Source organism: Lupinus angustifolius, chromosome LG11, assembly GCF_001865875.1.
Source record: "Lupinus angustifolius cultivar Tanjil chromosome LG11, LupAngTanjil_v1.0, whole genome shotgun sequence".
NCBI classification, from domain to species: Eukaryota; Viridiplantae; Streptophyta; class Magnoliopsida; order Fabales; family Fabaceae; genus Lupinus; species Lupinus angustifolius.
The window spans coordinates 2,672,232-2,816,410 of NC_032019.1; the positions used below are offsets into that span (position 1 = coordinate 2,672,232).

General features: G+C 32.7%; 14 protein-coding genes, 1 long non-coding RNA gene and 1 pseudogene across 29 annotated transcripts; 7 read left to right on the forward strand and 9 right to left on the reverse strand.

Annotated features, from left to right (window-relative positions):
• LOC109360610 (WRKY transcription factor WRKY24-like) lies at nucleotides 2,058–5,511 on the forward strand. The gene is made up of 5 exons (XM_019605631.1): nucleotides 2,058–2,544; nucleotides 2,836–3,027; nucleotides 3,117–3,715; nucleotides 3,829–3,990; nucleotides 4,740–5,511. The coding sequence occupies exons 1-5, from the start codon at nucleotides 2,206–2,208 to the stop codon at nucleotides 5,185–5,187; spliced, it is 1,740 nt and encodes a 579-aa protein (XP_019461176.1). The 5' UTR covers nucleotides 2,058–2,205; the 3' UTR covers nucleotides 5,188–5,511.
• On the reverse strand, nucleotides 12,913–13,729 carry LOC109360818. The gene has a single exon (XM_019605957.1). The coding sequence runs from the start codon at nucleotides 13,529–13,531 to the stop codon at nucleotides 13,079–13,081; it is 453 nt and encodes a 150-aa protein (XP_019461502.1). The 5' UTR covers nucleotides 13,532–13,729; the 3' UTR covers nucleotides 12,913–13,078.
• LOC109360817 (GDSL esterase/lipase At2g30310-like) lies at nucleotides 16,400–17,927 on the forward strand. The gene is made up of 3 exons (XM_019605956.1): nucleotides 16,400–17,063; nucleotides 17,146–17,401; nucleotides 17,662–17,927. Exons 1-3 carry the CDS (start codon nucleotides 16,413–16,415, stop codon nucleotides 17,874–17,876), a joined length of 1,122 nt encoding a protein of 373 aa, XP_019461501.1. The 5' UTR covers nucleotides 16,400–16,412; the 3' UTR covers nucleotides 17,877–17,927.
• On the reverse strand, nucleotides 18,826–23,802 carry LOC109360816 (sorting nexin 2B-like). Of its 2 annotated transcripts, none has more exons than XM_019605954.1 (5): nucleotides 22,516–23,801; nucleotides 22,127–22,336; nucleotides 21,552–21,812; nucleotides 20,594–20,680; nucleotides 18,826–19,201 (listed from the first exon to the last, which is right to left on the reverse strand). In XM_019605954.1, the coding sequence occupies exons 1-5, from the start codon at nucleotides 23,542–23,544 to the stop codon at nucleotides 19,121–19,123; spliced, it is 1,668 nt and encodes a 555-aa protein (XP_019461499.1). In that variant the 5' UTR covers nucleotides 23,545–23,801; the 3' UTR covers nucleotides 18,826–19,120. The 2 variants fall into 2 exon arrangements, with proteins under 2 accessions (XP_019461499.1, XP_019461500.1); XM_019605955.1 differs by lacking the exon at nucleotides 18,826–19,201 and adding an exon at nucleotides 20,347–20,524 and having other exon boundaries at nucleotides 22,516–23,802.
• Nucleotides 39,454–41,970, forward strand: LOC109361281 (mitoferrin-like). Its single transcript, XM_019606685.1, has 2 exons — nucleotides 39,454–40,421; nucleotides 41,316–41,970. Exons 1-2 carry the CDS (start codon nucleotides 39,660–39,662, stop codon nucleotides 41,529–41,531), a joined length of 978 nt encoding a protein of 325 aa, XP_019462230.1. The 5' UTR covers nucleotides 39,454–39,659; the 3' UTR covers nucleotides 41,532–41,970.
• Nucleotides 43,832–47,496, reverse strand: LOC109360820 (transcription initiation factor TFIID subunit 15b-like). Of its 6 annotated transcripts, none has more exons than XR_002109223.1 (7): nucleotides 47,246–47,496; nucleotides 47,051–47,159; nucleotides 46,152–46,887; nucleotides 45,760–45,910; nucleotides 45,591–45,672; nucleotides 44,225–44,429; nucleotides 43,832–44,096 (listed from the first exon to the last, which is right to left on the reverse strand). XR_002109223.1 is itself a non-coding variant. In XM_019605964.1 (7 exons), the coding sequence occupies exons 1-7, from the start codon at nucleotides 47,355–47,357 to the stop codon at nucleotides 44,321–44,323; spliced, it is 1,266 nt and encodes a 421-aa protein (XP_019461509.1). In that variant the 5' UTR covers nucleotides 47,358–47,496; the 3' UTR covers nucleotides 43,918–44,320. The 6 variants fall into 6 exon arrangements, 5 of the variants coding, with proteins under 5 accessions (XP_019461509.1, XP_019461506.1, XP_019461505.1 ...); XM_019605964.1 differs by having other exon boundaries at nucleotides 43,918–44,429; nucleotides 46,152–46,502; nucleotides 46,536–46,887; XM_019605961.1 differs by having other exon boundaries at nucleotides 43,918–44,429; nucleotides 47,051–47,156.
• On the forward strand, nucleotides 49,037–51,437 carry LOC109359461 (annotated as a pseudogene).
• Nucleotides 53,339–56,072, reverse strand: LOC109360010 (protein LIGHT-DEPENDENT SHORT HYPOCOTYLS 5-like). Its single transcript, XM_019604748.1, has one exon. The coding sequence runs from the start codon at nucleotides 55,838–55,840 to the stop codon at nucleotides 55,184–55,186; it is 657 nt and encodes a 218-aa protein (XP_019460293.1). The 5' UTR covers nucleotides 55,841–56,072; the 3' UTR covers nucleotides 53,339–55,183.
• Nucleotides 55,581–62,413, forward strand: LOC109360008. The gene is made up of 2 exons (XM_019604745.1): nucleotides 55,581–55,597; nucleotides 61,121–62,413. The coding sequence occupies exon 2, from the start codon at nucleotides 61,215–61,217 to the stop codon at nucleotides 62,154–62,156; it is 942 nt and encodes a 313-aa protein (XP_019460290.1). The 5' UTR covers nucleotides 55,581–55,597; nucleotides 61,121–61,214; the 3' UTR covers nucleotides 62,157–62,413.
• LOC109360011 lies at nucleotides 63,278–76,669 on the forward strand. Its single transcript, XR_002109091.1, has 4 exons — nucleotides 63,278–63,290; nucleotides 74,022–74,026; nucleotides 76,354–76,526; nucleotides 76,624–76,669. It is a non-coding gene; the product is annotated as an uncharacterized LOC109360011 (long non-coding RNA).
• LOC109360006 (ethylene-overproduction protein 1-like) lies at nucleotides 64,761–73,085 on the reverse strand. The gene is made up of 4 exons (XM_019604741.1): nucleotides 70,547–73,085; nucleotides 69,985–70,276; nucleotides 69,594–69,903; nucleotides 64,761–65,564 (listed from the first exon to the last, which is right to left on the reverse strand). Exons 1-4 carry the CDS (start codon nucleotides 72,490–72,492, stop codon nucleotides 65,338–65,340), a joined length of 2,775 nt encoding a protein of 924 aa, XP_019460286.1. The 5' UTR covers nucleotides 72,493–73,085; the 3' UTR covers nucleotides 64,761–65,337.
• Nucleotides 75,683–77,684, reverse strand: LOC109360009 (BAG family molecular chaperone regulator 4-like). 2 transcript variants are annotated; one of them, XM_019604746.1, is made up of 4 exons: nucleotides 77,412–77,684; nucleotides 76,612–76,871; nucleotides 76,388–76,534; nucleotides 75,683–76,148 (listed from the first exon to the last, which is right to left on the reverse strand). In XM_019604746.1, exons 1-4 carry the CDS (start codon nucleotides 77,527–77,529, stop codon nucleotides 75,945–75,947), a joined length of 729 nt encoding a protein of 242 aa, XP_019460291.1. In that variant the 5' UTR covers nucleotides 77,530–77,684; the 3' UTR covers nucleotides 75,683–75,944. The 2 variants fall into 2 exon arrangements, with proteins under 2 accessions (XP_019460291.1, XP_019460292.1); XM_019604747.1 differs by lacking the exon at nucleotides 77,412–77,684 and adding an exon at nucleotides 77,063–77,242.
• Nucleotides 80,041–85,188, reverse strand: LOC109360007 (potassium transporter 1). Of its 2 annotated transcripts, XM_019604742.1 has the most exons (9): nucleotides 84,955–85,188; nucleotides 83,930–84,173; nucleotides 83,177–83,431; nucleotides 82,326–82,376; nucleotides 81,993–82,253; nucleotides 81,866–81,918; nucleotides 81,669–81,783; nucleotides 81,333–81,587; nucleotides 80,041–81,255 (listed from the first exon to the last, which is right to left on the reverse strand). In XM_019604742.1, the coding sequence occupies exons 1-9, from the start codon at nucleotides 84,997–84,999 to the stop codon at nucleotides 80,294–80,296; spliced, it is 2,241 nt and encodes a 746-aa protein (XP_019460287.1). In that variant the 5' UTR covers nucleotides 85,000–85,188; the 3' UTR covers nucleotides 80,041–80,293. The 2 variants fall into 2 exon arrangements, with proteins under 2 accessions (XP_019460287.1, XP_019460289.1); XM_019604744.1 differs by lacking the exon at nucleotides 82,326–82,376.
• LOC109360004 (clathrin heavy chain 2-like) lies at nucleotides 90,399–108,160 on the forward strand. 4 transcript variants are annotated; one of them, XM_019604740.1, is made up of 30 exons: nucleotides 90,399–90,587; nucleotides 90,783–90,987; nucleotides 91,839–91,927; nucleotides 92,035–92,113; nucleotides 92,278–92,405; nucleotides 94,032–94,130; nucleotides 94,237–94,345; nucleotides 95,234–95,313; nucleotides 95,402–95,629; nucleotides 95,733–95,798; nucleotides 96,036–96,152; nucleotides 96,310–96,507; nucleotides 97,403–97,519; nucleotides 97,670–97,729; nucleotides 97,982–98,068; nucleotides 98,553–98,636; nucleotides 102,700–102,834; nucleotides 102,918–102,980; nucleotides 103,056–103,160; nucleotides 103,251–103,363; nucleotides 103,479–103,731; nucleotides 103,850–103,986; nucleotides 104,069–104,347; nucleotides 104,430–105,432; nucleotides 105,709–106,194; nucleotides 106,317–106,487; nucleotides 106,604–106,789; nucleotides 107,001–107,123; nucleotides 107,221–107,331; nucleotides 107,581–108,160. In XM_019604740.1, exons 1-30 carry the CDS (start codon nucleotides 90,546–90,548, stop codon nucleotides 107,737–107,739), a joined length of 5,112 nt encoding a protein of 1,703 aa, XP_019460285.1. In that variant the 5' UTR covers nucleotides 90,399–90,545; the 3' UTR covers nucleotides 107,740–108,160. The 4 variants fall into 4 exon arrangements, with proteins under 4 accessions (XP_019460285.1, XP_019460284.1, XP_019460282.1 ...); XM_019604739.1 differs by lacking the exons at nucleotides 97,670–97,729; nucleotides 97,982–98,068; nucleotides 98,553–98,636 and adding exons at nucleotides 101,647–101,706; nucleotides 101,971–102,057; nucleotides 102,526–102,609; XM_019604737.1 differs by lacking the exons at nucleotides 96,310–96,507; nucleotides 97,403–97,519; nucleotides 97,670–97,729; nucleotides 97,982–98,068; nucleotides 98,553–98,636 and adding exons at nucleotides 100,316–100,513; nucleotides 101,395–101,511; nucleotides 101,647–101,706; nucleotides 101,971–102,057; nucleotides 102,526–102,609.
• On the reverse strand, nucleotides 109,949–111,628 carry LOC109359076 (mitogen-activated protein kinase kinase kinase NPK1-like). Its single transcript, XM_019603595.1, has one exon. The coding sequence runs from the start codon at nucleotides 111,356–111,358 to the stop codon at nucleotides 109,964–109,966; it is 1,395 nt and encodes a 464-aa protein (XP_019459140.1). The 5' UTR covers nucleotides 111,359–111,628; the 3' UTR covers nucleotides 109,949–109,963.
• Nucleotides 120,674–122,873, reverse strand: LOC109361331 (probable protein phosphatase 2C 25). 4 transcript variants are annotated; one of them, XM_019606783.1, is made up of 5 exons: nucleotides 122,322–122,873; nucleotides 121,444–121,782; nucleotides 121,167–121,346; nucleotides 120,896–121,059; nucleotides 120,674–120,860 (listed from the first exon to the last, which is right to left on the reverse strand). In XM_019606783.1, the coding sequence occupies exons 1-4, from the start codon at nucleotides 122,763–122,765 to the stop codon at nucleotides 120,898–120,900; spliced, it is 1,125 nt and encodes a 374-aa protein (XP_019462328.1). In that variant the 5' UTR covers nucleotides 122,766–122,873; the 3' UTR covers nucleotides 120,674–120,860; nucleotides 120,896–120,897. The 4 variants fall into 4 exon arrangements, with proteins under 4 accessions (XP_019462328.1, XP_019462329.1, XP_019462327.1 ...); XM_019606784.1 differs by having other exon boundaries at nucleotides 120,674–120,857; nucleotides 120,895–121,059; XM_019606782.1 differs by having other exon boundaries at nucleotides 120,674–120,857; nucleotides 120,890–121,059.

The following is a 144,179-nucleotide window of genomic DNA, read 5'->3' on the forward strand; positions in this document are numbered from 1 at the left end:
TAACAACGCGTAAACCCAGCTGAGTTTGTGTTATGCTCCTATTATTATAATGTTTAATGCACGAGCCTCAACTTAATACCCATCTTCACCAAAGTATCTATGGTCTAAACAAAAAATAATACAAATACTGTTCATTTGTAATACATTATTCTCACCAAAAGAATGTCGAACCTTATTACTTTTGGATCCTGAAAAATTATCATTATTTAACTGAGCTAATTTACAATATTGGTTATTTTAATTATTTTCAGAGCAATAGCGATCCAAGTTAGAAAAGAAGTAAATACTAATGAACAGATGGAATTACAATCCTCCCAAAATTGGAGGGGAGCCGGTCAAAATTGAGAAGAAAAAAAATGAAAGAATTCAAGAAAAAATGTTTATAAAAATATTTTCTATTCGTTTTTCTTGGATCTCTCATAACTTTTAGAATTTATATATGGTTCTTGTTATTCCTATACTTTTTCTCTTACACCTTCATTTACACTTCATCTTTCATTAAGCATGACAAAGTACATGTTCTCTCTGAAATTATAAATTCTGGTTATGCTAGATATGCATGTCTATTTTAGTGAAATTACCATTTTCGGCTATAAACACCTTTTGGTATGGTTTAGGATTATGTGGTCTTGGTCAATAACACATTTTTACATGTTAATGATCTAGATTGTATGATCCTGAAGAGTTTTTTTTTCCTTTGTTGTTAGTTTTAGTCAATAGTTCATAACAAAAGGTATTGTACATGGACTTATATTATACAGGGAATAAAATAATAAACATTTAAATTGTATAGGACTAAAAGTAACAAAATTATGTTTTTATGGGACTCAAGAAAATTTATATTTTCCGGAAAAAATCCATTTAGTTACGCTATTTTCTACTATTTGAGAAATAATTTTTCTAACATACCCACACTTGGATATAAGTTTTTTTTACCTTTCATCGTATCGACGTTCTAAGAATTGCACTCCACCACATACAAGTTACAACTAATTTAGGTGTGTCCTATTCGGATATGAATCAAGATATATAAGTGATGACTATAATTCTTGTAGGGACGAAGATAATGTAAGACAAAAGAGTTGTATTTTGGTGTTGAAATGAGGCTCGTCGACATTGGACTCACTAGTTTGAATGCAAAGTAACCCTACAAAAACATTTCTAGAAAATATGTTGTTTTTGTTTTTTATTCTATCTTTCTAGATACCCTTGATACCGTAATTCATCTATCTTTCTAGATCTTTTAATTGCCCATTTACTAGATGTGGGTTGATTGGAAATATGAGTTGTACGTAGATAAAATATTTCTATAGGGCATGCATCAAATATACAAAATGCCATTAGTCACCTCGTGAAAAGGAAGGAAAATAAACTTTTTTTGTTCCTTCCCATGTACTATGCATTTACCCTTTTGTCATATCATTATATTATACGTGGGAGTTATAGGCTTATCTAGTTTATTTTCCCTCATAACCAATATTAATGAGAATTAACTTTACATTTCAATTATATCTGTAAACTAATACATTTACCTTAGAATATTTCAAATATAAGTGAAATATCATTAAAGATAATTTCTTTGATCTACAGAAAAATACGTATATAACTCTTTCTTTCATAAGCCAATCTAAATACTAATAAGTCAATAAAATGCTAAGAATTTAGAAGGTGAAAGTTGTGGACTGATAAAAGAACTATTTCACTATTCATTAAGACTAAATGTAAAATACAATAAACTCCTAATTTTAAACGCATATTTAATTTAAATAATCATATTATCAAACACTATTAGATAACTTTAGTTTTAGTGGCTAATGTGTTAGGTACCAATGTAATAAAAACTAAAAAGAGAAAGCTTTTGCATAATTGCATTTGAACATTGCAGAACTTTGCAGTTTCGAGAAACACCGCAAGTAACATATGTCAGCCGCCACCCAGTCAAACACACAAGTTTTGACCCCAAAAAAGCCATTAATTATTTTCTCTAAAAGCCACGATGGCAAATTTTCCATGGTCAAAACCATCACCTTCATTTCACAGCTTCTCAGAAATATCGTCCCAATAAAAATGAAAAATGCCTTATACATTACGTGACCCTTTTCTCTTCCATTTCCTTCCTCTCTAGTTCTCTCCTTTTCAAACCTTTTCTCTAAACTCATCACTTCAACAACAATAACAAAAAAACTATCTCATCTTTTTTCTATTATGGCTTCTTCGTCTGGTAGCATAGACACTTCTGCAAACTCTTACAACAACTTCACTTTCTCTACACACCCTTTCATGACAACATCATTTTCTGACCTTTTATCTTCTCCCATAGATGATATTAATAATAATAATAATAAAACTCGTGGTGGTGGTGGTGGTTTATCAGATCGAATAGCTCAGAGAACTGGTTCTGGTGTACCAAAATTCAAGTCTATACAACCTCCTTCACTTCCTTTATCTCCTCCTCTCTTTTCTCCTTCTTCTTACTTTGCTATTCCTCCTGGTTTAAGCCCTGCTGAACTTCTTGACTCTCCTGTTCTCTTAAACTCTTCTCACGTGAGTCTAACATCTTTCTCTTCTTTTTTTGTTTTATATTCTTATTGAATGTGTTTGGCTACTCACAAAAAAATGGTTTTTTACTTTGTTTGGTCGATTGTTTCTACTTTAGATCTTAAATAAGATGATTCCTTTGAAGTTTGAATTGAAATTTTTGTTTTTTGATGCTTTGTTCTCTTGGTATTCTTCTCCACCTTATTATGGTTTGTGTTTCTTGTTATGAATTTTTTACTATGTATATGTTGTTATTTGAATTAATGGGTACGTGTTCTTTGGGTTCTGTGAATACAGATTTTGCCATCTCCAACAACGGGAGCGTTTGCTGCTAAGGGTTACAATGATAGAAAGTACAATTCTGGTGGAAACCAACAAATTATCAAAGAAGAAGAGAAAAACTTCTCAAACTTCTATTTTCAAACCCAAGCAGGACCTCCTCCTGCATCTACTGCAACTTTTCAATCTTCAAATGCCACAGTTCAAACTGTATGTGACCAATTTCAATGCTTGGACTAATTTACCATACAAAATTTCTGTCTTTTTTCTTATCAGTTTGTTTAATCTGTTTGCAACAGCAACAGCCATGGAGTTATCAGCAAGCTACAAAACAGGATAGTTTTTCTTCAGGGATGAGTATGATGAAAACTGAAAACTCTTCTTCAATGCAGAGCTTTTCCCCTGATATTGCAGGTGTCAGAACTAATAAGAACAACAGTTATCAACAACAGCCACAAGTTCAGACCTTAAGTAGAAGATCAGATGATGGTTACAATTGGAGAAAATATGGTCAAAAACAAGTGAAAGGGAGTGAAAACCCAAGGAGTTATTACAAATGCACATACCCTAATTGTCCTACAAAAAAGAAGGTAGAGAGGTCTTTAGATGGACAAATTACTGAGATAGTTTACAAGGGTAGTCATAACCATCCTAAACCACAGAACACTAGGAGAAACTCATCATCTTCCTCTTCTGTTTCAATTATTCCTTCAAATCTCATCACCTCAGATATCCAAGATCAATCATATACAACACATGGTAGTGGACAAATGGATTCTGTTGCCACACCAGAGAATTCATCAATATCAATAGGAGATGAAGATTATGAGCAGAGTTCTCAAAAGGGTAGATCAGGTGGGGATGAGTATGATGAAGATGAACCTGATTCAAAAAGATGGTAAGTTTTTATTCTTATCACTTTTTATCATAATTAGAATCCCCTTTGTGGCATTTTTTTAATGTTATCATCAGTCATGCTCATTGCATGGTTAACTTTACTATAATTTTCAGGAAAGTTGAAGGTGATAGCGAGGGTATATCAGGTCCTGGAAATAGAACAGTGCGAGAACCAAGGGTTGTGGTTCAGACAACAAGTGACATTGATATCCTTGATGATGGGTACAGATGGAGGAAATATGGACAGAAAGTAGTCAAGGGTAATCCAAATCCAAGGTAAAAAAAATATTCACTATTTGCCTTACTTTTTATCCTGATTTTTTGGAAGTTGTTTTTATAGTTTAAATTACTCCCTCAGTTTCCTATTATCTGACCCTTGAGAAATATTTTTTATCTATTTACATAAATTTTTAGAAATCTAAGAAAGTATTAACATCTACTTTTCCTATTATGCCCTTAGTATTGATATCTGGACCATAAAGAAATACTGGTATGAAAATCTGATCATAAAATTATATGGTTGGGAATATGGGATCCTCTAATACATTCTATGTGTGAATTTCTTGGTCAAATTTGGCAACCTTCTTTTTTTTCTCATGTGTGCATGTGGTAAAGAAGAATAACAGTTCCTCAAATTGTTGGTCTGATATCCTTTTCCGTACTGGAATGTGAGGCTCAAATTTAATTTGATCATTTATAATATTTTTTGTCTAAAAATATTTTGAAATATACACCATTCAAATCTTTCACCACATGTCATAATCTTATGTGGTGCTAGACCCTTCAGTAATGGAGATGATCCATTTTCCAAATTGTCTTGTCTGTGATAAGTAAGACTTCTCTCCATTAATGAAAGACAAGTTATATTTTGTAGTGCACTTTTAAGGCTAAAATTATAACTTCAATAAAAATAAAGATCATAAACAATATTGTCTTTTAGTTTTTTAATATATTTTTTCATAATTTGCCTCTCCAGTGATATGTTTTTTAACCTAAGACTTCATGTTTTAACTAATGATTTGTAGGAGTTACTACAAGTGCACACACCCAGGATGTCCAGTGAGGAAGCATGTGGAAAGAGCCTCACATGACCTAAGAGCAGTGATCACAACCTATGAGGGAAAGCACAACCATGATGTCCCTGCAGCACGTGGCAGTGGCAACCATTCAGTAAATAGACCAATGCCAAACAACAACACTTCAAACCCTACAAATATTGCAGCCACTACTGCCTTAAGGCCCACGGCATTGAACCACCCCACTAACAACAATTCTCTTCAGAGTCTTAGACCAGAAGGTCAATCACCCTTCACACTAGACATGCTGCAGAGCCCTGGAAGTTTTGGATTCTCCGGGTTCGGGAATCCAATGGGATCTTACATCAATAAGCAACAACTTTCTGACAATGTATTTTCTTCCAGAGCCAAGGAGGAGCCCAGAGATGACATGTTCCTTGATTCTTTACTATGCTGAAGCAATTTTTTTTAATCCCATAGCTATTGAAAAATTTGTATTTTTGGAATGGGGTTAGGATATTTTTATTTGACAAATAAGGTTCATTCTATTTATTGCATTTTTTAGTTTGTTTTTTGTTGTATATTTACACAGCCACGGGATTGGTATAGTGTATATTTTATAACTTTTGTATGTTACACATGGTGTTTGTGATATTTTTTGATTGCTTTGGGCTTCTCTTGGGTTAGTTGAGAGGAGAACCTCATGTTAATCTATGTAAGATCCCTTTATTAATTTTTCTACCTTGTTGATTGTTCACAAGCAAAAATACCATACTTTTACGAGAAATGTGTTGATCTATTTTTTTCACCCACTTGTTATTCTATATGGTTCACTATATACTATACATACTGTAGAGTAGTTAGTAATATAATGGTCTTTTTTTGTACCAGAGAGTAACTTATATCTTAAGAAATTAATATCTTTTAATATATCTGATTATCCATTCTAACATGTATCATTCTTTGGAATATAAGAGATACAGATTTCAGTGTGTAAGTTTTCCTTAGGAATGTGGTTTTGGTGATTGGAGCTAAGGATGTGACTAGTTTTTAATTGAATGCCATACTCAGTCAAAGATGGGGAGCTGGATTACTCGGTGGGTAAGGTTGTTCAAGGTCAACTTTGGTTGTCTATATCTTTTTTTCCATTCTTAAACAATGCATGTTTCTGGTCCAAAAAAGTATGTATATATATCACAGTACATTGAGATTTGGCATTTTCTATTTGTTTTCATGGAAGATTTTAAAATACGCAATATATCTCCTATTTTCTCTTTCATAAAATCATTATAGGCAACTTCATGCATATTAAGAAACATGTAAACATTAAATTTGTATCATGTGCAGTTTACTTAAGTGATATTTATTAGTAAAATAAAATTATTTATTTTTCAATTAAGTTGTGTTCGTAGATAAAGATATTCCGCTAATAATTTCATTAATTGTAAGAAAGTTATGAAAAAACTTATAAATGTGACTAATGGAAGAAAATAGAATGCATCCAATAAAAATGAATGTAGGAGTAAAAAAACATTAATAATTGGCACCGTCCACCGTATATATCCTGGTGGTTCATCAATATTATCCGATGTTGTCGAATGGCGATATTACCCCTTTGCCAGATTGAAACACAACGATTGTTTAATGAGTATTGTGTTAAAGAAGGACCAATGATGGGAATGTAACATTAACGTGATGCACAAGCTAGACCTTAGGCATGGGCCAAATGCCAGACTCATTTGTCCTCGTGCTCATATTCATGGGGCCACCCATGCCTTTCCCCTGCCTGCCGACCCTACTCTTGCATTTTCTTCCAATATATTAAAATTATAAAATGTAACCAAGTTTTTAATATGTCACCACCATCATGTTTTTATTTTATTAAAATTTTAACAAACACTTCGACAGGATATGTCAGCAAGGGTGAGCAGGATGAGACTCTACTCATTCATCCAGTATGATCTGATCATAATGATCGAGACCGAATAAGGTTGAGTCTCATCAAATTTAAGGTTAGGTTCGAGTTCAAAAATTAGACCTAAATAATATTCACGATTAACAATATATATACATATATCAATTTATATGTCAAAACATATTTCAAAATAATAATTAATATTGAGAAGACTTTATCAATAATTTGTATGCATTATATTTTATCGGGTCTAGGTTCATGTTTGAGTTCAAATGTTGATGAATTCGACATTTAGGGTCAGGTTAGCTTCAGGTCTATGGTCGGGTCTGGGTTCAAAAAATGACCCGACCAATATATAGGGTTGGATAAGGGACAAACATCTACTTAGCTCATGCTCAACCCTAATATTCAGTAAAGAATCAATACCTCTTTTACATATGTGTCCTATTTTTAACACATGTTCGCATCTTTCTTATGTGGATATGTATTCTTATGCATTGGGAAGGAGTTGGTTAGAATAGAGTCTCCTTCCAAGCAATTATCAGTCTTAGATTGCTTTGGATAAGTATCTGAAAAAGTTTTATGCTCAAGTGAGTATGTATAAGTGTGTGCTTAAATAGAGAAAGTAGAGTGAAAATATGTGTCATCTCCTTATGCCTCACTTTACCTATTTATATTGTCGTGTGGAGTGATCTAGGAAGTCTGTCATCATTGCCATTTGGTCTTATCCTTTTTTTGGTCTATCAGTCTGACAGTACTATAATTTTGGATTATCTTTGTCGTGCTGGTAATGCAAACTCGGGTGTAACCTTGCCTTTGGCGCGAAGGAAGTTTTTTGGCGTAAAAGGTGGCACTATCCTATCATTGTCATCTTTCCCTCTAACTAGGTTGATCTTTCAATCATGATCAACAGTCATATAAAATAGATCATATTTGTCCGTTAATTAGTTCATTCCTTGTGACTCACAGATTTTGATTAGTAGTGAGACCAAGATGAAACAATGTGTATCTTACATCTTCTTGTCATATGTTTTTAATTTTTTTTTTATATTTACTTTAACATACCTTAAATTAATTTGAACATCTCTACAATATTGCCTGAATTTTTCTGCAAAAAAAACTTTAAAAGATAGTGAAAAGCTAGAAAACTAAAATATAATGTATAAGATGAAGGTGAGATCCAATTACTTATTTTTTCTATATGATACATATTTGTCAAAATCCTATTAGTAATAGTGAGTTAAATATAAAAAAAAAGTGATAGAATATCTCAATTCTCTTTCTTGTTACTATATGATTTGGATTGAATGTATGCTAATATGTGCCAACAATTGAAGCTCTCATAGGGCAAACAATATTGTGGATTGGATGGTTATAGCCAAAAGTTGCATTATGTCATTAAAAATGTAGGATTCGACCCATGTCCTGGGTTTTTAACGAATATCGAACATTCAAGAGAAGTCCACATGTTTCTTTCCCTTAACGAAGACTTTGGTGCATATAGATAAAATCTATGCTAATAAAATTAATTCCATTGTATTATGGTTATTTTTAACCATTTGTTTCATTACCAAAAAATTAATGCACCAACAATATTTATGTTTCAACGATATTTATAAAACATGACTTTCCATACTTGAAAAGAAAGTTAAGATATGAACAAGAAGAGCAAAGATTCAAGCTCCATAGAAAAAGAGATTTGACACTAGAGTATTGAAGTATACCTCATAATATTTTCATTATTGAATTGAATGAAAAAGTGATCAAATATGGCTTATTTATACAAGAGAAAAGAGGAAAAAGAAAGTTTGTCAATCAAGAAACTACCACAAACCTAACTAGCTAATTCTTAACTTTGTAACTAACAATCATCTTCCAAAAATAAACTCTAAAATATCTTTAATATCCCCCTCAAGCTGGCGATTGAAAATTCTGAACTCCCAACTTGAAATTGATTTGAAGCGATAACAACACTTAACCACTCATGACAGAAGCTATATCATCAAACGTTTAATCATTCATGACAGAAGCTATAACTTTGCTTAATCACCATGAACAAAAGCTAATCATCCAATGTTTAACCATACATGACAAAAGTTATATCTGAGCTTAACCACCATGGATAGAAGCGCACCAACCATTGATGATGAAAGAGATAAATGAATCAAAATCTTGATCATAAGATGATGCTTCAATGATATGAAAAACACTATAATAATGTTGTGCATATGAGAGGGGTAAGAAATAGAGTATGAATGAAATATATGTAATTGGCAGTAGGCAAATGACACATTATTGTACTAGTAAACATCAACAAACTAAAAGAACCGTCCAAGAATCACTTTTGCACAGTTGCAAAATTTGAAGATAGATGTAGCATCTCCCTTAGAAATTTAATATTGGAATTGGGGTTTGTAAGCAAGGCATCACCCAACTCTACAAGTTACCATATGTTGAAAAGAAACATTGGATGTTGAAGAACCAACGCTAGAGCAATCAAAGAAATCAAGATAGTTTTGCCACATGCAGCATTGTCACCTATTGGAAGCAAGATAATATTAATGAAGGTCATTGAGATGAAAAAGAAAGCATCACTATGTTCTTGATTGTTGAAATTTCCATGAATCCTTCATGGAACCATAAGCGGAAACTATCAAAAGATAATTATGCTTTGATACCATGTTAAACATGGCTTTCCATACTTGAAAAGAAAAAACTCAAGATAGGAACAAGAAGAACAAAGATTCAAGCTCCATAGAAAAAGAGAATTGACACTAGAGTATTGGAGTATACCTCATAATATTTTCATAATTGAATTGAGTGAAAAAGTGAGCAAATATGGCTTATTTATATAAGAGAAAAGAGGAAATAGAAAGCTTGTAAAACAAGCAACTAATACAAATCTAACTACCTAATTCCTAATCAACAATTATCTTCCAAAAACAACCTCTAAAATATCTTTAATAAATATATGACTTTTATATACTATTACTATATCTTATACCATTGATATTAAAAAAATTATAGATAATATAATAATTGCAAATAAATTTTTATGTGTATAAATATTACATCCATGTTTTATATAATGGATATTTGTTGTTAGACAGAAGGAGGGGGAAAAAGAGAAACCCAAGCTTAGTGAAAGATGGGCTTGGAGAACTTAAAAGCACATCATAAAAACTTGATATACAAAGGTGTTATCGGCCCGGCCACATGATAAGAAGTCATGTCTCAATGACATTTAATCATGGAAATACTCTAATACGGGATATTCATATCTAAGTCAACACAAACAAAAATGTTATTTGATAAAAAATACAAAAATGGCAAAAACATTTTTTTATTTTTTTTAGGTTTTTTTTTTTGTAAACAATCAACCGAATGACATGTGTTACCTTCTATATATTTAAAATACTCTATAATCATATACTATAAGTTATAATATTTTGTTGTTGTATATCATTGATTGATGTTTTCTTTTTTTTTTTTTTTGCATTTATTTCTTGTAAATGAATTAATCTATGGTAGAAAAATATGTTTGTAAAATACAGGGATATGTTTGATAAAATAAGGTTGACCTTGAAATTTAGTTTTGCAAACCTCATTGGATTTTGGAGGTAAGCCTTACCCCTTGGCTGTCAACTCATTTAATATTATATATTAATACCATCATAAATTTAAATTATAAAGATATAACACTTATTAATAATGACATATTTAATTTTTAGAGAGATATAGTATAAAATGCTATCTTAATTGAGCAAACGTCCACTCCTAACACCAATCAAAACACAAAGTTTGAAGTCCATGATATGCATATAACATGTACCATGTCCCATTGAAAGTAGCACAATTACCTGTAACTAGGAGTATGTGTGGCCATATTATAGTAACATTAAATATTATAATCTTGACGTTGAAAAAACATGATGTGTATGACGACAAAGCAATACAGATAGATTTGAAGTACAACTGTATTATTAGTAATTGAAATCTGCATTTAGGAGTACCCATCGTACGGAGGGAGGAATGGCTCTACACATGCTCCTTGCGATCCATTGCTTTTCTTTATTGCTTCAACTACAACTATGTGGATCACATTTATTAACTTTTATTTTTATATAAGGATATAGTGAGATTTGATTTATCATGAGGGATAAGTGGTTTCAACATAATTATATTTTGTGGCATGAAAGAAAAAACATAATCACCTTCCGGTCCATTTTTTAAAACTCTTTGATGCTCTTGTTTTAATCTTACTTATAAGATTATTTTTTCCAAAATTTCAAGTATAATAAATTACATTTTTTACCAAAATACTTAATGGTCAAACTTTAAAAATAATCTACAATTGTTCGAGCTAGATTGAGCCATTTTAGTTATAGGTTAATATTTTTTTAGCCCAACCTCGACTTTAGTTACTCTTTGATTTGAAGTTAGTTAATTCCAAGTTGAAATGGAGTTTAGCTATGTACATATGTCTTTCCTTTTTATCTAATCGATGAAATTTTAGCTTGAAATAAGGGCACCCACTCAATCCTGTATTCTTAAGTATGTTGTTTAAAGTTGAACAATATTGGTTTACGAAAAAGAAAAGTAACAACTATCACTGAACTTCAGTTTTGGTTGGCTAAAATAGATGTGCAACAATCTATATATGAATTTGATCTAGTGGTGAAACCAAAGTTGGTATGTGGTCCAAACAAACTAGTATAATAATAATATATTGATGAGTTGGAGTGTTAGAAAGGGATGTGCAAAGAGAATTGTCTATTATTATATTATTATTGGTATGGGAGAGAGGAGAGGGAAATCATGTGAATAATTGAGTAATTAATTGGGATATATAAGTTAGAAAGATATGACAACTTGTTTGATTCTTTAACGTGGAGGTGTCGCCTATGCATCTACCAGGCCCCTCTTTTTTTCATATCTATGTTTACCATCTATAAAATTTTCATGTCGAGTTTCTTTCCTAAATTATTTTTTTAGTATAATATGTGTATATTATTAGTGTAAATATTTACACATCATCATTATATTATTCATATTCATTTGAAATATTTTTTTAAAGAATTAATCTGAATGATACATCGACATTCTATAGAATTCATAGACTTTTGATACATATACTTTTTTTCACACAAAAAAGAGGAGGAGTGTAATTAAAATATCATTTAATAACTTCTATTACTAAACCTCCAGTATTGAGCAGTCATCTACCAATAAAATTTTCCAAAAAACAATATTTGACCTTTTCAATATTAATATGTCCAGCCCAACTAAATTCCAGTAATTGAGCTAGAAATGACTTTTATAATGTTAAGAATGAGAAGAAGGGCACGCACAAATTATCATCAACCTTAATTGAGACATAGTTCATACTTCTCCATAAAAACTTAAGAGGAATGTTAAGATGTCTGTTTAGGCTATTGTTTAAGAAAGTTAAAATGATAAATTTGTAGTCGAGAATAATACTTTTAAGAAGTACTGAATTTGAATTTTACCATCTTTAAAATACTTTTAACACACTTGTTAACATATTCTAAAATTAATGTAAAGTTCTTGCCTTAATTCTCTCCCTTAATTTGTTGCCTAAAAAATGCGCTAATTAAGTGCTTAGGTTTTAAATTGACTTTTAAGCATAAGGAACAATGCTGATACATCTTTACAAATTATTTGTACCTTATTGTTTCTTCACATTACATCTGTCCATCAACTAAAATTGTTATGTATCTTTATAGTGTATAATAACTCTATTCCAACTACGAATTTATTAATAATTGAAATAATAATGTAAAGGGAAGAAGCCTCTCATATATATTTTTTGTAATAGATTCCTTGAGTAGACATATGTGCCTAACGTGCATGTTTCATTTAAATATGCAATTGAAACTCAGCTGAATCATTGGAATATGGATCTATCATTTGGATGCCACCACTGGTGTTTAATGTTTAGGGAACACTTAATGCTTATTTAGCCACAAATAAAACTAAGCCCATAGACTAATCTCTCATTTAATTATGCTAAACCTTATTGATACGGAATTTTGTTTAATAGAACTAATTTTATGTACAAAATAAAAGAGAACTAATTTTGATTATAGACAAATTATTTTTCATACAAAAATTTGATTATTAAGCAACGTTTAAGTATTCTTTTACCCTCTTGTTTTTTTCCAATTTTTTTTCCTTTCTATTCTCTTTGTACGATCAAGCATATTATAGTTTGATAAATTCAAGCCTAGAAAAAAAAACATCTAACAGAAGAGCAACGTGACTTTTATATCCACAATTAAATACTCACATACATTTAAAGAAAAAAAAGGTCATGTTGCTATACTTTAATAAGTCAAGTATTGAACCATTTTTTCTCCACCCTCCGGCATGGCAAAGTCCGGCACCGCCGCGACTCGAAGGGACAAAACTATTACAAGTCTTCTGTGATGCTTTCCAAATGAGGCTGCCATACTCCGGAATTGCTGTGGCGGCGGTGCCGCCGCGACGACTTCTTCTCCTTAGAGACTATGTCATCACTAGTACTATCAACATGATCACACTTATCGGAAGATCTCTTCTTGTTAAGATCACTATGATCATATTTTTTCTTCTTCTTCTCAGCTGGCAATGATGACAAAGGGATCAAGAAATATATGCTCCCTCTCTTGAGCTCAGTCTCCGGCGAAAGGATAAGAATCCGGCGCACAACACCTTGGGAGCTTGGTTTGCTTAGAACATGGTTAGGGTTTGCATGAAGAACCTCACCTGCTGTAATTGAACGTGTGATCTCTTCTACATAGCCACTTAAATGGACTATTCGGATCAAATCTAGTGCTCCACATGGAAGAACACAAGCCAAACAACACCTTAAGCTGTTACCCATTAATTTATTGGTTTTGTATATGCAGAAAGAGAAATCTGATCTGGGTGTGGAGACTCGCTTTGAATCTTGGAGAGTTGGATATGAAAAATGGGGAAGTGTTGGAGGGTGACTTGTGTATAAATAGCAACAACTGGTGGTACACTATATGATAATAATGCATTGGAAATGGAAATTAAATAATTGGGGAACTTGTGGATTCAAATTTACGAAATTACCCAATGAGAAAGAGTGGTTTCCAATATATGGGTTTCTCCTATCACAATATTTTATATAGGAAATTGTTAAGTAAACACAGGACTTAGACATCAATAAGTTGCTTAATTTTTTCTTTACATATGTTTTAAGATACGATAATATTATGTGGGCAACTAATCAGTCACAATTTTTAGTCATCATCATGTGATGTTTGGATGATTTTTTTGGGATATGGGTAAAAATAAAGATGAAAAAATAAGTGAGATGTGAAATAAGATATCAAAACCTTAAGTATGTGGATGTGAAATAAGATATCAAAATCTAGTGTTTGTCTATTAGGTCATGGTTGTTAAGCTAACATTTCCTCAAATACTTATTCTATAATTCAAACAAAATGCTTATTTAAAATTTGATTAAAGAGTGATTCATTTGAAGAAATTAACTATTCTATATTTTTGAACTTACGATTTTAATCAGTATTGTATTTGAATAAACTTATATATTTTATATTTATTAAGATGGAATAATGTTGATACCATTTTTTTAATATTCAGAATGTGACATTTATTAATGGTAGTTTGTTTTCAAAATATCTGTTGAATATTAATTTGAAAATAAATATAAATATATTTTAAAATTAATATTCAATAAATACTTTCATTTTAATATTACCTATTTAAGATCAAAGAAATTTTAGTGGAAGTGAGATAAACTTTAGGACATAAAATTACAAATCTAAAAACATTATTCAGAAGAGATTTGTTGATAAAGTGATAAAGAAATTTCCAACATCAAGTCAAATGCTTTGGTAGCTTGGGTTCCTTCTTTATATCATTCATCACTTCTAGCCGCCTTAGATTGCTTTGACAACTATATTGCGTGTTTCTCTCTTTTGATTCATATACTCCATGCTAATTTCTTAAGTGTATAGAAATTGTTATATAGTCTATAATATCAATAATATGTTGACTTTTTATTATCAATTATATATCAATGATTTGAAATTAAAAATGTTTATTACCAAAAAAAATATGATTGGAACCATTAAAATTGGGTCGTGTAATAAATTTTCAGTGCTTGTAGATTGTTCAATTTACGTTTTTTCTTTCACTGATTAGAAAGAAAAAAGGGAGAGAAACTTTATTGTGGAAATTAAAATACACACGTTTAATGTGCGTTTTACCCTAACTGCAGATGCAGACAGTCAAAGATAAGCTTATCCACCAACTCAGGTTAGTCCAAAGTGTGAAGAAGTGTAAGATTTCACTTTGGAGTCTTAGGAGGAAAAACTCTAATTTATTTCGTAAATTTTTTAAAATTCAAAAATCATTCCCAAAATATTAAATTAAAGTTAAATTAATCATTTTAACATTTTTTTTATTATCTATAACATAATTATTTTGACTCATGATTATAATTCTTGAGTATAAGTTTATGTTTTTAGTTTTTCGAAATCAAATTAATACACACATAAATTTATAAGAATCAAAGTATATATTCACATGGTAGATAACGCAAAGACATACACAAATAAATTTATAAGAGTGAAAGTGTACATTGGTGTAGTAGATACCTAAAAGAGGTGCTCGGAGATGTATAAAGTTTAAGTGGAATGCAATAGAAAAGAAAATTCACCTAAAGTAGCTCAAATTACATAATGTGGATGGATTGACTCACATATTATTATTCATCATTTATATTATTCATTATATTATTATATTACTACAATATTATTATATTATTATCATTTATATTTGAATTAAGTATTATTTATCCTTAAACAAAAATAATAGATGTGATTATGCATAATGTATTATTGTATATGAATTTATAGACTCACAATGTATTTGTATTATAATTTTACTAATATATATATATATATATATATATATATATAAATTAAAATGTAATTATTATTTAGCAAAGGGAATTAACGTCTGTGTATAACATTTTAGAGCTCTGAAAACTTGGTAGACTAAGAAAGTTCAAATTTATAGTGCAATCAAATGAATGAATATAACAAGTTCCAACATGATTGATAGATATTTAATTTCTTTAGACATTCTTAGGAGAGATCCAATCTCTCTCGTATAATTTTGATATTCTTTTTATAGCACTCTTTCGAGAGAAATTTAATTGAACTATGAAACATTGAATGTGAACATTAAGATTCAAACATCCTACTTTGACAAAAAGAAAAAACTGTGTATAATAGATTTTCAGCAAAAAGGAAAAGCGAAGGAATCCATAAATCACTAATTCATGTAAAATTACTCAAACTATGTGTCTTTGTAATGAAGAATAACAACTTACTGAAATACAAGTCAACAAATTCATCTCAAGAACACACACACACACATATATATAACACAGATTCTGGCTAGATAAAGTTTATGAATATGTGATTGGGAAGTTATATGATAGGCCTTAATCACTATATGTATCAACTTTGTCCAATTACTCTGCCTTTGTACTTTACTGAAATAAGAATGTGCAGAACTAACTGTCCAAGTAAATATATTTAGCTCAAACAAACTAATGAAAATTCCTTTATGTTGTTTTCCCTTACCTATAAAATGGTTGTCTTAGCTTCTACCTCACCTTTTGATTCCTTGTGAACGGTTCTATTACAATTTACATTAATTATCAGTTAAAACATCTAAATATGCAACATATATAGCAGTTCATGCCTTATCCTACTTGCCACGAAAGATTAGTAATGGCATACACATTCTACTACTACTTCATTTTGATGCATTTTTGCATCATCATTGTTGCTGCTACAAGCAATGCCTTAACAAGACCCAAGTTCTCATCCATTCTAGTGTTCGGTGATTCGACGGTGGACACGGGCAATAACAACTACATCATCACTGTGGCCAAGGGAAATCATTTGCCTTATGGAAGGGATTTCCCTGGTCATGTTCCCACTGGTAGATTTTCCAATGGAAAATTGATTCCTGATTTCCTTGCCTCTTATTTGAACATCAAAGACACTGTCCCTCCTTTCCTTGACCCTAACCTATCAAATGAACAACTTTTAACTGGTGTTAGCTTTGCATCTGCTGGATCAGGCTTTGATGAATTGACAACACTTGCATCCAATGCCATATCAGTGTCGAATCAAATCGAGTTGTTTGAAGTTTATTTATCAAAGCTCAAGGGAATTGCAGGGGGAAATAAGGCTAAACAAATACTTGGAGATGCTTTTGTTATTGTTAGTGCTGGGACTAATGACTTCATTCTCAATTTTTATGACTTACCCTCTAGAAAGTTGGAGTTCAACATTACAGCATACCAAGATTTTCTTCAGAATAATCTTCAAACATTCATCAAGGTATCTACAGAATTAACAAGTAGGCATTCATAAGAGTGAAGAAAACAATAATGTTCTCATATTCCTTGTATAATAATTGCAGAGACTATACGATCTTGGATGCAGAAATTTTGCTGTCACTGGGCTTCCTCCCATTGGTTGCTTACCCTTTCAAATAACCCTCAAGTTTGAGAAGGATCGGAAATGTGTAGAGGACGAAAATTTAGATGCCAAAGTCTACAATAGAAAATTGGAAAAGAGGTTACTTGGAATACAAGCAATGCTTAGAGGAAGTAGAGTTGTTTATACAGAGATATATGATCCATTGATCGATATTATCAATCGACCTGAAAAATATGGTGAGTTATTTAGTTAAACGAGTTTGTCTCCTACCATGTTTATGGAAAAACATTGTTTATAGAGGTAAAATGTATATAGATGATCGTATGTTAGAAAACATCCTTGGTGAAAATAAAAAAAAGTTATTTCAATGATACAATAAGAAGTTTATGTACATATTCAAAATCAAAGAAATTTCTATATAAAGATTTTAAGAAAACAGTTATATCTGTAATATTATTTTAATATTGTATTCTTCTGACAATAATTTATTCAACAGGTTTTGCTAAAACAAATGTTGGGTGTTGTGGGAGTGGCTTATTAGAAGTAGCTCCATCTTGTAATGCAATTACACCAACATGTGATGATGCATCAAAATATGTATTTTGGGACAGTGTCCATCCAACTGAAGCAGTATACCAGCATATTGCTAAGTACATTGAAATGGAAGTCCTTTTCAAGTTTCAGTTTCATAGGGACTATACTTATAAGTAAGGTACTTTGCACCTGATTTATGTAACCACATTATTTACATATTAAATATAAATAAATAAATCATTCTTCACTATTTAAGTGTTGTGTTGTAAGTAGTCCACCAAATTATAAATTCAAATAATCTAATATCTTAGGATTCATAAATTAAACTTAGTGAAGGTTCATATATACTATAAAATGTTGGAAGTTAGAAAAGTTGTGAATTGGTTACTATTTCACACCACTTCATACCCATGAGGAAACACCAATCTTTTTGTTAAACTGAATAGTAATGAGCAGATTTAAGCCAAAAATTGGTGAAGGCTTGACCCTTTTTTTCAAACGTGGTGGACCGCTGATTTTCTGGACATTGTTCAATCCAAACAATGCTGGCTGGGTAAAGAGATTTTTTGGGTAGAATATCCTTTCAATAAAAATTGTTGTCAGCATAGCATATGGAAACTTCATTGGGAGGTTCCAAAATCTTCTTCATAAACATAACAAGGAATGCAGCAAGGTGAAAATAGTGAGGAGACTGTTTGCTAAACTTCGGACACTATAGAAAAGTGGGGTTAAGAAGCTGAAGAAATGGATACAGTATTAATGCAAGAACTTTTGTTGGGGCAGCAACAGCAGATCTCACAGGAGCAATTCTTTGCAGTAAAAGGCCACATTACAAACGCAAAATAATGCTTATAATTTTCAAAAAATATGAAATAAGTCCTATTCTAGGTCCTTGTAATTTCACACAAAAAATTGAACAAATTCAGAATGGAGGCACAGGGACTTCTTAGATAGGTTTGAACTATTGCCTCCCATGTGAGGCAAACACAAATGAAACTCACTTGCACAACTTCATCATATGATTAGTCTTCTGTCCGGTAAAGTATATGATTAGTAATTAGACATCTGAAAAAAGGAAAAAACAAGCAAATCTTCCAAAACCTGGAGGAGTAGAACCTAGAGCAAATAATTTACAACATCAAGTATGAGTTTCAATGATGTGTAAGAAATGTTAGAAGAGGTACAAGTGTGAGAGAGAACTTAGAAACCAACAAAGTGCTTCCTTGATTTTATTGTGATGAGTCATGACTACAAGTACCAATTTTAATGATGTGTAAGAAATGTTAGAAGATTACAGGTGTGTGAGAAAACTTAGAAACCGACAAAGTGCTTCCTTGAGTTTATTGTCATGACTACAAATATATTCTGAGGCACATCAATGAATAAAGAAGATGAAAATTTAAATTTGCAGCCAACACTGATCAAGTGCTTTCATTCACATATCCACGGGTCTCTTCAACAACATTTGTCCAGACATTTGCTATTTTCTCAGCATACCCCACCTATTAATTCACAACAAGCATTACTTACTTGGGCACAAAGCAAATGATAAATGCAACTAAAGATAGCATCAACAAAATGGGCAGATGGGGAGCAAAATTAACCAAAGATGACCAAAATAGGCAGCTTTTCCCTTCTCGGTAATGTTAGGGAAAATCACGTTAACTTCCCTTGGGGTTCAGCTTAATTACACCTCGTAACCATTTTAGCTTCAAAAGTTACAGTCACCCTTCCTTTATGGGGGCATGTGTAACAATGACAGAATTCTCAAGTGAGACTATTTTTTGACAGCATGAACTATTTCAAAATGTGTACTTGCTAGTTGCCACACTTCAATGCTGCATGCACTGCGCACATGACTCTGTATTTCTTTTTCCCTTTTCGAAAGAAAGAAAAACTGCACCATACACCATATATGACTTCCGTTTCAAAAATCTTACAGAAATCAACACCGTCAGATTTGCAAGAGGAGTAGTTATTGACTGTAAGGTGAAAGGAGGCTATTCTGCTCAGATCTAAAGAGGACAATATGACAACTTTATTGTCAGAACAGTCACCAGAGAAGGTGATAGGGCTAATCCATTTGCAATAATGTGATAAGATATTTATTATGATAATTGTTATGAAATTCAATAGAAAAGGAATAGGGTAGAATATGATAGTTGGTTATTTAGATTTAATTAAATAATTGATGTTACATTAATATTTCTATAATGTTCTAGTGTTGTAAGATGATGACACTTGTAGGGTCATCATCATATTATGTTTTCTTAATTCTCTTTAAATATGTTATTGTTCATCCATAAGAAAATCAATGAAAAATGAAGAATTTACTCTTTTATTATCTTCTTAGTTTATAACTTTCTTAAGAGTAGATTAATTTCCATAGTGTTCTTGGTAGATTGTTAATTTGCACTCTATCACAATGATACTTAAGCAGTTAGAACACATGTTTCCTTCACAAGTAAAACCTCAACTATTTTCTCATTAAAAATGTATCCGATTCATCATTTTGTTCCATGACTCTCAGTCTGGATCATACAATTATCTCTACTCCAGAAGTTTTGCTTGATACAAATGAAAACGTCCCATTTTATCATGGCCTCATTGAAAATTCTAGTTCTAATAAGCTGACTACTCATTCTTATTTTCTCTTTCATCACGTGCCCCAGACATTGTAATCATAAAGTCCTCTACTATAATTGCAATATTCATGGTCAAACAACCACGGCTCACACTAACACCCGCTTAGCTACTTCTGGATTAACCTCACTCATTAGAGACTATGCACAGAATAGAAAGTGTTTATAAATGGGGAGTGGAGACTATCAAAGGAAAATACAGATCATTCTACTACTAAAAAGACAATTAAAAAGAATAGACAAAAATCAAACCTGACTAACTACGAATCCTTTCAACATGTTTAAGAAGTCGTCCTGCCTCTCTCTATCAACCCTTTCAAGTTCACTCCTATTGTTTTCCTACATTGGCAACATCATCCAATATTTATTTACAGATAAAGTAAAATAAAATTTATGAATATGGTTAACAAAAATATATGCAAAACAAAAACAACAGTCTTTCATTGAAATTAGACAAGGAGAAAGTCACCATAAGCCAACATTTGAAGTGAAATTTTAGGATATTATAATTAGACAAGCAAAATGAGAAAGGAAGGAGACAACAACAATAACAACAACAACAACAAAGCTTTAATCCCACAAGGTGGGGTGGGCTATATGGATCGAACGATGCAATAATTACAAATAAGATGCCAAACCAGAATTCATGAAATATATGGCTAAGAGATGTTCAATAATGACATAAGAAAACAGTTAAAGAAAAGTGAGATGCAACACTACATCTACATGCAAGGTTAAGGTCTGACCCATTCAAATAAGAACACGACCAGAGACAGGTGACTGGTCCAATACACTATCCAAACTGGACACACGAAAAACCTGTCTCAAAGCGGATAAACCAGTGTCAAACTAATAAAACTGGGGGTTTAACGATTTGGACCGGTTCAGAATAATAACATGGTTGCTCTGTACATTATATACAATTATATCATTATTACATTATGATATACGTGTAATAATTTAGTATTGTACAACTAATTTTATTAAACACCAAACGTATAAAACTTACAAAATAATGTATTCGTTACCACTGGTTCGATCACACCAATGAACCATTACCTTCATCGGTCCAATTTTTAAAACATCGGTCAAAACAGTCTTAGAAACTTAGGCATATGCCGTTTTGGATCACAAACTATCCTTAAATCTGTATGAAGTCAACCTATCTAATTTATGAAACCAATAAAATTCTAAAAGACTTAAACCATACCTTGATCCGCTCATATTCTCTAATTGCAACATTTTTAGCATCTTCAGTGACTTTTATGGTTTCTTTTAGCTCCTCTAATTTACGAATCCTTGATTTGTCAGCCCCAAAAACTTTAGAAGATGCTGCTTCAAGTTTTTCAGCTCTTAACTGCAGGTTAGATAGTTCTGATAGAAGGGTTTGCACTGTCAATAGCGCACTTGAGCGATCCGAAAATGCACCATGCACAGCCAACATTAGTCCAAGATATTCGTGAAGTGTATCCTGCGATGCATAAATTGGAAAATCATCAACATATTTAGTGGGCTGAGCTTTATTAAGAGGCTGAGCTTTTTAAGAATAATATTACTCACATTGGAAAGGATGTGCTAAAAGTAGACAACTCAGTGAGAAGTGTAAATTTTAGGGACTCATAAGGTGGTCAAGTGGTTAGGGTGGAGGGTTTAAGGAGTGGATTGATAAGGAGGTTGAGGGTTCAAATCTCACCCATTGAGAAATACTAACATACTAATGTTTGGCTATCAAAAGAAAAGAAGTGTAAATTTTAAAATTAATATTACAATAATTATGCTATATACCAAATGCTTCACGGTCTCTGCATTTAGTCCTCGAAATAATCTGCTAGCTTTGACAGCAGCTGTTGCCACACCTTTCATGTCAGCAGCTCTAACCCTCTGAGAGTTCCAAACAGCCTGCTCATTCTCAAATTTTGTCAATTTAATAAATGCTAATCCTAATTCACCCATGGTTTCTCCCATAGCCTGCTGAGCTTTGACAAGTGATTCTGCCTGCAAGTAATTGGCACGTCATATGAAAAATTATAGTAACCAATAACACCATACAGTCATAAACCCAGTAAAACAATGTGGTAGTGTAGACTTGTTATCAATAATCATCTACATGGGCATGTTTTACAAACTGAATTTGAAAGAAACGTTGAAAACTTAAAACCAAAAGAAAATAACACCTGCTGAGATGCACTAGTGATGTGCTGCTCAAGCCCTTGAATGCTTTCCTTCTTTTCCAAGAACTCCTTGTCTTCCTCCACAACCACTGGCTTAGACCCGCCCCAATCATTCACCATAGACTGCTTCAACTCCTTAAACAGTCTCATCAAGTCCCTTCCCCCTTTCGCCGGCTGCACAACCTCATCAGGAGCAATAACACTGTTCCCCAGAAACTGCTTTGGAAGCTTTGCCGCGCCATTCATAACTCTCGAAGCCACGTCGATAGTAGTAGGCAGCGGTAACTTCCCCTGAGCCTGCAGAAAAACCCTAAACTCGTCACTCTTCTTGATCACAGGATGCACAGCGAGCCTCCTCAGATACTTCTCCAGTGCCACCCTCCTCTGCTCCACAAACTCCTGCTTCTGCATCACCTGGCTCTCCACTATGCTCTTATCCGGCCTCGGCGGAATGAAGAACCCTCGGTATGACTCCGCCAACCGATCAGAAAGCGTCACCACGTCACGAAATCTTCTCCGGACACCGAATTCAGACCCTCCGAATTCGGGAATATTCGTCCTCGTCGTGATCAGATACGTAACGTAACTATTGCTACCTGGAACAAGTGAATTAGAGCTTTCTTGCTCCTTCACAGGGTCTGAGACAGTCACCTTCAAGTAATCGGAGCTCGAAGAGGGAGATCTGGAGATAGATTGAGAAGATTCAGATGATGCGGTGGGGCTGTCGGGGTCGACGTCGCCGTTTAGGGTTAAAACGACGCCGTTGTAGGAGGGAAGGTCGACGTAAGAGGAAATGCTGCTGCTGTTATTGCTGTTGCCATTAGGGTTTGGGGATTGGGTGGAAGGAGGAGAGAGGAGGGGGTCGGAGAGAGGGTGGTGGATATCGGAGAGCGTGGACATGACGCTCCGGTAATTAGAGTATGATTCGGTAGCGCTTAAAGGATCGTGGTTATCCATTTGATGAGTGGTTGATGCGGAGAGATGAAAGGGTTGTGGTTGCTGATCGGAGCTCTGGTTCTCAGAGCCCATCATTGTTAAAGAAGAGGATTAGGGATTTGGTAGAGAGAGAAAGGTGCAGTGAGAAGGAGAGAGTGATGGGGGCTAACGTGCGCTGGGAGAATAAGGTTGAAGTTGATGATACATACAAGAGGCACCAGGAGCACGTGGAGAGGATCGGGAGCTGAAAATGAAAGTGGCAGGACTGTGATCTGTGACCACTAGGCTGAGATCGGTGTAACGTGTTGGGGGGTTCAAGCTATCAAATCATCTTCTTTTTCCTTCTAAGGCAGTTCGTTACAAGAGAAAGAGAAAAAAATAAGATAATTTTTGAATAATTTTTTATCTATATGGATCAATGTTATTAATATCATACATGTTATTAATAGAGTGTAATGGTATGATGCCATGATGGTATAATCAAGGATTCAGTAATTAGAAATCATAAATCCTGTGAAGTTGTATGTTTCGTGATAAATAGAATAAGTTTATAAATAATATTATTACTTGCAATTAATTATTAACATTGTTCAATATTCATATCATTATTATGTTATTTTGAAAAATATGAAGAAAATAAATTATGTCCAAACTAAAATTGACTAGTACACTATGATATAGTTTGACTCACATTTTTTATTTTGACAAACTTTTAATTAATTTAATTGCAAGTTAGATATATTTGTCAAATCATATTAGTATCATATCAGTATGGAAATCGACTTACCTATTGAACCAATCTTGATAAGATATAACCACTGTTAATAAATATTGCGAAAGTTTATGATGATTATATGTGATTATGAGCCATAAAAGACATGATAAATGGATGATTCATAGTAGACCTTGTAAGCGGTGAATATGAGTAATTTATTATAGAGTTTAACTATGATTGTAAATGGCTCTCAAATAAAATGTGGAATTGAAAATAACCAAACCAAAAAATATGGTTTGATTTGGTTACATACTTCAATTTATTTTATAGTTATTAAATTCGGCTTAGGTTGACTAGTTCGACCGATCTAACCAAGAATTAAATACATGATCAGTTTGAGTTGCTTTTCTGCCTAATTATGTACCAAAATTGGTATGAACCAGTTCAACTCGATAAAGTTGAGTATAAAATTAGTAGCTCGGTTGATTGGATTGGTTCAAGTCAGACGCTTTAATAAATTTTAAAAGTTGTCAACGACAATATTGTGAAAGAGAATTTGTTTTATTTCAACTTATTTGTATTTACGTTTATCATTATTGTAATTATAGTTGTTATTTCTTAGCTTACAGTGATATAAAATGGTTATTGTTTAATTAAATTTAAATTTTATTTGTACAATTTGTTGAAGTTAAAGCGCAAAACTTATGTTGTTTGATTATGCTTTCAACTTATTTGGAAAAATTTTGTTGTACTAAAATATTTCATGTTGTTGCTGATCACATACTTATTATATAATGTTAAGTTTTATATTTGGAATAAAAAGTTATTAAATAATGATATATTAGGAGTTTATTAGATTTTTTGATATCATTCGAATTAAGTAGTCCAACTAATGACTCATTGTCTGATAAGCAACCCAATATTTTGACCAAACTAATAATCAACCTGAGTTTACTAACATTGGTTCAATTAATTTTTAAGAAATTGTTTGTAATCGGTTCACAGTTCTTTAAGGTCTAGAATCGTGAGAACCAAACCTCAAAACCAATGAAAAGTTAACAATTAGTAGTACTTGATATAGAGCAGTATGATTCTCCTCTCTTATATTTGGATAAGCAAAAATTAATTAAATAAGTTTTTATAACATTCAAGTAAAAATAAATCTACTAGTGAAAGATAACATTGTTAAACCTATAAACACACGATAAAATTTATCATATTATATTAAAAAAAAGTAAACCAATGAATCAGACTAAACCAAACTGTTCATGACCAATTCAATTTGAACGATGAAAATCAACATTAGTCGATCGAACCGAATCATCTACATTTGTTTGGTTCAATTCTTAGGGTATCCAAAAAAAATTAAACCAAACTCAACCATCACACCTCCATTTGTTTGGTTCAATGCTTCATACCATTGATGCCCAATTTTCTTATTTTTGCCCTTAGTATTACTAGTCAACTAGTAGTTAAGTTCAAGACTCCCCTTCATAGTTGGATTGCACACTCTTATTTCTGCTTCCTTAATTACTTTCCATTCCCCATTTGCCTTAATATTCTATTCAGCTTACCCGAGAGGACTAAGGCATTTTGTGAATGAAGGTGTTAATGCAATTCATTGTTTGGGTTTTTTTTTTAAATTTATCTTGACTAAGCTCAAAGCATACATATTTTTTTATAAAACACTGTGAAAACGTTTTTAACCACTCTTGTCATAATCACCGAACCGAATCAATCTGACTTTAACTATGTGTATAAATATTGTTTAATTTTATTTATAGTAAATTACACCGACAAGTGAAATTATGTAAATTATCCATACTTTTTTACACCTATATATATAACCCCTAATTTTTTCTCATTTTCATTACACTGGCCACCTATGCATGATAAATAAATGTAATATTTTAAACAACAAAATATGATAAATACAATTAATTTAAACAAAATATAGTATATTGTGAAGACAAGTCCAAATAATATACAAATCAATGTATCTTTATTATTTTTTTATTTGGACTTATCTCCACAATATACCATATTTTGTTTAACTTGATTGTATTTATCATATTTTTTGTTTAAAATATTACATTTATTTTTCATACAGGAGTGATCAGTATAATAAAAATGTAAAAATTAAAAGATTTATATAAGTTTAGAAAAGGGAATGACGATTTACTATTTTATTTATTGAATGCAAAATGGTGTAAGGGAATAAGGCCCAAGAGAGGCCACATAGATGAGGACCCATAATATAAATAATGCGACAGTTGTGGGGCCCTCGAAGCGTGAATTTCATGGGATCTACCTCGCTTTGATTTGATGTAGGAAACGGTCAGAGAGATTCAGAAGAATTCAAGACGATGCAGCTTAACTTTAGCCGCCAAGTGTCAGGTACATAATTAAATCACTACGTAGAACTCTGTTCAGTAATGCACCAGACAAAATTGCGACAATTGTTTTTTTCTTTCGGTAATACTGTAAAATTCATCATACTTTCCACTTTTCATCATCTCCCCCTAACAAATTATGTATCCTTTAAAAAGATCACAAACTACATATTTACAATTTATTAACCCATCTATTTTTTTTAATATTTTAAGTTATACACATTGATTTAGAAATTATTGAATGAAATAAAATGTTAATATTACTTGATTAAGTAACATCAGTTAATCTAGAAACTAAATTAAAAGGAAATAATAAGATCATGATAAAAAAGAAGAATAGTAAATAAGGATATATTGAAAATTAGTATAAATATTATTAGTTTCAAAAAATTTAAGATAATGTGAAAAATGTTAAAACGTCAAAGATATTAAATAAAGTAATTTATACCATAGATCGTAAAAAATTCATGAATAGTTTAATAAGCGGATTTATAAGAAAAAATGGCCATTAACATGCTATTGTAGCATCAATTCTATAGAACATTATAAAATGAGCATTCAGATTAATCAAATATGCTTTTGATCATTTTTTTTTTGCTTGCAATATCCAATATTTGATTTACAGCTTCTCTATAATTGGTTCAACTTCAGCATAGCGCTTCCTTTCCAATCCATAGCTCACTTCATTGCTCACATGGGTATGCTTTCAAACAACAGTTGTTCAAATCTTATGGCTAGCTTCAATTTGGGCTATATGACTTTCCATGAATGACTTAGTTTTCAAGGCCTTCTCAGAAGATTTTTGAAGTTGTAAGAGTCAATTCTTGGCTTTGGGTTAATGGTCAAGTGGGCAATAATTCTTTTTCTTACTCGGATTGGGTTTCTAATCCAATATCTTGCCTTAATTCCAATATGTAATAGGTTCATGTCTTGTTTTGCTTTAATTTTTTATTCTTTTCCTTTGTAATTATCTTTTATTAATATATTCTTCTGCCGATAAAAAAATGCTTTCAAAAGTCAAAACCCAATTGAATGGGAGGAGGATAATAAACATAAGAATGGTATACCCAATTAATTAATTAATCAGATTATTGCTAGTTTCCCCTAAAAAGTGCAAAAACTATGATTATCATTGCCTACGAAGCTAGAAAATTAAGATTATTCTTTTACATATATAGTATTATCAGTGAGTTTCATGATTAATTTCCTCAAGAAAATAATCTTTCAACAAATAAATTAACTGATGTTTCTTTTCCCTTCAAAGTTTGAGCTACTTGATACTAGAAATCATAATCATTTTCTCTCAGCATAATCATTTTGGTCTGCCACTCCCACTGCCAACCACATGGTGAAAATTAATTCTTGCTGGCTGCTGTTAAGAACATTATCATTCAGTCGCAGTTTCTCTTTTTCTAAATCAATTACTCACAAAAAACAACAGCATGCATATATTATCACACTCTAAGTATATAGTATATGCATATATGCCTGCATTTTATATTTATATTTATATTTGAGCAGTGTGTAACACCATAGCTTGAGTTCGAGGAACAGTAGAATCTTTTGAATGACTAAATTTTCATACTCCACTCCACTGTAATGAAATAAAGTGAAATAACATTGGGGGAAAATTCTTGAACACAGTACTGGTAGGTGGGGATTACTGTTCAACCACATTACCCACTAGTCCACTGAAAATGAAGATCAAGATATTTAATCTTTCTAAATATTCTATCACAGATATGCAATAATAATAGTAGAAGCTTGAAGATACATTATTAGAAAGTTTGTTGGTTTGTCCCTGTACAGAAAGACACCTATTGTGCCCTAAAGTTGATTCAAACTTCTAAACCTTTTGAAACAAGCCCTGAATATAATATACTACATCCCAACCGCACATAGTGGCCAACCAGGTATTAATAATTTAATATCTCATTGAATGTCTCATTAACAGGAAATGGATAAGTAACATGGAATTTTTGGTGTGGAATAATGGGAATAGTGAAAATTTACAATATCATAACCGGATAGTAACTATGTAAAGTTTAGCATTTTATTCTACATAGCTTTTTCTATAGCTACATTTTTGTACATACTTTTATAAGTTCTTGTACCACTAGTATTTTAATAAAATCATCTTCTTGCCGACTAAAAAAGTAACATGGAAAATAAAGGCTTAAATGTATTATTTTTTCATGAATTTTGTTCTCTAAATCTTTCAGTTAGTTTCAGTTGTCAAAAAAATTAGGTGTACGTTAGTCCCTTTGTAAAATATTGTCCAAATATTAAAATAAAAGAATATATTTGGTTGCTGACAGTCAGCATAACCATGTCACTTTTGTAATCTAATTTTATTTAATATAAGGAACAAATATTACACAACTGAAAATGTTTCAAGACCAAAATCCATGAAAAGGTTAATAATGAAAGATACATTTAGCAAAAAAAACAAATTAGGAAAGGTGAAATGGAGAGATTATTACCTAATTTTGGAGGCCAAATTCATTAGTATTTAATTAGGGAGTGGTGATCATCATGAACTGAAAGATTTAAGAGTAGTGAAAAGAGAGGAGGGGACAGGTTTAACTGTTCTCTACATTAACGTTGCTTTTAATGGGAATTTAATGATGAGATTATGAAGATGTTAGTTAATTATTATAGTAGTAAAAAAGAAAGTGACTAGACGTATGACCTGAACCAAGTTGGAAATTAACGAGTCAACATGCACAGTAACTAATTTATAATAATAGATGAAAAAGGTCTGCAAAAGTTGCAGTCAAATATTTTGGAAACCCTAGCTACCTAGCTCATAAACTCCCCTAATAAGCTCAAATATATAACTTTCTAGCTAAAAGTCTGAAACTGAAGGAGTAGGGTTTCACTTTTCAGATCAGCCCCAGTAGAGAAAGACTGCTGCTACTATCTCAGAACTCACCATTAAACACTGAACTAGCTCATGCTCATCAATAAACAATAAAAAGATTACAGTAAAAGCAACAACTCAAACCTCTTCTCTGCTACCATCAATTATTATACTCATTAGAACTATATTTTTGTGTACATTTCATATTCAGTTATTCACAACATTAAACATCTATGCATCTTCCTAAAAATTCTCACTATATATAAAACTTCTTTTTAAGAAAAGAAAATAATATATAAAATTGCACATTTGTGTTTTTGTCACTTTTCTTTTTATGGCAAGGAAGTGTCAATGTTATATATACACACATTACTCTACTTAGATAAACACATTACTTTATGTATAAAATATCAGTCATCTGTTCAAGAGATCGGACAGTAACTGGTTTCAAAATATACTTCACAAACTTTGTAGTATAGGTCATTCTCCTTCTGGAGATTAGACTGGAAAATTTTTATAGGCTAATACGACGTGAAGGAAGAGGATGATATAACCATGAGAAATTTATTCTTTTTTATGACATTTGTAGAAAATATTAAAATAATATTATGTGAGATAAAATTTTAAATATTGTTCTAAAATATTATATTAATAACTGAAATAACCCTTCATTCTGATGAAAATATATATTTGAAAACTGAAATATAAATTAAAACATTGAACGTCATGAGAATTTCAGTATACCTATATATATAGTATGTTATATTGTATTTTATATGTATTGATATAATATAAATAACTCTTACACCTCCTTCTCATACTTCAAACCAAACTTAATTCCCTTCTCTCATTGTACTTGCTCGTGTGGAAATTTTTAAGCAAAGACCTTTCCTTAACAATTCCCAATTAATTATTATCCCTCCATTTGGAGTGAGACTCTTCTCAAGTAATGGAGAGGAAAGTTACTTTTTTCTTCATATTTTAAAGATAAAAGTATAATCTCATATTAAATAAAAATGATATAAATATTATTTTTCCTTTACTTTTCTACAACACTTCTCTCCATTAATGGAGAGGAGTCTCCCTCCTCAATTTGAGATAGAACTAATGAAATGTCCATCCCTTCATTTTCCTTCTCTTATTTTATTTTTCTTTCCATCCTCATTTAAACTTTTCAAACATACGAGAGGTAGATGTTTTCCCTTATTTTTTATGTTTTTTATGAGTATGTGGAGAGAAGAAGACAAGATAAATGGATAATATATATATATATATATATTGTATGATGTTTAAAACTAAGTGTTCAAATAAAATGATCGAATATTGTACCAAAGCCCAGGACTTTTCCGAAGAAAAATAATAATAAAGGAAAAAGACTTCCTAGACCAAAAACACTGAATAAAGGTACATAGGACCCAACCCCAGACCGCTATACCATAAACTAGAAGAAGTTCGAGTGTATATCAAAATTATGCACCATATCCTTTTCTGTGAGTGTCCCTGTATATATCGTTGAGAAATAGAAACACGACATAAACATCATATTAATCTGTTCTAACAAGTAACAAGAGAGAGAAGAAATTAAAATACAGTCCAAACTACAATGGAGAAGATGTCGTGCAAACTAACTAGGAACAAAACATTAGTGAACATATGTTTAGTTTAGAGGAATACATGATGAATTCCAAATGAGTAAATAACTTGATCAACATGGTAATTTCTAATTCAGAGTGAATCATAGTATACTAATATATGGAAACATAAAAAAAGGTCAAAGGGGAATAAGTGAAGAAGAAAGCCAAGGCTTTTTTTCATTGTTTGTGTGGAAGGTACCAGAACTAGTTAGAACACGTATATGAAGAAGCCATGAAACTCAGGATGGATAGCGCCAAATATACAACTATGATAAAATCATTATTAAAAAGGCGCTATCCCTCCTGAGCTTTACAGATTCTTCCATACTCTCTTCAACCATAGATAAGAACATATATACATGCATAAAGCCTATGCTGCAAATTTATTAAAGAAAAATCACATAGTGATAGAGAAAGAAAGAGAACAGAAGCTATTAGCTAGAGATCACTGGTGACTAAGGAAAGGGGAGACGTTATAAGGCTATTTATAGGAAAAAAGTACGTTATAACTGAGGTCAGGGACTTGACACTGATTTCAATTTTTTTCTTTTAAAAAATTGGTTTGAACCATAAAATTATGAGCTTAATTGGAGTGGTTTAAAAAGCTAGTATATAGCTGGTGTGACACACTCACGCTGCTTCAGTGTGTAAAGTTAATACGACAATTTTATGAGTAAAATGATTTAAATAATACATGGTACGTTTTCTTACGTTATACGCTGCCGACTACGATATTTCATCTCGAAACTTGAATACGGTGAGGGAGATTAGGGGGTGGACTTCAATGTTGAAAACCCACAAAGCGTAAAGGCACGTGACCTTAAATTTCTCAGCAGCCATAGTTTTAGAATGAAGATTAGTTCTCCTCAAATGTATTATCAATCTTATTACACTCAATCATATTTTAACACCATAATGAAAAATGAATATAATTTAAACTTTGGTTCTCATTACTTCAGTAAATATTAAAATCAGATTAGAAGGGATTGGGTGTGGGATACAACTAGGGGAGAACTGATCCTTGATTTTTATATTTTTTTTGTACTACCAATTATATTCATTTACTTTGTTAGGTAAGGAACTAATCTCTTTTAAAATTTGTGGCTGCTCCTCCCAACAATTGTTACTTTCATGAATCGAACTTTCAATTTTGGGAATTCAATGAAATCTTATACCACTAAACCAACACCATGTTAATGGTGTGTAAGTTTTCCAACATCATGAAATCGAAGGCATGCTCACCTCCTTGGGAATTGTTGATTTAAGCTAAAATTTGAATTAATGGTAGGAAGTGATTAAGAAATAGCGAAATACTTTGAGTTAATTGATTGAGATATACTTTTTTTAGTCTACTTATTGGAGAGACCGATGCATAATTAAGAAGATGGTAAAAGTAAATTTTTAATGATCTAAATTTTTATTAATTTTTTTATCTCATCACATTCTTAGTACCTGAAGGTCTATTACTGGTGGGAATCTTATTTTTTTATAAGTTATTATAATTTATATCTTGGCCTACACTACTCCTATACATGACAATGTAAATTATATAATTTTTATTCTAATAGATCATTTATCTTCATTTCTCATTTACTTTCCATATTTTATCTCTATGTATATTTCTAAAAATATTTAAAATCAAGGTATAACAAAAAATTGTTGAATATCATAAGTTGTTAAAATAACATTTTTGAAATATTAAATTGTTCATTTTCTTTTAAATGTCACTTGTAATAATTAATTAGTTCGGAAAAAATAAGTGTATAATATATATATATATATATAATAATAATAATAATAATAATAATAATAATAATAATAATGTGAGTAAAGCAAAATTAAATACCAATAAAGTTTTAGTCGAGTCAGATTTTTATAATGACTAAAATGTTAAGATTCGATTCCTATGAATGACACTCGTTGGAAAGAACAACCACGCATTTTAAAAGATATTAGTTCATTTTTAAAAAGTAAGAGATATTATTGGTAGTAAAAAAAAATTAAATAAATATTTGACATTACTTATTCTCTATCTGAAATTTTAAAGTAATAGTATAATACTATAATGTTATAAAGTAGCTGGGGCCCGGGGGTGCTAGCCCATAGGGTAGAAAGGATATCATGTAGTGTTTGGAAAAAATAGAGTGAATAAGCTGTTTGAATTGTAGTATTGTACACTCATTGTCAAATAGTTTGTCATGGCTATGTTGATAAAGTTGAGAGTTTAAATTTGACTAACAATTTGAGAACATGGTGAACACAACTCACCTAAATTATTATTTACTATAAAAATATTGCTAAATTTGAATTTTCATAATTACTATCGGCAAAATAATATATTTTTTAAAGAAAAATATTTTTAAGAATTACAATGAAGATTATTTATCTCACTTTAATATCTTATTTATGTACCAATAATCAAATTAAAAAGTAAGATCTAATTAATAAAAAAAAATATAAAAATAGAAAATATTTTATATTATTTATAAAATGTAATTGACTTGAAATATGAATACAAAACTTAAAACAGACGTCATTATTCTCCGAAAGGAAAAGCTAGCGAATGCAACCACTACATTACAAATTAAAAACGTTATAGTTGTTGACACTTTCAATAAGAAATTTAAATCACCATAGTTATTGAGTTCTATTATTTGAAAAGAAAAATTGACACTTATTAATTATTACTTATTGTGAAGTGACACATTTCAAAAGAAATTAGGTAATAAGAATTTATTATCTCAAAGTATCTCATAAACTAATAACAATGAAAGAAAAATAATAATAAATTTTTAATTAAATAACATATTTTTATTAGTTTGAGACATAATTTGAGACATACTTTAATTTAACATATCCTTTGTCCCAAAGAGTTAACCAAAGGTATCCATTATTTGCTCCACATAAACATTTTAATTTTATTAGATCAAATCTATTGGGAAGTTGGAGTGGTGTGAAGGGGTCACTTCACACAGGGAAGTTATGGTTTATGATAATGGAGTTAACAATGTACAAGGACAAAAACTTACGTTATACAACCAGAGTTGAAAAAGTCACCAAATGCATTACATCCTCTGGTTCACACGAATCCATTTTTGGAAAATAAAAGCATTATGGTAACCCCATTATTTAAGCCCTCTTTTCCGCTTCCATGTGTTACCCTCCTCTTTGGCAATTCAAGTTTTCCCCTTCATTGCCCTAGTACTTTTACCTTTGTCTCAATCTTCTTTTTATGTATCCCACTCTTGAAATTATATGTACGACCCTTTCTTAATTACCCTTTGAGGAGGACCATGTCTTCATGGCTATATAGTATAGCCATGTTTCTACTACGAAATTAGTTTAAATATGCTTCTGTAGGGCATATGCATTATGGAGGACCCTGCAAGTAGATAGGTGTGCTATATGTTTTTGGGATTCATGAGGAGTGGTCCACAATCACATTTAAAACCACAATATTATTCACATCATAGTCTTACCATTATTGTAATTACATAGGATAGGGTTAGTAGAACGCGTTAAGGCCTTGTCTTTATCCGACCCTAAATGTTGGTCGGATTATTTTTTTGAATCTGTATCCGGTCTTAGATCCGAAGTTAATTTGACCCTAAATATGGATTGAGTCAACCTTTAAACTCGAATCCAACCCCAAATGACCTAATTAAATATAATGAATACTCATTTTAGATAAAGTCTTCTCAATATTATTTATTATAATGAATATGTAATTTGACATATAAAATGTAATATGTATATATAATAAAAATTAGAGAATCAATGATACTTTCGACCAAAAGATAATGTTACTTTGTACACATTTGAATAGAGACACATACAAACATGATGAGTGAGTCACTATGGGACGACTCTTGGTCCATAACTGATCCTAACTATTGATTAAGTCTAATATTTAAACTCGGACTTGACCTTAAACTCGATGAGACCTGGCCCTTTTCAAACATGATCATGATCGGACCGTATTTAGTAAGTAGGTAGAGTTGAGTCCAGCTCATTCTAATATAACAGCAAGGATTTTATTCAATATTAGGGACATGTTCTTACAGTTGACACTAAAAAAAGTTAAGAGTTCATATTTTTTTTATAAAAAAATTTCTCCATTATATTCTACTACTTAAGGCACTACTAGAGAGAATTTTATTTCACTTTATTTGTATTTTTCTCAAATTTCTAATATTAAAGTGAATGGCGCCCAACTACAATATGAAATGACAAAATTTAAAACCATACATGACCATCATAGGGACTTACTCTCTGTTGTCCTAGACAATCTCTCTAGTACTAATATGTTTTGCACCATTTTCTGCATAATATTATCTCAAAGCATCTATGTCATTGCGTGTTGTTTACTAGTACTTCAATTGAGATATACATATATTTAAGACTTAAGATAAAGTGAATAACTTATTAATGAAGTGTGGGGTAATAGAGATATTTAATCAACATCATTGGTTCGATGACTCAAATTTGATGGGATATATAGTGGTTTAGTTGGTTGAAAATGCCTCCCCTTGAAGTGGAGGTATATAAGATTAAAAGAAGGGTGAACTAGTTAAATGGAAAACAATAAAGTTTAGTATGAAAAGACAATTTGATCCTAAAATTTTAGATTTAGTATTTTCCAAATCAAAATTTATGTTTTTATTACCTTGACTAATGCATTAGTTAATATTTCCATTAGAAAAATATATGTGAGGAATGAGGACCAATACATCTTTGATTATATTCCTCCCACTATATCCGAATATATTGGTGTACATGTCTTTTTTGTTTAGTAAAAACGGAAACATAAAAATTTAAATGAGCAAAATATTTAAATATGATTATTTAAATGAGAAGCATCAAATAATTGTCAAAACACAAGTTTAAGTAAACTTGTAAAGTCATGATAAACTTAATTTGTGAACTCGTGAGAGTTTACGTATCTCAATACATATTTTTAATAAAACATTTGAATATCAAAATAGAGTTTAATGGCATATATAAATTATTATTCCACATTATAATTTCTTACTAAGACTTACATGAACTATAAGCAGGGTAGAAAATATGTTAGACATTGCTCAAATAGGCTTAAACCTACTCATCTGAGTATGATATTGTTATCTATCAATAGTTTTTTTCCGGCTTCGCTGGAATGCATATAAGTCTGGCCTCATCAGTTTATTTGAAGGTGCACATCTCATAAAAAAATTCAAGTATTAACTGCGATTTTACTTTTGTGGCTAAAATTAGTTTTTCAAAATTTTAAGTAGATATAACCCTTACAAATTATTATATTATTAAATAAATTTTAAATGCCTCACTAATATAAATCTACATAGTTAATGGATTTTTTAAGTTAGGCCTATATAGAACATAGATGGGCTATACTGTAAGCCTGTGACTATAGATCTGACCTAATATGACTTTTAATGACAAGTATATGAGGAGAAAATTTTAGAGATAGTATAGAACATGTCATATTTAAAGACAATTATATTTATGTTTTTTGAATCTTTATTTATGATAAAAAAAATTAATTATATTTAAATTTTTATATGTTGTCAAAAATTTATTAATTATATTTATATATATAAATAAAAGTTTTTTCTCTCTCATTAGGTGAGTTTAAAGCTGTTGTTGTGTTACACACTCGCTCTTTTCCGATAAAGATTAATGAAAGAATAGGTTATAGGTACATGGGTCTAGCTATAGATACCTGAATTAAGGTTTAAGAGTTTTATCGTGTAAAAAATCCATAAGGCTTGGTTAGGGTGAAAAAGAAAGGAAAAAAAGTGAGATGAATGAAAAAGAAAGGAAAATAGTTTTTTTCATTATTTGGTTGCATCGAAAAGAAGGAAGGAAAAATAAATATTGGTGAAGTCCATGTATTATATTTTTTCTCCATTATTAAAAGGAAAATATGTAAAAAAATTATACTAAGTCCCAAAGTTGTCTTAAAACATCTTCCTAACCAATGATGATAAAATAAAAACAGAAAAAAATAAGAAATATTTAATTTTTTAATTCACATTGCATGTTTTCATTGGTTTAAGACATGATTTGGGACATATTTTGAGATATAATCTCTTTGATAGTACAAATAAAATATCATTATTAATAATAATTATATTATTTTCTCTTCACTTTCTTTCCATTTTCTATCATAGCAAACAACTAAAAAATCATCACATTTTCTACCCATTTTCTTCTCTCAAGTTTTCATTCCTCAACTTTTCTTTTCTTGACTTTTCTTCTCTAAACTATACACAGTGTAACTGAAGCCAAGCATACCTAAATTCGATAAGGAAATAAATTGGTTAAGAGATGGAAGAGGAGAAGATAAAAATGAAAAATATAAAACTTACAAGGTTTTGTAAACACAAATTTTAGAGAACCAATTAGAAAATGAACTTTATTATTACGGAAAATTTATATGGGTTATTTAATACGAAAAATATGTTCTTCAACCTATCATGTCAGTTTATGTGTTAAATGTTGTGATTGAGGCAATAAATACAATGCTGAGATAATAGATTTCTTCTCACTCAATAATGGACAAGTTACTCATTTGTATAGGTAGATAAAGTTAGAGGATAAGAAGAGTTGTTAATTAAGTTTATTCACATTGCAATGTATAATGAATTGCTCTTCTTATTGTCCTGAGTGCCCATCTAGATAGATTGAACGTGAATGAGTTTTAGTGCACCAAGACTTGTCATTTCATATATAAAATGAGAATGAATGTCAATGTTTCTAATCTCTCATGCAAGGTTGGGTTAGAGCTGTTAAGATTTAAATTGTGAATGAAAGAAGTTTCACATTGAAAATTATAAAAAGGTAAGAATATATAACTATATAGATTCATAAATATAAGATATAATATCATGTACACTAGTTTCTCACTTAATGAGTGACAAAATTAGATAGTGTAAACTCACTCCAGACCCCTGTGCATGTGAAACTTGTCCACATTTGCTTGTATCACTCCATATGTTATGACTTTGTGATTTGTCAGAAAAATACTTAAAAATTAAATATATATTTTTCAACCAATCACAAAGTCATGACACATGGTGTAACACTTATTATAGAACAGCAAATGTACTCCTATGTTGTATAGAACTCATAAAGCCCAATTTTTTATTTACATAACTAGTTTTCATTTTCAAAGTTTTTATTCTTATAAAAAATCTTACAACTTCGTCTATTCTTACATTTATTATTTATAACACTCAATATGAATCTATTCACCATATTCACCATTTTGTTGATTATTATATTATATGATCATAATTGAGTATATCCTATAACGGTCATCCTAGTTGAATCAAGTATAATATTGAAGGTCCATGAAAAATGTAATAAAAAATAAGAATATGTTGGACTCAAGTCTCAACTTAGCAACAATACTAAATGAACATGAAACTAAAATATATCACATGTTCTTAAGATTGAATTTTTTGAAAGCAGTGTAAATTATTTTAGATAATTAAATTACTTTTATAAATAGTGAATACTAATTTTTCACATGATTTGGTTTGAATTATATTTTCATGTATAAATTTTATTTATCTTCTTATAATAAATAATACCCCTTATTATTCTCCCACACATAACCTATAAAATGTCATAACATGAGTGTAATACAAAATTACAAATATGAAGAAGGGTATGTTTAATCTGATTTGAGGGTCTAGGCAGGTTCACCAAAATAACTATAAAAGAACATATGTGTTGGACCATCTAAACCTTAAAATCCTTTAACAGGGTATAAGAGATGTAATTTTTAAGCAGTTGGCCCATTTAAGAACAAAAGCTATAGTCCACTTAGCAAAAATGAGAAATTCATTATTGAAAGTTGTTTTAGGTTTTAGAGAAGTTAGCCAATTAAATTTTCCCTTATCACGAGTTTTCAATTTTTTATTGTTTTCTTCATTGAATAGCTCTATAAACTTATTGATTAGGTACTTCTACATATTTAATTAAGAGACTAAGAGTATCAACAACTTGCAAAATTTTGTTTTTAAACGAGAGACATTGTTATGTTATATTTGTTACTCTTCCTTATCAGATAAGAACATCAATTACTTTTATTACCCATACATGATACATGCTATATCATATGTTCTTAATTTACAATAAATACAACTGGGACCTTTATTCTAAAAAACTGTCTTTATTGAAGATTAAGTATTGAACAAAAGTTATATAAATTCCTTAAAATTTTATAAATCTATATTTATATACATCACTTAATCTAATTACTAGTAAGCTGGCACTTAATATTGAAAGATTAGGGTTAAAAGAGGGAAATTAGGAAACCCAATAATAAAAATCACAAGTAGAATCAAAGTCCAAAACGCAATTCTCTTATATAATTCCACATCAGAGTCAAAACTGAAAAATAAACCCTCCACCACCCCTTTTCTTCTCTCCAAAATTCTATGCCAAACCCTATTTCTTCATAACCCTTTATGGCATTAGAACTTCCTCGCATATTTCAAACCCTTCCCATAAATTCTCCTTCAAAAGTTTCAATTTTTATTATACCCTTTTGGATTCACTCCCTAATCACATAGCTTCCACAATTTTCCCCAAAATTCATGGCAACAGACGCAACAACCAAGTTCAAAAACCTCGATTTCCTTCCCGATTCCCACGCCGAAGAACTAACGCCTTCAACTCACGACGGCCTCCACTTCTGGCAGTTCATGGTTTCGGGATCAATCGCTGGATGCATTGAACACATGGCAATGTTTCCCGTTGACACCGTCAAAACTCACATGCAAGCCATTGGTTCTTGCCCTATCAAATCCGTTACCGTCCGTCAAGCCCTAAATTCTATCCTCAAATCGGAGGGTCCCTCCGCCCTTTACCGCGGCATCGGCGCCATGGGCCTCGGTGCTGGACCCGCACACGCCGTTTATTTCTCCGTTTATGAAACGTGTAAGAAACGTTTCTCTAATGGGGACCCTAATAACTCGTTGGCGCACGCTGGTTCCGGCGTTTGTGCCACCGTGGCCAGCGACGCGGTGTTTACGCCGATGGATATGGTGAAGCAGAGGCTGCAGCTGAGTAATAGCGGGTATAAGGGGGTTTGGGATTGTGTGAAGAGGGTGATGAATGAGGAAGGGTTTGGGGCGTTTTATGCATCGTATAGGACTACAGTGTTGATGAATGCTCCGTTTACTGCGGTGCATTTTGCCACGTATGAGGCTGCGAAAAAGGGACTCGTGGAGGTTTCGCCGGAGAGTGCTGATGATGAGCGGTGGGTTGTTCATGCCACGGCTGGTGCTGCTGCTGGTGCTTTGGCTGCTGTAGTTACAACTCCACTTGATGTGGTTAAAACTCAATTGCAGTGTCAGGTATAATAATTACAATGACTGTTAATTGTTTTCATCAAATTTATACTGGTATAGAGGTTTTTTGTAGTTAAAACAAGTTTATTTAGCTTACTAGGTTTTGAAATTGATTCGGTAAAGCATATGAAAAAGGTTAGTGATAGCTATACAGAGAAGAAACAACACTTATAGGTCTTACAGGTTTCAAATTGACCAGTTGGCAAACCAATTTCATCCCTTATTGGTAAATTGTTTGTTGATTATACCAAACCACACCAGCTTTTGATCAATGACCAGAAGCGATTCAATTTGTTTTGACAATTTGGTTAATTTTACTTCGTTCAGGTGACTGGATTTTGGTTTGTGTAAGTGTAACTAACAATGCTCATTGAGTTCATGGTGTGTGTCGAGAAGTGTGAATAAAGGAGTGATTAATAGTATCTTATCAAACTTTGAGAGTGTATTACTTACATTTATGGAATGGGATTTTAATGTCCTTATCATGAAACTTTCCTATCATTTCTAGTTGTTAGCACATAGGTATATGTTCTACAAATTACAACCACCAATTTTATGTTCTGGTAATGTTGGTTCCTTGCACAAGTTCTTTGTGCTTATCTAAGGTTCTTGTACGAATCTGTTCTGCTACACCAGTAGAGGATCTAGTGAGGAAAATGAATCAAATGGGTAATATTTGTATAAAAATGGGTTGAGGACAACTTAAAGAAAACTTTAGGGTTATATTGTGTAATATGGTGTTTGATCAAGTTGATACTTTACTTGGAAATTAATTGTGCAGCATCTTTTACTGTATGAATGATTGTTTCCCCTGGATATGAAGGAATCATGTAGCAACTTTTCAAAGTCCTTTCTTTCGTTTCCCTGGATTGTTTATCTAGACATTGGTTGATGGTGCAGGGTGTTTGTGGCTGTGATAGATTCAAAAGTGGTTCAATCGGAGATGTTATTAAAACAATTTTGAAAAAGGATGGATACAAAGGGCTCATGAGAGGATGGGTTCCAAGGATGCTATTTCATGCTCCTGCAGCTGCAATCTGTTGGTCTACATATGAAGCTGGAAAGTCCTTTTTTCATGATTTTAATCAACAGAAAGACACTGGAACTGTTACTTAAATTATAAATTCGACTTAGAAGATTCACCGTTCTTCCGTTCCATAACAGATGGTTCCATAACAGATGCTTGTTTGTTTGTGTTTGTCAACTTGATATAGTGTTTCAAACAGTTGTGAGCGCTAGCCTTCAGAAGTCCATGAGTTCTGAATAAATACCAGGCTAAAAATACTCTTTCTTCTTTATCTTATTTTTAGGATGAAAATAGTATTTTAGCCTAAATACTGCAACATACAGATATGTCAAACTAGGATTCATTTTGTCATATACATTGTCAAGTCAAGAGTCCATTTGATTTATCTTTTATATATTTAGCCTCTTGTTAGTTTCATTTGGACAGAAGTTTCCATGAAAACACTCCACACATCATGAAAGTTTTCCCTAGCTTCATGACAATGTAAGCTTTAATTATGAGAAATATTATTTGGTATTTTAGACTTTACATGATGTCTTTTCCAGCCAACTACTATTTTGTTTTTTATTTGTGTCGGAACTATTGTTGGTTAGTATATATTTTTTACACTTGATCAGCTTTTGAGATATCATACAGATTATTATGCTGATTATTATGTGTAATCTGTTCTCCATATTTTCCCTGAGACAGATTTTAATGAATAATAGGTGAAATAATTATATTTCAGTATTTCTTAATGAAATTATCTCAATTTTTTACTAAAAGTAATTGCATACTAAGTAATTAACTTAATAATTGTATATGAAGTTAGCAAATTCAAACATTTACCTTTTGTGTCATTGTGAGATAATGAGTCCTATTCTTTCTCACTTTCTCAAAACACGGTCCCTCATATTTGAGTTTGCGTGAGAGGAATGGAGATTGACTACTCTTTTGAAGCAAAGGACAAGTGTTCATATTGGAGGCAAAATGTGAAACTATATAAAACGATGAAGATTTAGAAATGCCAATTGATTATCTAGTGAGACTAATACTTAATTATTAAAATTGAAGGATATAGATTAATTTAAACTTGTAATAGTTTAATAATCAAATAAGTTATAACCTAATATGTTGTTTGTGGTTGGAACAGTTTTGAAATAAAAACTCGCCTAATTACAATATTGAAGTTATTTGTACTAAATGATTATATAATTATATTATCAATTTGTATTCGGTTAAAAAAATTATCTGCAGGGAGAGAAGAGATCTGATATTGAATCAAAACAAATTGTACTTCAATTTAGAAACAAACAAATTCGGTTTAATCTTAGTCGTTTAATTGTTTCACTACATTGTCATATGTCAATGCCCTCATTATGGTAGACGTTTCATGTGGTGCTTGAAAAATGGCACCACAACCAGTGCCCTCATTATAAACCGTTAGACTGATAGAACAGCTGATCAGTGGTTATTAATGATTGATCGGTAAATGGTTCAACTGGTTACCAGTCACAGCTAATAGTTCTTTTTCTCAGAATGAATTTAATATTTGTCAAGTACCATAATGAGAAATAGTAAACAGTGTTTCACTTTTTTTTATCTTGACAATATAGTCTCACTATGATTCACAAATTACATATTGATTGGCGTTGGAATGTAAATAAATAACATTTGCAATACAACCCAGCAACAATTTATACGAAGCCATAGTCAAAAATCGCCATCTCAGTTTATATACGCATTCTGCAACCTTTGGTTCTGGGAGAATGTGTTTGAAACTTGAAAAAAAACAGTAGACAAGTCTGCGCTGAAGCACAACATTGCTCACCTTTACTGAGCTGGTTACGAATTGCAGTTTGCATATGCCATAATAAGACTTTCACTTCGAAGCAAACATTATGAGCAACAGAGGTTGGATTCAGAGCAACACTCATCGTCAAGGGCAGAGGGGAAAGGAGTGACGAATGTTCAATTTAAGTCTGTTTTGTTTACTCCATACCCAGCTTTTGAAGTAAATCCGACAAAAGTTTCAACTTTCAAATGGGTTTCTCTAACGGGTTAACTTTTTTCAACCGCTAATTAACCTAGTACAGTAAGTTAAAACCTATCACCATTTATGGTCCATTTTTCAATCTTCATAGAGAACGGTCCTGTACACTAACAATGTACACAACCGTTTACGCACAAAGTAAACAAAGCTTCAGCATTGCACAACCAATAACATTAGAGGCAGAAACATGAAATGATCTATCAAAGCCTCAGACTCAGCAGCTTGCTTTTACCAACCCAATGAAAATATTGGGTTTTGAAGTACATTGGAAATCATTAAGAACAATATTGTATATTTGTATAAACTTATTATTGAGTGATTATATAGGCATTATATTATGGCTAAATATAATGAACATCCAGGAATGCTAATTTCTCTTTGGAGAAAAAGTTTACCATTCAAATACTCTAATTGGGACTTATACTGATCCATAGAACTATGACTAACAAAACATTGCATTAATGCTGCCGACATCTCGCACAAGATGAAACATGGGATGAGCCAAAGATGCAAGGTTTAAAATTCAAAACAAGTTATAAATCATGTTTTCATGAAAGCAGCACTCACCTGAAACAATCAACCTACCTTAGCAGCAAGAAATCTGGAGACTATCCACGGACCTCTATAAAAACATTCATACGATCAAATCAATCCATGCCTAAAAGAAAAGCCCGACCCCAAAAGTGACAAATGAAACAAAAGGGAGCGAAGAGGTATTGCTCAAAGTAAATGAACAGCCTACCTCTTGTCCTCTTTGCTTCCATTTTCAAGAAACCAGCCAACAGAATACAACAAATCCCTCAGACACCACAAATCATAGTACATAAAATGTTAACGTCAAAGCTCTCAGTATGGACGTGAACGGTTTCCACCATAATTATCGCGCCTATCAGGTCCAGAACCGCCTCCATAATTGTCTCTGCGTCTATCTCCACCATAGCCACCCCTATTGCCCCTATAAAATTAAGATATTGAAAAATAATTAACATCTGGACTTATATAAATTACCAAATTTGAGTAGGAATACATCAAAAATTATGACATGAACATTCATTTAAAACATACAAGGTAATTTGTGTAGTCCATGCATTTGTATAGTCAATGAACACATTGGAGTAACTGTTTAAGTGCAACAGAAACTCCAATCTAATTATCCTCTAGATTAAATCTGACAAATATTTTCATCTGTTGTCATTTCTGCTTAGATTGATAGGTAATGAGCTGCATACTCCAGCTTTAATTTGTATATTCTTACAGAAATACAATGGGCGTGCAAAGGACCTGTTACAATAGCACATGTTCTGACCAGCAAAGACCCTAGCCCACCTTAAAGTCTAATTAGGAATATATATTCTTCTGATGTGAATTTTTGTGCCACCAGCCTAAATAATAGGGTGTCCCATTGGGACCTTATTCTAATCTGGTTACCACCACCTACCATGTCAGAGATCCACACAAAACAAGCCTACAGATTTATAACGGAGTACTCAGTCAGCACCTAAAAAAGCTATAGAGGCAGCCTAAGAGATCATTAATCACAATAAATGGAGACACCGGTGTGCTTCCTGTGATAATCAACCTTGTTAAAACCATTGCTAGAAATACAAAGTAAGATCCTGGTCCTTCTTCAAATATCATTATTTCATCCTAAGAGCGGAATTTAGAATTATTATGAAGCATAATGTAAGTTTTAGATGATTCACATCTTGAATTCAGATTTATCAGTCTATAAAAATAATAGCAATGAATTGACTTGTATAGACTAGAGGTCGCAAAGTGCTAACTATCCTTAAATACCAAGAACTTGTCCTGTAAATGAGAATCCCACAACCCCCTCTAAAAAAATCTACTTTGATAAAAAGTAATCAATCAGCAGAATCTATAACATATTCAAATTCTAACAAATAAATCCCACACATCTAACCAATGAACAATCTTATGCAAAAGTCCCTAAACAAAATCACTGGTACCGATAACTGATTGCCATTTATATTAATATTAAATGTGGTGATGATGATGCTACCGCACTGACATCATACAAAAACCAATCAGCAACAAGAAAACACCAAAATAACAATTACACAGTCAACATTTAGAGTTTATAAAGATATGATACCCTTGGTTGTGTGCAGGTGGAGCCCTAGGTGCAGATTTTTCTGCCATTGTAACACTGATTTTGTAGCCCCTCAAATCATAATCTGATATGAAAGACTTCTGATTAGTGCTTCTTAATACAAGATAAAATATAAGCATTCTAAAATCAGGAGAAAAGCAAGATGAAGTACTATTATAAAAACCGCCAGCAGAGTGTGCTGCAGATGGGTCTTCATAGGCGAGGCAAGCATCACCCTTGTTGTTTCCTTTCTCATCAGTGTATATTTTTATGTTCCAAGGCCACTGATCTTTATAGCCCCTCTTCTGCTTAATTCTTCCAACCTAAACAGTTAAAGTGTGATGTGAGTGATGTGAGCATGAAGCTTAACAAATTGCGGAAATCAAAGAAATGATCCCAACAAGTGTAATCAAAATTCTAGCATATTCTGCCTCTGCAGTTCACAAAGAGAAATAAATAACAATCCAGAAATAAGAATTTCATGCAAAGCTCTCCTCGTATATAATTGGGAAAACAACCCTCTGTAAAGAATCTCAGATGAAAGTCAACAGATCAGAACATTACTTGTCCAATGCCTCCAAAAAGGTCCCTCAATTCTTCAATAGTCACATCAGGTGGTAAGTTTGATATGTAGATTCTAGAGTTGTCACAGGTATCACCACAATTATCATCACACTGCTTCAACTTAGCTGGGGACTCAGCAGCAACAGGAGCTCCACCATGTCCACCTCGACTGCCAGCACCATAACCACTGTCATATCCACCCGGTGGACCACCCCTACCACTACGAGCATCACCGGGATTACCTCGACCACCATAACTGCCTGTATTACCCCCGTATGATGGAGGATATGATTGAGGTCCCCCAGCATAGCTTGCAGGTGGAGGAACTGCTTCAGTTCCATAATTTAAATTCCCACCATAAGAATTGTTAGTGGGTTGGTAGTTTCCACCAGCACTACCATAAGGTTGGGGTGCAGGAGGAGGAACTTGACCATATCCACCATCATCTCCACCTTGATTACCACCATATGAACCACCCTTATTGCTTCCTCCACTTCTACCATCATTGTTATTACCCCTACCATTATTGTAGTCATTGCCTCTTCCTCCATCATTTTTAGTAAACCTACCCCCACGATTATTGTCATATCCTCCACTGCTTCCCCCTCTGTTATAACCACCGCCGCTGCCTCCACCTCCTCCACCACCACTGCCGCGATCATTACTACCACCAGTAGGAGACGGAGCACCACATTTGTTACATTCAGTCCTTCTCGCAAAGTTCACATTCCCACAGCTAGATACAGCGGTTTACAATCAAATTCATAAACGTAAGAATCAACAGAAGTATGATCCACAGGTTTAATTACATAAAATATACAAAAAACTCACTAGGCGATAAGTAAAAAGAAAAAGAAAACATTACAAAACACAATAAATCAAAGAGCAATATCTCAAACCTTGTGTTAGGGCAACGCCAATCACCGTCCCTACCACTTCCACCGCCACGGCCACCACCTCGTCCAGCGCGATCTCCGCCTTGATATCCACCGCCTCCACCACTACCTGCTATGGTTCACAATTTCACATCAAATTAGAGAATTATACGATTAGATAATATCAAAAAATGTAATAAGAGATGTGAAATTACAAACCTCGACCACCAAATCCCCCTCCTCCTCGACCTCCACCACCGCCCCTGCCTCCATAACCTCCACCATATCCACCGCCGCCTCCGTAACCAGAATCCTGGCCGTATCCAGACATGGTGCGATCTAGGGTATGATAGAAGCAGAAAGAGAGAAAGTGAAGGTGTTTAGTTTGGGTACAACTACAGCCCAATACTACCACTTAAGACGAAGTCACCACAAACAAACCCGATATCATATATTTTCCCATTCCTGACCGGTGTGGGGTTAATAAATTATAAATAGATTGTAATATTTATGCATTGATAGATAGTATAGATAATATAAAGATGTATAGATAGTCAGTGCATCATTCACCTCCTCGTCTTGATTACTTTCTTATCGTATGAAGAGAGTTAATGAATATGAAGAATGATGCAATAACTAATAGTATAAAAAACTCTTACACACTCTTACAATGCGTATACATTTTTAAATAATATATTGACTATTATAAATTTTGATAGGTATGTCAATAAATGTTAATCATATTTTTTTATTTATTGAAATAACCGAAAGTAACATTTTTACTCTCCTTCCATTATTCAAAATACTTCATCATTTCATCTTATTCTCTCTTTCATCACCTTCTTCTCATCTCATTATCTCCCTATAACCACTCCAATTAATCTATCCTATACCTAATTTTTTAAATTTCTTGAAGCTAGGAACTTTGTTCATGAGATCGGTCCCGTATGAGAAATTTTTATACCATGCATGACCTATCTTATGTAGATGCATTTTAAAAATAAAATATATGTAGTCCACAATGGTTATATACATATATTTTGTTTTTAAAATTGATGTAGTTTATGTGATGTACACTTGAAGAGTAAGTATACTCCATTGTCCACAATGTATATCCTACAACATGTCTATGCCAAATAATATTGTGATTAATTGTAGTATTGAATTATGGAGAATATATATAAAACCAAAAGTGTCGGCTAAAATATGGACTAAAAAGAAAAGAGGAGACTCAAGTTAAAATTACCTAGATTTATAGAGTCTACGTGATATGTTACGTTTTTTATTTGGTTGGAATACTAAGTGAAGTAGTGATGGGTAGATGAAGATCGAAGTTAATGGATAATAAAAATTGATAGCAGTGTAAAGGAGAAGAATACACGGTTAATGGAATACACGGTTAATGGAATACACGGTTTTTATGTTTTATTTATTTATTTATTAAAGACTAACAAAATGAGAAGAAGTAGAGAGCTTGATGAAGGTGAAAAGAAGGAGCCTCATACAAAAGTCCACCTAACAGAAATTCTTGTAGGTAGTGGGATCAGTGTTACCAACCCAACAAACAAAAGGAAAATTGGCTTAAGGACATTCACACAAATTTATTTTGTACTGTACAAATACAATGATATTTTTTCATCTTATGGGTAAGAAATTAAATCATTTATCATTAAGTTTTTTTGATAATTTAGTGATGCCTTACGTCGCTTGAATATTAGACTAACGTCTTATTGATATACGAATTGTTATTTTTAATGTAAAATTTATGCATTATCAATGTAAATATTTATTCAACGATTATATGAATTAGATAATGAATGACGGCATGTATAAAATTCATACACCAGTTTGATTCATCAATTACCAACCGTCACATTAGGGAATTTCATTCTAGTAACTTTCAAGAACATGAATTAATAATTGTTCAATTAATATAACACATTTTACACCACATATTTATTATTACAGCCTGCAATATTTTACCATATCTGCTCATAAACTTTGATTTTTCTAACAAAACTTTTTAGTGGAAGTGGAAGCTACGCTTTTGGACCCTTTCCTTGAAATTTCCTCTGTTAGAAAGGGAATGACTTGTTATCTTGTGGCAAAGAAGATCGCTTCTTGTGTTATCTATGAAACCAATTCTTACTCACTCAACTCACTTCAGAAAGAACATGTTACTCATCATGTTCATCCAAATCCAGAGATGGTTAATGCAGCAAGAAGTATGGAAATTTGTGGGTTTTGTTTCTGCAGTTATTGGGTTGCTTTGTTACTCTCTTAGTTCCTCCTTCAACCACCTCTTTGGAAGTTGGAACTCATTGAAAATCTTTCTTTATTTTTGTTTTAGTTTCATCATTTGTTTCATAACTTTGTTTGCAAAAGTATGGAAATTCTCATCGAGTGTCTTGTTCAAAGCTCGTCTTTCAGTTTTGGTCTTAATAGCTACTTCTGTATACTCATTTTTTTATGATAAAGCCATGAATGGAAAACCCAGACGCATATATCTTAATTTCATGTGTTGCTTTTGCTGTTATGTCTTTCAGTTTGTCAAAGCAGACACACTTCGGATTCGAAGTGGATCTTCTATATTTTTTCTTAGGATGTATAATCCTGCAACTCATGAAAATAAATTTGTTGTTAGCTTTTGTTGGATCAGGTTTTAGTTACTTTCTTATTATTCTTCGTTCGTCCTCATTGCTAGAGTTTTCTGAACTCCAGGACCAAGACCACTTAGTCATTCAAGTCGATTCATCGTTTGATGATGCTCTTATCATGTCACAGTTCATGGCATGTATTTCTAAGCTTAAGAATCAGAATGAGTTTATTGTGCCAAGGGTTCAAAAGCATGTCAATCTCTTTCAAACAAAAGAACTGCTGATTCGGAACAACTTGCTGATTGATTCATTGCCTTTAGAAATTATCCGCGACCTTCAAGAAACCGTGAAGCTGATGGTGGCTGCAGGGTTTGAGAAGGAATGCTGCCACATATATAGCAGTTGCTGCAGGGGATTTTTAGAAGAGTGCCTGAGATTGGAAGAGCTAGACCTGAAGGAGGAGGAGAAGGTTCTTGATATAATGATGCAGAGGTGGATGAATGCTTGCTATGTAGCTCTTGGGATACTGTTTCCTAGTGAAAGGAAACTCTGCCAACGCATGTTCTTCGGCGTCTCTCCTGCCGCAGATCTCTCTGTCATGGTGGTTTGTTGGGAATTCACAATTGGTCTACTGAATTACGCCAATGACTTGGCAACTGGTAGCCGTTCGTTGAACCATTTTCGCTGCAGCCTCAGAGTGTTCCGCACATTACCTGGCCTAATTTCAATGTTTGACTCAGTGTTTTCTAATCACCACAGTGCATCACTCAAGAATGAAGCCATCGAGATTCGGAAGAGATTGGGGGAAGCAATCAGGGTGATTTTCATGGAGATGGAGGATCATATTTTTCGTGATTTGGTACCAAAAGTTGTCCCCCATGATGGGATTGATCTGATTACCTACTTTGTGGAGAGCTGCTTCAATATTGTTTTGGAATATAGGGATACCCTTGAGCAAATTTTCAAAGAATACCCCATGCCCATGGTTAGTGATAGAGAGGGAACTTTTTCTTCAATACTTTCTATTCAGATGGATAGGATAATGGAGCTGTTACAGAACAATTTGGAAGCCAAGTCCAAAAACTACACTGACCCTGCTTTTGGCTATGTTTTCCTGATGAATAATTACAACTACATAGTACACAGGGCAACATGTGGATATGAAACCACTTTGGGCAGTGATTGGATAAAAAAACATACTACAAAATTGCAGCAAAACCTTGAACACTATCAAAGAACATGGGATAAGGTTTTGGACATTTTGAAACTGGATAGCAACGAGTCAATGACACCTTTGGCAGCAGCAGAGTCAATGAAAGAGAATCTCAAGTTGTTTAACCAACAGTTTAAGCAGATTTGCAGCATTCAGACTACATGGTTTGTTTTCAATGAGCAACTGAGGGAAGAGATAGAAACATCAATTGAAAAAATGTTGTTGCCAGCATATGAAAATTTCATTGGAAGGTTCCAAACTCTTATTGGTAAGGATGCTTATGAGTATAATGAGTATGTAATGTTTGACATTGAGGCCCTACTCAACAATTTGTTTTTAGGGAAGCAAAATGGGCAGCCTAGAGAGGGCAATATCTCATTATAAATGTTTGATGTGAAAAGTATTAGCTTAGATTATGATAAACTCTAGATAAATATCTGCATGATGCATGGGTTTATATAATATAATTTCTAAAAATATTTTTTCATGCTCTCTATCAAAATTGACTTCATCAGTTTAAGATATAAAAATGTTATTTGTACCATGAAATTGTATAATAAAAATCCCACATCTACCTTTTGAGGAAAATAAAAGAGGAAACAAATTCTAGAGACCCAACTCATATGTCACCAGTACTACAAGTGTCACATGTTTATACTCCTGAGTTAGCTTTTGGATTGAGTTAAGTCTAGTAATTCTAACATAGTATGTTTGGCTCTCGATGAACTACTCACATATGACCAGTTCTGCAAAATTCATACTTTAGATGTCCAGCCCCGGCTCTTGGGTATGTTACGATAAGTCTCACATCGGACGTGAATATGATTATGCCAATAGGCTTAGACAACTAACACCTTATAAACTAGTTTTAAGGTTAAGTTAGGTCTAGTAGTTATTATATTAGGAATTGAAAGGAATAAGGCATGCACTGTTCATTACAGCAGAAAACTATGCAGAGTACTATAAAATAATTGATACATAAATTACATAAGAAACCACATACAAGATTGATTAGACACTGCGTTCACATGAACCAAGACGTTTGATGTTCATAATGAAAGGTTTCTTCTAGAACTCGTTCAAGAATGAAGCACCATCACTAATTTCTCAATCACTTACCACAGATGATTGCATTGCACTGTAAATACTCACTACATCTAGCAACTGCGTGGATTACTTAATTATGCACATTATATCTAGATGAAGTTGAGCAACTTTTGCCACAAAATCACCAGTGAGAGATAGCTTCCACACACAAAATATGTGCTTTGTTTTCCTACACCAAAATATGTGCCAAGGCTACATTATTAAAGTGGACCAATCCCATTAAAAAAGTCCTCATGTTTCATCACAGCCTGCAAAACACCATATACAAGTGATTTATTAGTAAATAACCAACTAAATATTATATGATATATAAGTGGTGAGATTTGCTATGGAAGTATCTGAATGGTGGTGGAATGAAGGAGAAAAGTGGATACAAGAGTATGTGGTCAAAAGTGTGATGTATAATAAGTGGAAGCTAAGTTCCTTTTAAAGCTTTTGTTTGGACCGCTGTCCATAACAGGATTAAAGGCAATGATGGTTCATAAGTACAAACTTCTGACTGCTTTATTTCCTAACATGTGATTCAGAAATTGAATATAGGACATCATCTGCTTAGTGAGATATGGGAAGAGTCTAATCCACCGTAACACAACTTAGTGCAATTTGTAATTTGCAAATCCACCATAAATCTTTCAACTTTAAGACTTCAATCTTTCTTTTCACTACCCAATCTCTGTAAGGATGTTTTGACAATAAAAACAATTCATGTATATAAATTACAGGTAAAAGTATTAATATTGATGCAAATGAAGTGTATGACAAGTATGGCAGAGATGCTATAGATGAGATATGAATGCTATTCTATGTGGCGACAAAAAAGGCAAGAAATTCAGAAGCTAAGTGAGATACTCTTTCTCACATCAACCTTGTGATTTTACTCTTTTCGCACTTAACTTCTGCTCAGAATTCCCTGACCCGCATACTGTCACGATTCAGAGAAGGACAATACATGTATGTATGTATGTATATCAATAATGTTACTTCTACATTTTATCGCACTATTCATATGATATATAGAGTGAAGTAAAGTATAAATATGTAGAAGTAAATAAAGCTGAGTTGTAATCATACAGCAAAAACACTATTATGTATATGTATCTATCTCTATGTGGGAGAAACCTTGTAACTTTTACAGTCATATGATCTATACATTAATTTTCTATGAAAATATGTAGGAAAAGGTGAGAAAAGAGTTAATTTCTCACTTAGACTTTTTCATAATTTAAAAAAAAAATGAGATGTATGAATATGTATGTATATTGTAGACTATCATACAAGTTGAAGAAACAAAATGATGATTGCTTATAGCAGATACCATTGTTGTCCATATAATTGTGTTACTTTCATGTTACTCTCTAAATGATTAATACAACTCAAATAAATTTTATTTTTAGTATGCAGTGATTTAATATATTTTTATTTTAGATCCCTTCTAACACAAAGAGAAGGTGAAAAAAAGAAACAAAACATATCTTAATCTTTTTTATATAAATAAAACCTGTGATTTATCAAAATATTTCCTTTTTGACTTTTTAGAATTTGAAATGGTTAAAGTGGCCCCTGCACATAAATAAAGTGCCCTATACGGAATCAATTGCCTCTACAAAAAGCCAGAAAGCGAAAGATCCTCTTGATTGCAAAAGTATGATATTTATTCATTGAGAGAAGGGGGAAATAATGCAAGAAAGAGAAACAAACAAAAACTCAGTACAAATAAATAATTTCAGTACATTATCATGAGTAGATGAATCACGATTTTAGTGGCTATATGGGTCCAAAGTTCCAAATTAAAATTCAGAAATGTGGTTTTGTTTGGGAATGAGCTAGTGGGACTATACTCTATACAAAAACAGTAAATAAAACATATTAAATTGTAGCAGGGTTATGATAATATAATAAAAATGAATAAAATAAACAACATAAGGAAAAGTTGGCTAGAAATCTTTTCATACTTAGGTGGTGGTTATTCACAAGGGATTATTATTTTTCTTTTCATTGTTGCTTTCAGCATATATCTTTTTCTAAGTGTTGTTGTCACACAAAAGAAATGTCAGTTATAGGTATATTAGGAGAGAGAAAGAGTGAGGGAAGCTGATAATAGAGTAAAAATCTCAAAAACCACTCAACCTGAGCCAAAAATAAGAGAAAATCATGAATAAGCCAAAGTCCTAAAACTGAACAACAAAATATGAGAACAAAAAATCTTATACAAGATCAGCTTGCAAAGGAGAAGCACCTGAAACAGAAGAGCAAAAAATGTTGCAAATGATAGGCGCACGTGTGCATCAATATAGATAAAATGAGCCCAGCAAATCTGAATAGAGAGCCCTGGGACCAGATTATCAGTGTTGTTGGGAATATATAGTAGTCTATATGTAAAGAATGATTAGACCATAAACTGATTTCTGTGTTGTTCTTGTTGCACTTCATACTAGCACCACCACCAAAACAAGACATATAAGAAAAAAGATTATACATTTATTTGATTTTGCCTACCAACTAAAATGATTGTGTATATAATGAAAGGGTCAATTTCTTGATTTCCTTCCATAAATTACACTGTTTTGCAGGGTGACAAACAGCAGAGAATGAAAAAGAAAGGATAATGATATCATTGCTTGTGATTATTTTTCTTCTTTCCCCCACTTTCAACAAATTGCTATCCACTGTTAAGACAAAAATGAAATATCATCATGAAAGCAAACGAAGGATGTGGTTGCTAGTTTCCTTAATGGCATCAAAGAAATATGATTCCTAGTGAGAATATGTAATGTAAAGAAAAGTATATTTTTGGGTTATTTCCTCTAGCCTCACTCTCCAACAGTAACCCCATAAAGAAAGTGAATGGTCTTGGAGTCTTCTCTTCAGCAATTAAGTTTGTTCCAATAGATCATTTTAAATGATCTTTTCATGAAATTCCATGTAGACGAGAAAGGTAGCAAGTAATGAAATACAACATAGAAGATGAATCATTACATTTGAGATGAGAAAGCTAGCTAGTGATGAAATACAAAATCAAGAGAATTATGAGTTTAACCAGACATAACACTAGTTAGACTAGATAGATTATGTTACTAGCTAGGGTTCGATCTAACCTCAGAAATATCATCATAAATATGTAACTTATAAGCCTTAATCACAATTTTCGTAAAATTAAAGATGCATAATAGTTATAATAATAATAATATATAGTGATAAAAAATTGGGAAAAAATGAAAATCATAGTTATCAAAAATTATACTATACGGTAGTAGTAGAAGTAGTGAGACCAAGTGGTGCAGTACTAACAGAAGCTACACTAGCACCGGTACTAGTCTCTTTGTGATCATCATTAACACCACCGCCACTAACAGCAGCTCCACTGCCACGCACCGCAGCCACCATGGCAGTCCTCTTTCGCTTCTTCTTATCATAAGGGATCCCTCTGGCCTTGGCTTGCCCTTCCCTTACTTCCTTAAGGTAAATTCTAACCGCCCTCGTCCCGAACGGATTCGACTCAGGGCGACCTCCATTCTCCTCGTAGGCCGCCCTGAGTCGCCCGATGAGAGCATCGAGACTCCCCCAGGCTTGCCTGAGGGGGCATGCACATGAAGAGGGTGGTTTAGGATGCCCAAAGTAAGGACACCCAATCACATGCACCTTGGTCTTCCCAAACTGGTCAAGGTACTTGAGAAACTCGATCACGTGGGCGCCACTGCAGCGCGCCAACGTCAATGGCGGCTTATGGCTTCGAAGGTACTGCAAGAAAGTGTTCCAGTCTCGACGCTTCTGCGACTCGTAACGGCTTGGTGGCTGGGATGAACCCACCGCCGCAGATGATACCGGTGGAGCTTCCATGTTTGTTGCGTCAAGTGGTAGTGTACTCGATGGAGACGCACCACCAGATGCAGACTCCATGATCAACAACAACAAAGGTCTAAACTCTAAATTCTGAAGTTTTGTTGTTGGAATGGGAAATTGGGTTTTGTGTTGTGAGTTATTTGTTTGGTTTGGGAAGAATAGAATGTTGAAGAGTGAAGGAAGAAAGGGGAAATGAGAGAGAGAGTGAGAGAGAGAGGATGAATGAAAGGAGAGAAATGGAAATGCAAGTATTCAGATGGTGACCCCTTGACGTGACAGCTTCACTGTTCACCACCGGCGCCTCTCCACTCTCCCACTTCTCTTTATTGCTCACAATAATTTTGCTTATAAATATTATAATCATTCATTTTTAAAATATTAAATATCTTTTGATTTTTTTTAATATTAAATATCTATTTTTTTAAATCTTTTCCCAATTCATCTTGGTAAGCTACCTCATTTACTAGTGTAATTTTAGTTTATATTACATAATTATATTTTAGTACAAAAAAGACAACATGGTACCCAAAAAATTAATATGTTGCTTAGACCCGTGACTTTCCCCCCCGTAAAAGAGAAAAAATTACTCGCGCTCCATATTTTTGTTCTTGTACCTTTTCCTTCAAAACTCTCTCCTTGGGCCTAAGGAGTCTAATTCAAACTGATCATACTTTTTTCCTCTAAAAACCTATATGGACAAATTGTAAACTGAATCAAGAATGACCAAGTTTTAAGTTAAAGTTAACCAAACTCAATTTAACTAGTTGGTTACTAATTAATCGACATACAAATAATTATCTGAATTGATTACGCAACTTTTTATAATTTTTTTGGTATATAGGGTGATAATGAGGTTTGAACACAGGATAAACCATCTAAAGTCTTAAACCTTTTACCTCAAGCTCAATGCTGATGATTTATTTTATGTTATTTTTAGATATACTAGCCCTAACAAATAGATCATGATGGAGGTTGACATTGGACTATAATTGTAGTGAATGGTGCATTACAAAAACCCTACCCGACACTATAGGTTTCATGCTTGAATACACCATAAAAAAAAAGATATACCATTAATTGAAATCAATTTTTTTATCTTGAATCTTCAAAGGGAAAAAATGTGTTTTATAAGCTTTAAGATTGTCATTACATCATTTTGACTTCTAATATATTTAATATAAATGAATTGAATAATTAATGATATATTAATTATATATAAATCTTGATATTGATAATAAATATTATCGTCTTTAAATATGATTCTTAAAACTCTCACAAGCATTTCTCATAGTCTGAAAATTATGGAGATAATTAAAAATATGATATCTAATTATTGAAATAATCTTACATGAACATATGCTGTTATACATAAAGTGACTTTTTTTCTAAACAATCAAATAAAATAACTAACCAACACCCTCAACATTTATTTACAGTACATAGTACCTGTTCAATATTATAATCATTATTTCATCACTGCATAATCATTTGGGAATTATTTAAAGAAGAAAATAAAACCCATCAGTAGTTTTTTGACTTGGACTGTTCTAGACTTGACAAATCTAAGGAAGCCCCGCACCTAGAATCACCCTTACTGCAGAGAGCTGCCCTATAAAAAGACATTCCGTAGGGCACTAATTCAGGAAGGTATTACTTTGGATAAATATTCCTTGCAGGGCCATATGAATGAGTTATCATGATGCTATATGGCTTCCAGAAAATTGAAAATGATGGAATGACTAAATAAAACTTCTTGTTATAGAATGAAACACAAATTTGCAATTACATAGTGATTGTGTATTTGTCAAAAATCAAAAAACAAGTTAACAATAGGAGAGAGATAGTCTATCATGTTAAAAATGTTTGCCTAAAAAATATAGAAAATGTTAAGTTATATCAAAATCTATACACCAATATGATGTACATGTTTGATGTCAAATACAATGTTAAAATTTTGTTATTTAAAAATATTAGCCATATGACTTTAAGTACCTATAATAGTTTAGTAATAAATGAGCTCCCATGCTCAATATAGGGTTTGATATTTAATTATCTGTGATTTATGTGAGTTTTATGATTATTAAAATCTTGAAAATGGTAGACTACAAAACAAATCTCAATACTACCATTTTTTACATTTCTGAATTTGATATCTTCCACAAAACACACCGAATGAATTCGTAGTTCTAACTAATTAATTGGAATATAGTCTAAGATTTGTCAAATCTGATCGAATCTATAGAAATATGACAGCATTTGATCTAATTAAATTGGTCCGTGTCAGCATCCATCTAATGATGTGTTATAAAAAACTAATAATTCATAGCATCTTAAGAAGCATTATTTTCCAATCTGATTTCGCACCTTGTATTACTGGAAATAACTTCTTAATTAATCGAACTTACAAATAGTTCACACTATGATTATATTAATATTTATCCACACTAGTGATGGACCTCTTATTCCTTATTCACGCGATGCATATTGTCTAGGATAAAATCGATGCAAACTTTTAACATATATCTCAATCACAAATATATATAAAAAAATCTTATCTGGAATCAAAGTAGAGTGATGACTGAAGAAAACCCAGAAAAGATTTCACGCTAAACATGATAATAAATCCATTTTTAGTTGGATACTTGTAGAAAGAGATTTTCTGACTAAATTCACAAGTAACTTGATCTTGTTGCACAAAGTCAAAGAGTTAATATATCACATAAAAATTAATTATTCATAGAAGTGTTATATGCATGCATCTGTAGTCTCTTAATTTCAAGATACAAAGAATGGAAAGTGGCTTACTATATAGAACCACTAATAACAAAATGAGAATTCCAATCACAAGCTCTCTTTAATTATTTCCTCTTTTTTTTTTATCATCAGGAATATATCAACATGGAATGATATTTATAAAATTATAAAGGTAATATTTTAATTTCACAAAAATATAACAATGTGTGTAAGATCGTGTGGGGTGAATTTAAGTCCCTTTCATCATGTGGTCATCTTCATCTTATTTGTACTTAACAAGTTCAATTTCTTTTGTCTTTTCTCTCTTCTCTGTCCTTGTTTTCTTAAGCCTACAAGACTTTCTTCACTAAAGAAACAAAAGCTTATTTATTTACTAATATATGTATTTGTGATTGTGATTTGTAAGGTAAGTTTTCTCTATATTTTAAAATTATGTTATATATTTATATGTTTAATTGCTTATGCATGCATATGTTAGAGTTTGTGTCTGCTAAGCGGAACACCTCAAAATGTAGTCCTCTTAAAGTATGAGGATAAATTTAAAACAATATAAAGAATGTACGTAACCTACTTAAAAACTAACCAAATAAGTGAAATAACTAATTTCATCCGATCATCACATTTACAAGAGGATTGATTCAATGCATTTTAATAAAAATATGAAATTCCTATATTTGTGGCAAGAAACAACTTTCACTTTTTTATTTTTGTAATATCAAAAGTATTTATCGTCCTTTGTGTATCAAGCAAATGTCACTTTTAATAATCAAACCAATAAATCTAATGATATATCATACGACTAATGTTTGTTGACTTGATTCTTACTTTCATTCTAAAGCAAAAATGATGCGGTGGAATCACATAAATTCACTTGTTTATCTATTATCCACCCAACTAATTTAACTAGGGATATTATGATCAGAAGCCAGCCTGTGATATAATTAATACAGTGTGGTGCCACTGCCACAAATATTTTAATTTTTAGTGTTCATGCTTCAGATTTCTGACCATGGTACTGTGAAATGGTTTATTTAAATGCAAAGCATTGGGATAGGTAATTAATGAGATCCTTTTGGTCAAAGATAACAAATGGTAATGGAATGTTGCACCCAAATCAAGAGTAACAAGACATTTAGTTCACATGAGTGAATGAAAGGAAAGAGCATCTCTCTAGATTGTTCCTTCAATGTTAAATCAATTAGAACAACATTGCATGTGCATGTGGCATAATTACCATCCCTTCATTTATCATTTCTTGCTTCAACTTTTTTCTTCCTCTGACATCATGTGCGACTTTTCAGAATTTACCCACTTTGTGGTGATGGTGGAGGATTAAAATTCTTTATCCTTTTTATTGAGTCATTGAGGCACAGAATTTTCAGGGGAGAGGAACATTAGTTTCCTTACAAAAGTTCTTTTAATGAGATTACAATCTTCAAGAATATTTCAGAAGTATAGAGAGATAATAACAAACAACCCACGTATATAAATTTGTGCAAATTATGAACCGATAAGAATGGAGATTGAAACATGAGACATATATTATGAAAATCAATTTAGTTTTATATAAGATAGTTAACCATACAATTGATAAAGAGACGAATGAATCAAATGAACTAAAATATAATTTTTATTGATTTAAAAAATGTGTATTAGACACTAGAAAATGTTAGAGAAGTAATGAGTTTCAAATTCGACCAATCTGTGGTATGTATCATATAGTCAAGATATGTGGGAAAATACAATATGTATTTTAAGATGTTATTATTATTATTGTGTGACTATACTAATTGGTAACATTGACCTCCTACTCGTTTGTATCGTTCTTGAGTATTCTTATAATTGGTATAAAATATATATTTTAAAAGATATAGTTATACTTGAAAATCTAAAAGATAAATTAAATGGGAATTTAGAAATGTGAAAATAAACTTTACAAATTTTATAACTTAAGTGTAAATTAAAAAAACAAAATAAATAATTGAAGATGAAGTTATTTGATTTAAATATTTAGACCCCATCCCAACTAGCATTTTCTCTAATTTCCTCTCATCCTTCCATGCTCTATTAGATTTCAATTAAACAACTTACCAAACCTCTCAACTTCCGAACCACCCGTCCCCATCCCTTCCAACCCTAAGACAATCACACTCTCACCAATTTACATTTTTTCTCTTCAAAATTTTGTTTCACTCACTCACTCACCCCTCTCCCATGTTCTCTGTTCAAAGCGTGAGAGAGAGAGAAAACTGAGGAGCTCCTCACACTTTGCAAACATTTAACTTCACCACCTTCCGCTTTTGCATCACTCCCCTCCTTCTTTCACCACCAAATCTTCAACTTTTAAGCATTCCAAATCCCACACCCTCCTCATCATTCATCCCCAACAACAAAAATAGAAACAAACCTCATACCCCTCATTTTTACTTATCCAAAAATTAATAATAATAAAACTTCCATCTTTCTCCATACACATTTTCAATTCTTCCCAAAATTCCATCTTTCACCATACCCATTTCCCAATTCCCCTAAAAATCCACCCTTCTCTCATTCCCATATACCAATAAAACAAAACAAGAGAAAACTAAAAATCTCACCTTTATCGAAACCCATTTCTCAATAGAACAGTAGAGAATATAAATTGCATAGAAATATCAAATATCAAGAGCCACCTTCAATGTGGCGAACGTGGGGGAAATCAACGGTTCAGGTTCACAGCACATCTTCATCACCTTCACCATCACATTCACATTCACATTCACATTCACATTCTTCTTCACAATTGTTCTCTTGCTCTTCCTTCAAAGACATTGAAACCCTTTGCCTCGACGAACCCCCTCATCAACCTTCACCTTCACGTTCTCCTTCACCCACACCTAAACCCTCCATTTTCCACCGAGTCAGACTCGCCGAATCACTCCTCCGAGCCTGGTCAATTCACCTCCCTCCTCAACAACCACCCAAATTACCCAGAACCCTTTCTAACTCCACATCCGAACCCGATGACAAACCAATTTCACAACCCCAACCCGTTCATCTTCAACAACGCCACCCTGCATTACCTAGGTCGCTATCTCAACCCGTATCCGTATTCCAACACGAACTTGAATCCGTACCCGAACCAGATTCCCCACACAACGATCCCACTCCTTTTATCCCCGGAACAGAGCAGCGCGTGGTGGTGTACTACACGAGCTTGCGCGTGGTAAGACCCACATTCGAGGCTTGCAAGAGCGTGCTTTCAATTTTAAGCGGGTTCAGAGTCCGGGTCGACGACCGTGACGTGTCAATGGACTCGGGTTTCACAACCGAACTGAATCGGATCATGGGTCAAACCGGTTTAACCCTGCCACGTGTATTTATCGGTGGGAGGTATGTTGGTGGGGCCGAGGAGGTGAAGCAACTAAATGAAATCGGTGAGCTTAAGAAGATGCTGGAAAAACTGCCCGTAGCGGATCAAAGAGAATGCCACGTGTGCGGTGGTCATAGATTTGTACTGTGCAACGAGTGTGACGGTAGCAGGAAGGTGTATACTGAGAAGATTGGGTTGAAAACGTGTAATGCATGCAATGAGAATGGTCTTGTCAGGTGCCCTTCTTGTTTTTCTAAATTTAACTAAATAATTATCACAATTTTTTTTATTAAGTTTTTAGGGTATTTTTTTGTTTTGGTTAATTACCAGTTTTGTAGTTTTGTTTGGCCTGTAACAATGTGTATGAATATCTCTATCTCATTCTAGAATGGTAATACGATATTGTTCTACTTAAAACAATCAAGAAGATATCTTTTTTTTTTTACTTTTACTCGATCTGATTGTACTTTATTTTGGGTACATCATTGTAATTAGAAGTCATGCAGCTTAATATAAAAGAATAATAATGGAGATTTTGTTTGAGAAATTAATGGATGTGATTTTGTTATGTGTATAATTTTTGCTTATTTCTAGTAATTAAAAATCAAAAGAAGTATTATTGATCAAATGAAAAGAGTATTATTTCTGGTGTGCAGAAAATCTTGAAGTGGATGGTAGGATTATTATCGTTGTTAATTAACCGTGGAAGTGTTTTGTAGACTTGTTGAAGAAGTTCTATGTTTGTTTGGATGTTATGAATTGAAAATAAAACAAAATATGATGTTAAAAAGTGATACATTTTTGGTTCACCAAGTAGGGTGGAACCCAAGTGAACAGTTTATGTTCCTTTCTATTTCGTTCCATTTCCATGGGTTTTAATGGCTTGTCAACTGCTACCCAAGTGTTAACATTTCATGCTGTGTTCTGTTAAGGGCGGAGTCTCAATGAAACACTAAGGTCGATGTCTTGTTAACTGGAAGTTACGATTTAAATCCTGGAAATAGTCTTTTCCTTGGGCTAAGGTTGCATGCTATTACCCTTTTGTAACAATTTTGCCTTAGATGTAACTTCATGTTTAATTGCATAAGCACTTTGTATGAAGTGGTGTTAAGATTGACACAAGCCTTAATCAAATAACTGAAACACATAAACTCCTAAGTAGCTGTGTGCCTGTGCCTGCGCTAAGAAACAAACACCAAATCAATCTCTTGCTTTGACTATGTTTATACATGGAAAATTCAAAATCCAACTCAATATAATCTGATATAACAAAACATTAAGCAGAACTACCATCATTCTTCACATGCAATTAGTGCCTGCTATCTTAGCTTATCATGATAAGCTTATGTGAAGACATATACAACATATTATTTTTAGAGACAAATGTATTTATACCTTTTTGTATTCATGACTAAATTTTAATTAGAATTAAATTTTTAATATTTTGTCAAAATTTTATTGGTTATTTCTATATTCATATGTTTCGCCACAAGTCTTTTTCTCTCATAATTTGCTTGTTTGTGACACATCAAGAATTAAGAATAGTATTTATTATTCTTGTAAATTATTGAATGTCTGCGCACTTCAATGGTTGAACTGTATGTAAATTTTAAAGAAATGATATCCAGTTGGCGATTAAACTTCCCCACCAAATGTGCAATAACCAATAATGCTCTTAATCATCTGTTAGTTGGTTGTACATTCAATACTATATTAAGAGCCAATATCATGAATCTGATTGTGTCATGTTACTAAGTTCAGCTAGAAGCTACCTATGCTATTGATAAAAAGTCGTCTTCATTCATGATTATCAATGACTCAATTTATCATAGTTTTATGGGGTAACCATGAAAATTTTATTTAAAAATCATGGTTGGCATGCACCCAAGTACTTGTGACTATAGATTTTCCATAATGGAAGTATTAGCTATTGACAAATATGGTGTTGGACTAGTTTTGCTTTTGTTTCCTATTTCATGGGAAATCCTTTCTGATTTCTATCAGTCTTTTATATCATAAGTCTCTCGTAGTTGTTGTCTTCATTGAAAAGGGTTATCTGCATGGAAGTATTACTTTTGCAACCATCCATCAGATAGTGAAGAAAATGGGTGATAAATTAATAATGGAACGGGAGGGTCTCAATTTTCCAAAAGAAAAAATGTTCCCTCCTTTCTCTTCAAATATGCTATCTTCAAGTCCTTATGTATTAGCCAATAAAATTCAAATAAAGATTTATGTATCCTATGTAGGGAAAAAAGTTTTTTAAACAGAAAAAGAGTTTTTAAAATCTTATTACAAATTTTTCTATATAAAATACCCTTAAACTGTTTTTCCTCACAAACCCTTCCACTATAAAATTATAAGTTTGTGACTTAGTTGAAGAAGTTGAGTTTTTTTCAGTTTCTTCAACTAAGTATTCTGAATAATTTCACACCAACTTATCTGACAAACTTATTTAACCAAATTAGAAGAACTTGTAAAAATGTTGTTTTTAGATGAACTCTTAGATTTGTGTCAACATTGGTGTTAAATTTCATATAATATTTTTGGGGTAAAATATACACCCAACTTGTGGCCTTGTGGGCATGAGAGAGGGTACCCATCTCCTTTATGTATCCTTTCATCCATTACATTAAACTCACATTTAATACAAAATTTAAAATTAAATCCAGGTCCCACTCAAACTCGAATTATTTGGGGTATATGATGCACCCTAATAAACTCACAATGGTGGATGCTTTTCATATTATCCTTTTCTGCTAATTTCCCTTCCTTATGTAAGTACACTTCCATGTTTTTAAAATGAAAGGTAAAGTAGCAAAAAGAGAGCTTCAAAAACATTCACAACCTACGTTATATTCGTTCTTAAAATTAAATGGCAAGCATCAATGATATTAGCCCATAAATCTCTTACAATTTAAGGAAGTAATTGGTATGGAAGTTGAGCAACAATGGCTGAAAATAGTATTAGTGCAATATAGCATTTTGAAGGTGAAACTATTCAAGCAAATCGGTTATGTAATAGTTACTATATAGGAGGAAAAAAGGTAAACCCTTTTGTCAAGCAACTATAATTTATCAAGTGTACGAAAAATCTCTATAAATTGTAACCCTTTCACTGTACAAGAGGTTTTGTAAATAGTGTGAGACAAATTCTGTGCATATATGGCTCACAAGAATCCATAAATACCAATGTAGTTACCACTCTGAACATCTTCAGATGTAAACCTGAATCATCCTCCTACCAGATAATGTACTAGAACACATGACTTGTTCTTTACTCAAGCCATCTCACTACTGCATCTTGAGTTTTATGATTGTTTCAACAGTTGCACAATCTATGTCCTGAGGATAGTTCTTGTTCTAAGATGGTTGTGAGATTTCGGAGGGAAAATACCAGCCAACGGGGATGCCTCAACAATTTTTAGTCCTCTGATCCACATGGTGTTTAAGATTGAAAGCTCAGTTTTTGTACCCTTTGATACAGATCAAGTGTATCTGTATGGTTAGGGTCTAAACAAAGAGCTGCTTGACAATCTTTAAGAGCAGAGTTAAGGTCCCCCATTGATTCATAAAATGCTGCTCTTAAATGAAGCATTTGCAGGTCTGGCTTGAAATTTATGGCCTTGCTGAGCTCTTCCACAGCTTCAGTTTCTTTCTGCTCATCCATCATCACTGATCATACATCACATTTGTGTAAGTAAAGTCCCTAATTTAGGTGATGTGTCTCTCTAGCCTTAAAAAGTTAAGTTTTGAAGTGCAAGTTAAATGTTTAGTTTAAAGCCTTACTCAATTATCATCTTCCAATTCCTTGTTTTTCTTTGCTGGAAAAGTATGTTCTTTATAACTGATTTGAAGCTTGAAATCAGTAGGAGGGAATAAACTTTATCCCTATTATGTTTACTAACCTATTTGTGCTTTTCCATGCATGATGTATTCTGCATACTTCACAATGAACTACTACTAATTATATACACTGTGACCAAACACTTTTTATGCTACAAGTTGAAGAATAAAACCTACCAGGCTACCACCAAGTAATTAGTTTTCCAGTTTTGGCATTCTAGAGTTACTTTAAATTGTTTAGAAGCTTTCTTAGTAATGAGTAATTAGTATCCATCAAGAGACAATCATCAAAGAGAGGAATAGGGTGCATTAGTGCATTGATAAAGAAACACTTCCATACAGTGCTACAACATACTCATTACCGAGTGTGTAAACCCTTACAAAGAAAACACACACAAATGAAGACATTCACACTATTGGATTATCAAATATCAAAAGAAAGTCGAACCATGAAGTATCATAAGAAAAATGATTGGCATTGATATTTTTCTGTTCAAAATGATACTCTGCTGTATTTCTGGGTTGATAATTTCAAGAGACTCAAAACACAAGAAATGTTTTGTTGTCATTTGTCAGAAACATAAGTACTAGGATTAAGAACCGCATTCATAATATACAATTTCGAAGTAAAAATACTTGATCATGTTTAAGGTTGAATTTTCCCTAATCACGAGGAGCAAGTCAGATAACTGAAGATTATTAATAAACACAAACATTACTATCTAAATCTTTGTCTCTAATTTAAACCAAAAGGCAGATGATGAAGAATGAAAGATTAGGGAAGTACCTGCTGCCCTGTATCTATATGGGTATGTTCTTAAAGGATCCAGTTGGGTTGCAACATCAAGATCACTCATTGCCATCTCACGGTCACAGTATTCTGATCGTTTCTCATACGCCGAGGCATTGCTTGCTGCCTTCTCAATCAGCTTGGTCATCTCATCATATGCAGCTTTTCGTTGATTTTTCTGATCGTAAACACGCGCAAGACCTTGATGAGCTCTTGTGTGCCTGATTGCCAAGGCATTCTCATAGCACGCTTTTGCAAGATCAAGCTTACCACAATCCACATAAATACTACCTAAGTTATTTAGTGCCTACAATATATTGCAGCAGATAATTAAATGACTGCAGAACATGATTGAAGTGTATAGGGATATTAGGCAGAGATTACTAACTTGTCCTTTACGAAGACCATCTGAAGGACATTTAAGCGCTGCTTCAAGAAGTTGGATAACATAAGAAGATGATTCAGGATCTAAATTTGTGTCAGCCAACACATATGCTTTTAGAAAAAAAGCTTCAAATGATTTTTGAATTGTAATGGACCTATCAGCTCTAGCCAGAGTTTCTTCCCTATAGCCAGTATCATACATTATCCATCCTTCATAAGTTAACCTTTCTTGCGTTGTGCTAGAATGGTTTCTAGCCATCCTCAAACTTCGCATTGCAGCCTTTTGACAGTTTAGCCTATGAAATTCATTTGACATTGTATTTAGTAACTGAATTGAATGCAGAAAATAGGTACATCGTGGCGTCAGAACAGGAAGCATGGACACACTGAAGAAGCAAGAAAATTAAATATCTATGTACAAGCAAGAAGATTATGGGCACTCGACAACGAGATACGCTTACGAATCACTGACATGATGCTTAAGGAACCAGTACAACGTGCAATTAACACGATAACAAATGAAAGATGAACAGACATATCAATAATGTCGATTTACAGATGCTTACCTCAAAAGGAGTAGAGATTGTCGAAACTCTATCAGGCTCTTTGCAGGCTCATTCTCCAACATCCGATGTATAATAGCCAGCGAACCAATATCATCCACAGAAGTCCATTGTTCATATAATTGCATCCAGCATTCAGCCTGACTCTTTTGCTGTACCTCGTGGCTAAGGAGATGAACCAAGTATTTCCCTGTGATCTTCCCATGCGAAGTTACGTAATTTGGTTCCAAAGTTAACAATGCGCGAATATCTCTCATGGCGCTGTCGTAATCCTGAAGTGCAATAAAAAACCAAGCCCTTAATTCTAAGCAATCAGGAGAGAGCTTAAATCCGATAATTTTATTAAGCTCTAAAATTCCATCCTCTATCTGCTTCTCCTCCACCTTTGCCAGGGCTCTATATTTATATGGATATGAAAGGGAAGGGTCCAACTCAGTTGCAACATCCAAATCAAAACTCGTCTCGCTTCCTGTATCGTATAGAGCTCGCTCCTGATACATCCACCCAGCAGGTTTATGCTCAAATATGAGAGAACTAATTAACTTATAGGCTGAACATGGTTGACTCTGCTTGTGCTTGGTTCTTGCTACACCAGCCACAGAATACACATGACCTGCCTCTGCTGCTGCCTCAAAACAATGCTGAGAATCATTATATTCTTTTCTCTCAAGCAGCACACACCCATATTGATGGTATGCAAGTGCCTTCTGCCATCTTTCTTTAGCACAATCTCCCATTCTTTCCAGTAGCATCATTGTAGTTTCTGATACCATGCTTTCCTCCATAGCCACCTGGCTCAGGAAATAGTACAGTAAGAAAGAATCATACCCTACAATAGCCAACCTTTCATTTGCCTCAGAATTACAGAAGATTTTCATCACCTTCGAATTATACAAAGATTCCGGCAGCTCCCTAAGAAACACTTGTAAGCAGGAAGCTACAAGAATTGGTGCTCTTTCTTCCAATCCATAGTCAATAAGTATCAATGCATCATCAACACTTCCAACAATTGAAGCCAAATAGGCATCACAAGCAGATTTCATCTCCTCACAACAAAACCTACTGGCAAAGGAAAGAAGCTCCAAAATAGTCTTGGGAGTGAAAAGATCCAATCTTTTAGTCCTGCTGTACAATTCCACAGCCCTCATACCCTTTGGGCATAGCCCACTTTTTGTGAATTCAATCTTTCTCATTTTGGACTCAGAAAAGCCACCATATAATAGCCTTAAAAAGTTAAGTTTTGAAGTGCAAGTTAAATGTTTAGTTTAAAGCCTTACTCAATTATCATCTTCCAATTCCTTGTTTTTCTTTGCTGGAAAAGTATGTTCTTTATAACTGATTTGAAGCTTGAAATCAGTAGGAGGGAATAAACTTTATCCCTATTATGTTTACTAACCTATTTGTGCTTTTCCATGCATGATGTATTCTGCATACTTCACAATGAACTACTACTAATTATATACACTGTGACCAAACACTTTTTATGCTACAAGTTGAAGAATAAAACCTACCAGGCTACCACCAAGTAATTAGTTTTCCAGTTTTGGCATTCTAGAGTTACTTTAAATTGTTTAGAAGCTTTCTTAGTAATGAGTAATTAGTATCCATCAAGAGACAATCATCAAAGAGAGGAATAGGGTGCATTAGTGCATTGATAAAGAAACACTTCCATACAGTGCTACAACATACTCATTACCGAGTGTGTAAACCCTTACAAAGAAAACACACACAAATGAAGACATTCACACTATTGGATTATCAAATATCAAAAGAAAGTCGAACCATGAAGTATCATAAGAAAAATGATTGGCATTGATATTTTTCTGTTCAAAATGATACTCTGCTGTATTTCTGGGTTGATAATTTCAAGAGACTCAAAACACAAGAAATGTTTTGTTGTCATTTGTCAGAAACATAAGTACTAGGATTAAGAACCGCATTCATAATATACAATTTCGAAGTAAAAATACTTGATCATGTTTAAGGTTGAATTTTCCCTAATCACGAGGAGCAAGTCAGATAACTGAAGATTATTAATAAACACAAACATTACTATCTAAATCTTTGTCTCTAATTTAAACCAAAAGGCAGATGATGAAGAATGAAAGATTAGGGAAGTACCTGCTGCCCTGTATCTATATGGGTATGTTCTTAAAGGATCCAGTTGGGTTGCAACATCAAGATCACTCATTGCCATCTCACGGTCACAGTATTCTGATCGTTTCTCATACGCCGAGGCATTGCTTGCTGCCTTCTCAATCAGCTTGGTCATCTCATCATATGCAGCTTTTCGTTGATTTTTCTGATCGTAAACACGCGCAAGACCTTGATGAGCTCTTGTGTGCCTGATTGCCAAGGCATTCTCATAGCACGCTTTTGCAAGATCAAGCTTACCACAATCCACATAAATACTACCTAAGTTATTTAGTGCCTACAATATATTGCAGCAGATAATTAAATGACTGCAGAACATGATTGAAGTGTATAGGGATATTAGGCAGAGATTACTAACTTGTCCTTTACGAAGACCATCTGAAGGACATTTAAGCGCTGCTTCAAGAAGTTGGATAACATAAGAAGATGATTCAGGATCTAAATTTGTGTCAGCCAACACATATGCTTTTAGAAAAAAAGCTTCAAATGATTTTTGAATTGTAATGGACCTATCAGCTCTAGCCAGAGTTTCTTCCCTATAGCCAGTATCATACATTATCCATCCTTCATAAGTTAACCTTTCTTGCGTTGTGCTAGAATGGTTTCTAGCCATCCTCAAACTTCGCATTGCAGCCTTTTGACAGTTTAGCCTATGAAATTCATTTGACATTGTATTTAGTAACTGAATTGAATGCAGAAAATAGGTACATCGTGGCGTCAGAACAGGAAGCATGGACACACTGAAGAAGCAAGAAAATTAAATATCTATGTACAAGCAAGAAGATTATGGGCACTCGACAACGAGATACGCTTACGAATCACTGACATGATGCTTAAGGAACCAGTACAACGTGCAATTAACACGATAACAAATGAAAGATGAACAGACATATCAATAATGTCGATTTACAGATGCTTACCTCAAAAGGAGTAGAGATTGTCGAAACTCTATCAGGCTCTTTGCAGGCTCATTCTCCAACATCCGATGTATAATAGCCAGCGAACCAATATCATCCACAGAAGTCCATTGTTCATATAATTGCATCCAGCATTCAGCCTGACTCTTTTGCTGTACCTCGTGGCTAAGGAGATGAACCAAGTATTTCCCTGTGATCTTCCCATGCGAAGTTACGTAATTTGGTTCCAAAGTTAACAATGCGCGAATATCTCTCATGGCGCTGTCGTAATCCTGAAGTGCAATAAAAAACCAAGCCCTTAATTCTAAGCAATCAGGAGAGAGCTTAAATCCGATAATTTTATTAAGCTCTAAAATTCCATCCTCTATCTGCTTCTCCTCCACCTTTGCCAGGGCTCTATATTTATATGGATATGAAAGGGAAGGGTCCAACTCAGTTGCAACATCCAAATCAAAACTCGTCTCGCTTCCTGTATCGTATAGAGCTCGCTCCTGATACATCCACCCAGCAGGTTTATGCTCAAATATGAGAGAACTAATTAACTTATAGGCTGAACATGGTTGACTCTGCTTGTGCTTGGTTCTTGCTACACCAGCCACAGAATACACATGACCTGCCTCTGCTGCTGCCTCAAAACAATGCTGAGAATCATTATATTCTTTTCTCTCAAGCAGCACACACCCATATTGATGGTATGCAAGTGCCTTCTGCCATCTTTCTTTAGCACAATCTCCCATTCTTTCCAGTAGCATCATTGTAGTTTCTGATACCATGCTTTCCTCCATAGCCACCTGGCTCAGGAAATAGTACAGTAAGAAAGAATCATACCCTACAATAGCCAACCTTTCATTTGCCTCAGAATTACAGAAGATTTTCATCACCTTCGAATTATACAAAGATTCCGGCAGCTCCCTAAGAAACACTTGTAAGCAGGAAGCTACAAGAATTGGTGCTCTTTCTTCCAATCCATAGTCAATAAGTATCAATGCATCATCAACACTTCCAACAATTGAAGCCAAATAGGCATCACAAGCAGATTTCATCTCCTCACAACAAAACCTACTGGCAAAGGAAAGAAGCTCCAAAATAGTCTTGGGAGTGAAAAGATCCAATCTTTTAGTCCTGCTGTACAATTCCACAGCCCTCATACCCTTTGGGCATAGCCCACTTTTTGTGAATTCAATCTTTCTCATTTTGGACTCAGAAAAGCCACCATATAACATGGCCTTAAATGGGTCTGAAAGTGCTGCAATTCTCCACCTAACACAATTGATTTCCTCATTTCCAATGCAAAAACAGACATCCTTTTTTTCCTCATCTGGCAAACACAGACTCTCAGTGTTAGTTTCCTGTTTAGTCTCTTGCCCACACTGGCACCTATCATTGATTGAACATAGACTAAAACCATGTACCAAATTCACCTTTAGGCATTCAAGAATGCAACCACCAACGCATTCCATTGAAGATACACCCTCAAGTTCATCCTCCCTCCTCTCAAACCTCAACCAAGCCGACAAAACAACCTTGGAGAGCACATCCACCGAGTTCTGGCGCGCCTTCTTGAGACATCTTCTTAGAAGCTTCTGGTCTCTGAGGTTGCACAACAAGGAGTACTGTTCCACAAACAGTAACGCTTTCTGGGATTGGTGGCACCTCTCTAGCCTGTGATAGAGTTCTGCTAAGCTTTCTACAAGGTTGATTGGCTTAAGGCAAGGTTCTATGCAAGGTTCAAGCGTGGCAATAGAAGGAAGCTGAAAAGGTAAAACTAGATTTGCAATTCCTGTTGTTGTTGACTTGCTGTTGGATTTGGACCTTGACAAAAATGATCTGATTTTGTGAGCACTGTTTACAACATCACAAGCTTTGTTTCTTTTGCCACTTGTTTCTGATGAATTGAGGGCATGAACTTGTGTGGTCTTGAAGCGTTCATTAAGCTTCATGCCCCTCATTTCTTCTCTTCTTTTTCAGTGGATATACACCTTGTTTTCAATCTCTTTTGATAAAGATCTCAACTTTTACATGCCCATAATCTAAGGGAGTGACCCTTCAAGGAAAAGAAGTTCATTTTGAAAGAGAAAGGTGATGTGTGATGAAGACCAATGAATTAATTGAACTTGATATCTTACTTAAAAAGGTGTTAAATTCAAGCTTTGTACCATATGTACTTATAGGAATGAAGATTCAGACTCAACATAAAAATAGGAGGTTGATCTCTTTATAGAGGGAAACAAAGAAGCAAGATTTATAGTTTAAGAAGTTGTGCTTTTCTCAGCTTGTACCAGTAACACTAACAACTTCATTTTGTGCATACTCATCCACAGAACAGAACCACTCCAATCAAAGCTAGTTTGGTCAACTGGTTCCATTATCAGATACCCTTTTTAAGCATTAACCTTAAACTATTCACCTTAAATTTATGTTGGATTCATTAAACCGCAAATTTTGGAATTAGATAGAAGTGCATGTCAAGCAAAGGTGCATAAGGTGGAGCAGGTAATCAATCCAATTATTTCTTTAGGTTAAGGTGTCTCATCAACACCAAACAGGTAATAACATTTTGTGATATGTGTATACAATAGTCTCTTATGAATAATTAAAATTGATAATTTTCTATGGCAAATCAAATTATATTTATTTCTTTAGTAATAAAAAAAGAACCTCATTTGTTTTTATTATTTTCTCAACTTTTTAGGGGCTACAGTATAAATTATTAAAAATAACATGGGTGCCATTTCCTTCCCTGGACTCAATGCGAAATTAAATGGTCGAATTAACCTTATGGCATAATAATAAAAATAACATTTGCTAATTTGATTTTCTTTTTAATTTTCTTGACAATAGGAAGGTGCTAATAGTATAATATATACATTTTACATTGTCATTGTATCTGTATTGTCCATCATTCATAAATTAGAGTAAAATCTGTATACTGACAGTTTAAAGTGTATCCTCTACCATTGATTTATATTAATTTTATTTGAGATTCGACCATGATTAATAAATCAATGGTAAATAATTTGCTGACAGTATAAAAAACAATTACACAGTTTAAGATATATATTAAATCCTTTTTAGTTATCATTAATTTTTAAATAACAATAATATAAATTATGGTAAATAATGGAGTATATAAATCTTTTCATTATATATTATTATATTACCCTCAAAGTAGAAAGATTGGAGACAGAAAAGATGCATTATTCCATAATAATACGTGCATAACTGATTAAAAAACATCCACGACACGTGAATTTGCGTGGATATGCTTGAACACAGGGTTAAGAATAAATAAAATATCAATAACTTGGATTTAGATCTAGGAATAACCTTTCATAATTTTTTTAATACACTCGTAACATTATCAATCATATATGGTGGCTCTTCCTCTATACAATAAAATTGTCTCAATAATTTGATGTGTAATGAACTTTTTTATATAAAAAATAATAGGGTCTACATTGAACAACACAAGTTGGAGTTCATGTTAAAGGAGTAAAGGCAACCATGAACATATACCCATCTCAAAATAACAAAATGACAAGAATAAGAATCATGTTCCTACAATCACCATGTGACACCAGTGAAGCATATTCTTTCTATTGTGATCAATGACTCAAACTAGCATTAGGAAAAAAAAGATGTGTGAACACATTTATATTTTATAATTATTGTAAAAATGAATTGATTGTGTATATTTTATAGAGTAAATTATATTAATTCTCTTAAATTTGGTAAAATTATATAAATTATTTATCACTATTTTAATCTACACAAACCTCTCAGAATTATATACATATATTATACTGATTAGTCCTATAAGAGATATAATGTAATTTCTTAAACAAAAAAATGATGATGAGTGTAGTTGAGTCAAACAAAATATAGTATATTGTAAAGACAAATTCAAATAGTATAAGAGTAATGTCTATCTATTATTTTGGCTCGTTATAATTTGTATCAATAATTATAAAGAGATATTTAAATAACTCTTATACTATATTATAATTAACCAAAATAACAAATAAAGATTGATTTTTATACTATTTGAACTTCTTTATAATTTATACTATTTTGTTTAACTTGGTTGTTTAAAACATGGCGTTAATATAATTTACTCTATTTTATGTTACATTGTATAGAAAATGGGTCCTCAAATCTATGCATGCAAGTGTGTATACTTTATATTGATTTCACCTTCATGTGATTTAATATGTTCAGACTGAGAAGATAAAAAAAGGCATATTACCATTTATATATGGCGCACATAATCTGCAACTCAGTTGTATATATTAGAAATAGAAAACATTCACGTATAAGTAATTTGGAAAAATACTTTAATCCCGAATATTACAACCATCCTTTTTTTGTCCAAGTTTATATTAGTACTTTTTTTAAATAGAAAAGCAATAATTTTTATATATTATCATTATATTTATGTCGTTGTACAACTTAGTCCTTTGATATGTATATTATTATCACCATGCTTATACCTCTTATAACATAAAAAAGAATCAGTGTAATTTTTAGAAGAAAAATGATATTGTTTAGCGATATGTGTAACTAAGTTGCTGAAGGTAACATGTTGCTTAGTGCAGTGTAATATGTTGCTCCATGGCCACAATGAAAAGGGATAGCATGACATAAATGTTGCTCAAGGTAACATGTTACACTGCACCAGACAAACTCAGCAGTGTACAGGGGCTGCAAAAATTTAAAGAACATTAGCCATTATGACTGCATTTTTTTCCTCAGGTCAAACCATCCATCTTATTGACACATTAGTACATCTCTTATTAATATTTTCAATGTATAAATATTTTCAAATTTCTAAAAAATAACTGCTGAACATAAATGATGTGAAATATTTTTCCTATAATTAATTATCAAGTAAAAGTGTTGATCATATGATATACAACTGCTAGAACCATTCTTGACTTGTGTAACACGTAATTGACAAGTGTTCATCTTTTTGGACCACTGTTATGTGATTGAGATTTGGGATTATATCTCTGTATCTTTCACTGAAGTTTTATAATTACTGTCTTTAGATGGTAAAGAGAAATAAAAGGAGGGTAAGAGATTCTTTCTAAGCACACTTATTTGAGATTATTATAAAATGAATTGAAAAAAAGTTCAATGTTATCAAATGATCTTGTAGAATCCTTATTAGTTTTGATGTATAACATTACATAAGTCATGAGCAAACAAGAATCAAACAGAAAAAACACAGCAATTTCAACTGTATAGTTAAGGCATACAGAAATACATAATTACATGTACATGCATGAATTTGTATAAGCATAACTATTACCCACCAAATATAACTTGGCATAACTTATGCCAAGAGTTTATACAAATCTCTTCAAATATACGAAGTCATTGGACTGAACTGAACCTCTGATTATTCAAACAACTCCCAATCTTGAGTGATGACAGTAGATAATTGAAATGGGGTTGGTGAGTTCAATCTTTCAACAACTCCTGAATCAAAGGCCTTCCATTTTGTGATCACAGAAATTTCATTGTTAGCAGCATTGCTAAAAGTAGCAGAGTTCCTTGCTTTTAGGTTGTCAATTGTCTCTACATAACTCTGTATACGGCCAACCTGTGTACAAGGACTTAATGTGGTTCTCATTGTATAATTAGAAGGATTTAATTTTAATGCATTGTGAATGTAAGTATATTTTATCAATTGAACTCGGTCGTAGATTGTAATGACATTACAAAAATGTTTGAATTTCACTAAGCAACAACTTTACTGTTGCGTCAAGCTTATTAACGAAAAACCTTTAGTTGCAACAATCTTGCAGCTGCACCATATCTGCTAACAAAAATGTTACTGACCTCAACTCGTCTCCGAGTTTTAGCTTCTCCATTAGCAACAATAGAGTCCAGTTTAAGCAATTGAACCATTAGCAATTCTGTCAACATAACAAATTCTTTGTCTTCAACCTTAGTACCACCACAAATAGTTCTCTCCAAAGTAAGCACCTAACAATCATGAATCACTTCTAGTTAGACTTATTTTCAGAATTGCATTTAAAAAGATGTGTAATAACCAACACCACCTTTTGATATAGCTTGTCAACTTCTGATTTGATAATAGAGACTGCTTCACATGCCTTTAAGATATATTCTTCACTCCTCTGCATCTCCTCAAGCTTCTTTTCTTTGCTGGCTGGATCTTCAAACAACACAATCTTCGACATGTGTTTCGCTCCGACCGTATGCAAGCATTCTCCGTCCTCCTTCTCTTTCCCTTTAAATAATAACCTTTGTTCCTTAGGCTCTAGACCAGTCTCAGATGTAAGGACACTTTTCACATGCCCTTCCATTGAAGCAAATAGAGTAGTTACTAGTTAGGCCTCAATTTCAGAATCTAATTGGTGATATTGTAACAGCATGCAATACAATGCAGTATTCCAAAAACTTTTATCAGCTTAACAGATATAGTGCAATACATATACTAGGAAAAAATATACATAGAAATTTATTGAAATAAATAGAGGAAGGCAGTACTCAAGGAATGATGAATTGTGAAGGCAAACATATGCTTTCAGCAAGGTAAGTGTCAGATAAAGATCAACCACCAAATGAAATAAAGGGAGTTCATGAATCATTCTAAAAAGTCAAAACAAATAACAAATTTGCAGCTTTCTCTATAAGAATTATCACAACTGAAGTATCATAAAAGAGACTGCCAACTTGATATTTCACATCGGATAAAGCCTCCAAATCAATGAACTTTTCATGACTTTTAAACAGCCTAATAGGGATGAATTTATCATACCAGAAACCCAAGTTGGTAACTGAATACTTTGGAGTTTTGTATAAAAAGGAGTAAATGAAAAAAGGACAGCTTAACTACCAAATGTGGATTGTGCAGGAACATCAATCTCATGGTAATAAGAACCATGAGAAACCATGATTTTGATCATAGGACTAGCAGAGGACTCAAGAGTTTGTTGTCTCTTCTGAACAAGCATGCCACCAGGTTTAAGCTCCCAGTCTATACTTCCCTTAATCACATCACTAGTTGCACTTTTTGAAGGTGATATTTTTTTTCATTGTAACAGTAATTTTGGTAAAACATTGCAATAGGATAAAGAAAGATGAGGGTGGAGTTAATTGAAAGGTGCAAGAGAGGTATCAGAATATCAAAAGAAGATGATTGAGTAAGCAAACAAAAGTGGTTTCAGGATAAGGACCCCACAACTGTCATTTACAAAAAAAACAGCAGTTGCTTGCTTACAACTCAATAAAGTAAAAGTTGGTAAAATAATTACACCATACGAAGCCTAGTAACACATGCAAGATTCGTTAAAAATTAGATTTATAGTATATAGCAGGATTTTCAAAAACTATCGGTGATCATAATTGAGGCCACAACGTTGTGGTTTGAGCTATCTCAGCAACTTTAACACTAATATTAGTTAGTGAACTCAAAAAAAAATTCGTACATACTCGCTTGTCTTACATTGCTTGTATCCTTTTTAAAGTCTGAGCCAAAGGCTCTTTGGTATTATCCTCATATGATGAAACTTCAGACGCAAGGTTCTTTTAGATATCGTAGTTACAAGAAGCTTCGCGGAGTACATCTACTTTTTGTTCTGGCCGTTGTGGAAAGTGCTTTTAACACTGATCTTTCATCTACCACGAAGATAGTTCCCCATCTAACCATTTTAGAAGTGCCTCCACCTCAGAAACATCTCGAAATGAAGCAGATTCTAACTCTTTTATTAAGTAACGGATGGATTTCCCTTGACTTTGAACTTCTGATTTTATCTGTGTAGAAATGTATCATGGCCATTGTTCGATAAAAAAATATTTATCAAAGGTGAAAAATTTGACAGCAAAAGATAAGTTGAAGGATTTTCAATTTCCTCAATCATGTTTCTGGTGAATGCTACAGCAGGAATTCCATTTGGATGTATTATATTTTCCATGTTTGCATCCTTTCTTGTAAGGGAACGATACAGTTCTATTACTTCAGGCACATTGCTTTTAACCGAACCAGTGATTTTGGTGCTGCTGCTGCTATTGTTGGCTGAACTTTATCTGCTTTCTCATTTTGATGTAGTGAAATTATTTTTGACCTTAAATGATAAGCTTCTTGTCTTAGTTCCTGGTTTTTTATTGCAAGCAACTCATTCCTTGCCATTTGGACTTCAAGTTTTTCTAGAGGTAGGTGATCTCAAACTGTTCTCTTCATGTCGCGTTGTCTCTTCTTCCCTTTTCATAAGAATGGCTATACGATGGTTATTATTACCAATTTGATATTTTGTATAATGAAATTATGATCATGCTTGGAACATTATAAGGATGCTTTGTACTATGATGCCTATCTGATAATTTTTATGGCAGATGGGAAATTACTTGATCTTGCTTGCAGCTCTACTATGTAATAGCTGCCTTCAAAATGCCATGTTAGGTACAACCTTAAATTCTTTGGTCAAATTTACTCTACTATTTTGTGGTTTTATTTTTAAATTAATCTATGGTTTTTTTTTGTCTTTAATGCTTTCTGATCTTTTAGTGCCATATCTATGAGGGTTAGTGATTCATCTATATTGCATAGGTTTGTTAAATGATATAATTTGGCCTTAGTGAGTATAAGCAACTTTTTTCATTAAATTTGAATTGGATTTTCATAATTATTGTACAGGTAGCCTAAAACACCAGTTAACATACCTAATGGATTAAAAAGTACTAAGATCCCTATATGGAATTCTCTTTCAAATTTCTGAAGTCCAGATATAATTTATGGAATGGGAGTGTTATTGGGTGAATAATTCTAGCTTCAATGTGGTGTACCTTTCTTTCGTGACTCAGTACCCTCTTTATAGTTGAATGGCATTTGGCTATTCTTTGCTTGTGAAGCAAGCAAGAGAAAGGAGAAAGCTGAGCTGATACCATTCCTTTGACCAATGGGGTGTACCTTTCTCTGAACTCCTTTAGCACCTTTTCTTTCTTCCAACTACTTCTACATTCTTCAGTCACCCACCCCTTCTGCAACCTAAAGTGTGAAGTGGTGTAGATTGGTTTTCTATGACTATTGTTACCATACTTTAAGGTGAAGTACATGAAAATAGTTAGACACAGACAGGGTTTTTCCAAGTCCTTAAATTGTGTTTGTCCAAAAGACCAAAACTTCAAACATAAGTTATGACTTTGCATTCTCTTGAATCTTGACCAGCACTACCAAATACCAAACCAATCATTGGTTTTTGTTTTTTGTCTTCACATTAATAATTTCATGAGTAACTCATGCACATGTATTATCCGGAGAGTAATGACTAATGACAGTAAATTATGTATGAGTTAACATTACACTAAACTACAGATTATAATGTTAACTTTTTAGGGAAGAGTAAACTGTGAAAATTTATATAGATTGATAAGAGGCACTTATCTGTGGAGATTCTGATGAGGCAGGGAGAGCGTGTACAAATTGCCTCTACAAAACACTAACTTGAGCATGCTACACAACTTGAATATTAAGAGTGTAGAATAGGCTGTATGAAGCATTTTCATAATCAAATATGCCAATGTACATTCTATTTTTCTTGTATGAAACAAATTTTTGAATTACATTCTTAGATACAACAGAGCTATGAACTCCTAGAGATCAATGATGAAAAATCTAAACTGAATGATCTTAATCATTGGCTTGCAGAAGTCAATGTTAAAAGTTTTAAACCAACATGAACTAACAAGCTATTCTCCTGTGTGAATACCTACGTGTCAAGGTTAGACATTGTAAACCATACCGATTTCTAGCAAAGAAGTGTGAGCTAAGTTCATAACAACATCAGGGTCTCTGCAATTCTTGCTTAGAAAAGCAAAAACAACATCTATCGCGAATTTCTTTAGAATGGACGACGATTTCTTTGCCTTTGCATACGAATGCCCAAGTATATAGGTAACACCAGACTCTTTGGCTTTTAGAATCTTCAAAGACTCATATTTGTAAAGTGACTCTTGATGATGGCCATCAACATTACAATATGACATATTAGAAGTGTGTGGTGAAATACCAAGGCCATCCACACTTACACCATCGATCGACAACTCACGTGTTCGTACTTGTGGTACATCCTCATCCTCTACTTGTACAAATTGTATCATAGCTGATACCAATCTAATCTCAAAGTTATAGTTCTCTTGTTGTACATCTTTGTAACCATATCTGACAACGCAATGAAACATAGCATACTCCCTTGGACCAACCCTGCTGATTACCAACCTTTCATTTTCACAGACATAAGGGACTTGAACAGATTTAACACACACAAAAACTAACACTTGATGAAATGCTGGTAAGTTTGTAACGAAGTGGCCAAAAATTGCAGGTACGCCTGAAACCAGATTACTGAAAATGAGTCCTATTCCTGGGACACGGACCATGCCTAGGCGAGGTCCCAAGGATAGTATCCGGCTCATTGAAACCTTGTTCTCCATATCAAACTGGTGTTTCTTGATTGTTCCATAGTTCCAAGTAAACATTATACCCATAAAGAGACAAGATAGCACAAGTGGAACCCACCCTCCTTCAGGGACCTTGCAAAAAGAAGCTGAGATGTAAAGCAGTTCAATTGTTCCAAACAATAGGAAACACATGATGGCTTTTATTATTCCTTGCTTCCACACAATCACAGTTACTAGTGTCATCAAGCATGTTGTCACGAACATAACAGTGGTAATGGCCAGCCCTGCAGACCCAGCAAAATAGTTAAAGTATATATGTTAATACTTCAAATATGTAACCATAGTGGGGGAAGAAGAGTACCATATGCATGTCCCAACATGTTTGTATCCCTTAGGCCAATTGTGACAGCTAAACAAAGGCACATTAAGATCCAATTGATTTCTGGCACATATATCTGCCCATATATTCTGCTTGAAGTATGAACAATCTTCACCGGAGGAAAACAATTTAATGCACAACACTGGCTTATGATGGAAAAAGTGGCAGAAATTACTGCTTGACTTCCTACAATGGCTGCAAAAGTGGCTACTATGAACACTGGCCAAAATACAGCTTCTGCAGAAAAATAGTAGCATGGTTTCACTAAAGATTACAGAAACAACATTGAAACACTGGTTTATTAGAACAATTTCTTGCCTGGTATAGCTTTGTAGAAACTTCTCTGAATGTCATAATGGTGCTTAGAGAGAAATGCAGCCTCGCCCATGTACGCCAAAATCAGGCAGGGATATACTAAACATGTGAAAGCTATCTGAATTTGAGTGCAACTGTTAAAGCATAATTCATTTGGGTATGGTAGACTAACATATTGTATCAACTTTTAATCAGTTTACCTTTATTGAGAGTGCAGAAAAATGACCCAAGTCAGCATACATTGTCTCAACACCTGAGATAGTATACATAGGAAAATTACTTCCACAGATAATTAACTTCTAATAAACTTAACTATGCTATGGGTACCTGTGATTGAAAGAACCACTCCACCTAATGATAGCCACCCTTCAATGCCATTGGTTTTGAGGAATCTTAACATGTAGAGTGGAGAAAGTGCATGAAATATTTGCGGATTCCAGTGGAGTATGTTGTATATACCGATACCACTGATACACAAAAGCCATGCTGCAACAATTGGGGCAAACATGAAAGCAACTCTATGGGTCCCATGATGCTGAATGGAGAAAAGGCCCACTAAGATGACACATGAGATTATAACAACATAATCTGCAAGAAAAATCATGGAGTTTTATAAGATTACAAACACACCAAGTAATGAAAGAAGCTTAGTGGGCTTACTGTCATGGAGTTGAGTGATCTTAACTTTAACACCCGAAACTGCTGAAAGAACTGAAAAGAGATTTAAAGAATGTTTATAGACCCAAAGGAGAAACAAATGCAGAAGTCTACAAATACCAATTCCAGAACTAACTCAGAATCTCATAGCAAGTAACTACATAAACAAAAGAAAAAATATAGAATTATAGATCCATGAACTTGGCATTGGCAATATGGCATAAATCTCTTGAAAGGTAACACAATGGCATTTTCATTTTATTAAGAAATATAGTAAATACTAATGATTATTTCCTTAAGTGTCAATGTATTCAAGGAGAGGTTCCTTTGCCACTTAGTCCTCCAGATTCTTAAAAATGCCAAATTAGAGCCCTTGGCGTATCTCTTCCCTCACTTATTCTACAGAACTTGCATAGTTTGTACTTCGTAGCTTCCGTATTCAATAGTAAAATCGGTTTTGCTATCAATTGCGTGAAGTAACTAAAAAAGGGTATGTTTTGTTGGAAAATGATGTTGAAGTGTTGTATTTAAAACATGAGCAAATTTGTTACCCTTTCCTAACTAGCAAGTGGTCGGACTATGTGCATCATAATCATAAATTACGACATGAAATGCAGAACTGTTTGTATCCAGTGCAGTGTTGTCTGAGAAGTACGTCAAGAATTTGTAACAAGTAGTAATAAGCTAAAGCTATTAAAAGAGTGATGCATTCATTATTAAGTGGTTCCAGATTAGACTAGGCTCAATTTTACTTGTGCAAGTAATGCCAGATAAAGTTAAGGTGATAGCTTACAGGAAGTCATGAAGTAAACAACATCATTATAGAAGCTCAGGGGCTGCTCCTGATCAACTACCTGATATTGCAGGAGTAATCACACCATCACCAATTGTCATACAGGTTCCTAGCAGAACAAATATCAGCAGTCCTTTCTGGAACCTCGGGTGCTTTTTAAAGAATAGCTTCAAAAATGAACTCTGCCATGTGTCTTCAGAATCTTCTATAGCACTGGCATCATAAGCACACAAGTTTTCGTCTGTGGGTTGTTGATTAGGTAAAATGCTTAGTTTTGCATGTCGACAGAGAAGTGAGTATAATGCAAAGGTACCACCTGCACAAATAAGTGAACAATTGTTGCAGGAAAGGTTCAAGAGTTCTGATATTTAAATTTTGGACTAATACTTGGCACAGTATGCATTTAACTTTATCTCTTTCTTTTTATATTCTTTGTATACAAGCTTTTGAAAAATACACATAAAAACAAAGAAATCATACGGTGTCCCTATTTGATGTTCAAAAAACAATTTCCAAGAATTAACTAAGTACCCTCAGGAACAAAATAGCAATTCTTGCTGACTGTAAACTTAAAAGGCTACATGTAAGTTAAGTCTGAAAGCTTTAGTACTAAAGCTAGTTGATCATATTAGTACACATAACTATATTTCAGAAAATTCAAGGTAACGTTGGAAATATGCTCATAATTATGTAAAGTCAAAAACAGCAAATGACAGGATATACACTATGCTTTTGTCATTCTGCTTATTCATTGAGAAAACACATACTATATAATCTAAACCACCACTGCCAAGATGATGTTTCAAGATTCTACCTTCTCCATTGTCATCAGCAGACATCACGATAAAAACATATTTGAAGAGAGCAATAAAGGTAAATGTCCAGAAGATGAATGAAAGCACCCCAAAGATTTCTTCATCGTCTTCTTTGAGGCTCAATTTCCCAGAGAATGTGGTCTTGTAAACATAAAGAGGAGAAGTACTGAGATCACCATAAACTACTCCAAGACTTTGGTATGCCAAAGTGAGAACAGTTGCACAAGATGTCCTCTTTAAATTCTGATACAAGAAACCATACATTAGGAGTTAAGAATATAGTCAATATACACATTTAACTCTAGCCAGGTGCTATATGACAAACGTTAACAATTTTTCTTATACAATTTCATCAAAATAAGGTTGTATACCACAGTGCAAAAAATATGTAGATAAGTTCCACCCTCCTACAACCTAAAGCCATTATAATTAGAAGTACACATTACAAAAGGACATTTATGCCGATAGTCCGAATCTGAACCTGCAATACCCTTCTTATACAAATAGCAAAGTCATGTACCTATGTTTATATGAAGCACATGCAGTGCCCAAATATATTCCACCTCACTTAGCTGTGGTTGGTTTGAGGGGAAGGGAAGGGGTGGAGAGGATTTTAGTAATAATCCCTCATTTGGTTCAAAAATTTGGAGAGGATGGAAGGTAAAATAACAAGGTCAAAATCCCTCCCATCTCATCCCCGTAACTAATTTTTTTCGGGTTTCGTGATTGTCTCTCCTAACAAATGTTGCTCTCAGACAATACTAATATGGTAAGTTGGTAACCATTACCAGTGTTACACTAAACACATGCTAATCCCAACTTGTATACCATGAATGACCATTTTAATAAACCTTATGGGAACACTATGATGAAACTTGTACATGGACACATTCATTGAATAATGACTAATGACTATGTAGAAATGTAATATTAAGTATGAAAAATATTGACAAGAGATCATGCAAGGGGTTATAGTTCCTACTTATAAGTTTACTTTAGAGTGAAAGAATGATGAAAAGAGGACCTGGTGAGATATTCCATGTTCCAAAGATTGCTGAGATGGGTTCATGGCTGAAAGAGAAGTGAGGGTAGAGTAGAACTAGATATCAGTTTAGTTTCATTAAGAAAGTGATGAGACAGAGAATATATATATAGAAGAGATTGAAACATGAAGATATAGGAAATGAAGTGTGGAAGAAGTGAAGAAGGAGAAGTAGTAGAAAGGCAAGTGCTGTGTGTGTCCAAACAAGTTGAAAAATGCATTCAATGCTCTTTAACTCTCTTGGTTAACCAACCTAACACCTTATCACCACCCTGGTAAAAAACTTTTTAAATTCTTCTTCTTATCACTCAAATTCTGCAAATAATCTTTCTATCGGACAAATCCAAGGAGGAATCTTCTACATTGTGTCACCTTTTTCATATAAGAATAATATAAATAATGATCTCTCAGTAAATAATTGTTTTTTACAAATATTCAATGACAAAAATGAAATTTTGTTGTAAATAAATGAACAAAAGTACATTATATGTTATTTTTATATGTTGTTGTGTGATATTGACTCTAAGATAATTATTACTCGTATTTTTTGTGGGAATAAAAATAAGAGTGTAAATCTATACACTGACAATATAAAGATTTATGTATATGAACCTCATTATCTATCATTCATTTGAGTTACTTTTTCTAAAAAGTCAATAATAATTAAGTATTAATAATGTATGATACAATAACAATGCATAAAACTCATATATTGTTAATACATATATTTTTTTGCTCTAAAAATAATTAAAAACTACATTCAAAGATGATCAATTAAAGTTGAAGTTATTGTGAAATAGGTGAGTGTAAATGATGATATATAGTTAGAAATGTTAATATTTAAGAAACAATTAATTGTACTTCAATAATATGTCATGTGTATGGAAGATTAATTTATTTTCAGAAAAACTTATATGAAGACACATGCTTGATTCAAGTGGTACATATTTGATTCTTCTTAATATATCAACGAGTGTTGATTCAAGTGGTATATGTTTGATTCTTCTTAAGTAAGGTCTCGGGTTTAAGTCTCGTGGATGGAAAAAATGTCCGCTGGGAAAAATGTCCCGGCTCGACAGGATTGCATCTCGTGCGAGTATACCTGTACATACATCTATTTGCATAAGTTTAATTGTGTTTTTTAGCGCTATTATTTATGACTAAATTTTAATTAAAATTAAATTTTTAATGTGTTGACAAGATTTTATTAATTGTCTCCATATACATACATCTCCACACAAGATTTTCTCATGACTTATCCCTTCCATCCCAGTCAGACCATAAATTCAAATTCAATAATATACTATATTAATGGGAATTAATTGGTATTTTTTTACGCAATAACAACTTGATTATCATAATTACCATTGAAAAACTAAATTTGATCCATGTTTTAAACATTGGAGGACAAAGTATGTCATTTAAAATATCTCCTCCTAACTTATTGGTATTTTATCTTTCATAAAATAATTTGGTAACTTTCTCTTCCATTAATTAAAATGGGGTGAACATAGATTAAGTAAGGTTTGTCATTTATCTTATCCTAAATGTTAATCAAACTATATTTTAAATTGAACTCAGACTTATACTAGAAGTCTTACTTAACCCTAAATGTTGATTAAACAAACTTTCGAACCTAAATTTCGTTCTATATCCTATTGAATATAGTGAAAATTTTCCTCTTTTCAGACAAAATATTCTCGATATTATTTTTTTCTTATTGATAAATAATTTGACGTATAAAATGATATACATCATATATTTTGTAAATCATTTGTGTATGTGTATGTATGTGAAAGGATTATAGATCAATAACATATGAAAATGGTTTGCACATTGTAGCACTAAATCATTTGCACAAAAATGTTCAAAATAACTAGTAAAAATATTGAAAAACACTTTTAAAGAGATGAGATTATATGAGTAGATATTTTAATGCAACTAAATTTATTGTATATTTTGGAACAAAGATATATGATAATTAAACAAACATGTATAAATATAAGTCATGAGTAAACATAGACAGAATATTGACTCATAACAATGTTTGAAAGCTAGGAAAATAGATGAATGTCTTATCTTCCTCGACCTTTCTTGCATCTAAATATGGTAAAGTACCAAGCTTTCAATCAAGCAGGTTTGGCGGCTGACATGCGATAGAAGTTACCAAATTGCATTCATATTACATAGTTAAAGATAGGGATATGTTGTTCCTAAACTTGTCTTAAAGTAATTACAATAAGACAAAAATTGGTAAAGTTATAAATATTTAATTTTTTAACTGACATGATATAATATGATTGATTTGGGACATATTTTAGGAAAACAAATGATTATCCATAAGTCACCTACATGTGATTTGTTTTGCACGCTTTTTCTTTCCTCTTGGGGGTAGTTTTTTTATGGCCGATATTTAACCTAATTTTGCCAAAATCACTCTATCACATTCTTGTGCTTGTGAACATCTAATCTTCTCAAAAGAGAAAATGGATAGAGACTTAAACTCCATCAATCAATTAACATCCATCTACATTAAGGTAAGTGACCTTTCATAAATGATTGATTTAACAAGTCAACATATATTTTGGGATTGCGGGACCTTCATGATCATTGATCTATATAGTAGAAGACAGCAAAATCTTTGATTAATTAACATCATATATACAATCAATAACTGGATCTCAGCATGGTACATATCTTACAAAGAATTTTGAGCCTAATGATTCCTAAGCTAATGTTACGTTATCCACCTTATAACAACCAAATCATTTATTGTTTGAGAAAAAGACATTTACACTAAAAGTATAAAGATTTTCTATACTGTAATCACATCATTCATTATTTATATTTAATAATCATTAACTTTCATAAATAAAAATAATACAAATGAATGATGAATGATGCATTATTCATGTATAATAATATATAAATATTACATTCTAATTGTTTTGCTTAGCTGGATTATATAATTTGAGTCAATCCGTACATGAATTATAATTGCTAGTACATTGCATCTTTGAAATGTGATAGAAGTGTAGGGTAAGAGTAGGCTTTCAGTTTGGTATGCTTTCTATTTTAGATATTAATGAATAGCCCCACTCTCATTCACTTAACTCCAGTTCTTGCACAAATTCTACCCTCTCCCTTTTGGAAGATAGGTGCACGGGTGAATTTTGTGGAACATTTCAACTTTGGATGGGATCTTCTGTCCCAAAATGATCATGTTCTTATGTTCCTATCTAATAAAGTAACACTAAATAATATAAAAAAATAAATTTATGTTTTTATTTTTATTTTCCAAATAAAATGAGACATTTTGATCGATTTAGGACACCAATGAAAACAAAATATCAGCTTCTTCAACTTTATCCTTTCATTGTGATAAAAGTAAAAAATGAAGGAGATATTATTAAGACAGTGACATGTTAGTTCTGATTGTAAAACTTAGACGTCAATAACATGCTTAGTATTTTTATATGTATTAAATTATACAAAAAGATGTTATATCGTCCCAAAAAGATTAATAATTTATGAATAGATTTTTACATTTTTATCATTTTTTTGGAAAGGAGAAAAGGTAAAAATAAAAGTATATAATGTAAAAATTTGGTGATCATGGAACTCAAATTATTATACTCAGTTGTTAGATTTAACGCAATATTATAAATGTAACGCAACTAAGTATAACTGTGGTGTCAGTCACATGTGTATTGGTCGAGTGTGCAACACGATAATATAGAATAGAAAAAAGGATCCAATAAATGTTTGTTTCTTATCATACTTTTAATAACAAAAATTATAATTTCATGGTAAATAAAATTACAAGGAAATAAAAGTATTATTATATTTTGTCTTTTAATTATTATTATATGATACTTAAAGGTCCTTCTTACTTTAGATAATAATCCGTTGAAAGCTATATTTGCTCAATATCCATGAAGCGTGCACTTTCCCTTTCTCTTGTTTGATGTGCATGTGTGAATTTTTTAATATGGCAAGTTAAATTTAAATGCTATATATGTGACTTCACTTATGAAAAGGAGATATTCGGCCACATTTTATACTTTGCTCTATTATTGTGACCCACCCGTAGTACAATCATCGCATTATAATTTGAAATGATAGATAGACAACTTCGATATTTTCATACGATAACATGGATTTATAAGAAAAGACAATTTATTCTATATCTTATTGCAATTCTAAGTTTGGTAAGTTAGTATCATATGGTTATTATGTTCGTCTATATTATCCTGTTCAGATATGGCTCCTTTGGTGGTAAGAAAAGGCTAAGGACATGATACATTATAGATAATGATAAGCTCAAAGCATCATAAACTCATTGCACATTGTATAATGACTGTGTTGATATCATGGCAGCAACATTCGAAATAAAATATTGTATTATCAACTCATTTTTAATCTAACTTCTTTTACCAGATATAAAATACAATATGTGAATATGATAGGATAATCCAACACGATAATTTTATCATATCTCGCTAGCTCACTAAACTCTAAATTGCAACGTGATAACACAAAATATCTTATCTAAACTCTCTCATCAAGTCCATCAAATGAGTCTAGTGTATTTTCTATCCAATCAAGGTAATTGGGTTAAAATGAAAGGATACGGTAAGGTAGAGCAAAAATTTTCCTTATATTCCCACACTTGAACATCACTAGCAACATCGTAATCATTGCCACTACCATATTAATGTTGGTGCACATCTATTGTCTCATACTTAATGTCATTCTAAAAATATATATTTAAGTAAAATTTAATTTTTAAGTAATTTTTTAACCAATCACAACAAGATCATGACACGTTAAGTCATACTATATATGAGACAACAAATGTGCACATGTTAATGTCACAATTATTTAGGCACCTATAACATGGTGAGGTTGAGAAGATGAAGAAGTAGGTTGTATTGAATAAACAGTAGGAGGAAAGAAGAAGTTGATATAAATTTTGAATTCAAATTAAATTATTTTCACCTCACAACCAACCATTGAAAATTCATTTGCCACATGTTATCTAGTAGTTTGACAATATAACATTTTTTTAAACTTAATTATACTCATCCTAATTTTTTATTTAAAAAATAACACTTATTTTCTATACATGAATAGTTAACCTAATATGTATATAAATAAGGATAATTTATATAGTATAAAAATAAATAACTTATATAATTTCACTAAAACTCATCAGATGTGAGATAAATTAGTAAAACATTGAACCGAAATGAGAAAAACAAAAATCATTACATGCTAAGCTTGTATGTTACATGCAGTCCAGGCCCATAAATAACTATCTGGGCTTTCGTTGGATTTGACGGATCATGAGTCCGTGACAGCTGTCATGGGCTTAATGTGCATTTCCAAATATACCCTTCCAAATTTTCTGTTCTGTTCATTCCATATACACTCTCCTCTCTCTTCTCCTCTCTCTGACTCTGTGATCGCTGCTTCAGATCTCGTTCTCGCAGCGTAACAATTTCTCTTCATCAAAACTTCATCTTTCTCTCTCATTCAATCACCTTTCTTTGAATCTCTGATCCTTCACCATGGCTGCAAATGCTCCTATCTCCATGAAAGAGACCTTAACGGTGAGTTTATCTTTCCCCTCTCACAATTTATCATTTCCATTCCAAATATAAAATCGTTTTTCATTTTCATAATCTGGGGTTGTGTCGTTTTTAGTTATATTCTTCAGATCCCAATGCTGCACCGTGATCCAATTGTGAAATATCATAGTTTTTAATTCTAATATTGTTATTTGTAATTTGGTATTGTTTTTGAAGCTGGGAAGCGTTGGGATCAATCCCCAATTCATCACATTTACTCATGTTACAATGGAATCGGATAAGTACATTTGTATAAGGGAAACATCACCTCAGAATAGTGTTGTTATCATTGACATGAGTATGCCAATGCAGCCACTAAGACGACCCATTACTGCTGATTCTGCTTTGATGAATCCCAATTCCAGAATCCTTGCTCTTAAAGGTAACATTCAAGACTCTGATTTATGTTTGGAACTCCCAATTGAGGTTCATATGATGGTGAACAATGGAAAACTGCATTTTGACATTTTCTTGGATTTTAAGCTGTGGGGCGACATAGACATGAAGTTATAGCACAATTTTTCTATAAACATGTTAATTACTAATGAGTTAAGGGTTACTCAATCCTTGCAAAATATGGATCATATACAAAAACTCTATAATAATTTCATTATACCACATCAAATAATTAGTTAACAGCTAGCGCTTTGTGTTAGGCTTTAGGAAACAATATAGATAAAGTAAAATGCTGATAGTTTTTTTAAAACTTTGAAGTACCTTTTATAAGTAATTTGTTCACACTGTGGGCAAAATTCCTAGGATACATGTATGATATTAAAAAACACACTTTGTGGGGGCATGTGGCCCACTTTGGTCCTCCTGGGTTCTTCTCTGAGCATGGACACTTCATAATGGTAGTGGTGACCATGTTGTGTCTGTCTTGTGCTACTTTTAAAACAATATTCTTCTCTTTTAATTTTAAGATTTCTTGTTTTTATGTCAACCTTGTATTAAGTTTATATTTTCTACCATAGCTGTGTCGTGTTCTTTAATTTTTAAAACTTGTTGTGTCCCCAGATCTGTGTTGTGTTTATGTCTCATGTTGTACCCACTTCCTAGGTGTAATACTCTCATTATTTGATCATGTATTTGAAGAGTCATGTATACCTTTTACTATGATAAACTTTGTTTGTCATTATGATAGTCAATGATGTAACTGTAATAGTGTCTGATTTGGACAACTGCAGCATATGGGGTTTTGTTTGTCTCATGAATCTGATATTCTATATGCAGCTCAAGTTCCAGGGTCCACCCAGGATCATTTGCAAGTGTTTAATATTGAATTGAAAGCGAAGATGAAGTCACATCAGATGACCGAGCAGGTGTGAATTTGTAAATAACTTGGATGTGTCCTGTGAGAACCTTCTTGCCAGATAATGTGTTAAATCATATGTGATTATTGTTTAATTTCGTGTTCTGTTTCGATTAGGTTGTCTTTTGGAAGTGGATAACTCCAAAGACGTTAGGAATTGTGACTCAGACGTCTGTGTATCATTGGTCAATTGAAGGTACAGTTTTATGATTTTCCATGACTAAACATATTGTTCACTTGCCTATGTTCTTCTGTAATTCTTTCTGCACCTGACACACGTACATCTTATACTAAGTTCATATTATGTACTGGAACTTTTTTATTTGTGAATTTAGCATTTTACCATTTATCATATCTTAGGTGATAGTGCTCCGGTGAAGATGTTTGACCGAACGGCTAATCTGGCAAATAACCAGATTATCAATTATCGCTGTGATCCTAATGAAAAGTGGTTGGTTTTGATTGGCATTGCTCCTGGTTCACCTGAGGTATGTGATTTCTTTTCTTTAGCTACTCTCATGCATTGCTTTTGAGGTATGAGGAATTCCCCCTCATAGGACCCTTGTTTTTGTGTGTCATCTCACTAAGTGACTATAAAGTTTTGCAATCTTATGGATTAATTGTCGCCATTCCTAAGGATGACATTGACAACTTCTCTTAAAATGTAGTGTAAATATAAGTGCTATCTTTATTCATTTACATGGTAAACTTTTTTGTGTGCAAATTATGAGATGACCTGTTAGAATAACATGAATTGCACAATTCATATCGTGATTTGAAACAATTATGAAGCCTAAAGAGTAAATATACGTATTGGGGTTTGTATCGAAAATGAGTCAGAATTGTGATTGGAATCGTTGAATCGTGATTCTAGGGAGATTTGTATGATTCTCGCTCAACCTTCTGAGAAGATGGCTTCCCAAATTGGATGTATGTGGTGGCCAGAATATCAATGGCATTTGGGCGATTCAGACACATGTATGTTCCGGCAATGATGAGGCTCCGGTGGGTGGGCTATCAGCCTTATACACCTTAGATTTGTAGACCAGAGGTCGACAGTAGAGGAAAAACAGAGGGGCGGATGAGAGCCTGTGACTAGCAGCAGAAGAGAAAAAAGGGACGGCTGAAGAAATTTGGGTTTTAACCTGTTTCTTTTTTATTTGATAGACGGGTTCTGACCTATTCCCAACTAAATAGTAAATACTGAATTGTAATTCCTACGTAAATAGAAAGTAGCAATTAATATTGAGAGAGAGAATCATGATAAACAGTCATAATTAAGGTTCTAGAAAAATATTGGTTGACTAAAGTAATTAATAATTTTTTTCAGAGAAAATTATGAAAAAAATGCGTATAATTAATGTACATAAAGGAGGAAATAAAGAAAATATTCTATTTTACTCATGGTTTTACAATTTCATTATGTGTAAAATATATTTTATATTATTTTAATAATTAATCATTCCGATTCACGATTCAGAAAATAGGTTTACCGATTGGCTTTCAAATCCCAATTTGATAACCATGAATTTAACAAACCTCCCTAACCTACCCATTTCCTTCGCCACAAGTTATGCATTCAGAAACGTTAAGGCACTCATGTGAATTAGCTTATAGTCAATAGATTTCATGTTGAGGCACTCAAGTTAAGAAACATTAATGCTTCCCTTTGTAATTTTGTGAATTTGTTTTATATTAATTGTCTAGTGGGTAACATTTTTCTGAGCCTTTTGATTTGGTATTATTTATTCTCAACCTTCTATTTAGTTTCTATCATGCTTATATTTTTCCACTCTAAAGTTGAAAGGGTTTTACTCTATGTACTAACTACAGAAGGCTAGGAAATTTCTCTATTTTTAAGCTCATGAGTGCTTCTGTTTATATCTTTATCTCTAAGAGTTGCTATCCTCCCGAAACTAGTTTCTAACTTTATTATTTTTTTTCTTTTATAAGATTAATTAATTGTCTTCTTAGGTTTACAATTGAAGATTACATTTTTTTAAAATTAAAGCCCCTGTATGTTACATCTTTTGTGTGATTCAGATATTCAGACCATCAAAACATATGATATTATAAATTTGTGGAGTAACTTTATAACCTTTTGTTGGTTGCAGAGACCACAACTAGTAAAAGGAAGCATGCAACTCTTCTCTGTGGATCAGCAACGTAGCCAGGCTCTTGAAGCACATGCTGCCTCGTTTGCTACATTTAGAGTAACTTATTCTCCTTTTGATTTATTTATATGGACATCGAATGTGTGGCTTTAAGTTTTGCTTCTAATTCAATATTGTTTGATATTTTAATTTGTGGGACATTTAGGTTGCTGGGAATGATAAGGATTCTACTCTGATTTGTTTTGCATCAAAGAGTGTAAATGCTGGACAGGTTACATCAAAGATGCATGTCATTGAACTTGGTGCCCAGCCAGGTATAAGCATGATGTGATCCTTGTATAGTCTTTCTATTACATATGCATGGTGCATGCATATGCATGATTATGAAAAGAAATAAATAAAAACTGAAATCTTCCAAGAAATTTCTTCCCAGTAGATATGTTTTCTAGAATATTAAATCAACTTATTAAAATAAACGGAGCTAATGTGAATTAAAGTTAACTACCCATTTTCAAATGTTGTAAAAACTACATTGGAATAAAAAGTCACAAAAGATAATGATTGGTAACCATGATTGAATAGTTTTAATTAGTATTCTGTATCAACTGTTTTACATCATTCTTGAATTTGCGCTCCTCAATTTGTACTTGGTTTATTCTTTTCCTGTGATGCTTTCAGCCCGTGAAACTATTTGGAATTTAGATGTTATTAGAAACTGAAGAAATTCTATTTATTGAACAATGGGACCTTCCTATAGAGAAACAATTCCAGATTAAAATTGTGACAAAAAATAAGAATGACACTGAAAGCAGAAAAATCAGGTGCTGTAGATGGCAGTCCCATGACCTGTCCATGCCTAAGGCCACCAAAACCTTACTCCATATTCTTTTATAAACATTGTCTCTCACCTCAACCCTCTATATCAATGTTTTTCACATTTCCCTCAACCACACCAAAATCTTCCCCTCTGTTCATTATTTGCTGCCTCTGGGCTTTCTGTTCCGCTTCTGTTCTCTGCACTAACCAAATTCCTCAATGTTTATTATTCATTACAATTACTTCCTCGCCCCTTATGCCTTTATTGTTGCCATATATTCCAACTTTCTTCGGTTCAGATCTCAATCTTTTCCTTTTAATTTCATGTTTTTATGACAACTAATACTTCTTGATACCATCCGGTATACTCTGGCATTTGTTATCAGGCAAACCATCATTTACTAAGAAACAAGCAGATCTGTTCTTCCCTCCAGACTTTGCTGATGACTTTCCTGTGTCAATGCAGGTATAAGTCTGATCTTCAATGATCAATTAATGTTCTCAATTTTTGATGGACATTAATGTTAAATATTTGATATGCTTTTTTTGTGCAGATTTCTAATAAATATGGATTGATATATGTTATAACAAAGCTTGGGCTTTTATTTGTCTATGATCTGGAGAGTGCAACTGCAGTTTATAGAAACCGAATCAGTCCCGATCCAATATTTTTAACCACAGAAGCATCATCAGAGGGGGGTTTTTATGCCATCAATAGACGAGGCCAAGTGTTGCTTGCTACTGTGAATGAGGCAACTATTGTACCTTTTGTTAGTGGACAGGTAATTTATGTATTGTGAGTTATGGCATGTTTTCATCTAAATAGAAATATGGAAATAATTCCTGTTTAGCGGACTTCTAAGTGTTTATTTGGAACTTATGCAGTTGAATAATTTGGAACTTGCTGTTAATCTTGCTAAAAGAGGAAACCTGCCTGGGGCAGAAGAATTGGTAAACACGAGTTGCATCTGGTTATTTTTTCCTGTTATGTCTTATCGATGTTGTCTAACATTTTTCATGTTGGCTTCAAAACTGGCAGACTTTGTTGAGTTTGATGAATGTTCAATTAAAATATTTTCCATGGGAACTATGTCTTTTCATTTCTTTTTCAATTGTTTTTACACTCTATGATTGTTTAACTTTTTTTACTCTTATTGATTATTAAGTTTCTGTCCTCTCTTTTTCCAGGTTGTTCAGCGGTTTCAAGAATTATTTGCTCAAACCAAATATAAGGAAGCTGCAGAGCTCGCTGCAGAATCTCCACGAGGAATACTTCGAACTCCTGACACTGTTGCTAAATTTCAGGTATACTACTGTGTTACATGGTGACCACTTTGATACCTCCTTTTCCTCTGCCTTTATATTCAGTTGTAGGTGTGTTTATTAAGATTTTAGCACATCATATGGAGCTTAACATACTCTTCTAATCAGGTTCTTGATTTCTTTTGTTAATTTTCTTCAGAGTGTACCTGTACAAGCTGGGCAAACACCGCCATTGTTGCAGTACTTTGGTACTCTGTTAACCAGGGGAAAACTCAATGTGTTTGAGTCATTAGAACTATCACGACTTGTGGTAAATCAGAACAAAAAGAATCTCTTGGAGAATTGGCTAGCAGAGGACAAACTTGAATGCAGCGAGGAGCTTGGTGACCTTGTGAAGGTCCTCGTAGAAACTTATATTGGTTCTACCTTAGTCTTTTTATCATTTGAACAATTTGGATTTTTTAAGGTTGGGAGAAGGAAAATACAAGCTGTGGCCTGCGATCCTTGTCTCCGATGCTCATCTAAAATTTCCAATCTCCATTCATATAAATCCCCAACTAAATATTATGAAATTGTAAAAAAAAAACTTGTCCTTTTTATAACTAAAAAGAGTCAACACTATCATGCATAATAAACTGTAACATCATACCTCTTATGTTCATTTCATCATTATTGGTTTGGTTTGCTTTGAGGCTACTAATATTAAGCTAAAATATTAGGTCATATTTGGATGAGCTTAATAAAATAATTTTTGAAATCAATGCAATCTATGTTGGCCTTATTTTCATAAGCTATAAATTGATGCTTATGAAAAATAAAGCCTTGATGAAAGCTGAATACAGCTAAAAGCAATAGTTCTTTTTGTAATAACTTTTAAATAATTTAACCTAGATCAATTATCAACATTATATTCTTGCATAAATACTTGTTGAAATATCTATCCAAACTCTGTTCATCTTATTTTGACTGCACTTATGACAATAGACCTAATTTATTCTAAATAAGCTATTTAAGATTTTTAACAAGCTCTCCTAAATAATTACTTATTTAAGCTGCTTATATAAATATGACCTGATTTATCCCCCTTTCCTGGATTTTTGCTTTTGATGCTTGGAAGTCTAAAGGTTTTGGATTTCCATGTATGTAAATAAACATCCACACATGTGACATGCACATATTTGTTTATTTTACTGCTGTTTTAAATTCCTTCAGAGGGAACTCAATCTCTGTTCCAATTGCTTCATATTTCCCTCCTTGTATTCCGTATCTTATGTGACATGCATATAATGCAGACAGTGGATAATGACCTTGCGTTGAAAATATATATCAAAGCCAGAGCCACACCGAAAGTTGTTGCAGCTTTTGCTGAGAGAAGGGAATTTGACAAGATTCTGATATACTCAAAGCAGGTAATTGAAAAAAGTTTTTATTAGTTTTATTGAATCGTGAGAATAGTAGTAGTGTGGGTAAAAATATTACATTTTTGCTCATTTATTTTTTAGTTTAATTATTTATGTTTTATAATGATTGTTGATGTATTTATTAATTTTATTCTGAAGGTTGGATATGCTCCTGATTACTTGTTTCTTTTGCAAACAATTTTGCGGACAGATCCCCAGGTATGTAAGGGTTTCTTTCAGAACTAACATTTGAAATGCTTATGTCTTACCTTCTATGAGGTACTTCACTTCTGTGGTACACTTGTTTCTGCTCTGATCATATTTAAATAGTAGCACCTCTTGAGAAGTTAAATGCGTCCAAATGAAAATGGTTCCATATTGCTTATGATGTTTTACCCTTCTACAATATCTATTATCTTGCTGGTCTACTCAAATTTTTTATTCATGTATTCAGAATTTATTTGATTGCAGGGTGCTGTAAATTTTGCTCTGATGATGTCTCAAATGGAAGGAGGCTGCCCTGTAGACTACAATACAATAACTGATCTCTTTCTTCAGGTTTACTTAGTTTTCATAATTTTTTTTTAATGATGTTGGGTACATTGTGCTCCTCTGTCATGCATAAGCCGGCCTATTTTAAGAAATGATCATCTATACAATTTTTTCCTCTCCATTGCATTCATTCCCTCAGAACCAGTAATACTTGAGCCCGTTCTGCTTTGTTTATAAAAAACCATTGATGCAATGTTGTAGTGGAAAAATGAAAATGTTTAGAGAAATCAGTAACTTTATTTTCACTGAATTGTAAATTCAAAATCGAAAATGAGGAAATTTATATGAAACCAAACCTTCTCTTTCTTAAAATATGCTTTGGTAATGATTGTTGAAAACTATCTTGCTTGGGCAAAGATATTTGTTTATGTTTTCCATTAATTTTGTCAACCGGGAACTATTTGTTAAAGGAAGAGCCAACTATTCCCTTTTGTTTGTTATTTGTGTTGGAAAATTTGACCCTTATTTTTTATTTATTTTTACATCTTAGAGGAATTTGATCCGTGAGGCAACTGCTTTTTTGCTGGATGTGCTGAAGCCAAACCTACCTGAACATGGATATCTTCAAACAAAGGTTCTTATATTTTCTTTGATGTAATCTTTATCCATGTTATATAGTTTCTTTTTTAATTTTGTTAAAAATTTCTGTCTTTTTTACAGGCAAACCATCATTTACAAAGAAACAAGCAGATCTGTTCTTCCCTCCGGACTTTGCTGATGACTTTCCTGTGTCAATGCAGGTATAAGTTTGAACTTCAATGATCAACTAATATTCTCAATTCTTGAAGGACATCATGTTAAATATATATATTACTTGTGTTGTGCAGATTTCTAATAAATATGGATTGATATATGTTATAACAAAGCTTGGGCTTTTATTTGTCTATGATCTGGAGAGTGCAACTGCAGTTTATAGAAACCGAATCAGTCCAGATCCTATATTTCTAACCACAGAAGCATCATCAGAGGGGGGGTTTTATGCTATCAATAGACGAGGCCAGGTGTTGCTTGCTACTGTGAATGAGGCAACCATTGTACCTTTTGTTAGTGGCCAGGTAATTTATGTATTGTATGACATGTTTTTCATCTAAATGGGATTATGAAAATAATTCCTTTTTAACCGACTTCTAAGTGTTTTTTGGGAACTTATGCAGTTAAACAATTTGGAACTTGCTGTTAATCTTGCTAAAAGAGGAAACCTACCTGGGGCAGAAGAATTGGTAACATGAATTTCATTTGGTTATCTTTTTTTCCTATTATGTCTTGTCAATGTTGTCAAACATTTTCATATTGGCTTCAAAACTGGCTGACTTTGCTTAGTTGGATAACTGTTTGACTAATTGTTTTTAATTTGTACTACATTTTTTGTCTTAATATATTATAGTTGTCTGAAAAGCATTATTGGAATGTAATTTAGAAATAGTTACCAGCAAGACGAGTGACATAAAAGTGCAAGAGAATTATGAACCGTATATGATTTGTGTTTTGAGGGTGAGCCTCTGCCCAACAGTGAGGCTACTTTTGAGGTCATTGATTCAAATCCTGGAAAATACCTTTCAGACTCTCCGCTTATCGGGGTAAGGTTTTGAGCATCTATCATACCCCCCAGACTCCACTAGGTGGGAGCCTCGGGCCACCCTTTTTGTATTATGTGTGTTTTGTGGCATATGCTTGTGCAGGTGTTTTTAACAGAGTACTCACAAAAGTCAATTTTTGGTTTTAAATTCGAAGTACTTGGGGAAATCTTAGTCAAAAGTATGTGCTGAGGAGTATAGTATTGGTGGAATTTGTGCAGTATTCTAATTTAATCTTCAGAAACTTCAGCTGTGTTATATACCTCCACCACTCCATTTCTTCATAGTTGATATGATCCATGGGTAGCATGGCTTTTCTTTTTCAATTGTTTTTTGTTTACACTCAACGATTGTTTAACTCTTTTTTAGGCTCATTGATTGTTAAGTTTCTGTCTTTTTTCTCAGGTTGTTCAAAGGTTTCAAGAATTATTTGCTCAGACCAAATATAAGGAAGCTGCAGAGCTTGCTGCCGAATCTCCACGAGGAATACTTCGAACTCCTGACACTGTTGCTAAATTCCAGGTATACTATTGTGTTGCATGCTGACCACTTGATACGTCTTGTTCCTGTGTCTTTTTATTCAGTTGTGGGTGTGCTTATTAAGACTGTAGCACATTATATAGGAGCTTAACATACTCTTGTCATCAAGTTCTTGATTTCCTTTGTTAATTTTCTTCAGAGTGTACCTGTACAAGCTGGGCAAACACCACCATTGTTGCAGTACTTTGGTACTCTGTTAACCAGGGGAAAACTAAATGTGTTTGAGTCATTAGAACTGTCACGGCTTGTGGTAAACCAGAACAAAAAGAACCTCTTGGAGAATTGGCTAGCAGAGGATAAACTTGAATGCAGTGAGGAGCTTGGTGACCTTGTGAAGGTCCTGATAGAAATTTATATTGGTTCTATCTTAGTCTCTTTATCATTTGAACATTTTGTATTTTTAGGGTTGGGAGAAGGAAAATACAAGCTGTGGCCTGTGGTCCCGTCTCCGCTGCTCATATAAAATTTCTGATCTCCATTCATATAAATACTCAACTAATTATTATGAAATTGCAAAAAGCAGTTGTCCTTTTTATAATTGAAAAGAAATAACACTATCATGCAGAATAAACTCTAACGGCCTACCTCTTATTCTGTCTTCGTCATTACTGATTTGGTTTGCTTTGAGGCTACTAATATTAAGTTAAAATATTAGGCCCTCTTTGAATGAGCTTATTAAATAGTTCTTGAAATCAATAGAATATGTTTTGGCCTTATTTTCATAAGCTATAAATTGATGCTTATGAAAATAAAGCGTTCATGAAAGCTGGATACAGCTTAAGGCGATAGTTGTTTTTGTAATAAGCTTGACTGATTTAACCTTAATAAATTATCAAAATTTTATTCCTGCATAAATATTTGTTGAAATATCTATCCAAACACTGTCCAGCTTATTTTAGACTCCACTTATGACAGTAGACCTATTTTTTCCTAAATAAACTATTTAAGGCTATTAATAAGCTATTTCATAAGCCCTCATAAATAATTACTTATTTAAGCTGTTTATCTAAACATGACCTGATTTATCCCCCTTTCCTGGATTTTTTATTTTGAAGCTTGGAAGTCTAAAGGTGTTGGCTTTCCATGCATATAAATAGACATGCACACATGTGATATCCACATGTTTATTTATTTTACTGCTGTTTTCAATCTCTTTTCCAATTGCTTCATATTTCCTTCCTTGTACTCCTTAACTTATGAGGCATGCATATAATGCAGACAGTGGATAATGACCTTGCACTGAAAATATATATCAAAGCCAGAGCCACACCGAAAGTTGTTGCAGCTTTTGCTGAGAGGAGGGAATTTGACAAGATTCTGATCTACTCAAAGCAGGTAATTGAAAAGTTTTTTATTAGTTTTATAGAATAGTGATAGTGTGGGTTAAAATATTATATTTTTTTGCTCATTTATTACTTAGTCTAATTATTTTTGTTTTATAATTATTGTTGATTTAATTTTTTTCTGAAGGTTGGATATGCTCCTGATTACTTGTTCCTTTTGCAAACAATTTTGCGGACAGATCCCCAGGTATGTGAGGGTTTTTTCAGAACTAAGATTTGAAATGCTTATGCTTTACCTTCTCTTAGGTACTTCACTTTTGTGGTACACTTGTTTCTGTTCTGATCATATGTAACCTACTCAAAATAGTAGCACTTCTTGAATGGAAGTCAAATGTGTCCAATTGGACATGGTTCCTTATTACTTATGATGTTTGCCTTTCTACAATGTCTATTATCTTTCTGGTATACTCTTAATTTTTTTATCATGTATTCAGAACTTGTTTGATTGCAGGGTGCTGTAAATTTTGCTCTGATGATGTCTCAAATGGAAGGAGGTTGCCCTGTGGACTACAACACAATAACTGATCTCTTTCTTCAGGTGTATTTAGTTTTTATCCTTTTTGGTTTAGTGATGTTGGGTGCATTGTGTTCCTCTATCATGTATAAGTCGGCCTATGTTAAGGAAAGATCATATATGCAATTTTTCCTCTCGTTGGGTAATACTTAAGCCCATTCTTCTTTGTTCTTAAGAAAAAAATCATTGATGCAATGCTTTTAGTGGGAGAATGAAAATGATTTTGAGAAATTGGTAGCTATTTTCCACTGAATTGTAACTTCAAAATGGAAAATGAGAAAAAATTATGAAACCAAGCCATCTCTTTCTTAAAACTTGCTTTGGTAATGATTGTTGAAAATTATCTTGCTTGGGCAAAGATATTTGTTTATGTTTTCCATTAATTTTGTCAACCGGGAACTATTTGTTAAAGGAAGAGCCAACTATTCCCTTTTGTTTGTTATTTGTGTTGGAAAATTTGACCCTTATTTTTTATTTATTTTTACATCTTAGAGGAATTTGATCCGTGAGGCAACTGCTTTTTTGCTGGATGTGCTGAAGCCAAACCTACCTGAACATGGATATCTTCAAACAAAGGTTCTTATATTTTCTTTGATGTAATCTTTATCCATGTTATATAGTTTCTTTTTTAATTTTGTTAAAAATTTCTGTCTTTTTTACTTTTAGGTGCTGGAAATTAATCTTGTGACCTTTCCAAATGTTGCTGATGCTATATTGGCCAACGGCATGTTTAGTCACTATGATCGTCCACGTATTGGTCAACTATGTGAAAAGGCAGGCCTTTTCATACGAGCTCTGCAGGTTCTTGCCTTCTTTATTTCTCATGACTGAGTTATTTTCATACCAGAATCTTGCTTGATCCTTCTTGTGTGTCTCTCGTGCAGCATTATAGTGAGTTGCCTGACATCAAACGTGTCATTGTTAATACACATGCCATTGAACCACAGGTATGGATTTCAAGTACTCAACTGACTAGATCTATCATAAAATTGTTATATATTCTTACTATGAAGTGATTTCAGGCTCTAGTTGAGTTCTTTGGAACCCTTTCTAAAGAATGGGCATTGGAGTGCATGAAAGATCTTTTACTAGTCAACCTTAGGGGGAACCTTCAAATAATTGTGCAGGTAATATTTTATTAATAGGGCTCGATATAATTATTTTTATTGCCTTTATAATTTGGATATTAGAGAATCTTACTAGTAGATGGTTTGCAGACTGCTAAGGAATATTCTGAGCAGTTGGGTGTTGATGCATGCATTAAGCTCTTTGAGCAATTCAAGTCCTACGAAGGATTATACTTTTTCTTGGGTGCATATTTGAGCTCTAGGTATTTTTGTTAACGGAGAATGACCATGACATCAGTTCTCTACACAGCCTGCTTTTGCTTTTCTACTTCTCTTTTTTGTTTTCATTGTTTTTTATTTTATTTCTGCCCTGTACAGTGAGGATCCTGAACTTCACTTCAAGTATATTGAAGCAGCTGCTAAAACTGGACAAATTAAGGAGGTTGAGCGTGTGACTCGGGAATCAAACTTTTATGATGCTGAGAAGACCAAGAATTTTTTAATGGAGGCCAAGCTTCCAGATGCCCGGCCACTGATTAATGTGTGTGATCGTTTTGGATTTGTTCCAGATCTCACCCACTATCTCTATACTAACAACATGCTTCGCTACATTGAAGGATATGTTCAAAAGGTAAATTTGTTGTTAGGGCTGTATTTAATTTTGGTGATTTTTGGTATCAAGGTGTACTTTAAATGTTTCTAAGCTATTCCAAAATGTGAAACTCAAACATCATACTTCTTGCTTATAGGTCAATCCAGGAAATGCTGGTCTAGTTGTAGGACAGTTGTTAGATGATGAGTGCCCTGAGGATTTCATTAAAGGTCTTATACTTTCAGTTCGTTCTCTTCTTCCTGTTGAGCCTTTAGTTGAAGAATGTGAGAAGAGGTACGCTTGTTTTCTCTCTATCCTGCATGTCCTCATCAGTCATTACCATATTCGTTTTCCTTATTCCACTTTCTATGTTCAGGAATCGTCTCCGCTTGCTCACTCAATTCTTGGAGCATCTTGTCAGTGAAGGAAGCCAAGATGTACATGTGCATAATGCTCTGGGTAAAATCATCATTGACAGCAACAACAATCCTGAACATTTTCTCACAACCAACCCATATTATGATTCTCGTGTTGTTGGTAAATATTGTGAGAAACGGGATCCTACACTTGCTGTTGTTGCTTACCGAAGAGGGCAATGCGACGATGAACTTGTTAATGTTACCAATAAAAATTCCTTGTTCAAACTCCAAGCCAGGTATGTATGCTGCCCTTCACCAGAAAAGTGTCATTGTATTTCAAAATGGAACCCATGTTATTTCTTCTTATTTTTGTGTCAGATATGTTGTGGAACGGATGGATGGTGACCTCTGGGACAAAGTTCTTAATCCTGAGAATGAATTTAGAAGGCTGTTGATTGATCAAGTGGTATCCACTGCTCTGCCTGAAAGCAAGAGTCCTGAGCAAGTTTCAGCTGCAGTGAAAGCTTTCATGACCGCAGATCTTCCTCATGAACTGATTGAGCTTCTTGAAAAGATTGTTCTACAAAATTCTGCTTTTAGTGGAAACTTTAATCTGCAAAATTTGCTGATCCTTACTGCAATCAAGGCAGATCCTTCAAGAGTTATGGATTACATAAATAGGTTGGACAACTTTGATGGACCAGCTGTCGGAGAGGTGGCAGTGGAAGCACAACTATATGAAGAGGCTTTTGCCATCTTCAAGAAGTTTAATTTGAATGTTCAGGCTGTTAATGTCCTGCTAGATAACTTGCGGACCATTGATCGTGCTGTGGAGTTTGCATTCCGGGTTGAAGAAGATGCTGTGTGGACCCAGGTTGCTAAGGCGCAACTAAGAGAAGGCTTAGTAAGTGACGCAATTGAGTCATTCATTCGTGCAGATGATGCCACTCATTTCTTAGAGGTTATAAAGGCTGCTGAAGATACAGATGTGTACCATGACCTAGTGAGGTACCTTCTCATGGTTAGGCAGAAGACCAAAGAGCCCAAGGTGGATAGTGAGCTCATTTATGCATATGCAAAGATTGATCGGCTGGGAGAAGTTGAAGAGTTTATATTGATGCCAAATGTTGCTAATTTACCAAATGTTGGAGACCGCTTGTATGACGAGGCACTCTATGAGGCTGCGAAGATTATATTTGCTTTCATTTCTAACTGGGCTAAGTTAGCAGTGACATTGGTCAAGCTTAAACAATTCCAGGGTGCTGTGGATGCTGCTAGAAAAGCAAATAGTGCAAAAACCTGGAAGGAAGTTTGTTTTGCATGCATTGATAATGAGGAATTCCGCTTGGCTCAGATTTGTGGCCTCAATGTCATCATTCAGGTGGCACACTTTTCTAGAATAACTTATATTTTTATTTCTTATCATGATAATCCCCCTCCACACACACAGAATAAACGTCAATCCCAAAAAAAACTGTAGATATAAAGAATTTCCCTCATTGCTAATCCTTTAAATGCAAGTCAAGTAAGATCTGCTAAAGAATAAAGAAGTGAACCATGTAGTTATTAGTAAAAGCAAGTGGCAGATAAAGTATTGTTTGCTTAGTTATTTGGTCTTGTTTGACTACTAAACTTCTCACTGTTTATTGTTATGAAGGTTGATGATTTGGAAGAGGTTAGTGAGTATTATCAAAACAGAGGATGCTTCAATGAGCTCATATCTCTTATGGAGAGTGGGCTTGGATTGGAGCGTGCACATATGGGCATTTTTACTGAGTTGGGAGTTCTTTATGCTAGATATCGCCCTGAAAAGTTAATGGAACACATTAAGTTGTTCTCAACTCGTCTTAACATTCCCAAGCTTATTCGGGCTTGTGATGAACAACAGCACTGGAAGGAACTTACATACCTATACATCCAATATGATGAATTTGATAATGCTGCTACTACAATCATGAATCACTCTCCAGAAGCTTGGGACCACATGCAATTCAAAGATGTTATAGTTAAAGTTGCAAGTGTGGAGCTCTACTATAAAGCTGTTCACTTTTACTTGCAAGAGCATCCTGATATTATAAATGATATGCTTAATGTGCTTGCTCTTCGTTTGGACCATACTCGTGTTGTGGATATAATGCGGAAGGTCTGTGTCTCATACTTCATTGCCTAATCCCTGCAGTTTTAATCTAATTTTGAGAGATAAATAATTCGATGTGAATGTTTTATGCAATAATCTTGTTTGTTGCTTTAATTTTCTGGTTTTAGGCTGGCCACATCCGATTAGTTAAGCCATACATGGTTGCCGTTCAAAGCAACAATGTGTCTGCTGTTAATGAAGCTCTGAATGAAATTTATGTCGAGGAGGAGGACTATGATAGGCTTCGTGAATCGATAGATCTGCACGACAATTTCGATCAGATAGGTCTTGCACAGAAGGTGAATATTTCCTGTCTGTCTTATTTGGAAAAATGCTAAAATTGGGATCTGAATCTTAATGGAAAACTTAAAGGTTTGAATAATTATTGATTTTGTTTTACAATGCATATGAGCAGATTGAGAAGCACGAGCTTCTTGAGATGAGGCGTGTCGCTGCTTATATTTATAAGAAAGCTGGAAGATGGAAGCAGTCCATTGCTTTGTCAAAGAAAGACAATCTTTACAAGGACTGTATGGAAACTTGCTCTCAATCTGGTGACCGTGAACTCTCCGAGGATTTGCTTGTTTACTTTATTGACCAGGTCTGTATTTTCTTATCCCTTCATATATTAGATCCTTGCCGAGTTAGGCCTTTTTGGCATTGTCAATTTCCCCTCTAAAAAGTTTAAATAGCTATATTCTTTAATTCTTCCCTACATCCCCCATTTTTCTGTCCGTCATGCTTTTCTTTGTCTCTTATTTTATTGTTTACCAAGTAATGACATTTCATAATTTCCTCTTGGTATCTTGCAGGGGAAGAAAGAGTGTTTTGCATCTTGCCTCTTTGTCTGTTACGATATAATCCGGCCAGATGTTGCTCTTGAACTTGCTTGGATGAACAATATGATTGATTTTGCTTTCCCATATCTCTTACAGGTATATTATTCATTGGGTTACTTTCTTTATGTTATATAATTGATGGAATTTCTTCCTTTTGTTGACAACCACTTTTTTTTTTACTATAAAAATATAGTTCATTCGAGAGTATACTGGTAAGGTAGACGAACTTATCAAGGACAAAATTGAAGCACAAAAACAGGAGAAATCTAAAGAGAAAGAGGAGAAAGACGTTATTGCTCAGCAGGTATTTTTTCTTTCAAATTCCTTTTATAAGATAGGCGAGCCTTGGCGCAATGGTAAGATTTGCAGCCTTGTGAGGTTCAAATCTTGGAACAACCTCTCATCTTGCGGAAGTAAGGTTGCATACATCTATCCTCAAATCCTATCAAATTGGAGCCTCGTGTCTTGCGCTCCCAATTTTCCCTTCAAAAGAAAAAATGTCCGAATTTATCTTTTGTTTAACTTATTAACACCATATTTCAATGAATTCCAGAATATGTATGCCCAGTTGCTACCGCTTGCTTTGCCTGCACCATCAATGCCAGGAACCGGTGGAGGGTATACTCCCTCACCACCACCGCCACATATGGGTGGAATGGGGATGCCGCCAATGCCTCCTTTCGGCATGCCTCCAATGGGTGGCCCCTACTGATCTCTCCATTCAAAATGAGAATTTTGCCATATATTTTTTTGTACTGAAGCTAGCTAAGATTGCTTAAAATCCATATTCATTGAAGACAGTAATGAATTTGACATCAATTGATTGCAGTTTTTGCATTGAAAGCAGTTAAGCTCCTATGTTATTTGTCTTCTCTCTCACTCTCTTTTTCCTTTAGTTAAATGTTGAATAGATTGGATTGTTTGAGCAATCCTTTGACTATGAGGGAGATGGTGGAGTTGATATTGGCCTTAGCTTGGTTGTATAGTTGATTATTCACTCTTGTGTTCTTTTCTTAGTTGGCAAGTTATGTAAGTTTATTCTAATTAGGATTCCACAAATTTTATTCTTTTAACTTGGTATATAGAACATTCATTTGATATTCAAAATGGCCTCTTCCTGCAGGTTAATTTCTCTTTTGCCTTTCACTTTTAAGTTCATTTTTGTCTTTGTTAATTAATGATCAGTTCCATAAGTTTACATTTTCGAATATCCATTTTTGTATGGGTAATTGGTATTTGACTATTTGTTGTTCATGATAAGACACCTTAATGCCACGAAGAATTGGTGTTTGGCATTAATACTAATGAAAACTTGGGTTGAACCTTCCTCACTTAGATGATTAATTGAACTGAAAAATAAACTATTTTTTTAAAAAGTCTTAGAAAACATGAAATATTTTCAGCATTAAATAAGTATACAAACACACTTTAGCTTGCTGACTTAGAATACTGTTCTTCTTTGAACATTATTGTTCTTTCCAAAAGTTATTTTGAACTTAAAAACAAAACAGACATTGAAAACTATTAGGTAATAATTTCCAGTTATAATACAAAACATGGTATCTACTGAAGATTGCAATCAAGCGAAAGTGTATATTGTATTTGATCTATTCTAAGGTGCTTATAATCAACTACATAAGCCTTCACTAGTTAGTTGTTAAGCTAGCTATTTACTAAAGACAAATAAGTAAATAATATAAATGCATACTAATTTTTAATTGCAAGGTAATTGTATCATACCATGTGTTAGTCAGAGTGAAAATAGTTCACAACTTCACGTCATCCTTGGTTTGGTCCTATATAATTACTCATCTTCCACCATTCACTTATCCAATGAAGATACTTCAAAACAAGAGAGAGAGAGTGTGTAATGGTATCATCTAATAATTTAATGGCTTCCAAGTTCCAACCTTTTATATATAACTAGAGCATTTAAAAAGAAAAATCCAAAAAAAAAAGCATACGAAATTGAGAAGTGTAGAAGGTCTATCTCATAATTGGAGGTGGTAATTTGATATTTTTGTATATCTTTGTGCAAGCAAGTGGATAAGCTTGGCACTTGAAGTGGTGGGTTAGTAAGCAGCACTAACCTTAATTCATGACTATAATATCTCTAGTTGTAACTTGTAAGGTAATAAGGTCCGTATATAATAATCCAATTTTATCAAACTTCCCCTTCTTTCATTTTCCCTATTCATTAATTGGGGTTTTCTTTATCCACTTACCATATACAATTGTTGGCACAAAGTAAAGAAGCGACATCAGAAACAACATTAGACATGCTTCTTGTGATATTGTTCAACATATCATATATTTTTGACTTTGATTTCATATTCATTCAAGATGTTGATCCATCAAAATGAAAGACAACTGTTAATCAAAGTAATAATTACTTGGAACATGACATGCTTTACAACTTTTAGTTGCATCAGCAAAGAACTAGCCTTTGTGTGCTGCGTAAGCCTCAATTAAAAGCAGACATCCCTGTTGGTCTATGCCACTCCAAAACTCTATTGTTATTCAAATTGAGTGGTGAATATATGAGATTAGATAATTAAGACCTTGCTTAATGCATAAGTGAGTGTTTATGAAAATAATCCTATTACATGTTATGAAATGTCAAGTTTGTGCAATTGCTGCTATGCTCTCAAATCCCATGGTTGAGCTCATCTAACCTAACAATAAAGTATCATTAGAAGCGTTTACAGAATAATCTAATTCATTGTCTTACTTTGCAAGTGAGTGCAACTGTGCATCAGCTCCCATTTCACACCACAACCCACCCACTTGTATTGCTTTGTTGATTCATGTCCAAGTATCTATCTCACTCTACCATGCCTTATGTCTCATAACAACAATTATTCTATTACTTATTTCTTTTGTTTCCTAATGTTTTTTCTCTCTTCATACAGATACCACGTTTTTGTCACATGCGGTTAAATTAATAAATAAGCAACAGAGAATAATTGAAAAACGTAGCATAATGAGAATAAATAATATGATTTCATTGATTTGAATAATTTACAAGGTAAGCTGTAAATGTTGGATATTCCTTTTATGCTATCCAACTTATTATGCCCATACCGACAACCACAACCACTTCCACGGTTACGGTTGCGGTTCCACTCGTCACACTCACACCGCCACACCAACCTCCCATTTCTACGTATTTCCCGTTTTACCCTTTCATTTTTTGCTGTTCCAAATATTCCAGAATCCGAATATTCTAAACTTCTTCCTACCTCCATTTCCTCTTCTGCCCTCACTACATTCTCGAATTCCCAATTTAACCCTATTTCTTCCTCCTCGAATTCACACCCTCCGGTTGTGGTTGTAGTTGATGCTTCTGCTTCAAATGACAATTCTGCCCTTACGTCCACCCAACCCTCTGTTTCCCAATTTGCCCTTAACTCAGTTGCTAATTTACCAATTCTACCCTTCGCTGAATTTTCACTATCCATTTCAATCTCTTCATCTTCTGACTCGGTGAATTCCGAGTCAAACCAATCCATAACGCACCGTGGCGACGATTCTGTAACCTTATTGGGAGACTCTATCACTAGAAATGGATGCTGAAGTAGCTGATCACAGCTCCACCTTTCTCTTATCTCTCTTCTTAGACATTTCTCGAGAAAATCGCGTCCAAGCTCTGATAACGCAATCGGAAACTCCGGTACTTCGCCGGAGAATCCAATTTGACGAAGTGTATCAACGCCGTTATCCTTCCATGGTGGTTTCCCGGTGATCATCTCAATTACGGTGCATCCAAGAGACCACACGTCAGACTCCGGTCCTTGATATTCCCGGCGAATCACTTCCGGCGCCATCCACATCGGGCTCCCACGTGGCACTACCTTAGCCAAGTGATCAAACTCCACCGCGGAGCCGAAATCAGCGAGCTTCGCGACGGAACCGTCACCGGCGAGAAGAACGTTACTTCCCTTCACGTCGCAGTGTACAACGCCGAGTTCGTGAACGTGGCGCAGCGCGTGAACTAGGCACCAAGCGTAGCGCCTCACTAACAACTCGTCCACGTCAGCATAGTCCATGTCAGCGACGGTTCCACCTGGCATGTACTCTAAGTGAAGGTTCCGATACGACGTCGTTGCCTCGCACGTGATATCATCGCCGAGAAAGTTTACCACGTGAGGCGAAACCAAACGCCGTAGAATCTTAATTTCGTTCTCCAGCGCCGCTATCTGACCCGGTAGACCAATTTTGCGATCAACTGATTTAACTGCAAATACATGACCGTTAGATTTAGTAACCGCAATATTAACGGTGCCAAACGCGCCCTTACCGATACATTTTCCTCTCACCCATGAAGCCATATTGAAGAGTTTTTAGCTCAACTTTGAAATTGTGTGTGACTTTTTTTTAGGCCTGAATGGGGTATATATAGGTAGTGCGTGTGTTGTGTTATGTTACTAACATTCGGTGTTGTTTTTTCGAAAAATAAATAATGTTTTTTTTATGATACAGCGTGGAATTTAAGGAAAGTGGATAATTAACAAAAACGGTGGTGATCTGTGAGGTTAGGAAGTCCCAAGTGGTAATGTTTTTCACGATAGTGGGAATGAAGTATAGGACACTGTTTTTTTTTTTTTTGCTTGGGATTTTAATCCTTATCCATATCCTTTCAGATTGAATTCATCACCCTCTTTCATTTTAACCTCTTTTTATGTCACAATTGGACAATAATTGGCTGTAACTTGTAATTTAGTTTTAAGTGATTCTTCAAAGCCTTTTTTTATGAATTAAATTTTATTTTGGTGCAAGCAATAATTTGGACACAAAATTTAAAATTTGGGGAGAGCGCATAGTTAATGTTGGGAAGGGGTGTTTTATTTAATGATTTTAATACCTTGCATGGGATATTAAATAGTTATATTTTTTTGTCTTGTTGGAGGAAATAGTAATGTGAACATGTGGTTGTAGTGGGGAATTTTAGCTTTCTAGTTGAAATGTTAGTGTTTACAATCTGAAGAGAGTGCTAGAGGCTGGTAAAGGAGATGTCTAGAGAAAATTGCCCATGATGCTTGTGTGTGGCTTTTAACCACAGAGTTTAGTTAGATTTCAAGTATGTGACGTGCACCCCCACACTTCCATTAGATATTATTCTATTTTATTATTTTTAATATTACCATAATTTTATATACTTTTGTATTCTTATTTTCATTTGGTTGTAATTTAGGTACTTTGTTGGTCCATGAAGTTTGGACTTTAGTATCTTTAAGAAGACTAGGGACAAGTTTTGTGATATTTTCTAGTATATGTCGCATCAGATCTTTGAGCTTTCTTTTAGTTTTTAAAGATAAGATCTAACCTTAAATCATTTTTAGGGGATTTGGCCTACAATTTTTTTAAAGTAAAACACCAAAATCTCTTGTTCGAGCAAAGTGTGTTACTTCTCCTCGAGATGGCCAAATGTTTCATTTTCCAACTCCTACTTTTTTGGCAAATTATTGAAATCAATAAGTAATTATGAAATCAATATATAATTAATTTTATGATTGTAAATGGGGAAAAATGATATATCTTAGACCCTCTTTTCCATATATTCTAATTTGATAATCAAAGTTATCTAAATACTTTAAGAAATTATTTAAAAAATATAAAAAATTGATACATTTCACTAAAATAATCTCATCTAATTCACATAGGGAACTACATTAAAAAAGAAATGAAAAAGACCAGTAATATATAAAAATATGATTATAAAGTAAGATATAAATTTCTATTGAGTTTCAAAAATATATTAAAAAAATGTGTAATGAGGTAGAAAAAGTTAAAAAAAAATGGAAATAGAGGGTCTTTTATTTTGTCATATATGGTTTCGTGCTTATACAAACTGAAATTTAGTGTGCTTAAAACTCATATGGATGCGCCACTTGTCGGCATTCAAATGCTTGAGAGGGGGCAATAGAATTGAATTGACGGAATGGGATCTTAAAAAATAAATAAACAAAGCGTTACGAAGAGGGAAAGGGAAACGAAAGAAAGGATTTTGTACACACAAACATGACTTTTGGCATGAAACTAGATATGGAAGAAAAAAAGGTATGATACGGAAAATACAAACCTCAACGTGATTTTTCATTTAATTATTTTCCATTATTATTAATAAAACCTTAAGAAAATACAAACACGTAGATTCAAGTTGGAAACTCTAGAACCATGCCATTTGGCTTGGAAAGGGTACCCACCACAACCATAGATGACACAACACGGTGGTAGTGACCGACCTCTACATCAAAACGTGACACGTTGGAAAGATTTCTTAGTGAACTTCGAATTGATCCTTTCATACTAAGACACGAAAGAGTTGGAAGAAGTATAGAAGAGTAAGAATTGTGGTGAGCTTACTAGGTAACCTACTCGGTTTGGATGGGGTACTATATTAGAACATGAATGTGCTAATTAAATCATGTCTAAGATTTTATCTCGTACTAATAAAAATATGTTATATCAATTAAAATAAATTAAATATTTATTATTTTTATGTTTTTGTTTTATTATTATTGGTATGTGACAAGATTTGAGACATGAAGATAACATATACTTATCGGATATATTAAGGTGGTTGTTATGAGGGTTAAGCAACGTGCTTCATGACTTGACTTGCATATTGCCACAAGCCATGCATTTATGTGATGTCGTGTCCACATCATTTATAATACTTCCATCCTACAGTGTTGAAAGTGGGCAAATATTAGGATAGATACTGGTAAAGAATATTCTCATTGGAAGATATTATTGGTGAAGAGTTAAATGTTAAGAACATTATCATCCTTAGTTATTAATTTTGTTAACAAAAATGATATTAGTTAGTAATTTATGTTTAAGCCTCGCCTATCACACTTAACGATAGTCTAGTAAAACAAAACAAACAAAAGAAATATATAATCGGCTATTAGTTTTGCCTTTTAATATGTTGAAAATTAGGAAAACCGACAATAAGTGCATAGATCCAAATCTAAAAACAAAAACAAAAATGAATAAACGTTGCTCTATAACGTCGGTGACATTTATAAACGTGTCTCCGTGTAATAGTATAGCCATAATTAAAACATGATGCCTTACGGCCACTTCTATACATTAACCTTATGGGGTTAGTTTCCTCCAACTTTCTAAATTATCCATTTTTTATTTAGTTGTGAATAAAATATTCTATTTCTTCATTAGAATCAGGACTGATATTGTATTTACTGAATTCCAAATTAGAAATTCAAAACTCATACTCAAACCTGAATTTATGGGATTAAAGTCAATGGTATTATCCCCAAATCTATGGAATTTTGGGTAACCGATCCATGTGGCTATTGAGCTCGATGTAAACCAACTATTATGCATAAAAAAGCAACATAATGAATAACTTAATGTAAACCAACATTGATTAAAGAAAGCAAGCGCTGTTAAGAGTGTTATCTTTAACAAAACTTATTAAAGAAAACATTGTTAAAGGTGTTATCGCTTATTGAAGAAAGCGTTATTAAAGATCATACTTCATTCATATATTTAACATCAATTCTTCAATAAGCGTTGTTAAAGGTGTTATCTTTAATATCGCTTATTGAAAAAAGTGTTGTTAAAAGTGTTATCTTTAACAACACTTATTGAAACAAACGTTGTTAAAGCTTTATATATTTAACATCACTTCTTCATTGTTCATTGAAAGTTGTTAGAAGCTTGTTTTAGGGAGCGAGAATCTTTTCAAATTCAAAAATGAAACTTCACACAATAATACATATAATTCAGTTAATTATTTCTCTTACCTTTCTTTTTCTCCGTAATTTACATTTTTTCTCTTTTGTTTTTAGTTTATCTTTTCAAGCAAATTATTGATTTTTGATTGTTCTCTTCTTCAAGCATAAGGTAAATTGTTATATTATTTTAGCTCATTTATTTCTCTCTTCACTAATAGTGTGCAAATTATGCAGTTATGGTGTTCTAGGTTTTTGGCTATAATGAACATTGGAGGAGAAAAAATGAACAATTTGCGTAAGATTTCATTACTCATATGTTATTTTATAATATTGGAATCTGTTAAGATTGAATGTAGTTGAAGTAGTTGATGATTTAACAAATCTATTGTAAATGTGGTGGAGTTTGACATGTTTGTCATGTGTTTGATAGAATGTCTGAGAGATATATTGTCTTATTTAGAAAGTAGACATTTAACAGCGCTTGCTTCAATGAGTGCTGTTAAATGTCTACTTTCTACGGTGCTACAAAAATACTGTTAAATATATGTACTAGTGCGTTCACATAAAAAGCGCCACAAAAATGATATTAAATGACAATTTTAAGCGTTGTTGTTTTGCTATTCTGGAATAGTGATTAATTGGTTCAGTTTAATTTTTGGGTTGAGTTCAGACAGGTAAATATGAGCTTGGTTTTCATTGTTAGCTCTTGAGATGAACTACTAATACATGAGGGACTTATGGTTAAATAGCTTTGCTTAGCTCCATCCTATTGTTCTTGTATCCCACTATCAACAAAATGAAAATAAAAAATAAGTAGTAAAATTTTAATTTGGCCTTAAAAGGAATATATAGAGCCATTTAAACAATGAAAATAAGTAATTCATTGTTGATTCATAGGGTTGGATGAGCCCAATATTCTTTCTATTTACATTGCCATTTAGAAGAATGAAAAATGAATAGGATTAATTTTTAGAGTATGAATATGGCAAGAGGGTTTATTAATTTTTAGAGTATGAATATGGCAAGAGGGTTTGTTGCAAATTTGCAATGGCAAGGATGTTTGTCTTGAAATAGTGAGACAAAAGAGACATCATTAATGGCATATGACATGGTTCATGTAGTGCTAATGCACTCAAAACATTCCATAATTTGCGCAAACATACAAAGATCACCTTACCCACAATGCCTCTCCCACTCTCTCATCTCTACTAGAAAATAGAAATCATAGTTAGAAAATTCAGATTGCCCCCTGAAGCATTTAGTTTTACAATATTTAATAAGTGTGACTATTTTCTATTATATTAATCTTTGTGATTTTAATGGTTGTGCATCTAATGTGCTGAAAGTTTAAAAAAAATACATGTTCCTCTTCAACTTTTGTGGATTTGCCACCATCTAACTCAGTAAAATTTTGTGTTAGGAGAAAACTATATATTTATCAAATATAAAATAAGTCAAAATAATTAATATTTTTTTTACAATTTTAGAATGATGCCATGTTTAATATAAAAGTTGGGTCCATCGATCAATAGAAAATGTACTGATTGGTCCATGCTTTGAGAATTAGACATTCGCAATAGACACTCCCTAGTCCCTATTTATGATAAGGCAATTAATCAAGGACGCTGTTTCTTACTATGCTAAATCTTGTTATGAACGTAAGTTCATTCCATTACACGATATTATATTACGGTTGAACGAATCACCATATTATATTAGAGTCAAGATTTATGCTAGTCAATAGTGTAACCCGATATAAAGGATGAGCTGGGTTTAAAAAATTCAAATTTAAACTTCGCAATATATCATAAGACATACATAACCTTATTTATATGAAGAAGGTTACTTATGTATTTTGTTTTGGAAAATAACACAGGTATATAAGTAAGGTTATGAATGTGGTAAAAACAGATATGACGTTTCTTACGAATGTGTTATTTACCGTCATGTAAGCAATATTATGAATAGAACTTAGAGATTCTAAACATGTGTTGTGGGGTTAATTTTAAAATGTTGTTCCAAGAAGTTATTTGGCAATGATGACATATGGATATAGTCATAGCTAACAAAATTATCTTACATTAATCAGACTTAAGAAATTGAAATGCTTATTTTTATATTAGTAACATTTAAAAAATTAATCAGCAAAAAACAATCTAGAAATTTAACTTATTATCCATATGTAGATAATAAATTATAATGTTATGTATAAGAGATAAAATAACATTGAATATATTTTAATATTTCTTTTATATATTCTTCTTGAAATTATCATATATCACCTTTTTCGAGCTAAACTACATCCTATTATCTTCCTCTATAAGAGAAAATTGTTATATGAAGACAGTTTGATCCTGACTAGACATAGCGGCAAACTTAGTACTTTATAAAGAAGCAAACATACATGCATTGTTCCATAACGTGCACAACATAATATATCATTGGCATGACTTATTATACTCTTAATCAACGAAAGTTCTTGAGACGGCATACATATATAGCTATGTGTCAAATCATAAGGGCTACATGCACTGTATATTACAAACGTTGGTTGGTGAATGGATCTTTGGGTTTGGGTACATGCATACTCTCACGTTCTTATCAAATCTTGTACCATTTATATGTGAGGATCGTATCAAATATATATATAAGATCATTTGGTGTGTACAATTGACAAACATGTGCGTTCCTCAAAGTAACGCCAAGGGACAACGTGTCATGTTGTAGTTTCAACTCTCAATGCCTCGAACCATCCTTAGACATAATTAATAGTCCTATAGTCAATCTCATGTCAAGTATAAATGCAAAAATAAAATGTTAAATTTGTCAATTATCACTTCATTATTAATATCCCCACATCTTAATGTGGACACTATGCTCTTGCATTGTTTTTTCATGGAGAAATAATAATCTAACAAAATCAAAATCAAATCCAATCATTATCTATTTCATATTTTCATATGAAAGTCAAAACCACATTGGGTTTAATTTAGGTTTTCTCGATAAGCTCACTGGGTTTGATTTAATATTCGTGAATATATGATGCGCGGTAGGTATGTACATTTAAATATGGGTTATGACTTATGTCAAATATTTAGGGTCTAGCAGTAACAAATATGATTTATTTGCTCTTGATTAAAGAGAAGAAATATCTTGATGTCACATTATCATTATAAAAAGGTGTAATTTAAGTCTAAAAACATATACATAACGTTTATTTATTAAATATATGGATCTAGAAAACAATTAGGTCATTGTTTATAAGGTGGTTTATTTATTAAGTGTTGAAAAAAAGAGTCGATAGGGACAAAAAGGGCAGCGAATATGATTCTTTCTTCCTTGGTCTTAATTTATTCAATTCGGTGGTCGGCAGGGGACGTAGCCAATGCTCCTAATTGCCGTGAAACTTGGTCAACTATCTTATATGCTCCATTTCTACATATTTACATTTTATGATCAATTCCATATATTACTTTCTATTAAATTTCATTCTTATATTGTTATTTATTATATTAAATAATTATATTTAATATGTAAACATAATTATATATTATAATATGTATAATGATATATAATAATTATATATAGTCTATATACTTTATATTAAAATATTAAAGCATTTTTTCTTCTTAAATATAAATTATTTTATAATATTTAGATAGTCGTAAATCTATATCAGTTATATGCGAGCCCCATGGTTGTTTTTTAGTTAACAGAAGATCATTGTTCAAATTATAAAAATAGTATTTTCCTTTGCATAAATAAGGTTGTATACATTCAATTTCCTCAAACTTTATCATATTATATTCAATCTCCTCAAACTTTATCATTATCCACCACCAAACAAAAGAAATAATGAGAATTTATCATTGTTGATAACGTTTCTTACTTCTTACATTATTTTTATCATATTATAGTTACATTATTCTAGTTACCAGAACCTTATCTTATTTCACATTATTCTAGTAACATTGTGTTAGTCTACCCCTTTGTCAATGATAAATAAAGAGGGCAAATGGTTCCAGTCATAATCTGCCGACCATTTTCCATTGCCTAAAGAAATTATAAAGAAATGAAAACTCACATAAACATAACAAATATAAGTTAAAACGTACGTACTATATCACATGTAAGACGTGCTTATTATTTATTTAATTTTAAAAGGAAGTAAACGACCAAGTTCTTTATATATCATAAGTATCACTTCTCTAATGATCATACACAAGCGAGTTTAAAAAATAACATGCTTAAAAATATTTCTAGTTTTGAGAGTAAATCAAATTTTGGTTTAGTCCCTATAATTTATTTATATGGTTTTTAGATCTTAAATATTCTAAAATGTTAATTCTATACCATAATGATGATGTATGTGCCTTACACTAGCATATTACACATGTTAAGTAATTGATGATACGATTAATTGTAGAGATGTTAATGCATAATCAATGGGGACTAAAACCAAAACAATCAAAGTAGAAACAAAATTAAGAAAAATAATTTGGAGGACTAAAATCAAAATCATATATATTTTCATGCACAGAAAACATATTTAATTGGTTATAATAACGTATCGGAACAAAATATACTCTATATTGGCTATGGGCAAAAAAATCAAAATCAACTTTTTGCCTTCTCTTTTATATAAGGTAGTATTTATGTAATATTAATGGAAAAATATATACATAACTGTTTAATTAAGCTGTCTCAAATGCAAGGCAGAAGGCTAATTTTGCCTGACTAATTTTTTTTTGAATGATCTTCATTCAATCCATTCTCTCCAACTTTGCATCTAAGAAATTTGGATCCTCTAATTGACATTATTGCTTTAAAGAGATACTAACACAAATTTTATCACATAAAGATTCACATGATTGATTATTAGATCCACCAGTAATACATCAATAACAACAGGCAAGCACTATATATCTGGAGATCTGTACCGAATCCACATCATGAGTTCATGACACAGGTAAATAAAATTTTAAAGGTTCATATTTCAAATTATTTGTAAATAAAAATAATATTAAAAATAATCAATCTTCAAAAGAGAATTTGAGCAATCAATCAAAACGCTCTAATAATAATAGATCCAACCTATTTTGTCTATAGTTTCAATTCTTTTTAATGTTTTTATCTGTAGATGGTTTTTCTTGTTATTCATTCATTTGCCTAGACAAGCTATACTTCATCCAATCTATACATTTTATTGTCCATTTTAGAAGTTTTTTTCCTGTTACCTAACACTCAAAATTTTACTTCCAATGTAACATTCCAACATTGTCTCATTAGAAAGTCTTCTCCTTGTTTGAAAGTTAGATCAAGGAGATGAGAAATTTTTGGAGGCTCAAACCCTCCAAAACAAGATATGTCTATTTTTAAAGTTCCAATTTGGAATTGTTAGAGATAAAATATCAAAATAACTAAATATGTTTAGTAATAATATATAATTATATATTATTGTCTATTTCTTAATTACATTTTGAATGGAAAATAAACAAATATTTTTACGTTAGCATTAGTTTACCCTCTTCATCTAAATTTCATACTCCCAAACAAACAATATCATTTATTTCATTTTCCCTTCCCTTCCTCCCCTTTCTAACCCTTTGATCCATCTCCTTCCATTTTCCTCCTAACTCCCAAACAAAACCTTTATGTATTTCCGATTTGTGTCTTGGTTTCTAACTTCCCATTCATTTCCTCCCTCCACTCTCTAAGTAGGATCATATTGTCTACAAAAAAACTTGCATCATTCGACTAGCTCATGAATATCCAGTGCTCAAAGTCCATCATTAATATTGTCCAATAGTCCTACAAAAAATTACGCCTTCCTCAGTCTAAGATAACGCTCTCATGTTATTCCACATGAGAAAATCAAGATCGACATTTAAGTATCCAAAAGGGAAACGGGTAAAGCAATAACAATTCGATAACTTCAACATAAATAATGGGTGAATTACTAAAAGAATAATGTATGAAGTAGTTTAATCCTTACATCAATATCGTTCTATGACATAAATTACTAAATGTTACATTTTGTTAATGCCCTCTGTTCAGCTAAGGATTCAAAAAATTCTAGTAAAGTCATCCATCAGGTATATACAGAAAATAATTAGCTACTCTATCATCAAGGTGGTGCTACATTCTCTTGCACTAAATGAACTTTAAACATAGTGTTCCAACTTGATTAGCATAACACTTGTATCATCCATAGAGCCTCGTGAAACAGACAAATCTACTAGCTTTTTACAAGCCAACAATGGTTGTTGTTTCTTGTTCCCAATCAGAAAAGGGAGAGCAATATCTACTGCTTCCTTATTACTAACCTGAAACATAAATGAGAACTGAAATGATCAGACTTAATACTTGAGCAACAACATACTGCAATACGAAGAAACTAGTAAGAATGTAATTCATTGCTTAGGTTTTATACCTTATCCCATAATCCATCTGAAGCTAAGATTAATAAGTCGTGTTCGGGTTCAATTCGGAGAACTTTGGTCTCGGGTTCTGCTGTCACCCATTGTTTCATGTGGCGATCTCCGATTCCCCTAGACACAGCAAGAGATCCTTGAATCCTCCAAACACCGCGGCATAAATCAACATAGCCACCCTGCAGAGGAAATCTCAAGCAATTAGAGTCGAACTCAAACATGAGTTTCAATAATCAAGGAGAAAAGGGAAAACCACTATCATGCTCATTTGCTTACCAGAGTCTCAATTCTCTCCTTTTCATCTTCCCTTGAAGGTCGGTGATCAGATGTTAGGGCCTCTGCAACCCCGTTTCTGCTGATGACAGCGCGGCAATCACCGGCGTTGGACACCACAAGGTTACCGTTTCTAATCAGTGCTGTCACACAGCAAGAACCACCATTGAGATCCTCTTTTAAGAAATCAGAATCAGTGTTGAGGTAACCACGCTTCACTGCCTCCCCGACATCATCTTCATCGCTAATGATAACTTCATCTAGGACATTATTTTCCAAGTTCTTTGCAGCAAATTCTGCAGCTTTTGCACCTCCATGCCCATCAAATACACCAAAAAAAGCCTGTTTGGCACATAAAACAGATTTACATATTAGATTTTGTTCCGCTAGCGTGATCTCATCCATTTAGCTCATTATCCATGATAATCAAGAGTATATTCTGCAAATCTCAAATAACAGTACATTCATTATAATCTTCCCCAATTTCTTTGTCTAAACTATCTATACATAAGACAGATAAGTAATTAACTATGCAACTAGATATTGTCCGACAAAATAAACCACTAATCTAAATTCTTAACTTGATAAAAATCACTCAAACATTGAATTGCAAGCTTCCTTTATCTCTCTTTATAAGGAGGAATGAAGATTTTCCAAGCATATCACACATTTGAAACAAAAAATAATAAATATTGCATATCACAACTTGGCAAAATCATAAGTATCTAAAGCTATTCAACAATTGAATCATACCCGGATCAAAATTAGAAAGAAAGTTTCAAACTTTCCACAACCCCATGTCCCCAAAACACACCAAAATCATAACCTGGTCAATCACTTAACAAATTCAAGTCCAAAATGAAATAAAATAAAAATCTTACCAACTTGGATTCGCCGCGTAGATTATCAGCAGCAGAATAACGATCCTCCATATACTCCCTCCTACCCCTCTTACAGTACACAGAAAACCCGTCTCCCTCAGCCTCCATCACATCCCTCGCCACCGCGGACGGCGTCGCCGGAACCCCAAAGCTAAGAGAAGAAACCGGAATATCAAGCCTGCCCGGCCTCTTCCTCTTCAAAACGGGGCCGTTAGGGGAGGTAGATGAGACAGTATGTGGCTTAGAAAGGCGAAGCCGAAAAGGTGAAGAAGGCGAAGAAGTAGAATTAGAAGGAGAAGAACAAGACGACGTGGTTGCAGAAGAAGAAGGTTTGAGATGAGAAAGAGAAAGGGTATGAGAATCTGGAGAGGGAGAAATGTTGCAAAAAAGAGAAGATGAAGGTGAGAACACCGGAGAGTTTGAAACCACGACGGAACACGTCATTTTTTTTATAAACGTTGGTGTTGGTCAAAATTGTAACGTTAGTGTTGGTCTTTTTCTTTTCTTTTCTTTTTTTGTCTCTGTTGCTGTGAAGAGAAGAAGGGATGAATGGAGTAGTTAAATAGAAAACGGTGTGTTACGTAATTATGTTGATAGGGTCATAAGGAAGTCAGTGTGGGCCCATCTTGATTTGCGTGTTAATAGCGAGGCATTAGCACATAGCTAGCTATCACACTCAATTTTTCAAAACGTTCTTTGACCATGCTATTTTATAATTTATACTACTTCCTACTATTTTGGATAATCTTTCTTTTGTAAAAGTATTATTACATTATCCTCCAATTTTCATGTAACAATTCAGTTATGGTGTCATTTTCCAAATCTGCCAATTTTCCAAATGCATAGAGATAACCAAAAATTAAAATGCATAGACAACAAAGTGCTAAATCAATTGGGATAAATGGTTCTTTTTTTTAGTACATATTGGGATAAATGGTTCTTAAGTAGATGTTTTAGAATCCATATGAATGTAATAATTGCAATAAATATTTGGTAGGGAAAGTTTTGTTATCATTAATGATTTACTCAGGTCCAATATGATCGTGCTAGTGGAGAATATGTGGTTTGAACAAAAAAAAACACAATAACAGATCAAAATTTGACTAAGTTATGTCATACACATCTATTTCACTTAAATAATATATTGAGTTTGAGTGTTGTATAAAAAATAATTTGATTGGAAGAGAATTCAATCAACTTGTGGATGCTATCAACTTCAATTAAAAAAATGTTACACAAAAATATGTGCATTAACAGTGTAAGAATTTTTATATTATCACTTTATTATCCATCATTTATTTTTAATCATCATTAACTCTTAAATAAAATTAATATAAATAAATTATAGATGATACACTGACTGTATATAAATCTTTACATTATCAATATATATATATATCACACACATAATATATACTTCTTCCACCCATTTTTAAGTTTACTTAGGGAACCTTTTTTTAACAAAATTGTTAATCATTGTTCTATAACACTGTTGACATTTTCTCTACTCACTTTTATAAAAAGTTGTATTTCTCTCTATAATAGGTGTATAATTATTATAATGATATAAATAATATAAAAAAATATCATCTACAACTTTAAAAAATGTCAAGACAAATCATGAATACACATAATTATTAGAGTACCAAGTGGGGGTGAGCAAAAATTTGTCTATTCAATTATATACTCAAGAGGAGATACGTACCAAAATTTGTGTACAAAATAATGATATTTTTTTGGCCTGCGAATTATTAATTCTCTAAAATTTTATCATATATACATCTATAAATATAATTAACAAAGTATATATCATTTCATATATCTAAATTATATATTCATAAAAATAAGTAATAATATTGAGATGATTTTATGTAAAATATGTTTGTACTATATTTAAACAAATTTAAGATTGGGTTGGAATTCAAAAGCTCACTCAATTGATATTTGGGGTTAAATTAGTCTTCATATCTAAGGTTGGGTTTAGGTTCAATAAATAATCCAACAGATATTTATGATCGGATAAAAAGATAAACCTTATCAAACTTATGTTCACCCTAGTGACATGATATCACCATTATTTTTAATTGTTGCATTTCAAATTAATCTATAATGAATAAATGAATATATTACCTATAATTCATTTGTATCACTATTTTTTGAAGAGTCAATGATGATAAAACGTGAATGATAAATGACACATTAATAATGTATAAAACTCTCATACAAGTGCATACATTTTTCTACAAATATTTATTATTACTTAACTCATTATCTCTCTTATTTGCCTAATAATAATGGTAAAAATATATAAACATAAATGAGAAAAAATGTATACAAATTTTATACAATGTTATTGTATCATTCATCATTTTTATTTCTTAACTAAAATAATATAGATAAATGATGAATAATATACTAACTATATAAAAATATTTATACTAACAATACATAAATATTACGGTCAAAATAAATACCAACCAATGTTATATTGGTTTTATAAATAGCAATACTCCCTCCATTTTAAAATTATGGCATTCATTCATTTGAAGATAATATACACAAATTAATAAAGTATTAGTTAATGAAGATTTCATTATACTTTTACTAAAATATTCATATTATTTCCTTTTTTCTCCACCTTTTTATGTGGATTAATTATCCATATAGCTATTGTATGGAGAGAAAAATTAGAAGGCTAAAAATAATAATTTGTTAAAAAAAATAATTTTTTTAATGCAGGGAGTAAGTAGGAATACAATACATATTATTTACATAAAACACAATTATACAGGAAGGAATATAATATTTAAATTTGGAATATTCAATTTCCATTATCGTGACCTTTCCATCAAATTCTTACATTAAACAGCATAGGAACGTCAATTCAATTGGTTAAAAATTAGGTCATGAAAAATAAGATTGTAAGTTCAAATATTTTGCTTAGAATTTTATTGATGGGTGATTCATATGGTTTTTTATGACCCGACTAAGCCAACCAGAATACAACTCACATGTAATTTAACATGTTATAAATAGATAGTACGTAAATAGTTTTTACAAGAGATTTTATGAAATGGAACAAAAATTGCTATTAAAATCTATTTTGAATGTTGAGTACTTGACCATACTAAGTGGTTAGAGAAGAAGTAGTAATAAATGAAAGAGGACGAGAATGTAACTTGGGCTTGTGAACGGTGCAAGTGGGAAAGTAATGGATGCAAAAAGTCGTAAAAACAGAGAGAAAAAAATCGTTGGCTATTACTGCGGTCTACGAATATGAATAAACTATAAACTAAGTAAAGAGAAATGAATTAAAAGACAAATTAAAAAGGTGTATGTAACTATTTATCCTATGTTGAAGGAGATTTGAGCGTTGACTTACACAGTCCTGTGCATGCCCCATAGTCATTATTGATTTACTTCTTCATTTTTGCTTAAGATATGGTTTTCGTAGATTGCACATGTAATATATTACAATGAGCGTCGCTATATGTACTGTGATATTATGATAGCTTAAAAGAAAATATTTAAATTAAAATTTAATAATAAAATATTTTTTATCAATCATAACTTATGATATATATAATAATATAAATTATGAGACATAAAATGTGCTCACGTTTTTGTCTCATTGATATTGTGGGCCCAGTTCATGAGAAGTTACCGTTGGGAAGGAATAGAGTGTGCACAGAGATTATTTATTACTGTCTTCGTGACCGTTTGACTATTCTTTCTCACCAGCATACCAACTCAATTCCCCTGTTCGAACGCTAACCACATTGTCCAGTGTGCACAGAGATTATTTATTATTGTCTTCGTGAATACGCAATATTTGCCTAAATTAGGACATGAGCATGAATTTGAGAGTCATCTTAAATAAAATTAAATATATATAAAAATATATATGCATGGATTATACAAAATAAACCGTATATAATTCGCATACAATATATAAATGTATTCATTATAATAAATAGTCAGATGGAACAATACAAATGTATATATATGATACAAAATACACCTATTATATAATTTACATACAAAATGAATAACATATATATATATAATGTACAAATGCATATATAATAAGAAAATGATAATATCTTCTCACATTTGATATACAAATGTATATATAACAAATGAAACATATTTTGTTATATTCGATAAAATATATATACATTTACATATTTGATGTTCAATTTCTCTAATAATGACTACAAGTGACCCGTTTTGCCTATTTAAAATGTCCATAGGCAAATAGGACATGTTGGCAGAAATTTTAAAATAGGAACGCGTTTTCATATTTTACCTTGGCGGGCCCAAATTGTAGTATAATGTTTTTCGAAGGGGTGAAATTCTTCTCCTCTAATAGTGCAATGTATTTTTAAGGAGTGCAATTCTTCTCATTCAGTATTTGATATAGAAATGTTGGCATGTATTATCAATTTTTTAAGGATCAAATTTTTAATTAAATAATCAGTAAAGATTAACATTTTTATTACATAAATAGAGACGTTTTAATATAAATTTATGATCTTTTAGTACTACTTTGAATTTTTATTTGATTAGAGAATACACGAAAATTAGTATTCACTCAATAATTTTAAAGCTCTTCAAGTTTTCATTCCTTATCATCCCCAAAGATCTCAATTCATGTGTAAGTGTAATAGTTTTCATATCATATTATTCATTATTTAGTTACATTATTTTATTGAAGAGTTTTAATACACGAATGTTAGATAGTTGATTATTAATTGTGTAAAAAACTTTTAATTCCAGATGTCTAGAGAAATGATTGAGGTTATTAACAAGAAATGGTTGACAATGTAAATAATTTTAAATATAATAAAATAATTTAATTATAATTTACATTTACTTTTATTTCCCTCTATCTCAAACAGCAAGCATACTTACTAAGGCTCTATCCTCATCTGTTTCATCATTTTCTTTCCAAGCTTGGGATGTTAAACATCCTCACCCTAGATTGTGAGATTGTTAGAGAGAACCCAACACACTTCTTTACAAATTACAGAAAGGTAAGCCAAAGAAAAGCTGAAATAATTAGCTTCTTTATCTAAGTCTTTATTTCATTTTCTCTTTCGTATGTTATGGGTCTAGTTTTTTTTTCCTTTATGTTTTAGGCTGGGTAGTTTAGTTGTGGCTGTTAATTTAGTTGCCCCAAACATTTTTTCTCATTTATTAATGGTCAATCCATAAATAACATATGCCCCTTTAATATATACTACTCATAAAATACTAAGCTAATCTTTAAGACGTAAAAGTAAACTTTTTTATATCATAAAACATTATTCAAAGTAATTAATAAATCATGAAGAGTGGCTTGTTTGAGAACATCCATTATATGAATTTGGAGGAAGGTTGTGGGCGATTAAGAGAAGCTGCAATCGAGTTGGTTATGGTGAAAATGGAGATGGATTGTTCAAGGGTAAAACCTCTTCACAACTTCATAATCATGACCCCTAAGAGGAAGTGAAACAATAGATGTGTACCTCTTCTAAGAAGCTATCTATAACACTAAATTGATCATAAAGTAACTAAATCATATAAAAAGCATATTTCATTGCAATATCTAACAACTTCCTGTTTATTTTGAGTGTTTAAATGTCATTTTAAACAAAATTAACAAATTAATTGCATGCCCAATATTACAATATCACAATATCATGTAAGAGAAGGACTTGTGTGAAGATAAAATCATGTAAAAAGGATCAATAAGATTCTGATAATACATTAATATTTTAACTTTAATTAAATTTAATCTTAAATGGTATCATCAAAAACCATAAAATACATCTACAAATCTGACTGTTATATGCGAGATCAGTTCATTGGCAAATACGGCTCCTATAGCTATGTTTGATTGAACTCATAGGACGATTCATGTTTAAAAAACATGAATGAAGTAAAATTAACCGTCATAATGGACATTGCCTATTGTCAAGACATATTTGTAATGCTAAACGTGTAAGATAATTGATAGATGTAAATCACAAAGTTATATCTCACCAACAACTAGCATAGTAAATAATATAGTTTACTTTGGATAGTTTTAAGTAATCAATCACAAAATTTAAGGACCAGCCATTGTTCAAGACATTAGTAATAATTTCATAACGGTGCTACACGCCATAATATGCAAAATGAAGCAATCAAATGTTCAAATCATTATCTGGTTGGGCAAAACTGAGCAATCAAATGTATAATTGTAATATTATTATGTTAATCACATCATCAGCATGGAAACTTCATTCTCATTCACAGCAATAATTACTGTGTAGGAAGGTGTCCTAAGATTATTCCAATTTCATCATCTGATATGATTTAAAAAGAATGGGGTAATACACAAATCAATGAAGATAATTTGACAGACACATGCAAACATACGAGAAATGATGCATCAAAACATTTTTGAAAACCACTGTCTAAAGTATAAAATGAAAATACAATGGCAGAATATAAAAGAGTCAGCAATAACAATCGTCTCAAATAACATGAATTCAGCCAAGAGCCAAAATATAATAAAGTAGGATATTCACAAAGAAGTATAGAACAAGTTAAAATCAGAAGCATATAAAACTGTTTAGCACATCACTAAAATATCTCAAATCAAGTGTTGGATTATATATTAAGCATCATCACTATCCACCAAGTTTCAATACTTTATTGCAATTAATCCAACCAATAAAACAAGATAAAAAACTCCATATTAACAACTCAATTTCCCTGATATCAAATCACTAACTTGGATAAAAAAATGTAGACAAAATAAAAGGAGAAATTTTGTTCCCCAACGTCCTAATGCCACACATATTGCAGCATTGGATAGCGAGGGGAACACACTTATTGGCTTCAAAATAATGTTACAAAACACAATGACATAAGTGCAAGCAAAACCTCATAAAATTTGAAGCCTTTCTATACTAACAAAAATTAAAACAAGAACAAAAATAAACAAGATATGATAAAAAGGAATATTAGAAAACTGGGGGCAGAATTAGTGTACTCAGTCCCTTAGATGTTCATAAATGTTTGCGATCATAGCCGCAATTCATTACAGGTCTGTAGGCTCATCACAGTGGAAAATATCACACACCCAGTTACACAATTAACGAGAAAACACGAGCAAATAAATAAAAAGGGAATTTTGTAAATTGAAATAAAATTTAGTTGCTCCTTTGTTCTCCGAAAGCAACATAGAAAAGTAGCAGGGAGATATTATAAAAGAACAACACAAATTGATTTAGCTTCAAGGGAACGAGTTGAATGGGAATTGAAATGATCCGCACCAACCAGATAGAGAAGCATAGTTTGACATCGAATTTCAAAAGGCAAATTAAAGAATAGGAAACCGTAATTCAGTAAACCCTAGTTTGAGATGTAGAGATGAAGAAGGGAGGTCTTATATAGAACAAATGGCGGATTCATCGGATGGTTAAGGTGATTCTTTTGTTCGAGTGGTTTGTATTTCCATGAAAATTGTGTTTCTGTTAACCCTAATTTGCCCAAGCCCATGTGAAAACCCTTGATGTTAAGGCCCAATAAAAACAAAATTGAGAATATCACACTTAGAAATTTTAGCTGTATGAGGTGGTGTTTCATTCATTGGCACATAGGAATATAAAAAAAGATATACTAGATAACTTTAATTTTTCTTATATCTATTTGCTAGGTTTACAGGTATATCTCACTATTACTAGTAAGGGGTTGATTTAGTTGTTTAAGACTTTACTGAATTTTCAAGTAGAACAAAATGTTAAATATTCGATTCTTGTGAGCGATACTTATTGTTGAGAGAGACAATCACAGATCTTAAAAAATATTAATTCCTTACCCATAGAGTGAGTGAGTAACGTTATACAAAAAAAATATTTTACCATTGAATTAAAGATAAAAAATATTTTTCAAAATGACTTACTACTTACCTTCAATTAAAGATAAAATGTATAGTGATCACCAATGGATTTCTTTCTGGTTTATATAATTTTGATAGACATACTAATAATTCAAGAGTAATTACATCCTTACATATAATCATAATCCAAATAATATTAACCTTCTTTAATTAATTTTAATAATTAAACCAAACTACAATCCCCCTTTATTTAAAATGATTTTCCTATTAGAAAAAGTCTCAAAATCAAAATTCAAACGACCTATCACATTTCACCTAGTATTATTAAACAAAGATTATAGTCCATACTAGTAAAATGTAAAATAATAGTCCGTAAAATGCAACTCAGTTGAGACCCATCACTCACACAAATTCACCTTTTTCCCTTTCTGTAGAGACTCTCATAAAAAAGGTGAAATAACCATGTATATCATTGGGCCTGATCCTAATAAGGGACTATCGTCCACAACCCTAACATTATAATAGATAAATAGTGTGTGTTAAGCGTGGACCGTGAAGTGTTGAACTGAGATCATTGTTTGTGTTATGAAAGAAGTCACGTGCCAGATCAATCCAAATAAAGGGGTCCCACAAGAGAATAATTCGGTTAACATGAATCCGAAAATCGTGGGGCCAAGGAGATGAATGAGGAAACGAATGACTAACACCAGGCTACAAGGCTACGCACAACCATAAGCTAGTATTTAAGTCATCAGTACAGTAGCTATAGGCATACATATTGTAAGAATGGTCTCTTTCTCCTTCTTCCTCTCAGTAGTGTTTCATTGTATCTTGTTTTATGCTCTCTAGAAGTTATCTAGAGGAGCCCATTTTAATACAAAAGTCTCAATATTTCTCTTTAATTTCTAAGACCATTACATTGGTGCTTTCATTTTCACCATGGCTGAAAACACGAGAATGAAGAATCTCAACGCTGACGTCAAACGCAACGCTGAAGCTATTGAGAAATTATACCACGATCTTCATGAGCATATGGCACGATTGGAAACCTCCAATTCTATTCGTTTTGAATAATTCGAAGCGATGCAAATGAACACTGACAACAAGTTTGCTCAGATCACATCGACTCTCGATACACTTCTCAACCAGAACCCTCAACGCAACTCCCATGGTGCAAGTAACTCAAGCAAACAGTCCTTTCATGTGCGCAACGTCAAACTCGAATTTCCACATTTTGATGGCAATAATGTGCTAGAATGGATCTTTCAGGTAGAATAATTTTTTGATTACTATGATACACCGGATCCAGACCGGTTAACTATTGCTTCTGTCCATCTGGACAAGGACATAGTTCATTGGTTCCAAATGATGCAACATTCTCAACCATTTCACTCTTGGATTGATTTTATATGTGCCCTGGAATTGGATTTTGGTCCATCGATATATGAGTGTCCACGCGCAACATTGTTCAAATTGCAGCAAAGTAGTACAATTGCTGAATAGTACCTGCAATTTACTTCACTAGCTAATTGTGTGTATGGCCTAAGTAATGATGCTCTCGTGGACTGTTTCATTAGTGGTCTAACCACTGAGATCAAAAGAGATGCGATGATCCACACTCCTATCTCCATTATTAAAGTTGTTTCCCTTGATAAGATTTATGAGGAAAAGTATTCCTCCTCCCCCAAACCAAAACAGCCCACCCCTCAAACCCTTACACCCACAGAGCTCCCTTCACTTCAGTTACACCAAACCAATACCATAAACCACCACACACACTGCTCCTTCCCACCCCACCAACACGACCCACGAACCCCACCCAAAGGAACCCCAACATCAAACACATTTCACCTGCAGAAATACAATTACGAAGATAAAAAGGTCTATGTTATTGGTGTGATGACAAGTTTTCTCTGATCCATAAATGTCCTAACCGTCACGTCATGATGTTACAAGTGGATGATGATGAGGGGGAGAGTTTTTCGGAGACAGCTACCAACCACCCATATAGGACCCCTCATGAGACCGACTACCCACACAAGACCATCATCTCTCCCTGAATGCAATGAAAGGAATCAATAACACGAGTATCTTGAGGTTCACGAGCCAAATTGGACACATTAGTGCATATATTAGTTGATGGAGGAAGTTCAGACAACTTTTTGCAACCCCGCATTGCTGAATTCCTAAAATTACCAATAGAACCAGGCCCATGTGTCAAAGTTCTGGTGGGAAATGGCCAAACCATGATTGCTGAGGGCATAGTTCCCAATTTAACAATCATAGTGTAAGGACATGAGTTACTCATACTTGTTTTATTATTGCCTGTGGTAGAGGCTGATAATATTTTGGGTGCATCGTGGCTGGCTACACTTGGTCCTCACATAGCCGACTATGCAACTTTAACTTTAAAATTCTTCTGTTAAGGGAAATTCATCACATTACAAGGAGAATAAGACATTGCCCCCAAACTCTCGCAAGTCCATCATCTTAAACGAATGATGAATACTAATGCTATAGCTGAATCCTTCACAGTCCAGCTCCTCCAAATATCCTAAGAAACTGATATTCTTACAGACCTACCCCAACACCTAGCTCCTGACATGGTCCAATTGCTACACACATACAACTCTATTTTCCAACTGCCACCCAACCGAAGTTAGAACCATAATATTCCCCTGATTGAGGGTGCCAAACCAGTTAAAATAAAACCATACAAGTATCCACACAGCCAAAAGGAGCATACTGAGCAAATGGTGCATAACATGCTAAACCAAGGTCTTATACAACATAGTACTAGTATTTTTTCTTCCCCAATCATTCTTGTGAAAAAGAAAGATGGTAGCTGGCATTTTTTGCATTGATTATAGGGCCCTCAATGCTGTGACCATAAAGGATAATTTTCCTATGCCCACCGTGGATGAGTTGCTCGATGAGTTATTTGGTGCCAAGTTCTTTTCCAAACTGGATTTACGGTCAAGTTATCATCAGATCTTGGTACAACCGGACGATAGGCACAAAATGGTTAGTCATGCCTTTTGGCTTAACCAACGCGCCAGCAACATTCCAAACCTTGATGAATCAGATTTTCCAAGAGGCTCTCAGAAAATACGTGCTAGTCTTCTTTGATGACATACTCATCTATAGCCCGACTTGGCAGGACCACTTGACACATTTGGAAACAGTGTTATGAGTAACTCAACAACATGTTTTGTTTGTGAAGTTATCCAAGTGCTCATTTGGCGTTTTAGAAATCGAATACTTGAGTCATATAGTTTCTAGACATGGAGTCTCTATGGAGAGTGGTAAGATTCAAGGCATTCTTAAATGGCCAACCCCAATAAATGTGAAGCAATTACGAGGGTTTTTGGGTCTTACTGGCTACTATAGGCGTTTCATTCAGGCTTATGCTCGAATTGCTTCCCCTTTAAAACTGAGTTACTTAAAAAAGATGGGTATGAATGGACTACTGCCACTGCCACAACATTCTCCAAGCTGAAAGAAGCCATGATCTCAGCACCGGTTTTGGGCTTGCCGAATTTCAAACAACCTTTTATCTTGGAAACAGATGCATCAGGAGTGGGAATAGATGTCGTGTTGCATCAGAATGGCCACCCCATTGTTTACTTTTCTAAGAAACTTGCACCACAAACACAAAAGAAGTCTGCCTATTTTCGTGAAATTCTAGCCATCGCGGAAGCAATTGCTAAGTCAGACACTATCTTTTGGGCCATCGGTTTGTTATCAGAACGAATCAGCAGAGTTTGCGAAGCTTGATGGATCAAACCTCACAGACACCAGAGCAACAACAATGGCTCCAGCGTTTTCTGGGTTACGACTTTACTATTGAATATAAACCCGGGAAAGAAAATTTGGCTGCTGATGCACTCTCTAGAGTACTGTATCTGTCCTGGTCAGAACCAACAACTTCATTGGTAGCAAAGTTGAAAGAGGCACTCCAGCAAGACTCCAAATTGCACATAATTAAGAGGGATTGTATGGCACAACCACTGTTACACCCGTATTAATCAGTGAAAGGTGATTTATTATACTGGAAAGACCAGATTGTAGTTCCTTGCAACATGGACCTTATCCAACACCTTTTGCATGAATCCCACAACTCTCCGGTTGGGGGCCATTCTGGGGTTACACGGACATTGGCTAGATTGACTCAACAATTTTATTGGCCAGATATGAAGCACGAGGTACAAAACTTCGTGCAATCTTGTGTCATTTGTCAACAGGCTAAAACTATGCACACCAAACTAATAGGATTACTGCAGCCACTGCCAATACCTTCTTAGGTTTGGGAGGACATAGCAATGGACTTTATCACAGGGTTGCCCAATTCTTTTGGTTTCAATACCATTATGGTTGTTATCGACCGTTTGACAAATTATGGCCATTTCCTTGCACTCAAAAGAGACTACACTAGCAAGTCGGTCGCTGAACTCTTTATGACACACATTGTCAAGTTGCATGGCATGCCAAATCTATTGTCTCTGACAGGGACAAAGTTTTTACTAGTAGTTTCTGGAGAAATTTGTTTCAACTACATAGTACCACTTTGGCAATGAGCTATGCCTATCATCCCCAACCCGATGGCCAATCTGAAGTAGTGAACAAGTGTTTGGAAATGTTCCTTCATTGTTTCACTTTTAACAATCTGAAAACATGGTACAAGGCTTTGAGCTGGGCAGAATTATGGTATAACACATCCTTTCATACTAGTATTGGCATGACCTCATTTAAGGCATTGTATGGCAGAGATCCACCCTCATTGGCCCGATATACTTCACAGCTCTCCGATCCAATTGCATTGCAAGAGCAACTACTCAAGCGAGATAGCCTATTACAACAGTTAAAACAACAGCTAGAAAGAGCTCAACTCCACATGAAAAACCAAGCTGATAAAAAAAGGACAGATATGTCTCTCACAGCGGGCGATTTGGTCCTTATCAAACTACAACCTTATCGCCAACACTCTGTTGCTCTAAAAAAATCATAAGCTAAGAATGCAGTATTTTGGGCCTTTCCCAGTTTTGACTGAAATAGGCAATGTAGCTTATAAGTTGCAACTGCCACCGGAAGCACATATCCATCCAGTTTTTCACATTTCCCAACTGAAGTCGTTTAAGGGGTCCCACAAGATCAGTACATGCCTCTACCCCTTTAAACAACTGATATTGGTCCAGTACTTGCCCCGACACAGATTCTACAATCTAGGTCTATCAAACAGGGTTCACAAATTGTACCATAGATTCTGGTCCAGTGGGAGAACACCACACCAGTTGAAGCTACTTGGGAAAATTTTCAGGATATGCTCACAAGTTTCCTTAACCTCAACCTTGAGGACAAGGTTGTCATATATGGGGATAGTATTGTTATGAAAGAAGGCACGTGTCAGATCAATCCAAATGAAGGGGTCCCACAAGAGAATAATTATGTTAGCATGAATCCGGAAATCGTGGGGCCAAGGAGAGGAATGAGGAAACGAATGATTAACACTAGGCTACAAGGCTATGCACAACCATAAGCTAGTATTTAAGTCATCATTAGAGTAGCTATAGGCATGTATATTGTAATAATGGTTTCTCTCTCCTTCTTCCTCTCAGTAGTGTTTCATGTATCTTGTTTTGTGCTCTAGAAGTTATCTAGAGGAGCCCATTTTAATACAACAGTCCCAATATTTCTCTTTAATTTCTAAGACCATTACGGTTTGCTTTCACTATTTCCATTCTCATGTATGTACAAATATATTGCTACTTTAAATTTATGACGTTTCTTAGGTTCAGACTATGCATAACTAAAAATATAGGGTGGGGAGCAAGGGCCTGTTTCTGTATTTCAAAATCTGAAAAAAACCATTAATGATTATTGAAAATTCGAAAGATTCAAACCTAAATTTATATTATTGTTGTAGGCGAAAGATGAATTAAATAAGAGCTTTACCTCTCTCAATTATTTTATAGACCAATATAAATATATAATTAGACACGATTTCACTTGATTAATTATGGATTTTACTGGAATAGCAGAACAATCTCATGTCCTCTATGCAATAAGTACATGATCCAATAGTTTCACCCGAATGAAACAAAACAACTACACGCAGGATAGATAAAGCATATGTACATTGCCCATTTCTAACTCAGTGACAAAAATAACAAGTCACTACTACACTAAGTTGAACTTAACCCCAAAACCACACCTTATTCAACAATATAATAAAAGTAAAAAATATATGTCTTAACAATATAAAAATTATTTACACTATATTATCTACTATTTATATTTAATTATTTTGACTTTTAAATAAAAGTAATACAAATATATAATAAATGATATACTAATTATATATGAATATTTAAATAGACATTATAGAGTCATTTTCCAAACCTTTAATAAGTTATTATATGTCACTGAGAGTGTTGTTACACACGCAACTTCTACGTGTCGCCACATCTAGCTATGTGTTATTTAAAAAGGATTCTTCTACTTTCGTTTTCAAGGCATGAGCGTGATTCCTTGGAGTTTATCCATAGATGACACAACAAAGTTGTTTTTTTTGTTTATTGATACATGTGAAGGCAATGACGATATCCTCAAGGAAACAATTAATGCTTCATTTTCAATATCTTATTGTTTTTGAATAAATTGATATCCATATATATGATTGTAGTCAGTGTCAATAACAAGTTACATATGACGTTTTCGCATCCCCCACTTTGAATTGAGTTACAAAAAAATAAAAAGTCCACATTGATAGTATTTTTTATAACAACGTGATATTAAATATGAAGTCGTCAATGGAATGAAATGCTGAGGTGTATTCTATGCAGCTTATCTTCTAAACCAGGCAGAAAAACTAACATTGTAATAAGTAATCGGATTGTATAAAGAGTTCATATAAAACTTTTCAAATTATAAAGATTTAGGGCAAGTAACTTGCCTTCTCTAGTTTATATTTTGAATAAGAAAAACCCATTTTGGCTTCGGTTATCAAACCTTTATGAGTTATGACGCACTATTTAAATATCATTCCATTATTTTACCAAAAGAACTAACATCCCATTACCAATAAATTGGTCATAATTGATAGATAACTGAATTTTCTAAGCATAGTACTAGAAGTTCAAACTGAATTTGTCTCAAATTTTAATAGGTTGAGATCCTCCTTAATATTGAGTCTGACTTTTCTCTATTATTGGAAAGAGCAGTACATATCTATGATTATGACATCTGGTAATAACAAAAATTCAATGGTTTATATTTTTATTTTTTTATAAATTAATAATTTAAAAAAAAATGTCTCATCTCACATTCTCAATACTGGAGAGGAATCTAATTCCTCAATATTAGGCTTAGATTTTCGAAAGGATCAATGCAAAAAAGTTTAAGAGCTCAATTTTTTGAATTAAATAAATTAAAAAATATTATTTTATATATTCCCTCGGAAGATGAGTTTATCACAATTTCAAGTATAAAAAATATTAGGTTCTCATTATGAAAGTTAGCATTATCTCTAGCATTTAAGAATCAAGTACATTTAAAATAAAATGAAAAAATAGTGTCACTTTATAAAGTGAGATTACATTTTTACAATTAAATGCAAATAAAAAAGAAACAATTTACCCTGAAGACGATTCTTTTCTCACTATATAGGCACTAAATAACACTTAATTAGCTTTAAAACACCTCATTGACTTTTTGTTGTTGTAAACAAGCATCCTAGTCACTTTGCATTAATATATACACCTTTAACTTTAAGTTGGCAAGAGCATCCTCAACCCCAAACCCACCTTCTGTCCTTATGTGATTCACATTATATAAATTAAAATTTGTTTATATTTCACAATAAATTAACAAACTAAAACACATTTCAATGAACCTTATCCTTTATCCATAAATGGATCCACACTCTACCCCATACCACACTCTAATAATTTTTCTAATATTATTGGAAGAGAATAATGCTAAGAACAATTATTTATTATTCAATACCTTGTGTAGGTTATGGAGGACAGCTTATGAATACTCCAACTGCGAAATATTTACGTATGATAGCAAAGAAGCCACTACAAATATTCTAATGACATGGTTTCATGGTTGAATGGCAAAATTCATATTTACATGCATGCAAATATGAATTTTGCAAGGTGGAGTAGAATGTCACTTGAGTATTTTCTATATTCGAGGGCACAACATTCCCATTATTTGTGATTCACGAACTCAATAATTATACAAGATAATGTTTTTAATGTGGAATAGTACAAAGTTACCTAGACAAAAGGGATAAGGTTAAATATGCGATTATGTCAGACACATCTTTAGCATCTATGCACGTGGGTTCCCTTGATGGGCTTATAGTGCCATTGTTTAACTCAGAACAAATTAAGCAAGCAATAATGCAATTCCTTTCTTACGATGAGGTTCGTTATTTACACATCAGAATTTGAATATTGAATTCGATATGGTATACACTTATCTCAATCTTTAATTTTGCTTTGTTTTCATGTCATTCAAGTCCCTTTAGTACAAGTGAATAAGCTTATCCACCTAGCTAGCTTTTTTTATCCTTAACTCAAGTTAAAGAAACACAAGATGAGACCCCTCAAATATCACATACAATATCCATCTCCTATTAGAATGTACACATGTCCTTTCCATAAACATGAGAGGACAACGAATTGATAAGGCTTACCATATATCTCAATCAAGCAAAACATTTGCCAAATTTTAGGCGTACGGAGATAAAACTAAATCACTAAAAATGTTAAAGGTAATATGTGCCATGAGACTTCAATATTGAAGCACGTTTTAATTTTTAATATATATGTTTTTTATTAAACAAAATCTGCTTCATAAAAAATTTTCTAAAGCCTCTAGATGAGAATCAGGTCCAAGATGTAATTCATTACCACATAAATTGCTGTGTAAATTGCGATATAGTTTTATTCATCATGTACATGTGTTGATAAATTGCGATATAGTTGTATTTGTACCTCCTTTTAACTAGTATTTTAAGTTCAACTTTTATATTATGACTCCTTATCCTCTTTCAATATAATTTTGTTTATAAAAAAAACTATACAAAAATTTCAAGAAATTATTTACTCGGGATTTTATTTCGAAAAAAGTTACGTTTGCTGTGACTTAGATATATTTTGTTGAGAAAAATCATCGACATTGAGCTTATTTGGTTTTGTGTCTGTTGGTAGTGTTGGAGGTTGGGCCAACAATTAGGTCATTGCATATTATTTTATTTGTTTTTTAATGTTTTAGGCATGGCGCCAAGTACTCAATCTTAGATGAAAAATAAAAGATCGTGAGCACTGATCATAGATCAAAGATAATGTCATCGCCTCTGATTCATTGGGGCATATTTTCTGCTTCTTTTCTGTCCAATATATGAAGAAAAAAATCTACTTTTAGATTATCTAATACTCTATATATATTTTTATATTAAATATATGGTTCTACATACATTACATATAATTATACCCAATTTGTTAAATCATCTGCTTCTATATTCTCAATCATATCCTCAATCCTATCCAATTCAATGAATTTTTACACATTTAAATTTTTTTGGATATTACTTTAATTCTATTTCTCACTATTCAACTTTTTTAATAAATTTGAAAATTTCATTACATTCAAGGAGAATGTACTTTTGGGACATAACATATCTTTTATCTCACAAATTATATCACATGTGTTACATATTATGATTATGATTAATTGGAAATATATGTTTTAGATGTGATCTTTGTTTTGCCTTATTAGCTTTAAATACATAATGGCATAATAACTAACCCTTAATGACATAAATTTATTTAAACGAAACAATGAGAAAATATTTCATTTGTTCCCATGTGCACAACAATTAGTTTATGAGTTTTACGACTTTATCTCGGTTTCTTTGGAATCTATCATACATGCATATAACTATATTCCATATTATTGATCACACAAATTAAGAGTAATAAAATACTATTTCTAATTATGAGAATGGATTTTTTTCTACCAAACAATTATACACTTTCTCTCTTTTGTAAGAAAATGAATAATTCTATGCATTGATGTTAACTTAAAAATATTGATGAATCCATGTTTTAATTTACACTAGCAGTGGGTCGCTTCTTTGTTTATGCATAATGCAAATATAATATACATATATTTTATAATATCAATAAATCATGTATTGAAACATTATATTTCACATTCATATAGGTGCAATATTAAATTGATTTTTGAGTGTATATATAGAATATTAAAAATTATAAATGCGTTTGTATAAGCATTTATTTGTTGAAAGTGTTATTATAGAAAATATTTGATTCTTAAATAACTCAATAAATAAAATTCAAATTGTATTGGATAATATCTCACATCTATATTCTCTATATAAAATTATAAATATAAGGAGTTATTTTTGCATCATATTTTTTGTGATTACGTTTATAAGTATCATATAAAGTCATAAGGATTTTTTAGCATATCTCTTAAATGCTTATGTTTTATTTTAGATTAATGTTCATTGTGTATAAATATTTGAATATATTTTTAGCATTCAAATATTGTATAATTAAATGTTATTTATTTGATTATGTTTTAGCGAATAATCATTGTATGAAAATAACTCATAAATTAAAAACACACTAAGTTAGGATATGACAGATATTTTTTCTGATAAATTTAATCAAAATAATAAAAAGAGTCTAATAATTGATTTGTTATATTAATAATTAAAATACATATATTTTTCATGAATATATATACCATTGTTATTTTTTAATTAAATAATATAATGATAGTAATTAAATACATGTGACCCGTGCATTCGCATGGCTAAAAACAAACCAATCACTAATTAATATTAAATTATTATTAGCATATAAAATATATAATATATAAAAAGTAGGAAGAAAAATATGTGAGGAGAATGTGACATGTGACATAAAGGAAAGAATGTAAGGAGAAAGTGACATGTGGCATGAGGGAAAGAGAAAGTGACATATGTCATGAAGGAAGGAGAAAGTGACATGTGTCATTAGAGAGTTTTTTTTATTATATTGTTAATAGATTTCATAACTGTAGTTACCATATTATAATTTTGGAATAATCTCCATAATTAGTATCATAACCACAAACGTGGCCAACGTTTTCCCAGAATTATGATAAATGCATCATAAGGACAACCTTAATACAAATTAAGAACACTACAACTAATCGAGTTAACTCATAATTGCATTTAGAATTGAAATAGAATAACATTTGTACATACAAATAGTTAAGAGTCATTATCAAATCCATCTTTTCCCTCAAGTGGATTACTAGGAAAATAAACTGAAGAATGACCTAACGGACATACCAAAGGTCATATAGTTCATTCTTAAAAAGTGAGAACCAAACAATAATTTGCAACCAATTACAGAAAAAAAGAGCTCTATGTAACCTCTAAAAGTCACTTTGCGATGCAAAAAAACGACATTTCTGAAGAGAAGTTTTATACAACAAAAACATATATATTCTTCTATAAATTTGTAGAAGGATATATCAATATTTTTTCTACAAATACCATAGATGATTACTTCATTGAATGGACAACAATTTTAGCATGAAAATAAAACAAGAATATGTATTAATCAACTATAGCGTTAGTTGGCCAAAAGTCAATATAAGCTGAGAGACCTCAAATAACTTAGAGAGAGTAACCACACACACATATACATATAAGAAGGTTAATAAATGTCGATATTAAAGAAAATGAAAATGATTACTTGAAAAAGTAACGTTTTATATCTATTGACTTTTGAATTTACCCAAAAATAACTTTTTTCTTATATTTCTTAAATAATTACCTTTAGATACTTATTCAAACAAATAATACATATATGTACCCCAAAAAATACATATATATTGGACATGTGTATAGAAATCAAATGACTCCTAAGAATTATCCAAAAGCCACAAAGCTATTTGAACTCAACTTGGAGTATTTATCATACGATTGTCAATAAACTTATCTCTCAGGTATCGTTAGGCTTAGATGGAGATCACCTATCCTAAATAGTGTCTCATTTCATATCTTAAATCAATCAGAATGTTTCATTTTATTATTTTTTGCTTTTAAATTTTTTATTTTACTCACAAGTTAATATATGATTGATTTGGGATAGCGAAAATGACATTTATGACAGATAATCCTCATCTCATATGCCTAAGCGGAAACCTTTTTCAATAATATAATTTTTACATACACATAAATCCATATATCAAACATAAGATCTCATACCAAAATAACCCAACCTACAACACTTATCCATGAATCACTTAGCTTTGATATGTATATCTACATAATTATATGTTTAATTTTTATATGTAGCAAAAAATAATTTTTTTAATTAGAAGTGAAAATTAACTCATTAAATAATATAAGTCTTGTATATTAAATTTATTGCGTTACATATTTATTGAAATAAGCATAGAAGAGGTTTTACATTAGAAAAAAATAATAAAGGAATCAGCTATTATTAAAATCGTAATATAAATGATAACTTTATTTAATAAAATCATATTTATTCTAATTAGCATGAATAAAAATCATCGACAATTCCTAGCGTATATAATTGGTAGGTATAACTTGAATTTCTTAAGTGGTTGGTATAGTTGCGTTGAATTTCTCATGCATAATATGGGGATTAGATTTCGCAATGTTAAAAAACTTTAATGATATAGACAAAAGTAATCTAAAAAATATATGCTCCGGTCCAAAACCAATTTAGCGTATAAAACATTTACTAAAATTTCACTAAGCATGAATTGTATGTGATTGCCAAAGAGGATAAGCGGTAGAATATTCTATGTTGTACTGTGTTACATTGAAAGGGACTTATATATGCAAGAGCCACAACTACTATTTTTGTCTCTGTTCGGAATATTTATCCTTCCTCTTTCATTTTAAGTTTTATTTATGTTTATGAATTTTGAAAGAGATGAAGATGATAGAGTTGGGTATGGTTGTTATACGTTTCCACATGGAAGTGCAGCAAATATACAATGAATGACAAAAGAGGTGGAGGTGTCAGAGAATGGTGTGGGACTCTATACCTATATGTATGTGTGTATATAAGTGTGTGCATGTGATAGTAGAGAGAAGCGTATAAATTAGGCAGATCTGTGAAGAGCCATTTTTCTGGGTATATACATTTTTTATTGGTTTCATAGATCCCATAATTACAGAACAAAAGATAATGAAATATTATTGCCACCAAACAAAAGCAGAACAAAAAGGTGCTACTGCGATATAAAATATGGTGTCAAAATAATAGAGTCTTCAAGTGAATGTTGAATATATTTTAAAACTATAAAAAATGTTATGAGTGTATATACCTGCAAGGACTACTACCTAAAAAGGAATTAATATCATATTTATTTCTTATCAGCTTTGGGGTGTTGCTATAGTGATTATATGGGAAAACTGAAAATAGACATACCTAATTTGAGAAAAGATTATGTGTCTTCATTTATGTCTCACTTTATATCTTAAGTTAATTAGAAAACTTCATTTATTTAAAAATAAAAATTAAGAAATTAGATATTAATATTTTATTATTATTTTGTAAACTTTAATTGGTTAGATATACAGGATATATATAAATTATGGTTCAAAGTATCTTTTCCCCACTCATTTAGAGTTTCCTTCACGAATAATGAGTTGATTTACTGACGTAAGATCCTGCTAGATTTTTAAAATGATCAAATGTTAAAGATTTGATTCATGTGAGTCACATTTATTAGGATATGCAACCATATACTCAAAAAAGATTAATTCCTTACTAAAAATAGTGACAAATATCCTTAAAATTATTAATGCTTCCCCTAATCCCTGAAGGCCCAATTATATCCCTGACCAGGGGTAGAGGGAAAATATAGCCCAATATCAAGTAGGAACTTGGAATTTGTCTCGTTGAAGGTGA

Excerpts from the sequence above, each read along its gene's own strand:
- LOC109360610 (XM_019605631.1), top strand. The coding sequence starts at position 2,206 with ATGGCTTCTTCGTCTGGTAGCATAGACACTTCTGCAAACTCTTACAAC. Across the intron at positions 3,028-3,116 it reads CAAATGCCACAGTTCAAACT|CAACAGCCATGGAGTTATCA; the intron begins GTATGTGACCAA and ends TGTTTGCAACAG. Across the intron at positions 3,716-3,828 it reads GAACCTGATTCAAAAAGATG|GAAAGTTGAAGGTGATAGCG; the intron begins GTAAGTTTTTAT and ends TATAATTTTCAG.
- LOC109360818 (XM_019605957.1), bottom strand. The coding sequence starts at position 13,531 with ATGGGTAACAGCTTAAGGTGTTGTTTGGCTTGTGTTCTTCCATGTGGA.
- LOC109360817 (XM_019605956.1), top strand. The coding sequence starts at position 16,413 with ATGCCTTATCCTACTTGCCACGAAAGATTAGTAATGGCATACACATTC. Across the intron at positions 17,064-17,145 it reads ATCTTCAAACATTCATCAAG|AGACTATACGATCTTGGATG; the intron begins GTATCTACAGAA and ends TAATAATTGCAG. Across the intron at positions 17,402-17,661 it reads CAATCGACCTGAAAAATATG|GTTTTGCTAAAACAAATGTT; the intron begins GTGAGTTATTTA and ends TTTATTCAACAG.
- LOC109360816 (XM_019605954.1), bottom strand. The coding sequence starts at position 23,544 with ATGATGGGCTCTGAGAACCAGAGCTCCGATCAGCAACCACAACCCTTT. Across the intron at positions 22,337-22,515 it reads TCACTAGTGCATCTCAGCAG|GCAGAATCACTTGTCAAAGC; the intron begins GTGTTATTTTCT and ends AATTACTTGCAG. Across the intron at positions 20,681-21,551 it reads GAGAATATGAGCGGATCAAG|GAAAACAATAGGAGTGAACT; the intron begins GTATGGTTTAAG and ends TTGCCAATGTAG.
- LOC109361281 (XM_019606685.1), top strand. The coding sequence starts at position 39,660 with ATGGCAACAGACGCAACAACCAAGTTCAAAAACCTCGATTTCCTTCCC. Across the intron at positions 40,422-41,315 it reads AAACTCAATTGCAGTGTCAG|GGTGTTTGTGGCTGTGATAG; the intron begins GTATAATAATTA and ends TTGATGGTGCAG.
- LOC109360820 (XM_019605960.1), bottom strand. The coding sequence starts at position 47,357 with ATGTCTGGATACGGCCAGGATTCTGGTTACGGAGGCGGCGGTGGATAT. Across the intron at positions 45,911-46,151 it reads TTTTTGGAGGCATTGGACAA|GTTGGAAGAATTAAGCAGAA; the intron begins GTAATGTTCTGA and ends TTAACTGTTTAG. Across the intron at positions 45,673-45,759 it reads TGCTGGCGGTTTTTATAATA|ATTATGATTTGAGGGGCTAC; the intron begins GTACTTCATCTT and ends CTTTCATATCAG.
- LOC109360010 (XM_019604748.1), bottom strand. The coding sequence starts at position 55,840 with ATGGAGTCTGCATCTGGTGGTGCGTCTCCATCGAGTACACTACCACTT.
- LOC109360008 (XM_019604745.1), top strand. The coding sequence starts at position 61,215 with ATGTGGCGAACGTGGGGGAAATCAACGGTTCAGGTTCACAGCACATCT.
- LOC109360006 (XM_019604741.1), bottom strand. The coding sequence starts at position 72,492 with ATGAGGGGCATGAAGCTTAATGAACGCTTCAAGACCACACAAGTTCAT. Across the intron at positions 70,277-70,546 it reads CAATCTCTACTCCTTTTGAG|GCTAAACTGTCAAAAGGCTG; the intron begins GTAAGCATCTGT and ends TGAATTTCATAG. Across the intron at positions 69,904-69,984 it reads ATGGTCTTCGTAAAGGACAA|GCACTAAATAACTTAGGTAG; the intron begins GTTAGTAATCTC and ends AATATATTGTAG.
- LOC109360009 (XM_019604746.1), bottom strand. The coding sequence starts at position 77,529 with ATGCTTGTTCAGAAGAGACAACAAACTCTTGAGTCCTCTGCTAGTCCT. Across the intron at positions 76,872-77,411 it reads TCCTGCACAATCCACATTTG|GGCATGTGAAAAGTGTCCTT; the intron begins GTAGTTAAGCTG and ends CTTCAATGGAAG. Across the intron at positions 76,535-76,611 it reads TTGACAAGCTATATCAAAAG|GTGCTTACTTTGGAGAGAAC; the intron begins GTGGTGTTGGTT and ends CATGATTGTTAG.
- LOC109360007 (XM_019604742.1), bottom strand. The coding sequence starts at position 84,999 with ATGAACCCATCTCAGCAATCTTTGGAACATGGAATATCTCACCAG. Across the intron at positions 84,174-84,954 it reads AACATGGAATATCTCACCAG|AATTTAAAGAGGACATCTTG; the intron begins GTCCTCTTTTCA and ends TTCTTGTATCAG. Across the intron at positions 81,588-81,668 it reads TTTCTACAAAGCTATACCAG|AAGCTGTATTTTGGCCAGTG; the intron begins GCAAGAAATTGT and ends ATTTTTCTGCAG.
- LOC109360004 (XM_019604740.1), top strand. The coding sequence starts at position 90,546 with ATGGCTGCAAATGCTCCTATCTCCATGAAAGAGACCTTAACG. Across the intron at positions 103,161-103,250 it reads ACCTTCAAATAATTGTGCAG|ACTGCTAAGGAATATTCTGA; the intron begins GTAATATTTTAT and ends GATGGTTTGCAG. Across the intron at positions 103,732-103,849 it reads TTGAAGGATATGTTCAAAAG|GTCAATCCAGGAAATGCTGG; the intron begins GTAAATTTGTTG and ends TCTTGCTTATAG.
- LOC109359076 (XM_019603595.1), bottom strand. The coding sequence starts at position 111,358 with ATGGCTTCATGGGTGAGAGGAAAATGTATCGGTAAGGGCGCGTTTGGC.
- LOC109361331 (XM_019606783.1), bottom strand. The coding sequence starts at position 122,765 with ATGACGTGTTCCGTCGTGGTTTCAAACTCTCCGGTGTTCTCACCTTCA. Across the intron at positions 121,783-122,321 it reads TACGCGGCGAATCCAAGTTG|GCTTTTTTTGGTGTATTTGA; the intron begins GTAAGATTTTTA and ends TGTGCCAAACAG. Across the intron at positions 121,347-121,443 it reads AGGAGAGAATTGAGACTCTG|GGTGGCTATGTTGATTTATG; the intron begins GTAAGCAAATGA and ends TTTCCTCTGCAG.